This window comes from Delphinapterus leucas, chromosome 4 (assembly GCF_059928025.1).
Source record: "Delphinapterus leucas isolate spDelLeu-1000000601 "Yukka" chromosome 4, BTC_Dleu_Yukka2, whole genome shotgun sequence".
In the NCBI taxonomy this organism is placed as follows: Eukaryota; Metazoa; Chordata; class Mammalia; order Artiodactyla; family Monodontidae; genus Delphinapterus; species Delphinapterus leucas.
In genome coordinates this window covers 31,441,952-31,586,130 of record NC_143132.1, presented here as the reverse complement: position 1 = coordinate 31,586,130, position 144,179 = coordinate 31,441,952, and the positions used below count along the sequence as shown (strand labels likewise).

At 37.3% G+C, this 144,179-nt stretch overlaps 1 long non-coding RNA gene across 1 annotated transcript; it reads right to left on the bottom strand.

The window, feature by feature from the left end:
* Nucleotides 1-71,933: 71,933 nt before the first annotated feature.
* LOC149749292 (uncharacterized) lies at nucleotides 71,934-133,019 on the bottom strand. Its single transcript, XR_016392972.1, has 4 exons — nucleotides 132,793-133,019; nucleotides 97,670-97,735; nucleotides 82,827-82,919; nucleotides 71,934-82,510 (listed from the first exon to the last, which is right to left on the bottom strand). It is a non-coding gene; the product is annotated as an uncharacterized LOC149749292 (long non-coding RNA).
* Between the last annotated feature and the right edge of the window lie 11,160 nt (nucleotides 133,020-144,179).

Sequence of the window (144,179 nt, the reverse complement as noted above, 5' to 3'; positions counted from 1 at the left end):
TTTTCTCTTTCTGACTTACTTCACTCTGTATGACAGACTCTAGGTCCATCCACCTCACTACAAATAACTCAATTTCATTTCTTTTTATGGCTGAGTAATATTCCATTGTATATATGTGCCACAACTTCTTTATCCATTCATCTGTCGACGGACACTTAGGTTGCTTCCATGTCCTGGCTGTTGAAAATAGAGCTGCAATGAACATTTTGGTACATGACTCTTTTTGAATTATGGTTTTCTCAGGGTATATGCCCAGTAGTGGGATTGCTGGGTCATATGGTAGTTCTAGTTTTACTTTTTTAAGGAACCTCCATACTCTTCTCCATAGTCGCTGTATCAATTTACATCCCCACCAACAGTGCAAGAGGGTTCCTTTTTCTCCACACCCTCTCCAGCATTTATTGTTTGGAGACTTTTTGATGATGGCCATTCTGACTGGTGTGAGATGATATCTCACTGTAGTTTTGATTTGCATTTCTCTAATGATTAATGATGTTGAGCATTCTTTCATGTGTTTGTTGGCAATCTGTATATCTTCTTTGGAGAACTGTCTATATAGGTCTTCTGCTCTTTTTTTTTTTTTTTTTTAATGTTGAGCCTTCTTGTAATTTATTTATATTTTTGGCTGTGTTGGGTCTTCATTTCTGTGCAAGGGCTTTCTCTAGTTGTGGCGAGCGGGAGCCACTCTTCATCGTGGTGTGTGGTCCTCTCACCATCGTGGCCTCTCTTACTGTGGAGCACAGGCTCCAGACGCGAAGGCTCAGTAGTTGTGGCCCATGGACCCATCCGCTCCGCTGCATGTGGGATCCTCCCAGACCAGGGCTTGAACCCGTGTCCCCTGCATTAGCAGGCAGATTCTCAACCACTGCGCCACCAGGGAAGCCCTCTTCTGCCCATTTTTGGATTGGGTTGTTTGTTCTTTTGATATTGAGCTGCATGAGCTGCTTGTAAATTTTGGAGATTAATCCTTTGTCAATTTCTTCATTTGCAAATATTTTCTCCCATTCTGAGGGTTGTCTTTTGGTCTTGTTTATGGTTTCCTTTGCTGTGCAAAAGGCTTTAAGTTTCATTAGGTCCCATTTGTTTATTTTTGTCTTTATTTCCATTTCTCTAGGAGGTGGGTCAAAAAGGATCTTGCTGTGATTTATGTCATAGAGTGTTCTGCGTACATCTTCCTCTAAGAGTTAGATAGTGTCTGGCCTTATATTTAGATCTTTAATCCATTCTGAGTTTATTTTTGTGTGTGGTGTTAGGGAGTGTTCGAATTTCATGCTTTTACATGTACCTGTCCAGTTTTCCTAGCACCACTTATCGAAGAGGCTGTCTTTTCTCCATTGTATATTCTTGCCTCCTTTATCAAAGATAAGGTGACCATATATGCATGGGTTTATCTCTTGGCTTTCTATCCTGTTCCATTGATCTATATTCCTGTTTTTGTGCCAGTACCATACTGTCTTGATTACTGTAGCTTTGTAGTATAGTCTGAAGTCAGGGAGCCTGATTCCTCCAGCTCCATTTTTCTTTCTCAACATTGCATTGGCTATTCGGGGTCTTTTGTGTTTCCATAAAAATTGTGAAATTTTGTGTTCTAGTTCTGTGAAAAATGCCATTGGTAGTTTGATAGGGATTGCACTGAATCTGTAGATTGCTTTGGGTAGTATAGTCATTTTCACAATGTTGATTCTTCCAATCCAAGAACATGGTATATCTCTGCATCTGTTTGTATCATCTTTAATTTCTTTCATCAGTGTCTTATAATTTTCTGCATACAGGTCTTTTGTCTCCTTAGGTAGGTTTATTCCTAGGTATTTTATTCTTTTTGTTGCAGTGGTAAATGGGAGTGTTTTCTTAATTTCACTTTCAGATTTTTCATCATTAGTGTATAGGAATGCCAGGGATTTCTGTGCATTAATTTTGTATCCTGCTACTTTACTAAATTCATTGATTAGCTCTAGTAGTTTTCTGGTAGCATCTTTAGGATTCTCTATGTATAGTATCATGTCATCTGCAAACAGTGACAGCTTTACTTCTTCTTTTCCAATTTGGATTCACTTTATTTCTTTTTCTTCTCTGATTGTTGTGGCTAAAACTTCCAAAACTATGTTGAATAATAGTGGTGAGAGTGGGCAACATTGTCTTGTTCCTGATCTTAGTGGAAATAGTTTCAGTTTTTCACCATTGAGGGCAATGTTGCTGTGGGTTTGTCATATATGGCCTTTATTATGTTGAGGAAAGTTCCCTCTATGCCTACTCTCTGCAGGGTTTTTATCATAAATGGGTGTTGACTTTTGTCGAAAGCTTTCTCTGCATTGATTGAGATGATCATATGGTTTTTCTCCTTCAATTTGTTAATATGGTGTATCACATTGATTGATTTGCGTATACTGAAGAATCCTTGCATTCCTGGGATAATTCCCACTTGATCATGGTGTACGATCCTTTAAATGTGCTGCTGGATTCTGTTTGCTAGTATTTTGTTGAGGATTTTTGGATCTATGTTCATCAGTGATATTGGCCTGTAGTTTTCTTTCTTTGTGACATCTTTGTCTGGTTTTGGTATTACGGTGATGGTGGCCTCGTAGAATGAGTTTGGGAGTATTCCTCCCTCTGCTATATTTTGGAAGAGTTTGAGAAGGATAGGTGTTAGTTCTTCTCTAAATGTTTGATAGAATTCGCCTGTGAAGCCATCTGGTCCTCTGCTTTTGTTTATTGGACGATTTTTAATCACAGTCTCAATTTCAGTGCTTGTGATTGGTCTATTCATATTTTCTATTTCTTCCTGGTTCAGTCTCGGAAGGTTGTGCATTTCTAAGAATTTGTCCATTTCTTCCAGGTTGTCCATTTTATTGGCATAGAGTTGCTTGTAATAATCTCTCATGATCCTTTGTATTTCTGCAGTGTCAGTTACTACTTCTCCTTTTTCATTTCTAATTCTATTGATTTGAGTCTTCTCCCTTTTTTTCTTGATGAGTCTGGCTAATGGCTTATCAATTTGTTTATCTTCTCAAAGAACCAGCTTTTAGTTTTATTCATCTTTGCTATCATTTCCTCCATTTCTTTTTCATTTGTTTCTGATCTGATCTTTATGATTTCTGCTAACTCTGGGGGTTTTTTCTTCTTTCTCCAATTACTTTAGGTGTAAAGTTAGGTTGTTTATTTGCGATGTTTCTTCTTTCTTAATGTAGGATTGTATTGCTATAAACTTCCCTCTTAGAACTGCTTTAGCTGCATCCCATAGGTTTTGGGTTGTTGTGTTTTCATTGTCATTTGTTTCTAGGTATTTTTTAATTTCCTCTTTGATTTCTTCAGTGATATCTTGGTTATTAAGTAGTGTATTGTTTAGCCTCCATGTGTTTGTATATCTTACAGGTTTTTTCCTGTAATTGATATTTAGTCTCATAGCATTGTGGTCAGAAAAGATACTTGATACAATTTCAATTTTCTTAAATTTACCAAGGCTTGATTTGTGACCCAAGATATGATCTATCCTGGAGAATGTTCCATGAGCACTTGAGAAAAATGTGTATTCTGTTGTTTTTGGGTGGAGTGTCCTATAAATATCAATTAAGTCCATCTTGTTTAATGTATCATTTAAAGCTTGTGTTTCCTTATTTATTTTCATTTTGGATGATCTCTCCATGGGTGAAAGTGGGGTGTTAAAGTCCCCTACTATGAATGTGTTACTGTCGATTTCCCCTTTTATGGCTGTTAGTATTTGCCTTATATATTGAAGTGCTCCTATGATGGGTGCATAAATATTTACAATTGTTATATCTTCTTCTTGGATCAATCCCTTCATCATTATGTAGTGTCCTTCTTTGTCTCTCATAATAGTCTTTATTTTAAAGTCTATTTTGTCTGATATGAGAATTGCTACTCCAGCTTTCTTTTGATTTCCATTTGCATGGAATATATTTTTCATCCCCTCACTTTCAGTCTGTATGTGTCCCTAGGTCTGAAGTGGGTCTCTTGTTGACAGCATATATATATGGGTCTTGTTTTTGTATCCATTCAGCCAGTCTATGTCTTTTGGTTGGAGCATTTAATCGATTTACGTTTAAGGTAATTATCAATATATATTTTCCCATTCCAATTTTCTTAATTGTTTTGGTTTGTTATTTTAGGTCTTTTCCTTCTCTTGTATTTCCTGCCTAGAGAAGTTCCTTTAGCATTTGTTGTAAACCTGGTTTGGTGGTGCTGAATTCTCTTAGCTTTTGCTTGTCTGTAAAGGTTTTAATTTCTCCATCAAATCTGAATGAGATCCTTGCTGGGTAGAGTAATCTTGGTTGCAGATTTTTCTCCTTCATCACTTTAAATATGTCCTGCCACTCCCTTCTGGCTTTCAAAGTTTCTGCTGAAAGATCAGCTGTTAACCATATGGGGATTCCCTTGTGTGTTATTTGTTGTTTTTCCCTTGCTGCTTTTAATATGTTTTCTTTGTGTTTAATTTTTGATAGTTTGATTAATATGTGTCTTGGTGTGTTTCTCCTTGGATTTATCCTGTATGGGACTCTGTGTGCTTTCTGGACTTGATTAACTATTTCCTTTCCCATATTAGGGAAGTTTTCAACTATAATCTCTTTAAATATTTTCTCAGTCCCTTTCTTTTTCTCTTCTTCTTCTGGGACCCCTAGAATTCGAATGTTGGTGCATTTAATGTTGTCCCAGAGGTCTCTGAGACTGTCCTCAGTTCTTTTCATTCTTTTTTCTTTATTCTTCTCTGCAGTAGTTATTTCCATGATTTTATCTTCCAGGTCACTTATCCGTTCTTCTGCCTCAGTTATTCTCCTGTTGATCCCTTCTAGAGAATTTTAAGTTTCATTTATTGTGTTGTTCATCATTGTTTGTTTGCTGTTTAGTTCTTCTAAGTCCTTGTTAAACGTTTCTTTTATTTTCTCCATTATACTTCCAAGATTTTGGATCATCTTTACTATCATTATTCTGAATTTTTTTTCAGGTAGACTGCCTATTTACTCTTCATTTGTTAGGCCTGGTGGGTTTTTACCTTGCTCTTCATCTGCTGTGTGTTTTTCTGTCTTCTCATTTTGCTTAACTTACTGTGTTTGGGGTCTCCTTTTCGCAGGCTGCAGGTTCGTAGTTCCCATTGTTTTTGGTGTCTGTCCCAGTGGCTAAGGTTGGTTCAATGGGTTGTGTAGGCTTCCTGGTCGAGGGGACTAGTGCCTGTGTTCTGGTGGATGAGGCTGGATCTTGTCTTTCTGGTGAGCAGGTCCATGTCTGGTGGTGTGTTTTGGGGTGTCTGTGGCCTTATTATGATTTTAGGAAGCCTCCCTGCTAGTGGATGGTGTTCCTGTCTTACTAGTTGTTCATCATAGGTGCCCAGCAGTGTAGCTTGCTGGTCGTTGAGTGAAGCTGGGTCTTGGCGCTCAGATGGAGATCTCTGGGAGATTTTTGCCATTTGATATTATGTGGAGCTGGGAGGTCTCTTGTGCACCAGTGCCCTGAAGTTGGCTCTCCCACCTCAGAGGCACAGCACTGATGCCTGGCTGGAGCACCAAGAGCCTTTCATCCACATGGCTCAGAATAAAAGGGAGAGAAAAGAAAGAAAGAAAGAAAGAAAGAAAGAAAGAAAGAAAGAAAGAAAGAAAGAAAGAAAGAAAGAAAGAAAGAAAGAAAGAAAGGAAGGAAGGAAGGAAGGAAGGAAGGAAGGAAGGAAGGAAGGAAGGAAGGAAGGAAGGAAGAAGGTAAAATAAAATAAAGTTATTAAAATAAAAACTAATTATTAAGAAAAAATTTTAAAAAGTAAAAAAACAAACAAACCAAAAAACGGATGGACAGAACCCTAGGACAAATGGTAAAAGCAAAGCTATACAGACAAAATCACACGCAGAAGCATACACATACACTCTCACAAAAAGAGAAAAAGGGGGAAAAAAAATATATATCTTTCCTCCCAAAGTCCACCTCCTCAATTTCCGATGATTCGTTGTCTATTCAGGTATTCCACAGATGCAGGGTACATCAAGTTGATTGTGGAGCTTTAATCCGCTGCTTCTGAGGCTGCTGGAGAAAGTTCCCTTTCTCTTCTTTGTTGCACAGCTCCCGGGGTTCAGCTTTGGATTTGGACCCGCCTCTGCATGTAGGTCACCTGAGTGTGTCTGTTCCCGCTCAGACAGAACGGAGTTAAAGGAGCAGCTGATTCGGGGGCTCTGGCTCACTCAGGCCGGGGGGAGGGAGCGGTACGGAGTGCAGGGTGAGCCTGCGGCGGCAGAGGCCGGTGGGACGTTGCACCAGCCTGAGGCGCGCCTTATGTTCTCCCGGGGAAGTTGTCCCTGGATCACGGGACCCTGGCAGAGGCGGGCTGCACAGGCTCCCGGGAGGGGAGGTGTGGAGAGTGACCTGTACTTGCTCACAGACTTCTTGGTGGCGGCAGCAGCAGCCTTAGTGTCTCATGCCTGTCTCTGGGTTCTGCGCTGATAGCCGTGGCTCGTGCCCGTCTCTGGAGCTCGTTTAGGCGGTGCTCTTAATCCCCTCTCCTCGCACACCAGGAAACAAATAGGCAAGAAAAAGTCTCTTGCCTCTTCGGCAGCTCCAGACTTTTTCCCAGACTCCCTCCCGGCTAGCTGTAGCGCACTAACCCCTCCAGGCAGTGTTCATGCTGCCAACCCCAGTCCTCTCCCTGCGCTCCGACTGAAGCCCGAGCCTCAGCTCCCAGCCCCCGCCCGCCCCGTCGGGTGAATAGACAAGCCTTGTGGGCTGGTAAGTGCTGGTCGGCACCAACCCTCTGTGCGGGAATCTCTCTGCTTTGCCCTCCCCACCCCTGTGGCTGCGCTCTCCTCTGTGCCTCCGAAGCTTCCTCCCGCAGTCACCCGCAGTCTCCGCCTGCGAAGGGCCTTCCTAGTGTGTGGAAACCTTTCCTCCTTCACAGCTCCCTCCCACTGGTGCAGGTCCCGTCCTTGTTCTTTTGTCTCTGTTTTTTCTTTTGCCCTACCCAGGTACGTGGGGAGTTTCCTGCCTTTTGGGAGGTCTGAGGTCTTCTGCCAGCGTTCAGTAGGTGTTCTATAGGAGCAGTTCCACATGTAGATGTATTTCTGATGTATCTGTGGGGAGGAAGGTGATCTCCGCGTCTTACTCTTCCGCCACCTTGAAGCTCCTCCATGTTATCAGCTTTGAATGAAAGAGTTTAATAAGATTTCCTAATTTTTTGCTGATGGGTTATGAACAGTTGGTTAAGGTAAAGCTGGATTAGATTGGATTGGTTATAAATTGAGTGATACGCCCTAGTTGCCTTGGATAGTCTTGGCATACCTGTCATCCCAGCATAATTTTTAGTATTGCTTTCTTATATTTCCCCAAAGTGTTACACGTTTTGGAAAATAGATTTTATAATCACCTTAGTTTTAGAAAAGTTTGAAAATAAGTAAAGAGTGAATTAGAGTAGGTATTAATAGAAAGTTATTGCTTTTTCTTTCATACGTGTTAGAAAATTATACATGTGTGTTGAGTTAAATTCTGAAAAACTAATATCAGACTATCCTCTAGGGGCCTGACTGCTCATCAGCTCAAGTCCCCTCCCCATCAGTGACTTTCCATCATTACTTCCCCCACCACGGCCAAATACTTCCAACCTCTTGAAAAATACAAGCTGTACGGATCTCTGGTTTAAAGAATTACAGTAGAGCACAAAATACTGGATAATAAAACAAGAGTTCCTTAACTTTTCAGTGTATTAGGCACAGGGGTGGGAGGTGGCAAAAAGCTGAGCAGTCAATTAAAAAATTCAAGAAGATCCCATTCCACTCTTCCCCAAAGACATGTAAAATCAGAATTTACACATTAGGTGACAACTTACTGATTTAAATTTCAAATTGTGGATAGTTACAGGAATTCAAATTAAAGATGGTACATATAGGGGCTTCCCTGGTGGCACAGTGGTTGAGAATCTGCCTGCTAATGCAGGGGACACGGGTTTGAGCCCTGGTCTGGGAGGATCCCACATGCCACAGAGCAACTAGGCCCGTGAGCCACAACTACTGAGCCTGCGGGTCTGGAGCCTGTGCTCCTCAACAAGAGAGGCCGCGATAGTGAGAGGCCCGCTCACCGCGATGAAGAGTGGCCCCCGCTTGCCACAACTAGAGAAAGCCCTCGTACAGAACAAAGACCCAACACAGGAAAAATAAATACATAAATTAATAAACTCCTACCCCCAATATCTTCTAAAAAAAAAAAGATGGTACATATTTAAAATACTAAATTACCTCAATATTTTCTATACAAAATTTACCCAGTGTTTTACTATTTTATCTTTTGGGTACTTTCAATAATTATTCATAATTTTGTTTGTTGTATTTGAGTACTTTTGAAAAAAATGTTTTTATATACATCAAATAATCATTTTCCCTAGAATTGTAAAATTATGTAACACTTCATTCTATTTCTGCTTCTGTTTGTGAGGAAGTGGTAGTGTACTGAGGGAACAGCACAGTGTCTTATGTAAGAATGTGAACTCTGGAGCCAGAAGTTTCAACTTTTTGGCTTTGCTACTTCTTGCTTTATAACCTTGAGCAGATCATTAACCTCTGTGTATCTTGATTTTCTTACTTGTGAAATGGGAAAAATAGACCTGCCTCATAGGTTTTTTTTAATGAGCAGTCAGTCAGTTAATATTTATAAAGCGTTTAGAATAGTGCCTAGCACATAACTTGCACTAGACAATGTTTGTTGAAAAATAAATAAAATACCAAGAGGTTCACTTTATTTTATTTTTATTTGCGGTATGCGGGCCTCTCACTGCCGTGGCCTCTCCTGCCGCGGAGCACAGACTCTGGACGCGCAGGCCCAGAGGCCATGGCTCACGGGCCCAGCTGCTCCGCGGCATGTGGGATCCTCCCGGACCGAGGCACGAACCCGTGTCCCCTGCATCGGCAGGCGGACTCTCAACCACTGTGCCACCAGGGAAGCCCCAAGAGGTTCACTTTAGACTAGCAGTGTGAATCCTTCCAAATTGTTTTCCAATGCCAATTCATGTCTGAATTTTTTGTCCCATTTTTGATAAACTATTAGCCTTAGGACTAAATATCTAACATAATAGGGAAGAATAGACCAAAACTGAGAATTTTTTAAACAATTTTACTCTTCTCAACTTTCTTATTTTTTTCTAATATTTTTATCTCTGTTGACAGACAGTAAATATGTCAGGAGTTCTATCAAAGAAGATATATTAGGACTAATTATGATTTTATCAAGCACATACAAACTGAGGAAACCTGATGTTGCCCCATTAGAATTGCAAGTGCATTTTGAGATGCATAAGAGGACATAGATGGACCCCTGAAATCTCTTCTCCTAGTAATCATGACAGTAAAAGAGGTAGAACACTTGATTCTTACACCAGAGCTGGCTTCATAGGTGTAAAATCAACGTAGTTGCACAAGGCTCATTGCTTAGAAGAGCCCTGGGCTTGGTTAAATGCTCTGCTGTTGCCCTCTTGAAACCCTTAATATTTGAACCAGGGACCCCATATTTTCATTTTGCACTGGGCCCTGTAAATTATGTAGCTGGTCTTGCCTTGTGCCTCACAATGATTTGAAAATTCCCTTACAGAATTGTAAATGTACAGGCTGTGTAATTTTTTTCTATACTAGCAACAGGGAATATGTGTTTCAAAAAAAATAATAATCAGGTATAAATCCTTGACTTAACATACAAAAGACTTAGTCTGAAATGTTCAGTTTCCTACTATGAACATTACTTGAGTGGCATATCATAATATTCTTCAAATCCAATATGGCTGAAGCTGGACATACTGTGCTTCTTCTGCAGGATGTCTTAAGTATTAATTGTACTATCTTCTTCCTGGTCATTATGCTAAAATCCTCGGTCACCTTTGCTTCTCATAGCCAGTCACTTGTTGAAAACTATTGACTTTCCTTCATAATAACTCTCACTTTGATTCCTTCCTACTCATTCTCACAGCCACTACCATACTGGAAGATCTCATTACTTTTCTTCTAATTTACTGCAATACCTTCTTTATTGGTTTCCTGATCCAGTCTTGCACACTCCACCCAGTTAATTTTGCCTGTTGCTCTAAGCTTTCTTTTCTTAAACTATAGCACTGATCAAGTTTCTCCTTGGCTCAAAAACCTTGAAGCCTTTCTATTTCCTTTAGAATTAAATCCATGTTCCTTAGTATGTCATTTTTATCCCTGTATGAATTAATCACAATCTACCAGTCCAACTGTATCTCTCGAAACCTCTTCATATGAAAGAATGTGTCTTTTATTCTGAATATGTGAAGATCCATTAATGAATTTAAATAGAATAGTAAGATGATCAGGTTTTCTTTATTTAACCAGATCAGTGGTTACCTGGTAAAGAACAGATTGAGGAAGACTTGAAATAGTGGACGTTAGTTAGGAAAGTATATATGGGAATGGAGTTAAATTGTCAAATTCAAGAAATACGTAGAAGGTAGAATCAATCAATAACATATAAAGATTGATTGGATGTTGAATCAAGGATGACTCCATACTTCTTACCTTAATAACTCAGTGACCAATGAGTCTACCTTATTTACATAGGGAACACAGGAAGAGTAGCCGGTGGTGGCAGAGGTGAGAATTGGGGCTTGGGTGTGAACAAAGATTTACTGACCAGTTTGATGATGAATTGTTAAAAAAAACATTCAACTGAGTAAATTTTAAAGATCTTACTGGTTTTATTCCATGATTCATGAGCTGGGTAGCATCCCATCCAGCAGATAAAAAGCTCTGAGGATCTGTACAAAACTAAAGACTTTATAGGCAGAAGGGAGTGGGAACAAGGAAGTTTAACTAGCAAAAAGTGGATTGGGTATGGCAGGTCACTTTCCTTTAGGGGATGGCAGGATTCTATCAGGCCAGTGACCTCACTAGTGCCGACCAGATGATCCCTGACTGACTGGTTTAACATTCCATTTCTGGGAGAGACGGGAACTGTGTCTCAGTTTGGTGACATAGGGTTTCACATAAAAGACTCCGTTTTGGACCTGTTGTTTTGTTTTTAACAGAGTTGGTAAAAGACTATGTCATGGAAGCAGTGGGAAGGGACACTAAAAGAAGAGAACCCCAAGACACATGTCATTTGTTTAACAATTCTGCATGGGGTCAATCTTAATTAATTGGGTTTAGCAGATTTTGGTCATGTATAAGATTTCAAAAGTAAAGGAAGGGCTTCCCTGGTGGCACAGTGGTTGGGAGTCCGCCTGCCGATGCAGGGGACGCGGGTTCATGCCCCGTTCCAGGAGGATCCCACGTGCCGCGGAGTGGCTGGGCCCGTGAGCCGTGGTCGCTGAGCCTGTGAGTCCGGAGCCTGTGCTCCGCAGCGGGAGAGGCCACAACGGTGAGAGGCCCGCATACCGCAAAAAAAAAAAAAAAAAAAAAAGAAAAAGTAAAGGAAAAGTAGTATCTTTTAGCAGAATGAAGACTATACAGCCCAGAAACAAAACTGTTCAAAAAAGGATTTAACTTTGATTGTAGGTACTTGTATTTTTTATGTTCCAATTTGTCTTTCCTACCTTTTAGATTAATTTTTATCTCTTTAAGGGAAGTGCAAAAAGAAAATCTACTGATCAAGGTGTTTTATTATTTTGGAGGGTTTATTCAGTTTTTGGCGGAGAAGAAGCTTGTGTGAAGGATTCAAATCTAACAAACTTTACAATTTAGGGAAATGATGATACTGAGGGAAAGTGAGAGGTCTTCTCATATTAACAGAAAGATGTTAAAATTCTCTGAAGGCAATCTTCAGACTGAAATGATTGCCACATTTTTGTTGATCAAAGGTAATTCTGCCTTTAAGTTTCTGCCTGGTACTTAGCTCTTGGATAATGGTAAAAGACATTACACATCCTCCCACCCCACCGGTCTGCTTAGCAATAATGAAGACAGATTAGTGCTATTTACCTACTGACACTGACAAGAGTAGCTTGTCTTTGTTCCTCTATTTTATCATTAAAGTCTTGTTTTTCAGCAGTACATTGCCTGAAGATAGCATGCTGCAGTCTTGAATACCAAAGGAAAGGTGTTTAAATAGCATTAATGGCTTGGATCACCTCCTGACTAAAACCAAGGATATTCAAACTTAATGTTTTCCTCTGTCCTTAATTTATACTTTTATGGAAACATAATGAACTTGAAGAAAAATATCATTTTTTAATGATACAGGTAGTAATAGAAATGGGAAAGGGGTCAGATAATTCCCTGTATTATAAATAATATCTGATATTTTGGTTTATTAGATGATATTTGGTAAGAAACTTACCAAAATCCTTATGTTTACCCTAACATTATAGACTGTCACAGATGCCAGATAGGAAAGAGATAAAGTTGATTGACAAGTTGAAATTTTTGACAGACTACATTGAGAGGAATATTGGAAAGATCAGTTTGAATATCACTTAAAATTTTTCTTTTGGATTCTGCCAATTTTTATTGATTCATCTCTGGATCCTCTTGGCCACCAAGAAAACTGATAACCTTTCTTTTTGTTATTGTTTCCTCCCCACATGAGAGTACCTATTTATTTCAAACACAAGTCTTTGATGCAGAATATGAATATCTTTGATAAAGTTTAAGTGGATTATATCATCCTGCCCTATTCCTGTTGGCTGTCGCTGTCATTTCCTTAAAGCAGTTTATCAGATTTGTTCAGCTTCACCTCCACCTCCACCTCAGGTTGATAGCAGAAGCAATGTCAGGTAACTGTAATTTAGGTACAACTTAGTTGAAACTATTTTCAAGTATCATAGCCTGCGGTGGAGAATTGTGTTGACATTACTTAGGTTCTTTCTGACAGCCAAGTGCTTCACTTTGACACTAGTACCCAATCCATTTTCCCTCCCCACTAATGATCACAGAACCATCATTTACCCTTGATATCAGTTTAAAGTTGAATTTTTGTTAGTTGCATATTTTTAGCTTGCTTTTATTCTCCTCTTGAAAATCTTGAAGCAGACTGTATTTGTTTATGAACATAAATCTTAGCATTTTAGAATCAGAAACGACTTTTAACAAAGTTTCTGAGTGCAGGTCTATATCGCACCACAAGGATGAGTATGCTACATTCATACCAATTTATGAATTTATTCCCTTCTGAGGGGAATGAACAGATGGGAATGGGAATGGGAACAGTGTCAGAATGGCTTCTTAACTGGAGCTTGCACTAGAAGGATTGTTAGTTTATCCAGAGATCATGTCATTTCGTAAGCGAGTGATATGTGTTCCTTCCTCTACAGTGGCCATGGAAGATATAGCTGTGTTTAAAACTTCAGGCTCTATAGACAAACTCTTGCTTTTGAATCCAGTATTTTATTTCCTTGCTAATGATGAGCTAATTGCTAACTAATCCATGCCCCAGTTTTTTCATCTGCAAAGCTTGAGATAAAATATTATTCACTTGACAGAGTTACTTTGCAGATAAAATGAGCTGTACCTGTAGAGCACGTAGCACATTGCATAACACATAATTATTTATATTTGAGAAATTGTTAGCTGTTCAACAACTATTTGAGCATCACCAAAATTTTTCTATTTTAAACAGAAAACTATTGTAGAGATACTATAATCAAACACAGAAGGCCAGTTTATTCACAAAGCTACAAGCCACATAGACTTTTTGGACTTGCTATTGGAAAGAAAAATTACGTGTTTTAATCTGACAGGTTTCGATCACATGTGTAGGACAAAAAAACACTCTGAGTTATTCTCCTGCCTTCAGTATAACCTATAACCCAGCCCTGCATACCCACATTGTCCAATACACACATCTCACCTTCCAAAAAGTTATAAAAGTGGGGCTTCCCTGGTGGCGCAGTGGTTGAGAGTCCGCCTGCCAATGCAGGCAGGGATTTTCATCTATTTTCTTTTTCCCCAGTACCTAGAGCAGTGCCTGGCACACAATATATACCCAATAAATATTTGTTGCATGATTATAATTGCTATTATTATAACAATAACGCTATTAAATGGAGTTACTGATTTTATTTCCATGTGTTAATATGCTGACTGTAAAATATTAAAAGTTTGGGCTTCCCTGGTGGTGCAGTGGTTGGGAGTCCTCCTGCCGATGCAGGGGACACGGGTTTGTGCCCCGGTCTGGGAAGATACCACATGCCGTGGAGCGGTTGGGCCTGTGAGCCATGGCCGCTGTGCCTGCGCATCCCGAGCCTGTGCTCCGCAACGGGAGAGGCCACAAAAAAAGTTATAAAAGCTACTTTAATTTTTTTTTTTTTTTTTTTAAGAATGCCAGCAGGTAAACTGCATTTCTAGGAGGGGCACAGAAGTGAAGTTATGTGACTGGTCAGTTTCCCATTATTTAAAATGTCACAAGGTGCGGAAAAGACTATGACTTAGGGTTTAAGGTGGTAGGCATGAGATCTGTTGAAGTTGAAGATTTGCTTTTTTGTAACGTAGGTGATGAGAAGTTTCTGGAACTTGGGTGCTCTAGAATGGCTAAAGAAATACATAAATAAGAGTTGCCCAGGGCCATGTTAAACTCGGTCCTCCTTACAGTTTCAAAGAGATGTCTGTAAAGAATTTCTTTTTGAACAGAGTCACTTAAATATGAGATCCGTTTTACACTATACCATGTGGGACACATTTTTACATGAAATACACTATCTGTAACAATATTTGAGAGAAACATCTCTCACTGCAGAAACTTATGGGATAGGAATTTGTGTCTGCAGAGCTTCTCAGAAAGTCAAGCCAATAGTAAGAAAAGTAAAATCATATCTATAGAGAGGGGTCAGGAAATAATTCAAAGTATGAGAAAAGATCTTTCCATATGGGAAAATAATTTTGCAGTTCAGTATGATGATGTTAATAGCGTATTTATGAAATCCCTTTCTCATAGGTGTTCAGCTCGTCAGCTTGCTTTGAAAGTTACATGGAATTAATCACTGCTCCAGAGTAATGTATATTCCCTTTCCACGTTTTGAGAGTCTGCTATGGAGGAGGCAATGACTGGGTGGGCAACAGCTATACATGTATTTTTCATCTGTCCACTCATACCCTTTTTTTTCTGATCTTTCTGAGATATTTTTTAGTTTGTCAATGTCATACGATTTGTGAGAGATTGTTCTTTTGTTCAGTTGGTTTCTAGCTTACTGAATTTGGGAAAGATACCGTAGCCTTTAAATTATCAATAAAACTGCCGAATAGAAGTGAGTACTTTTGTAAATTGCTCTCTTCCATCATTCTTTAGGAAAATTTAAATCATAAAGAAATACTGATTATATTTCACAGCAGAATTGGTTGATTCAACCTCCTAATCCCTTCTTTGCATAAAACATACCTAATTTCTTTCAGAATCCTGAATATTACTAATAGAAGCAAATCAGTGAAGCAAATTAGTGAAACAGGCACATTTTGAAACAGTATATTCAGGAAGTTTTTTTGAAGACACCGAAGCAATATCTGTTCCTTTTCTAAACAGTTTCTTTAGTAAGACTATTTGCACGCAAACAGTCTTACTACAAGTAATGAGAAGCCGGATATAGGATCTTGCACCTCCAGATCAGCAGTTCAGATCTGGCCTGGATCAGTGATGACTGAAAATCGTTACCAGTGGATGGCTTCATAGTGTTCTCAATAAATGAGTCAATGGACTTGGTTGCACTCTGTTAGTAGACAATTGCTCAGGTGACAAATCATGTCACAACCCGGGTGACACACCCTTGATCACACTGGCACTAAATGACACTTTCGTTGGTTATTTCATTAAATTGGTTCAGTATTTACTGAAGTGAAAACCGTGGATCCCTGGCGCCTTCACAGATCATATCCGTTAATGTATAATCTGATTTTACTTAAAATAAACTATAAGTATTTTATATTTGAGTGAGCCTACTTAGAAGCATGACCTAAATTTTATGTTTCACATGGTATACTCAAGAAAGAGCTTGGAATATTTCAGACATACATTATTTTTAACACTGAGGTGTTTATTTTAACTTATAGATTTATTCCAATGCATGGCATCTGTCTATAAATTAGAAAACTGCTCTTTTGTTCATTGCCTTACTATAATACAACAAAAGAAATAAAATTATTTTAAAATCTTTTACTCATTTTTCCAATGATATTCCAAAGAAAACATTTATACCATTGTTGGGGAGGAAGAAATTTTTCTCTACCCTTCTAAGTTCTTCTGGCTGGTCTAGGAATTAAGTTGACATGACACAGATTAACAGGAGAAAATCACACAAAAGTTTAATAATGTGGAAGAGACCCAGGAAAACTGAGTAACTTGCCCAAATGGCTAAAACTCTCACCTCAGACAAAAGAGGATGTTGGCAGTGAGGGGTTGGGACTTCAAAGGGGAGGAAGGCAATTCACTTGGAGATGGAAAAGCAAATGTTTAGTAAGTGATTGTTTGCTGGACCATGCAGACAATGAGACACAGAGTAGATTTTTAATAGTCTTGGCTGGGTTCTTTCCAGTCTACACACCTAGTTCATACTATAGATATTTATGGTGATAGCATCCTTCCTGGAGCAGGTCCTCTATCTACATTCTTTTAGGCAGTTAGGGAGAAGGTCAGATGTTCTTCCTGAATCGTTTTTGTTTTCTTTTGTTTTTTTTTGTTTTTTTGCGGTATGCGGGCCTCTCACTGCTGTGGCCTCTCCCGCCGCGGAGCACAGGGTCCGGACGCGCAGGCCCAGCGGCCATGGCTCACGGGCCCAGACAGTCCGCGGCACGTGGGATCCTCCCAGACCGGGGCACGAACCCGCGTCCCCTGCATCGGCAGGTGGACTCCCAACCACTGCGCCACCAGGGAAGCCCCTTCCTGAAACTTTTAAAAATAATCAGCCTAAATTAACCCTCACAGCAAAGAGATACATTTTGTGGTGGCAAATTTTGCTTCCCTGGACCATTGAGAACTGTGCTGTGCTTTCATGTAGGGAAAATGAGTTTCGGTGAAAAACCTGGGAAAGAATGATTCCTGGAAGTGATGAAATTCAGGACACACTATCTCAAAACAGGATACTTGGCATGTTAAATATTTCAGGCTAAAGGAAATTGAGGAATGACAGATACAGGAAGGACTGTCTCACCTTCCCTAAAGAAGATCTTAAACCGTTATGTGAGAGGTGCCCTCCCTAGACCCAGAGGAAAGGAGCATCTTTATCTTGGAAGGCTAACAGACACGGAGAGGACTCTTAAGGGACAGGCCTTGCTAAGTGTCCCCCAGTTAATTACAGGTAGCTTATACTGTTTGTCCTGTCATTCCACAACTTTCCATTCCACAACTTTCCATTCCACATCAGACCTAGCATGAAAACATTCATTTTTACCCATTTGTTCAGGTCTTCATTTCCTTATGAAGGTTCCTGTGTCACATAAAACTTATATTAAATAAACTTGTATCCATCTGTCTTTTGTTACAGGGGTCCCAGTTAAGAACTTAGAGAAGAGTAGAGGAAAGAGATTTTTCCTCCCCTGCAGAAGGCATTAAAAATGGCACATTATTAAATGTGGGAAGGAAGGGCTGTGATAAATTGAGAGGGGCTGCCCCACTCTGCTGTCATTGTCCCAGCAAGAAGAGAGTTTGGGTTAAGACAGAGGAATCCAGAATGTATGTTCTGCTCTCCATAAAATACTTCCACAATGGTATTTCTCCAAAGGGGCCTCTAGAAATTTGTAGCCCTTCTTTATCACTTCACGAGCAATTCTCATGCCTTCTCTGCAGGCCTTTTCCACTTGTCCTTTGAGATAATGATAGTTTGCATGTATATCCTGTTTGATGGTGCATAGCGGGCTTTTATATGCATGATCGATTTAGTTTGAAGCCTCACAAAACTCAAGGACCTAGGGGCCTAAGTGATTTGCCCTAAATTATACAGCCAAAGGGGAACATATAATCCAGGTCTCATTTCTCCAATTGGTTTCCAAGTTGTGGCTGTCAAATCTGAAGGTTGAATGAGGAGAAGAGCTAAATCACTATTGCAGGGGTTATAAGACTCCAGATACATAGAAAGTAGATTCTGTTGACAGAGTATGCAATCTTTCCTTCCCACATGTGTACAGATTGTCAAAAGTGTACAGACGCTACTGTCTAATGGAATACAATTCTATTTCAAAATTGTGTTTATATAATAGTGTTCATTATGTAGTTCTTTATAAATGCATCTTAAATGTATAAATATGTGGGAACTCATTTTGTTCCTATTGCAAGAGTGTCCTCATGTATTAAATGGTTGGGCACACCAGCACTGTAACTTGGTGCCTCCCAGACGTATCTTCTACATTGCCTGAAATTTGCAATATCACAAAGACATTCTCAAACTAAGAGTATATCTCTGGAAACTGTGTTGCCATTGGATCTCCCTTCTCATCCCCCTCCTGAGTTTTGCACATCAGGTAGTAGGAAGGGGCAAGCACATCCTAAATATCTAAGAAAAATCTTCTGTGGCAGAGATAAGGGATGAGATATATTTTGGTTTCTGAAAGGAGTAGAATAATAGCACCTGAGGAGCAAGGACAAATGATAGAAACAGTCTCTACTGTTTTTTTGGACAGGCATTTGGATTCTTATCTATAGAAGAGTGGATTAATAGACTTTCTTCTACAAAGGCAAAGATCAAAAATGGCATTTTAAAAGATGTAGAATTAGAGCTGGGATGACGGTCAAATTAGAATGGTAAAACAATCATTAGGGGATTAGTTAGGGAATACTTCTTTCTTCAAAGATGTGAAAGTGGTGGTGTTACAAAGGCTAAAACATAAATCATATGTTCACAAGTACTTAACAACCATGTAAAAAATGAATCTGAACCAGGGTTATAGGTGGAAGGTGGATTTGCAAAATAACAACTTGTTTGATAAGAAGAAGAAAAAGATAGAATTATTGATATGCTTGTGTTGCAAAATGAGCTATTTGTATTCAGAGCACAGAACTGAAATGGATATGATTAAGGCTAAGATGTCTAGGAGTGAGGATTGGAAATTCAACCAGGAGAACACCAGGGGAATACAAAATATGGGTGTAGGGATAGAAATCTGTTATTGTAATATTCCATTAAGTAAGTAAATAACCATTAAATTTTGATGTGATGTATAGACTAGTTATCAGGAGATTTGAAAGCAGCAGTTAATAAAGAGACACGTTTAACTTTTTAAAATATGAAATCACTGTGAAAATTTTACATAAAAATGTGCCTATAACTTTAACTAGAAATGTTGGTGTTTTACAGGTGATGAATGGCAACCACAATGTTAAACTTAGCTCTAACATTTGTTACTTTGTCAGCTTTCACACTATTTACCCAAGAGGACAGCAGAGCTCCAGGGGTCAAAAGAGGATGACAGGAAGAAAAAAAATGACAAACACAGTTTGTGTGGCCCTAGGGGTTAGTCTGCACACAGGAACGGTAATGATTATTTACAACGTTGATCTGGATTTCTTAAAAAAATAAGCTTATGTTAGCAGAAACCCAGGTATAATAACAATGAGGGAAGTTTATCATTATCATTGCACAACCACAAAAAATGAATTCTGCTGGGTCTTCTAAACACTATAGGAGTAGGTATCATATACTTATTGAAACTGACAGCATAGTTTTACTATTCAGGTGGATTTTTTTCTATTTGTGGTAATAATTGGTGATATAAGAAAATTTGAACTTCTTCTGTAGACTGAATTGTGTCTCCCCAAATTCATATGTTGAAGTTGTAGCCAACAATGTGACTGTATTTAGAGATAAGACATTTAAAGAGATGGGATGGGGAGAGTGGGAGGGAGACGCAAGAGGGAGGGGATATGGGGATATATGTATACGTATAGCTGATTCACTTTGTGATACAGCAGAAACTAACACACCATTGTAAAGTAATTATATGCCAATAAAGATGTTAATAAAATAAAATAATTATTCACCCACATTAAAAAAAAAAGATGATTAGGGTTAAATGAGGTCATGAGGATGGGGCCCTAATTCATTACGACTGGTGTCCTTATAAAGGAGAGGAAGAGACACCAGGTACTTGCATGCACAGAGAAAATGCCACATGAGGACACAGTGAGAAAGCAGCCATCTGCAAGCCAAGGAGAGAGGCCTCAGGAGAAATCCAATTTGCCAAAACCTTGATCTTGGACTTGCAGCCTCACTATTCAATCTACAATATTTTGTTTTATACATATATATATATATATATATATATATATACACACGCACGCACACACACATATATACATGCATACATATTTGATTTAATTTGCCTTTATCTTCAGACAAATAAAGTATTTTACTGTGTATTATAGAGACTAATAAATATCACATTCCATTTATGTTGAAATGAGTATATAATATTTGGGAATAGACGAATATATCTAGTTTTATTAAATCTGTCTTTTATAATGTGCTAATAGTGGGATGTGTTTAGGTAACTGATGCGTTGTTCTAGTACTAGGTTATTCCAGCTTTTTTTTGGTTTTGTTTTTGTTTTTTTTTGCGGCACGCGGGCCTCTCACCGCTGCGGCCTCTCCCGCTGCGGAGCCCGGGCTCCGGACGCGCAGGCTCAGCGGCCACGGCTCACGGGCCCAGCCGCTCCGCGGCACGCGGGATCCTCCGGACCGGGGCACGAACCCGCGTCCCCTGCATCGGCAGGCGGACTCTCAAACACTGTGCCACCAGGGACGCCCTATTCCAGCTTTTGTAAATAAGTACATATTGTTTTCTTCATAGACCATTCTGAAGAAACTGATACAATACCAATACATAAATAAGTTGCTTTTGACTTCCACATATCTTTTTAGTGTTTCATTCAATAATCAGGTAGTTTTGAGCATTTGCTATCTGCTCTGAACTGAACTAGGTGGGGAAACATAGCAGGAAGGGAGACCTGGATCTGGAACTGATGGAACTCAGAGGGGGTTATGGAAAGCTGATATAACACAGAACAGATATATAAGAAATGAAATGATGGCAAGAATCTTGGCCTAAATGGAGGGTGGGAAGGGGAACCAGAAACCCTTCTACAGGGCTTCCCTGGTGGCGCGGTGGTTGAGAGTCCGCCTGCGGATGCAGGGGACGCGGGTTCTGTGCCCCGGTCCGGGAGGATCCCACATGCCGCGGAGCGGCTGGGCCCGTGAGCCATGGCCGCTGAGTCTGCGCGTCCGGAGCCTGTGCTCCGCAACGGGAGAGGCCGCAACAGTGAGAGGCCTGCGTACCGCAAAAAAAAAAAAACAAAAAAAAACCTCTTCTACAATTAAATTTGAAACATAAAAGTCATTATGCAGACAGATAGTGGCTTGGGATACAGGGTTTCCAGAAAGAGGTAATAGCATTTTCTAGGCTGTCAAGAGAAGGTCCCTGATGCCCTGGAGGAACTAACAGAAGGCCAGAGTGGCTGGAGTGGAGATGATAACAGGAGAGGGGCTGTGGTAAAGATGTGGACTTCATCTGATAGCAAAGGGAAGTCACTGAGCAGTGTTAAGCAAGGAATATACATGGTCAGATTTGCATTTGAAAACATCATTCTGCCTCTTTATACAGTGGGATTGGAAGGGAATTTGAGCAGATGTACGGAGACTAGTGTGGAGTCGTTAGAATGATTCACATGTGAAATATTGGATGTTTGAATTGGAGTGTTGGGATGAATTTGTTAAAAACTGAATAAACTCAGTACTTTTTACAGTGGAGATGACAGGACTTTGTGGGAAGAAAACACACATACAGGCAGCCAGGGAAATTCCTGAGAATGCAATTTTCAGTTAGAGAAAGTGGGTAAAGGAAATACATGGAGAAGTTGAAAAAATGTAATAATAGTTAACATTTATTGACCTCTTAGTATATTGGACATGGAACTAAGAATTTTATAATGTCATTTAATCATCCCAGCTGCCTACACAGTGGATGTTCGGTGGGGATTCTGAGAATATTTTTTTCTGGGGGTTCTGAGATCTCCTTTCATCAACAATTTTGTGAGATTTTCTCCCTTTGCCACTAGACTGTCCCGTGTGTTAGATGAATTCTCAGAAGCCTTAAGTTAAAAACAGGTTGTAAAACAATAGATGACTTTAGGCCACTATGTTTGGAATGTGAACATATGATTAGTTTTTTGAATATATAACTTAAAAGGATTGCCCATGGGTGCTCTCAAAAAGAGCTATGGCTTTTTCTCAGGGATGGCCCAGGTAATAGTGGATAAATGCAGGCCAGCCTATGTGGTTGCACTTGCTGAGACCTGTCTGTGGAATTCCTGACCACATCATTCAGGCTAGCTCTGCAGGGACCCACAGGCTGCCAGAGCAAGGGCACCAGGAGGTTTGTAGTCAGCTCGGAGAGATAAGTTGTTACTGTATTTTTCTTGGAGCTACAGATCCTACTGTTTTCTATGTACTGTGCCAAAGGATATTAAAATGTGGCACTAAGGAGATGATTGCATAAACCTCATAGAGATATTTTATATTGCAGAGTTGTTATGGAAGCACTCCCCTGCCCCCCTCAAAAAAAGAAAAAAAATGGCTTAATGTCTATCACTGGGGAGCAGGTTGAATAAATTTTTGATGTGTTGGTATAAATGACTATGTAGCAGCCATTAAAAATACAGAAGTGTATTAGTAGATTCATTGGAATGTCTGAAAGAAAGTGCACCAAAATATTCACAATAAGTATCTCTGGAGGGTAAGCTTTGGAGTGATTTTTACATTCTTTTGTTTTGTTTATTGTAGCAAGCAACAATCACAGAAATATACAATGTTCATTTTTATTGATGACTACTAGCATTATTTCAGTATATTTAATCATAACAAGTATATGACAGGTATGTTTCCAGGCTAATAAATCAAATACTTGCTTACGTTAAAAAATGAACTCAATTTAGACAGTATTCATTAGTCTATTTGTTCAGTTTTAGGTTCAAAGTTATTAGGTATCCAAAAGAAATAATCTCATTAGAATTTGCATTTTATCAAGACAGGAAACATTTCTGTTTTGTTCATATTGACCACTACTTTTTTGAAGAAGAGGAATGTAATCAGTGGATACATTTGGTGATTAAGACGTAGGTTTTATGAGCAAATATGTATATAAATACTAGGTCAGAAGTCAGTCACTTATCTTTGTGAGCCTTACTGTCTTAATCTACCCCCCTCCCCTCACAAAAGAAAAGGTGCTAATAGATTATCACAAAGGATTTGTTAGACTTAAATAAGATAATGTTTATAAAGTATTTAGCACAGTGTCTGTTACCTGCTAAGCATGGAGTAAATTATTATTTATATTTGATTCCCTAAAATTCATTGATAAGCTCTTAACTGCTATGCTTACCAAGGAAGTTGTGTGGTCATTCTAATTTTAGTGTTTATTTCTTTGGTATCTGATTAGCTTTATTACTATGAAATTCCTATACTTATTAAGTCCAAGAAACAGAATTCAAGTTGATCAGTAACATTTAGCTGAAACATAGAAGTGTTTTTTTTAGCATTGCATATCATCTGTTTTTAGTCCCACCCCTATAGTCAATTACTTTGTGATGTTGTTGCTCGGGGTTTTTACTAAAAAGGCTGTGGTTACAGGCATGTGAAACAGATCTTTAACTTTCAAACAGGAACCCATCCTCATGTATTAAAGATCTAAAAAACAAACTTGAAAAGTATCTGATTTTGGTCTATATCCTTTTAAAGAATTCTAAATGGGTGAATGGTACAGATGTGGGAGAACAAATTATAGAATGAGAGATTTGGCAAAGAGTAAATATAAAAATGCTTTAAAAATTATTATCATTATAAATTTATTCATATAAAATTGTTCTTGTCATGCACAGGTTCTTATTGACTAACCTAACAAATTTATGAGGAGGCACAAAAGTAAATGAAAGTTGGGAAAAAGTAATCTGAGTGTACATGTAATCATATAGTGAGACAGAAGAATATCACTCAAGCCAGGTGGCTGGGCATCAGGTTGTTGTCTGTTGTTAAATCATAGACATATAGAACGAAAAGTAGATACCTCATAAGTATAACGCCCCATGAGTTTTCACACATTGAATATACTCTTGTAAATCTGCTCCCAGAAGCTGCCCTTCAACCTACCTCCTACTACATTTGATGATTAAGGACACAGGTTTTATGAGCAAGTAGAGGTTTGAATACCAGGTCTGTCACTCTATCTTTGCAAGACTGATTCTCTTAATCTACATCCCACCCAACCGAAAATGAAAATAGATTTTAACTATTCTGCTGACTTCTAACAGCATAGATTTAGTTTCACCAGTTTCTTTTTATAAGTGGAATTATATGGTGTATACTTTTGTGTATCTTCTTTTCAACATGTTTGTAAGATGCACCTATATTTTGTGTACTGTGATGGTTATGATTGCTCAGTATTCCCTTGTATGGATATACCACAATATATTTGTTTATTGTGCTCTTGGGTAGTTTCCAGGTTTTGGTTACTACAAATAGTACTGCTATGAACATTTTAGAACGTGTCTTTTAGTGAACCCATGTGTGCATTTCTGATGGGTATATTCCTAGGAGTGGAATTACCCAGATGTAGGGTATGCACATCTTCACCTTTAGTAGATTTTGGTTTCCAAAATGGTTGGAGCAATTTATAGTCCCTCCTCCTCAATATCAGTGTAGGGGAGTCACTGTTGTTCCATGACCTTCCCAAGAGTTGGTTTTGTCTGACTTTTTCATTTTGGTTATTACCTTTTTATGTCGTTGTTGGCAATTTCATGATTTCTAATAGAATTGAATAGTTTTGTATATGTTTACGGGCCATTTGACCACCATATATTAATCATGAATTGTAATACCTTATAATGAATATAGAATAACAAATAACAGTGTCCCTTAAGTTGTGTAGACATTTTGTCTCTTTTTTGCTTTATCTTGCATCCCTTTAATATTTCTTTCATTCAATGTTCCTATTTTCAGAAGATACTATTTTCTACTCACAATTACTTCAATCACAAATCTTTGATTTTATTTATCTAACTAGTTTATATGGATTATCTTTTTGTAATTTAAACACATGTTGCTGTGAAATAAATTATAAACTACAAAAAGGTGAGGAAATAGAGGAGAAGAGAAATAGAAAGTGACAGTTCCATTTAAAATAGAATTTAAGATTTTTGTGAAGTATTTATTAAAGAACTACCCTGGGAAGAAATACCACAGGGGTAAATTGCCATTCTCATCACAACATATCAAAGGTACCTACTGTCAACATAATTTGTGTTTTAGGGTAATTTTGATCACCTGACTGAGGTATTGTTTGTCAGGTTTCTCCACAGTAGAATTACTCTTGCTTCCTTCCCTTTTTACACTGTACTCTTTAGAATTAAGTCACTACCTGCTGTTCACAATACAGGAAAGGGGTGTTATATTCCACCTTCCTGAGGGTGGAGTATCCACATAAATAATTGGGGTTTCTCCTGCAAGGGGGATTTGTCTACCCTTCCCCATTTATTTATGTATTTATTTATATCAATATGGAGATATGGATATTTTATGCCTTGGCTTATCATCTAATACTACTTGTATGTTGCTGAAATCATTTCAGCATTGGCCTTTGAGAGCTCTTTTAGTTGATTCCTCTTTCCTTTGACATACTACTCTCGGGCGTGGGCATGTGCACACACACAAAGACATATAAAAGATTCTTGGCCGTTCCTGGTGTCAGTTAGAAAAATTGCAGGCTTTGTGATGAAGCGGCTATTTGCCACAGGTGATAGCCTTTCAACTTTTTTCTGTGACTGTGTGTGTGTTTTGAGCACTTCCTTACTTTCTGGCGCTATAAAATGCTCCAGGCTCATCCTGTACATATTGGACCCTGTCCTAGAATCAGCCATTTCCTCTTTAATTGGAGAATGGTATTAGAAACAAAGATCTGGGTGTCAATCTATTTAAATGTAACATACTTTAAGAGACTACATAAAAATATTTGAGTTAAATTTGGAAAAGTTAGTGTAAGTATTCTTTAAAAAAAAAAAAAAGAAACTTGAGTGTGTTTTCCACCTAGACTAACATGCATTTCAGAATATTTTAGAATAAAATGGAGTAACACATAACAGCGTTTCCAAAGTTACTTGTTAGATTTATCAGAATTAATGATAAGGATTTAACTTGGGCTAGAAATTATTCCATTGATCTAACTGATAGACTTTCTAATTAAAAAGTAAATTAGGCTGGAAATAGCAAGCACTGCAAAGCACACGTATATTCTGCTTGATAACATTTTTGTCATCTTAATGGAACTGAAGAAATGAAATGATTATTATTTTTGCCTTAAGCATTAAATACTCATCTTTCAAACTCAAAGCTTTAGTGGCTTGAGAGAGATCTATGTTTATATACCACCAAAGGAATATATGGAGAGAAATTAACTAAAAATAATATCTTACTGAATAGATGCAGATTTAAAGCTTTATCTTCAGAGAAGATGGCTATAAGTTATAACTGCATTTTGCTGTTCATTATAAAAAGGCCCGTATTTATCTATGGTCTCTCAGATAAGAATATTAAAGTCCACTTAATGATAAATAAAAACTTTAATTTTTATCATAAAAATATTTTTAGGTTATTGGATGCTTAAATGTCAACTGAAGGTGATTCTGAGCCGAACAGTGGATTTTATTAGAGAAAAAGTACACTGTTATGTGGAGCTCACCTAGTAGAATATACTAAATAAAACATTGTATATCCTGAGTTCGATTTTAAAAGAAATATTAATGACAATGCATTTGAAATATTTTTAGAAACACCTCCTTTTCATGTTTAATTATTATTTATTCTATTTATTAGTAAGTTTTATATTCTATCCAAAAAGCATTGCTAGCGTTTACATCACTACTCTTTACACCACTTTCTCAATGCGCAGGAGTAATATCAACAGGCAGCAACCTTTTCTAGTACATGCGTCCCACCCCCATTTTATTGGGTTGGCCAAAAATTTCATTCGGGTTTTTCCGTAAGATGTTATGGAAAAACCCAAACGAAATTTTTGGCCAACCCAATAAGTGAGAGCGGTGTATACCTTGGCAAGAGGTGGCAGATCCATGTTTTTTGGAGTCTGAATTTATATAATTTGGGAGTCCCTCTTGAAAAAGAATAAAAAATTACTAATAAAAATGAAGTACAGGGCCTTGGAAGAAGCTCCAAAGTTTAAGCTTCACTGGCTTCATGGTAAATCTGCCTCTCTAGACAAGAGGACAAGGATTGTTCTGTTACCCGCCCTACCTATTTGACTGTCCATGGACTGTTCTTAAGGATGTAAATCTGAATCAGTTCATGTACTACACTTGAGATTATCATCCCCTCCCCTCTTTCTTTCTTCCCCTTCCTTGCCCTCCTTCCTTTCTTCCACAAATAATTATGTTTCAAACACTGTGACCAGCACTGCGAATCAATGGTTTACAAAACCAGACCCACTCCCTAAGGTTGGAGAGTTCACAGTTGAGTCTGTGAGCCTGTCTCCTCTGCTAGACATTGGAACTTCATAAAAGCTGGGTTATATCTCTATCCACTTTTACTCCCCACTTTGTCATAAGGCCTGGAACATATTACTGCTCTTTTTCTGACAGCTTTAGTGAGATATAATTGATATACAAAAAAACGCACATATTTAAAGTATACAATTTGAAGAGTTTGGACATATGCATATATGCATGAAACCATTGCTACAATCGAGTCATAAGCATATCTATCCCCTCCAAAAATTTCCTTATGCCTTTTGTGTGTGTGGGAGGGGTGGGGGGTAAAGACTTTTTTTAAAAAATTATTTTATTTATTTATTTTTGGCTGTGTTGGGTCTTCATTGCTTCACGTGGGCTTTCTTTAGCTGCAGCGAGCAGGGGCTACTCTTCGTTGCGGTGAGAGCGGGGGCTACTCTTCATTGCGGTGCACAGGCTTCTCACTGTGGTGGCTTCTCTTGTTGCAGAACACGGGCCTCAGTAGTTGCAGCACATGGGCTCAGTAGTTGTGGCGCGCGGGCTCTAGAGCGCAGGCTCAGTAGTTGTGACGCATGGGCTTAGTTGCTCCATGGCATGTGGGATCTTCCCGGACCAGGGATCGAACCCGTGTCCCCTGCATTGGCAGGCGGATTCTTAACCACTGTGCCACCAGGGAAGCCCCTAAAGACTCTTAAAATGAGATCCACCCTCTTAACAAAAATTTTGAGTGCGCGGCCCAGCATTGTTAAGCATAGGCACTATGTGGTACAGCAGGTCTCTAGAACTTACTCATCTTACACAGTGAGACTTATACCCACTGAAAACAAGTCCCCATTTCCTCCTCCCTCAGCCCCTGGCAACCAGCATTTTACTCTCTGCTTCTATGAGTTTGACTACTTTAGATACCTCATGTAAGTGGAGTTATATAGTACTTATCCTTCTGTGGTTGGCTTATTTCACTTAGTATTATATCTTCCGGGTTCATCTATGTTGTTGCATATTCACCAAGGCAGAATTTCCTTCTTGCTGTTCTTAATGCATATTGACTTCAACTCAACTCATCTCAAAAACTGAAATATTAATAATAAAAATAGATACCTTTGGGTGCTAGGTACTGTACAAGACGCTCTACGTAAATTATATCGTTTGATCATATTTTACCCCTTTGAGTTTATAGATGAGAATTCGATAAACTCTGCTTGGGAATGTTTAGGAACTTGCTCAAGGTCACAGACTAAAAGTGACAGAGTGTGGATTCATGCTTAGGCATCTCTGTGCTTGTAATTTAAAGGCTACTCTCCACCTCTTCTATCCATTATGATTTATATTAAAATCATTGATGCACCCCCAGCCCCCGCCCAGGAATGTGGGCTGTTTCCTGCCACCTGATACACATGTGGAAAAGGGAGAAGCAATAATTATAATGGATTTAGACTTTCATATACCCTTGTATATACTTCCACACCTAAAATTCCAAGTATCTGAGATATAATGAGAATTTGAGTGAGGAGATATTATTTTCAGAAGAATTCTTACAGATAGGGAACAAAATAAATGGCAGATTAGGAGACTGAAGTTGAGATTAAGGTATCCTGGTATTATTGCTTGAGCAAATCTGACATTGTTGTAAATGATTTGAATAGGGTAATTCTTGATTAATTTTCTAATAGACTCAACCTCTTCCATGAGAGTAGGGGTTTGGTATGTCCATTAACTAGTTTTTTTTTTTTTTTTAATTGATCAGTACAATGCTCAGCATGTGATAAGCATTTAATAAAAATTTGTCAAATGGATAAATAAATTAGGAAACATTGAAAGCAAACCATATTTAAAATACTATTGTGAGAATGGTTAATTTTCCTCTATATATCGTATACAGTATCTACACTTGTAAACAGCTGGAAGGACAACAAAGCTGGAAAAAAGAAATCATTTGAAGAGAGGTTAGCACATATGTGACTCCTTGATCTAGAATGATCTCAACTGAGAAAAGGAAAACAATTCTACAAAAAACAAAGCATATTGTTACAGTGAGCATGGCTTTAGCACATGTCTAGGTTAGAAAGTACAACATGTAGACACTCCTTGAAGCTCCCCTAGGAGAGGTTAAATCTAGAGCAAATGAAAGTAAGCAATAATTGGCACACTGGATATATCTATTGATCTCCAAATTCTGTCAATCACCCTTTTCAGGTCTCCTTCGCTTTATGCCTTATCTGTGTCAACCATTTCAGTGTATAGCAATCAGACTGATTATTCTCAAATCCCAAATCATACCCCTCTCCTCTTCGAAAAAAACCTTAACCTGACTTAACTATATGATCTCACACAAACTATGTAAAGTAGTTGTCCACTTTCCCAAGCAGTCTCTGTTCTGGTCACAAAAGCCTGCTTAGTGGTCCTGGGGCATGGCTGTTCCTGCCTAGGTACCTGAACTTGTTTTTGTTTTTGTTTTTTTCCCAACCTAGAATGCCTTCTTTCTCATTACTGCTATCATTTACCCCAAGTTCAACAAGCTTTGATTACAGTGTCCTAAATGTGGATGCTCTTTGAATGTTGTGTCATTTAATTATTACAATAAATCTAAAAGGTAGATAATATTTTAATTTTCTAAAAAAGAAAACAAAGTTGAGGCCAAGAAAGGTTAATCAATTTGCCTATAGATACACAAATAATAAGTGGCAGAATTGAGATTCAAACCAGGTCTGTCTGGATTGGAGTCTGAACTCTTGGTGCAGTAAGTGGTGGCTAACTCTTCACTCTTCTCGATGAATTTCCTATATAGTGGGAGAGGCAGGCATGTAAACACCTAATTTTAAACACAAGTTACAACTACATAAGTACCAAAGAATTGCAATGAATAGTCTGTTGACACATTAGGAAAAGAACAATTATTTCTGAATAGATGGAATAAAAGAAGAGAGGTTGTGATATTTGAGATGGGTCTGGAAGTATTTCAATAGAATGAGAGAAGTGGAGAATCTTTCCATGCTCAGGGACCGAGGTGATTAGACATAAGATGAGGAAGTTGTATGATGGGATATACAGAGTGATACAGGAAGAAATGAGGTTGGGATAGATGTTGAGGGTCAGGCTATAGAAATTCAAAGTCATGGCAGAGATTTGTTTAGGCAACAGAGCTGCTGAAGAAAATAGTAGTGTTTCTATACAGTAATAACGAGCTTCAGAAAGAGAAATTTCAAAAAAAGTTGCATTTGCAAATGTCTAATCACCTTGGTCCCTACGGATTTTGTATATTGATTTTGATTCCTGCAAGTGTACTGAATGTATTAGATCTAAATTTTTTGGTGGAGTCTTTAGGGTTTTCTACATGTAGTATCATGTCATATGCAAATAGGGACAGTTTTACTTCTTTCTTTTTGATTTTGACAACTTTTGTGTCTTTTACTTGCCTAATTGCCCTATCTAGGACTTCCAACACTATGTTAAATAAAAGTGGCAAGAGTGGGCATATTCTTGTTTTAATCCTAATCTCATAATCTGCTGAGTATGATGTTAGTTGTAGGCTTGTCATATAGGGACTTCGTTATGTTGAGATATGTTCCCTCTGCACCCTCTTCATTGGGAGTTTTTGTCATAAATGATTGAAGTTTGTCTATGCTTTTTCTGCATCTATTAAGATTATATGATTTTTATCTTTCATTTTGTTAACGTGGTGTATCACATTTATTTTACAGATGTTGAACTATCCTTGCGTCTCTGGAATAAACCCCACTTGATCATGGTATGTGATTGTTTTAATGTATTATTGAATTTGGTTTGCTAGTATTTTGTTCAGGATTTCTGCATCTATGTTCCTCAGGGATATTGGCCTGTAATTTTTTTCTTTTTCTTGTGGTGTCCGTGTCTGGTTTTGGTACAAGGGTAATGCTGACCTGGTAAGATCAGTTTGGAGGTGTTTCCTCCTCTTCTATTTTTTGGAGGAGTTTGAGAAGGAATGCTATGGATTCTTCTCTAAATGTTTAATAGAATTCGTCAGTGAAGTCATCTGGGTCTGTACTTTTATTTGTTGGGAGTTTTTAAAATTATTGATCAATTTCCTTAATAATTGGTCTCTTCGGATTTAAAAAATTTTTAATGACTAAATCTCGGTAGGCTGTATATTTCTAGGAATTTATCTATTCTAAGTTGTCCAATTGGTTGGTGTGTAATTGTCCATGGTAATCTCTTATGATCCTTTGTATTTCTGTGCTGTCAGTTGTAATGTCTCCTCTTTCACTTCTGATTTTATGAGTCCCCATTTTTCTTTATTGTAAGTCTAGCTAAAAGTGTCAAGTTTGTTAACCTTTTCAAAAAATCAGCTTAGTTTCATTGATCTTTTCTATTCCCTATTTAGTCTCACATTTATTTCTACTTTGATCTTTATTTCCTTTCTTCTACTAACTTTGGGCTTCTTTTTCTAGTTCCTTGAGGGGTAAGGTTAGATTGTTTGAGATTTTTACCATTTCTTGATGTAGGTATTTATCAGAACTTCCCTCTTAGAACTGCTTTTGCTGCATCCCATAAGTGTTGGTATGTTATATTTCCATTTTCACTGGTCTCAAGGTATTTTTTGATTTCTCTTTTGATTTCTTCTCTACCCATTGATTATTCAGTAGCACAGAGTTTAGTCTCCACATATTTGTGAATTTTTAAAAATTATTTTATTTTATTCATTTTTGTTTGTGTTGTGTCTTCGTTGCTGTGCATGGGCTTTCTCTAGTTGCAGAGAGCGGGGGCTACTCTTCATTGTGGTACACGGGCTTCTCATTGAGGTGGCTTCTCTTGTTGTGGAGCACGGGCTCTATGCATGCGGGCTTCAGTAGTTGTGGCTCGCAGGCTTAGTAGTTGTGGCGCATGGGCTTAGTGGCTCCGCGGCATGTGGGATCTTCCCGGACCAAGGCTCGAACCTGTGTCCCCTGCACTGGCAGGCAGATTCTTAACCACCGTACCACCAGGGAGGCCCTGTGAATTTTTTAGATTTCTTTTTGTAATTTATTTCTAGTTTTATACCACTGTATTTGGAAAAGATGCTTGATATGATTTCAATACTCTTAAATTTATTGACTTGTTCTATGGCCTAACATATGATCTATCCTGGAGAATGTTTCATGTGCACTTGAGAAAAATGTGTATTCTGTCACGTTGGGGTAAAAGTTAAGTACATTTCTTGATGTAAAGCCTTGATTTACTTAAAATTACTTTAAGGTGAAAAGTAACAAATACAGTTTACCTAGTAGGATGTTTGTTTGTTTTTTTGTATTTAAATGAGGAATATAAAATACCAGTCATAGTGATATTGTACCTACTGACTGAAAATAGATCTGAAACAGTGTGACAAACCTTTGAAGCTCTCTGAATGGAGGAAACAACAATGCCAGTGTCAGCAGGTTCTAGAATAACCTACCCTCTAGGCCAATTCAAAAGCAGATGCATTTTACAAATTTCAGTTATTGTATTGTTCAATTCTGATTGGTTCCTTTCTTCAGTCATCCCTTGGTATCCATGGGGGAATTGGTTCCAGGACCTACCATAGATACCAAAATCTGCAGATGTTCAAGTCTCATAGTCAGCCCTCAGTATCTGTGGTTCTGCATCTGCTGATTCAATCAACCACAGTCATGTAGTACAGTAGTGTCTATTGAAAAAAATCTGCTTATAAGTGAACCCACACAGTTTAAACCCATGTTGTTCAAGGATCAATGGTATTTTCTAGTTTTTTGTTCAAGTGTTCATCCATTTTTCTCCTAATATCAGTGAGTATCTTTATAATCTTTACCTTGAACTCTTTTTTTGGGTAGATTGCTTATCTCCATTTTGTTTAGTTCTTTTTCTGAATTTTTGTCTTGTTCCTTCTTTTGGAACATATTCCTTTGACTCCTTAATTTGCCTAATTCTCTGTTTTGCCTAATTTTCCTAATTTATTTCTATGTATTAGGTAGGTCTGTTACATCTCCTAATTTTGGAGAAGAGACTTTACGTAGGAAACATTCTATGGGGCCCAGCAGCATGTTCCCCTCTGAACACCAGAGCTAGATGCTCAGAAGGTGTCCCCTATGTGGTCTACACGGGCCCTTCTGTTGTTCTGGACCAACTACTGTAGGTGCGCTGGTAGCTGGGGCTGGCCCCCAGCCTGGCTCGCTGTGCAGCCCAGTGGCATGCACGCCTCCAGCTTAGTGGGGCCAGCTCCTGCCACTAATAGGCTAAAGGGAGGATTAAGAAGGACGATTTGGCAATCTGGATGACAGAGTAGTAAAAATCAACCAAGCTCAACAGAGAAAAGAAAAAATACATTTAAACTGAAGATAGTTCAACACACCTCTGGTAGAGGTCATCAATAAATAGGCTACTGTATACATAGGTGGTTATATATAAACCTCATGGTAACCACAATCTAAAAACCTATAATAGATACACAAAAAATAGAGAGAAATCCAAACATAACACTAAAGATAGTCACCAAATCACAAGGGAAGAGAGCAAGAGAAGAGTGGAGGAACAGAGAAGAGCTACAAAACTTCCAGAAAACAGTTAGCAAAATGGCAATAAGTACACATTCATAATTTCAAAAACTTGGAAGCAACCAAGATGTTTTTCAGTAGGTGAATGGATAAACTGTGCTTCTTCCAGACTGCGGAATATTATTTATCACTGAAAAGAAATTATTTATCAAGCCATGAAAAGACATTATAAAACCTTAAATGCATATTACTAAGGGAAAGAATCCAGTCTGAAATGGCTATGTACTATATGATTCCAACCATATAACACTCTGGCTAAGAAAAAAACCATAGAGACAGTAAAAAGATCAGTGGTTGCCATGGGCTGGTGGGGGAAGGGATGAGTGGGCAGAATAAAGATATTTTTAGGGCAGTGAAACTGCTCTGTGTGATACTATAATGGTAGATACATGTCATTATATATTTTTTGAAACCCCTAGAATATACAGCACCAAGAGTGAGTCTAATGTAAACTATGGACTTTGGGTGATAATGAATTGTCAATGTAGATTCATCAGTTGTGACAAATACACCTCCCTGGTGGGGGGATGTTAATGGGGGAAGCTATGAATATGTCGAGGCAGGGGGTATATGGGAAACCTCTATACCTTCTGCTCAATTTTACTGTGAACCTAAAATTACTCTTTAAAAATAAAGTATATTAAAACAAAATACAACAAAACAAAAAATCAGATGCATGTTGTTGGGACTTGCCTTGTATTTTTCTTTACCGGGGAACCATTTTTTAAAGTCTTTATTGAATTTGCTACAATATTGCTTTTGTTTTATGTTTTGGTTTATTGGCCCCAAGGCATGCGGGATCTTAGCTCCCCAACCAGGGATTGAACCCGCATCCCCTGCATTGGAAGGCAAAGTCCTAACCACTGGACAGCCAGAGAAGTCCTGGGACTTGTCTTTTATTTTTGATGTGAGGTTGGTAAACAGATGAGAGTATTCACCTCCAAGTTTTTATTTGCTTAGGTCTGTTAGCATTGCTTTAGCACTACCACATGGCAGGGAGGCAACCATATCTCTTCAGACCAAAATTTGCGAGGAAAATACCAGGCTCTCCATACACATAAAGCTTCTTTAGATATAAAGAGCAAGATGAACTTGAAGCCTTCACAGAATTTTTTGCAATGTAATTTTCCAGAAGAATAACTGGTGCTCCAACTGGGGAGATGTAGGAAGGTGACTTTTTTTCTTCCGCTCACTGCTCCGCATGCCATATGAGCTTTCAATAGCCACCTTCTTTCGGAAACATATATCTCCAAATAACGTGAGGGCTTCTGGGTTCCAGAGAATGAGGGCAGTAAAGATATTTTGCATGAGTTTCCAGGAATGTTCCTGTATTTCCTGAACCCAGGTATTTGCATTTAAGGTATAAAAGGCTTGATTTTATGGCCTCAGGCAAAAAGCTGGCTGAGCCATCGTGAGAAAAAAGCCTTCTGGAAGGGCATGCAGGAGGCGAGTGTAGTTTAGCAAGGATGGAAAAGTAGCAATTAAATGTGTAGTATTACCCTTCATGCCCTTGAGGGTTAGCGAATGTTCTCAGGACTCTTAGGGAGCAATTTTAATCAAAAGCATAATTACTCATATATCACTTTAGAGTTTACAAATATGGTCACATAAATTATCTCATTGTTATATTTGGTGTTTTAGAGATTTGCACGTTTTTCTTTCATGGTCTCACTTGATCTTTACATCAATGCCATGGAGCAGGAGGCCAGGGATCCTCTCCGTTTGACAAAGAAGGAAACTGAGGCGCAAGTATTAGTGACTTATGTAAGGTCGCTGTGTGTTGGCAATAAAAACAGAACAAGAAAAAATTCTAGACTTCTGGGCTTGTAATCATTTATATGGAAAGCAGTTTTTAAAAGAAGCAGAGAGGCGGTGGCTGACCTCAGATCTATGACCATATGAAAACTGCTCTGAAAAACATTTGCTCTGGCAGGCAAGCGTGAGCTGAGCTCCAGCAGGAAATGTAGGAGGAGAACAAACGGGCTCCTCTCTTTCCCTCTGTGTATGTGCTTCCTGTGCTCCCAAATGCCACCTGGAATGATTTTTGTTCATGAGGAAAATTCTGAAAAGATGTCTTAAGTACAAATTTTGTAGGACAAAACCCAAAAGCCTAAAGCAAAATTATTGTTGTACTATTCCAGTTGCTCAGATGAAATCAGTACATCTTGTAACTTTCAAGGGAGAGAGAGACATCCCCTTGGAAAAACGGAGGCTGCTTGGAAAAGTACAGGAAAAGCCAAAACGAAATGAACAGTAGCTATTATTGAATCCAGAAGTTATAACTTTGAGGAGGGCAGGACATGGAGAAGTAGAAAGTAGTTGGAAATTCCTATAGAAAATCAAATTACTGTTCCCTCAGCTGGCACTGTGTTTTCACCCTGGCTGTATTTTACCTCCCTTGAGGGCTTCAGTGACCTAATGCCCCATGACCTTTCAACCAACAAACAGTAGTGAAACAATATCTGTTTCTATTGAAAAGGAAGCAATAATCGCGAGGCTGCTGGGCTTAGGGTGTCCACCACCAGAAAGAAGTTCCGCTCCATTTCTGTGCGCATGAAGGGGGGTGAGGGAATGGGCCCTGGCATGTGTGACATGATTATCCCTCACTCCCGGGAGCGCTAGCCCCCTCGTCCAGTTTCTCCTACACTCTGAAAATGAGAACATCCATCCCAGTGAGAAATGGGACTATCAGAAGCCAAGTTTCAACTCTTCTTGCCCATACTTTAACAAGTTATTTCTTACTTCTCAGAGAAAATATCTGATTCTCTGGTGCCAACATTCTACAGCATTTCAGGAACATCCACCAACCAGGAAGGGCAGTAAGTCTCACAAGCAAACTGCTGCTACAAAAACCTTGACGTTTTTTCTCTAGGAGAGAGAGGGTGACATCTTCAGGCCTCCCCACAGGCAATAGATTAAAATAAGGCCGCTGGCGGAAAGAGTCAGAGGATATAGAACTTTCTGAATCAAATCTCTGCAGTTTGTAGCCATGCGCTCTAGAGACAAAGAACTTGACATGCCTTAGTGGTTCCTGAGGGCATAATAACCCAATACAAAAATGTTAGTGAATTTTTCCCTAAATCATCTGAAAACATAAATTATATGATCTAGCATTTTAAGGAGACAAAAATAAGCATAATGTAACTTATTTAAAAGTCGCCCAAGTTTTTAGCCAAGTCAATTCAGTCTGCACACATTTGTTATTGAAAACACCATAGATTAACTGAAACAAGGTGGAATTTTTCTCTTGCCTCCATATGTCCTTATTCTAGGGAGGGAGACAGCTGTCCATGAAGAAACTTAGTAGAAGACTGTAATATGTGCTATGATTTAAATAATCTTGTGACAGTATAGGAAAGAAGATGAATTCTGAATGGTGATATCTGTGGTTTGTAGGAAAGAGAGATTTAGTCTGAATGCTGAATCTATTAGATCATTTCAGATGAAAGAGGGAACTTGATCCAAGACTGATAGAACTGGAAGAATATACCAGGCAAACGTGAGAATTAGTAGATAGATAGCTGCACATGAGGGTGGACGTAGAGGGAGAAGGTTAAAATATAGGTTGTGGTCATATAATGGGGCACTTTATATGTAGGCTAAGTAATTGGTTATTTATTCCAAGCACTAAGAAGTCAATGTTTTACAGCCGGGGAATGGCAATAGCTCTAGCAGTCGTGTATAGTATTGATTGGAGAGGGAGACCAGTTAGGCGACCATTGTCGTATGTAGACAAGAAGTTAAGAGGGTCGGCACTAAGTTAGCAGTGAGAAAAGAAAGAAGGTCTATGCAAGAGACATTTTGGATATGATTCAGATTTTTATAAGTACTTGGAATCCCTCATAGACCACTCAAATACGTGTATTTAATTATAATACTTTTACAGTGATTTGATACACAAAACAAATTGTGTTAGGAATGAAACTTTATCCAAAGGAAGAGAAATGCTATAATAACTTACCATTAAAATAAAAAATTAAAAAAGAAAAAACGGCACCAAATTGTGTGTGGTTAGGAATAACAGGATGTGTGTAGAGTGGAAAAAATCTTGAATTAATTACACATTATGATGCTCTGGGCAAGTTTTTCATTCTCTTGAGTTTCAGCATTCACAAATTTAAGAGTATCAGGCAATGTAATTTCAAATGTTGTAATTCAATATATCCCTTGCATATATGAAATTATATTTTAATTAAGCAGAATATTCTAAATCAAAATATTTTCCTAAAAAGTACAGAATTTAAACATGTTCAGTAGGATAATTGCCCCTAATGATGACAGTTTGACAATACGTGCATCTAATATTTAAGTTGCCCCTCATGTCTATAACTCAAACACACAAGTTTACACACATTTCTAAGGGTACTATGAAACGGATCTAGGAGTTTTTATATTTCAACTTTTACTGCTCAATTTTACAGTTAGATATATTTTATGAAACGCATTGCCCTTTGGATCAATACTGTGTTTACAACATTAATCTAATAAATAATGAAAACAACCATTAAACTTGGCAACCATATTAAGCAATTTATAAATAACCATTTTAAAGCTGTAGCTGAGTAATTGATTATGACATAAACCACTTTTTGCCTTTAAAAATATCTGTCCCCTAAAAAAGACTGCGTTTCTCACAAAACATAAAATATGTGTGTCTGTCAAAATATTTATTACACAAGAAGTTTGCAGAAATTTTAGGATGTAACCGATTAGATCATCAGGGTATTATTGACTTTCTCTGATATATGACCTATTTGAGGCTAGTGTAGCATCAGGCCTTCTAGAAGAATCCAATTTAATAAAAATGAAACAAGTGAATAGAAAATTTGTGTATTTTTGGACATTTTCTGATTCTTACATCTAAAATAAATAATCACAAGAACTTAATCATGTAGAAGTAGTTCCGATTCATAAGAAAAGTCCCCGCATCAAATTTATTTCCTTATAAAATTACTATATTAAATCAAATATCACAGCCAAATTAAAAATGCAGCTAGCCATCCCATCAGGTAGAGTGAATTGTGAAAGAGAAAAATAAGTCAATATGTACACTTTTCTTAAATTTCTCACAAATTATGTTATTTTTCCCTACCCTTCTGGTTTCTTTAAGGATGCTGTTTATTACTACTCTGGTTTCAAAATTAAAAATAACCTATTCCATAAAATTGGTGTACACAGCCCTCCAAACAGTCCCCAGGATGGGAATAGACGCAGGTATTTTTATAGTATATACAATACTAAATACCTAGAAACATCGGAGTGACTGACCGATATTTCTTTTTTCATCCAAGTGCCTGGGATATAGTAATCCCAGTTTAAAATTGATTGCATTTAAAATTCATTAGTATCTGCCTTACTGATTGAGTACAATCATTCAGTTTCTAGAGACAAATGATGGTAGAAATATAATATGATTCCAGGTATTTAATTCTTCTCTCATACACTCTGACTCTGTGACTTTTCCCTCGTCGATTTGGTTCTTAGAGCCACCATTGCTGTAGGCTGGGGATGGAGTTGTCAGAATAGACAAGATAACCAAGGTGGCGAATTCTACCCTTTAAGCTCAAATGACCTGGGCCAGCAAGGACTAGCATATGTCCCTCCCTCCCCATGCGATATAAAATAGCTTCTGTTCGGGGAAGGGGAGAAGAAAAATATTCTATACAGAGTTAGAAGAAGACATCCTACCTCTCCTTCCCAACAGTCACCTTCACCCACAGATGAAGTCTGAGGGGAGGGATGAAATTACATAGTGTCTTCTTAAATTAGGGGATCAGAAACTTAAGAGAATCTGTGTCCCATTTCCTAGATGGAGACTAAGGACATGACAAGCTTCAGAGCAAAGTCCCACATTTCTCATGGTGTTTTAGCTACAGAATAGAAAGGCTGTTGCTATGGTCTGAATGTTTGGCTTCCCTCCAAGTGTACATATTAAAATCTAACCCTCAAGGTGTTGGTATTTAGGAGGTGGGGTCTTTGGGAGGTGATCAGGTCAGGCTCCCTCATTCCTTCCACCGTGTGAGGGCACAGTAAGTCAGCAGTCTGCAACTGGAAGAGGGCTCTCACCAGAACACGACCATGCAGTCACCCTGATCGTGGACTCCTAGCTGTGGAACTGTGAGAAATAAATTTCTGTTTAGAAGACATCCAGTTTATGGTATTTTATTATAGCAGCCTGAACAAACTAAGACAGCTGTTGTGGCATATCTAGGCACAGGAGGGCCAAAGACAATCCCTCTGAGTTTCCCGTTTTCCAGAATGACATGGGAAGGCACTCTGAGGTGTGACAGTCCCTACCAGAAACTGCTTCACTCTCAGCCAGTTGCCAGTAGGGATTGGAACATGACCAGATATTAAATGAGACAAGTTACAGCCAGAGCAAGGGCCAGTTTTAGACCCATTAAACAGAGCTGTTTCATGATTCAGAGATAGACAGCTCCCTCCTACTTATAGCTAAGTACTATGGGCATAAATCTTCTTACTTCCCTACTCAAAGCTTAACAACTTAACATCAACCCCAGGGTAAGTCTTGAGGAAGTTCATTTTACAGCCAAGATAACGTAGAGTTCTCTGAAATTTTCTGAATTTCCTAGTAATAGCTGGATAAAACATCAAACCCAATGGGGCCTAAGTTAGGTATTAAATTCCTTTTATACATTTGCATATCTGCTGTTCTTACCATGAATTTCACGTTTGCCGTACAAAAGTAGATGTTCAACGGTGAACATCCTCAATATCACATGATATTTTTATCTTTGCATCATTAGATGCTCAAATCCATCTGTGGCTGAAAAATCAAGTATTATTAGTTTTGAGTACAAAGGTCAGTTATTTTGTACAATATTTGTGAATTTGATTCATTGATAAACTGTGTGGATATTTGGTGAAGAACCTGTTCAAATCACAAGTCCAAGATTTATAGTTTTATGTAGGGGTTTGATCTAGAGCAAATTACCTACCTTCTCTGAACCTATGGAAAAAGGGAATATCAATATTCACCGTATATGATTGCTGTCAAGTTAAATAATATGTAGATACAAGTGCTTAATATCAGCTTTTTATTCCTCCTTAGAACCTGAACTTTAAGGCATCAAGTACCTAGTACAATGCTTTGCAAGTAGTTGGTATTTGACAAATATTGTTGAATAATTGGAGCAAGGCAACTCCTCCTAGTACAGTGTAGCTAGAGGTACTTTGTCCATCCAGTCTTCCCACTTCTTTCTCTTTACCTCCTTTGATAACGAACTCTTACCCTTTTGTTTCTCTGGTTATGTCATAGTAGACTTTCCCCCTCAAGACTTTGTTAAATATGCTGACCAATTGTTACCCCACCTAAGACTTCCTGAAACCAAGTTAAATTGTTAAGGTGGGGCATCAGTCCACCTAAGCCACGTTATGCAGTCCCCTTTGATAACTGCCTAATCTGCTCCTCTTCTACTTTCATATATTCTATTCCAGAAGAGTCCATTTATTGTGCATGTGGAAATAATAGAATGTGGTTCGAGGAAAGATACAATATCTTATGTCATATCAAGCATTTTAGATAAATGCCAAGATTTCTCCTCTCATCTAAAACTGACAAAAAGCCAAAAGTACACCATGTTGAACTTTGAATAACAAATATGATTACTTCATTGCTAATGAGGCTAATAAGTCTACTTACATAAATAATGTTCCAGAGATCTAGTTAGAAAGCAGTTATGACCTAATGAGGGTGTGGTGCTGTTTTATGTCTCTAAATCATTCCAAAGCTAAAGTTCTGTGCAAAACCAAAAGTAAGCCTCAACAAATAATTAACAAAAGCATTATTCATTGATCTATGACAACAAATACGATTGCTCATGCAATTGTACCGTAACCTCACAGCCTCATAGCATAATGCAGTGAGACCTCCTTGAATTATGAGCTAGGTCCTTGCAAGTTTCCTTCAGCCCTTTGTCCCTGTCAGGAGTTTCAACATGTAGTGTCTAACAACTTAATTAAGAATAGAGAGCAAATGCTTTTTCATACACACATTCTTTCTTTACGTGAGTTGAGAACAAGTCATAGCACTTCTCTGGAACACAAAGTACTTTTAAAAATAACCAGCTCCACGAGTACAGCTTCTGTTTTCTGAAAATAGATATATTTGTAAGGTGCATAGTTATAATGCAAATATGGACAGCAAAGACAAAATAGAAATTATAATAAACTTTATTATTTATAATGTCCAAGAAACTCTTGATTGTGTAACTTAAAATTTGCCTTTTCCTGGGATTCAAACAAACACAAATCTTTGGACAATCTATGAATATCATAGAGGTTTTGTTTTTAAATCCTTATTATACTTCAAATGTGAAAAATTCCTCTTCCCTTTGAGATCTTTTAAATATGTTTTTCTCTAATAAACCACAAGAACCCTTTGTTCATTTTCCTCCAGTCTTCAAAAAGTACCTCAGGAGAGTCTTTCAGAGGAAATTGGGTATACACTCATAAAAACAATTCTGTCGGAACACATATGTTTTTTAAAAAAATCATTCTCTGTGTAGGTCTGTCTGAAAGAACTTCCCATTTGGCATGTTTGAAGACTATTAGGGATGATTGCCTTAGCTATTTGCTATCTGTGGATTCGGACTTTAACCCATTTTGCAATCCAATCAAAATTGTATGTAGTGCTATGTGTGTATTGCTCGATGTTGGGGGAAGGGAGTGTGGCTTGAAAGGAGGGGTGCCCTAGTGAGTATGTGCTATGTCCTTTTTATGATTTAGTCTCATAGGAGTTCTATCTGAACAGATTAGGGAGCTAGCTGTCAGTTCTACCTTTCTTGGACAACCCTGCAAGCCCCTTACTTAGCTGCTCGGGGTACTGTCTTTCAAAGCTACACAGGGACCTCAGGAATATTCTGCTGTTGTTTTACCAGGAAAATTAAAGTCAGATGGGATGGTCCTAATTCAATGGCAGTTCTTAGGATAAAGTAGGCTCTAATAGCATCACTAATTTCGGATAGTAAGATCTCTGTGTTCTTTTCTGATGACAACTGATTAAAGTCAGGCTGAAGTTCCCCTTGCTGAGCACATCCATCTCCCACTATGGTGAGAAATTGCTTCCGTCCTGTACTCAGTATTTAAAGGACACACTAACTTTTGGGTCTACTGAGGATGTGAAATCCTGCTCACTACCCAGCCCCTTGAAAACCACAGAGCAGGCTTAACCTTTTATCCAGGATAAAAGGGTCTTTCAATAATTCAGTGATGATTTTCTTAGAATGATTTTCTTTTTAGAAGAGAAAATCAGACTGAAAAAGATGGAGGAATTATACTGGTGCAGGGAGAGGATGGCAAACAAAGTTTACAGACAGGTGAGGTTGCGTGTGTTGTTGTTCTAAACTTGGCAGAAAAGTCTGTGGCTGTAAGGGGAGCAACAGAACTCATCATGTCTGACACAGAGAGGAATGATTCTGTTTTTCTTTGAAATTTTGTGTGTGTGTATTGAATTTTGTGACCATGAAAAATTGAGTTCCCCTAATAATAGGAAAAGGTGACACATTTCAATCTGTTGAGATCATCAGTTACTCCAGGAAATATTTTGTGTTAGCAACCTTGTGCCCTACATGCCTACCATGATGCTTCATGAATAGTGGTGACTTAAATGTTTGTTAAACATGTAAACACAAAGAGCTACAAATGTCCAAGTTTTAGAGACTTTAAAGGGTAAATACTAATTTTAAAAATTATTATTTAATATTTACATTTTCTTGAATCCATGATGGTATTTGAGATACTGTATATGTTTTTCTTGTTGATGAGTCCCAAATTTAATCTCCTATGAACTAGAGTAAGTCCAGTTTCTGTAGGTGTTCCTTGTTGATACAGAAATATTTAACTATATATTTTTTTATTCCCGTGCGTTCAACTGTGGTGGAGAGTAATTCTGCTGACATTCAAGTATGGTGCTAGGAACAAATTTATGCTAGAAGCTAGAAGCCGAGCCTAGGAATACAACAGCATAGGGCCATTTCCTATCTTTAGTATGCATACATTTGGACACTTCACCAACCTCACTGGCCTTATCTCTTGCCCATATCCAAGCAGATTCCAGCTGGAGGACATTGCATTTGAATATGTTTAGAGTAGCTAAGGAAAATATTATCAAACCCTGGGGTTTGAATTCCTATGTCTCACTGATAGTGTCTAGTGTCTGTAATTTGGTTCTCCATGGAAACCATTTCTAGCTTCCAGGTACATTGGTTATTGGTTGAGAGCCTTGTTTCTCTACCATGGGACTTGAATATAAGCCAGAAGGCTGGAAGTCTTATCTTTCCAAATTCTCTTCTGTTTGAAATGTTTCATTTTTATAACAGTTATTTGCTGAACCATGAGATGTTACACACCAATGGGCACAGAAGCCAAGAGTGAGGACCAAACAGCTTGCTGTGAATGAAGATAAACTCACTAAAATAAAAATAGAACTGAAGAGAGTTTGGAAATTGTACATTAGAACAGATAGGTACCTCAGGGAATACTGGTATAATCTCTGCCCTCTCCCAAGTGTCCGACTAGAGGAGAACATGGAAGTTCTACTCAACACGTTCATTTGGCACTTCCAAGAGACCTTCGAAATCAGCATGGTTAATATGGCACATAGCACTTTTTTCCCCTAATTGTTTTTCTCTTCTTGCATTTCTCACTTCAATCAACGATGATATATTATCTATTACTATGTGATAACTGATCCCTGTAATCAGTGGCTGAAAGCAGCAATAAACATTTCTCTCACAGTTTTTGTGAGTCAGTGAGACAGGAGGGGGCAGGGCACAAACTTTAAAAGAGTGACATAGCCGTCGAGGACACAACATAAACTGGTAAGAACCAACTAGGTCCAAAATGGCAGACGAGTTGACTTCCACTAGACCTTGAGCCTCAGTACACACTCACTGAAATACAGCAGCAAGCTAAGTGACACACCCACAGGCGCCATGATAGTTCCGAGGCCGACCATAAAAGGCCAAAAAAGTAGGCGGTGGCCCAATTCCCGGAAATCCCCACCCCTTCTCCAAAATAGTGGAATAATCCTCATTAGCCTATGAAATTACCCACCTCTGTAAAAGCTGACAGCCCTGTGCCCTGGGGCCTCTCACCTTCTGAGATGCCTACACTGCCTGTGGAGTGTGTTTCTGGATTTTGGTTCAGGATCTCTTATGAGGTTGTAGTCAAGATGTTGGCTGGTCCTGCAGTCGCCTGAAGGCTTCAGTGGTTCCCAGGTGGCTCACTCACATTGCTGGCAAATTGGTGCTGGCTGTTTGCGGAAGGCCTCAGTTCCTCTTCCCGTGCAACTCTCCTAGGGCTGCTTGAGTACTAATGGTACGGTGGCTAGCTTCTTCTAGAGCAAAGATGGTCAGGAGGGAGTTACGTTCTCTATGACTCTGCCTGGGAAGCCATATATCATCACTTCTGCCACATTGTATTGGTTAGAAAGGAGTCCCCAGGTCTGGTTCAATGGAAGGGTAATTAGGTTTCACCTTTTGAAGGGAGGAGTGACAAAAATTAGCAGACGTATTTGAAAATGAAGAGGGAGAAGTTTCAGCAAATCTTGCTAATTATACTTACTAAAGAGCTTCTATAGAGCCCCTCCTATTCATCCCTTTTCTTTGTACTACTTCAGGTCCTCAAAATATCTCCCTTCTTAACTGGTCTTTCATTTGCTATCTTGCATTTCTTAAATATCTCCACAATGTAGCCGGAGCGATCTTGCTAAAATCTGACCATATCACTCTGCTCCTCTAAACTCACAATCTGTTCTCCACGACAGAAAGAATAAAACACAAGCACCTTAACCTAACACAAACAATTCTTCATGTTTCCGGCTTAAGATTCCAGACTCAAACCTATTTTTCTCTGCTTTTAATATTATATTTTATTATATTGAATTCTTTAAATTCCTTGAATATACAGTGGTATTTCAGATATTATCATCCTCTCTATATGAGAGGTCAGAAAACTTTTTCTGGGAAGTCCCAGATGGTACATGCCTTTGGCTTTGCGGGGCATACCATATGTCCAGTCAACTAAATTCTGCTGTGACAATGTGGCATGAATATGTTCAAATAAAACTGTATTTACAAAAATAGGTAGTGGGCCAGATGTAGCTCCTGTGCCAGAGTTTGCTGACCCTGTACTATACTACTGTCCTCTTGAATAACATGCCCAAGTTTCTTTGCCCAGATAACATTTATGATTGACGCTTTCAGAGTCCTTTTAGGTATCGTCTCCTCTATGAATTCTTTCAAGTGCTTCTAGTTTGGAATAAGAGCCTTAGTTCTGTGATCCCGTGGCAGCCTAAATAGTGTTATGGCTTTGTCACATAAATCTGAAATTGCCAACTTCCTGAAAACCTTCTTCATTAAACTGGCAGGTCTTTTTCATTTTTGAAATCCCCTTGCCAAACAGAGTTCCTGGCTAGTGTGTTGAACTGAATTGAACCAGTTAAGGACTAATGCACAGAAGACTCTTAGAAAAATGTAATATAGAATGGGATTTTATGATAGAATAACTCTTCTCTTTTTATTTTTATCTGATATGCTCTGCTGTTTTTATTTTTTGTCAAATATGGGCTGTTCATATTCCATTTTGTTTTATATACACAAAAGCAATGGGGTCTGACGACAGATCCAGACTTGAATGTATGAAATATTTCTTACCTGTGATTTTCTGTTATAAAGGAACATCCCTCCAGGGAACATGATCCATATCAATAAGCCTTAACACTGTCTGCTCATATGAATTACACGTAGAATTGGTATATGTGTACATAAATGCATACTCCCAAATGGAGACTCTCATTCAAGAGGCTGCAATGGTGCAAAGGGTCCTGTGATTCCAGAGGAACCACAGGTGATTGTGTCCCAGAGTCAGAGTTGAGAATCAGTGAACTATGGTTCATATCTAGCAGTATAAATCTGTTATGCTAAAACTTAAAATCATATTTCAGATATGCTGAGGAAATGAAAAAAACTATGCATAGGAGGAATTAGAGTACCCAGAAGTGACTTTTGGGTACAAGATGCAAAATGATTGTATGGCTTTAAGCAACTTGCTTGAATGAACTCACTCAGGATTGTCTCCTCTTTAAAATGAGGCGATTGGATGATATAACTCTCCATACCTTGAATGAATTAGTTCTTAACTGGTGTACTTTTACAGGTACGTTGCTAAGTTTTTATCAATACATACGTTCCAGTTACCTAGTGTTGCATAACTAACCACCCCAAAATTTAGTGGCTTAAAACAATGAACACATGTACCATGCTCAGTAATGTGCACTTTGGGCAGGACTCAGTGGGGACAGCTTTGCTCTGCTCCACCATGTATCAGCTGGAAGATAGCCCAAAGACTGGACTCGGTAATCATCAGGAGGCTCTCCCACTTACTGCTCTAATAGCACATGTTCACAGTTAGCTGGAACAACTCAAGCACCTGAGGTTGTGGCCAGATACTTATTTGTGGTCTTTCCATGTGGCCGCTTGACTTCCTCACAGCATGGCTGCTGAGCTCCAAGGTAAAGCATTCCAACAGAGGAGGCATCTGGTGGAAACTCTTTTGCCATAACTCTTGGATCTAGTGTCAGAAGACATGCAGCATTATTTCCATTGTATTCTATTCATCAAAAGTCAGATTTTTCCGGTTTCAAGGGGAGGGAAAATAGGCTTTACCTCTTGATAAAGGAATGGCCAGTTTCTGGATGAGAACACAGGACAAGAAATACTCTTGCAGCCATTTGTAAATACAATCTACTGTAGTATAAAGTCATTTTTACTACAGTTGAATATAACATTACAATAAAACTTGAGAGAGAGAGTATGGAGAGCTTAGTGGGTCTTAACAAAGCAGTTAGGACACAATCTGCTTATATTCAGAAATAAAAAGCAGAGTGTAACTCTAGTAACTCACGAAGAAGAAAAGAATCTTATGTTCAATATAATAGGTAAGAATGCTGCCCTTTGACTATTTAAAGGAACATGGCCAGAGCAGTAAGAGTTGTAATCCAAGAGTGACATCAGTGACATATTGCAGAGGACAGTGTAAGAGAGATTTCTTGGCAGAGACTCCTGTCCTCCGGCCCCAATATCCATTTTCCCTTTCTTCTATTAGAGCATCTCAGATTTTTAGCAGCACACATGACTGAATGGGCTAAAGACTCTATGTACAAGCCCCCCCTTGTAGCTAGGTGTGGCCATATGATGATGCGCTGGCTAAAGTGTCCTGTGCAACATCTGGGAAGGGTTTTTCAAGGAAGAGGAACACGCCCCTCTTGTGCCCTCGACATTTTTCTGATGACTGGAATGTTACAGCTGCCTCCTGAACAGTCATGTTGAAACATGAAGCAAAACACTGTGGGTGGATCACTGATGATTGTCAAGTCACTGTCCCAGCAATGGACTGTGCCCTCTCCCCCAGACTTTGTTTATGTGAGGAAAATATAGGATTGTGTCTTAGTAAGTCACTGTTATTTCAGATTTGGTCATATTCGTTTGAACCTAATCTTGTATGTACTGATGACTGCATTTTAATTATTGCCAGTTTTTTGGTATTGTCTTCCATGCCATCAGCATTGCTGGTATTAAGTCCCTCAGAGGCTTAAAATCTATGCTATACAATCACTGCTTCTCCTACTATTGCATGTGAGGTCTTTGATCTACACACACTTCAAAACTGAATAGCCTTTGTAGTTTTCAGTTAGATTGTTCAAGCTGTTCACATACAATTTCAGTCTTCTCGTAGGTAAAGCAGAAAGAGTCTACTTCAGAATATTTAGAGGAGAATCACATGAGAGAATGTGAAAAAACACTTTGCACAATTGCCCCGAAATAAGAAATAACTGTTATTGTGTGTGTGTGTGTGTGTGTGTGTGTATGAGATAGTGGAGGTTGTGGTGATTCATAGCTATTATTCTGTAAGAATTTGTTCTGAATTGATCACATGGATGTTGTAAACACTGGAGAGCCATATGGTTTCATAAAAGGAGAAGTGATGACGGTGGTCATGAATGTTTGTTCTCTTTGTCGCCTTCACTTCCTGCCTTTCTGCAGGTGAGATGCTCTGGCTATGGGAACAGGTGCCTATGTCAGGGTGGCTCATGCCATGGCTCAGAGGACCCTATGCTCATGGCCACAGTGATTATTCCAGAAATAGGCACATGCCCATGTACCAGGTGGTCTAATCAAAACACTGACCAGGGATTTGGGGTGGGAGGAAGCGTGGAGAAAATCATGGTAATGATGTGCAAATCATCAGCCTCCCAGAGCCACTATCTACCCCATCAGTAGCAAGAAAGACCACAACCACATGTGGAGAAAATCAAAGGTGTGAGAACGTGAGAGAGACACTCTTGATATTTATCAAATCCATAGTTCCAGATAGTTTTTATGCTAGCCTCACTCCTGATTTTCCCAATTACACGAGCCAAAAACATTTTCCTATTTTGCTCAAACTGCTTGCATTGAATATTTGACTGTTGAAGAAATTAGTCCTGGCTATATCAATGAGGAATTAAATTAGATGAACAGATCTATTGGCAAATGTTGGGTGAACCTCATATTTGAAGAGCAAAATGAGTTGGAGATACTGTGATTATATCATGTGTGCATGTGTATGAGAATGTGTGTGTGTGTGTGTGTGTGTGTGTGTGTGAGGGTCTATCATACAAACAGTATAAACACAGGTAATAAAAACAATGTTCTCTTTCCCAGTTTTAATTTTCAGATTTTACCATATTTTCTAATATTCATTTATTCACCTATGTGAACCCTCAACATGAAAGCCACGCATTTTAACTCCAATCAATCAATTTATCCAAAAGCCTGATGTGCGTTATAAATAGCAGTCTGCAAGGCTATTAAGGACTAGTTAGGTACCATGCGGATTTGAGAAGGTGCACGTCGTATTTTCCTGCAAGCCTCATGTAACAAAGCATGTGGCTTAGCTTTGAAGATCAAAGTCAGTCTTATCTTTTGATTTTAATACTTTATTTTCTCCATAAAGCATAATTTTAAAAATTAAGAAACTATTTTAGTTTTGAAACCTTAAAATACTTTCAAAATTGTTTCATATAAATCAAAGTCAGCCTTTTTGCTCACTGAATTGGATATTAATGAAGGAGGGCAGACATAGCTTTTGCCAAAACAGTCTGTTTTAGATAAGAAGAGAGCAAATATTAACTTCAAAGACTTTTGTATAAGGATTGCATGAATGAAATCCAAGTGTCAGAATATTTGTCGTATTATTTTAACGTAGCTGACTGTTTTGTGAAGGGGAAAGAGTTTTGCATGCATATGGTATTGCTCTTTCAGAGACCTTCATATGCATGTGTGTGTCTGTATATACATGTGTGTATATATGCATCTGTATATAAAATTATAAAATATCTGCTTATTTTTTAAATACACTTAATTATAGTTCTATAAAACAAGTGAAAGTATTTCTATTATTCCTAAAGTAGATAAATCATCACTTTAATATAAACCTGGATGGACCACTGATATATGATACTTCTAAAGTATTCAGTCTAGTCTAGACAGTTAACCTATCTGGCAACAATGTAGTCAGATTAGCAGTATAAAATCTAAAATCTCCATTAAGGTTGTTATCAGGTAAACATTCAGATTATGATCAGGTGACCATTTTTCCTAGCTGTCCACAGTGAGACTCTCAGCTCTGAAATCTCATGATTCTCTGTCATTCATTTTTTCCTTCTTCTCTTTCTCATCGTTTCTCATTCTCTCCTCCCCTCTCCATTTCCTATCTCACTCTCTTAAGTCCTGTACATTTTCCTTGCCTTGCTCACCACTTTTTCCCTTTTCTGTAGAGACCGAAGGCACTAACTTCTATGCAACTGAGTGAGCTCTGGACACCTTGCATGATAGCTATGGCTGATTATAGTGCAGAACTTTCTGCATGAAAGCTTTTCTGCTTTTTCCAGAGTTGGTTTCCCATTTCCCTTCTCTCCACATCCTCATTCCCTGGGACTTCATTTTCAGCTCTGTTCCGCAACAGACGCTCATTTCCACTCCCTGGGGAGATCAAGAGCTTGGAGCAGAAATAATAGCTCCTCACAAAAACACAAGATAAACTGTAATAAAGTATAGGAGGCTATTTAGCAAAAAACTTAATTGTTTCTGTGCCTTAATTGCTATGTGAAAAGCAAATGGTTTCTGTCTTGATTAAGGTTATAAATGTGTGGAAGTGTATATAAGCCAGGGTTTCTGACTTGAAATGCAAAACACGTGTCATTGCAACACGTGTGTGATATAAATATTAGTACCGAAAAGTACATTCTAGGAAGCCCTTAATTGTTATTCCCTCACCGTGACCATTAAGATTTTAATTTTTAGTAAGAGATGTGGATAAGCAGGTGGAATTTCAATGTAGCAGATTTAAAAGGGAATCCAATTGCTATGCTAAATTCAAACATAATTAAAATGGAAACATGTCACTATGCAGTACAAAGCCAAACAGCGCCTCATAGTTAAAAGAAATATGCGTTTGGCATGTACTGTGTTTATGAGCATTCCAAGCTTCTGGAAGCTATGAAAATAGAGCACTTTGAGGTTCCATAAGATCTGAAGTCTCTGCTTCAAGAAAATTGAAAACGGTAGTATTGATTTAGAAAGTTGATGTATTTTCTGCTATCTCTTTTTTAGTAAAGAAAATATAAACGTTGTGAGTACTTAGATACTCAAAAATTGGTATAAGTATTCTGAGGAGATACTTCTCAGAACATAGAGTTTGTGAGAGACAATGAAATTCTCATTTCAAATGGCAAATCTGAGTGATTTTGGAGTCTCTCAAAGTTTCAGAGGGAGTCAGGGATAAAATTAGCAAGAAAAGTCTAAGTTTGACATATGGAATTTGGGTGAAATAGGTAGAAGGTGAAGAGATGAATACAGAAGTAAACCCAGAATGAAGTAAACCCAGAAGCAAAATATGAAGATGAACCTCCAAGCAATTTGAGTTAAAAGCATAAACTAGGTAATACTGCGCATTGTTTTTATATGATCATTAGTCCCCTGAAATATTCTTCACAAAATTATTATAGGGTCAGATATATTGGAAAACATTGTAGTTTTGTCTGCTCTTTGAAGATTCACAGCGTGAAAAGGCATTATTGTAGATTTGGAGAATTTCAGGAAAGTTTAACTCAGTGTTCCTAGTGATCTTTCAGTGTTATAGAGAAGTCCATTCAAATTCATTTAAACAAAAAAGAATCATTTGGAAGAAGAGTACCAGCATTGTAATATAAGGATAGGAAGTCACTAAGGCCTCACAGAGATTCACATGTGGGTATTTTAGAATCCTACTTCCAACTTTTAGGAGTGGCAATCTGACAGGCCCAGCTTGGAAAGGTAGCCATTTCTTTTTCAGTCAGCTACAGCTGCTGAATTCACACTTACCTGATGCTATATCTTCATAATCAATCGTATCAGGGTGATTCCATCATATTTTTATTACATTTCTACTACTATATATCTTTAATATCTCTCCACTTAAAAAAATCTTTATTCTATATCACCTCTGATTACTGCTGCATTTTTTTATTGCATCTTTCACAGTAAAACTCCTGAAGTGAGTTTTTTACCCTTATTGCCCTACTTTATAACGAATAAATTTATTTTTCACATCCTTCAAATCTGGCTCCCCTCCCTAAAACTGCACCGATGCATCTAGGTCAGCAGTGATCTTCATGTCTTGTTTCATCATAAGCAGTCTCTCAGCAGTGTTTAATACAACTGATCATTCCCTCCTGGAAAAAAAAACAAAAACATAAACAAAAAACCCTCCTGTTATTTGCTTTTATGCCATCATGGTGTCCTCTTTCTGCCTGCCACACTTCATGCCTACCTCTTCTTCAATGGCTCTTTATTTCATGTCTCATCTTTAGATGCTGAAGGGCCAGCGTCACTATTCTTTAAACTCTTCCTCTGTGTCCTCATTCATCCCCATTACTTTAAATCTATTTGTTGATGACTCTCAAGCCTCTCTGTCACTTTTACCTCTCCTTAGAGCTACAGATATCATGTTACTTGACATCTCCAATAAATATGTCTTTGGCATTTCATATTTAGAATGTTCAAAATGGAGCTCTTCGTTTTACTGCCTTATCCCTATGTCAGCACTTGGTAGTAGCATCCACACAGTAGCTTAAGCCAAACACCAAGGAGTTGTCCTGGGTTTTCCATCTCCCACACACAGAGTTCATTAACATCTGTTTCAAAGGAGGTATCAAAACTATCCATTTCTCTCTACCTCCACACAGGAGAATGCATGATTAGCTTAAGATCTGACCCTCTCTAGCCTGAGAGTAATCACTCTGCTTTTCTCTTTCAGTTTTATTTGAATCGTATAAAAGAGCATTTGGTCTCTTTGTTGCTCTGACTTATTCAAGTCTACAGATAGTAGCCAACACATTGAGATACTGTTATATTTAGCAACCAAATCCTGCAGCATACGGTCTGTTAGTCTATTAGACTATCGATGATAGGTTAACTACTCTTTTGGGGGTTTTGCCAGTTTATATAAACTACCGGCCTTCCCATTCCGAGGAAAGTGTTTCTTTCCAGGGTCCCAACAAGTAACTTAGATGGAAATGTATTCAGATTGCATCAATACTCCCCCCAGCTGTCTCTGAACTGAGTCTGTCCTTTCCATTTCTCACCTAATACTCCACCTTCTCTTGAAGTTCTGTTCCTCCTTCTCTGATCTGTGCATATTCTTTCTACTACTCTTTACTCTTTTTTTTTTTTTTTTTCTTTTTGTGGTACGCGGGCCTCTCACTGCTGTGGCCTCTCCCGTGGTGGAACACAGGCACCGGATGCGCAGGCTCAGCGGCCATGGCTCACGGGCCCAGCCGCTCCGCGGCATGTGGGATCTTCCCGGACTGGGGCATGAACCCGTGTCCCCTGCATCGGCAGGCGGACTCTCAACCACTGCACCACCAGGGAAGCCCCTCCTCTTTACTCTTAAGGAAACTTCTGATCTTTAATTTTGCTTCCTTTTGCTTACATATAAATATTTCTATAGTGTAAAGTATAAGCTCCAGAGCCAATACATTTCTACTCAGCGGTCTTGAGCATAGAGACAGATGCTTTAAAATTAGTATTTGCAGCTTTAAGAGTATAAGGACAACTCTTAACAGTCCAATAAGAAAGTTATCTCAGTTTAAAGCCGTCAGTGCTTAGGTAAGAGCTCTTTGCACGTGCCCATGGACTTGAGAACCTGTACAATGCTCCGCTCCCAAATACAGCAGGTGGAGGGAGGGCAGAAGAGAAAGGGAAGCGTGACTGAACTAGCAGCCTCTGTGAGTTGGGGAGTCTGTTGAACAAAGGCGGCATGTGAGTCCCAACCGTATGGCAATTTTAAGCCCTCAAATTCTCTGTGGCCTTTTACAAGAAGGTTTTTTTTTAATAAGCAGAGTAGAATTAAGTGGACATATAAGATGGTATCCAGGGCTTCCCTGGTGGCGCAGTGGTTGAGAGTCTGCCTGCCGATGCAGGGGACACGGGTTCGTGCCCCGGTCCGGGAGGATCCTGCATGCTGCGGAGCGGCTGGGCCCGTGAGCCATGGCCGCTGAGCCTGCGCGTCGGAGCCTGTGCTCCGCAACGGGAGAGGCCACAACAGTGAGAGGCCCGCGTACCAAGAGAAAAAAAACAAAAAAGATGGTATCCAGAGAAACAAATTATTGAAAAAAAAATATTGGAGTATAGTTGATTTACAATGTTCTGTTAGTTTTAGGTATACAGCACAGTGAATCAGTTATACATATACATATATCCACTCTTTTTTAGATTCTTTTCCCATCTAGGTCATTACAGAGTATTGAGTAGAGTTCCCTGTGCTATAAGGTTCTTATTAGTTATCTATTTTATATATAGTAGTGTATATATGTCAATCCCAATCTCCCAATTTATCCCTTCTTCCTTTCCCCCCTGGTAACCATAAAATTGTTGAGAAACAAATGACTTTTAAAAATCATCCAAATTTACCAAATAAAAACTGTGGCTTAGAAATTGTATTTATTTTTGAGAACAATCATTGAAAACACAACTCTAGCAAGACAGGGGAAACGTTTCCTGTCTGTTGAGACCATAGGTCATGTGGCTGAACTCTATGGAGCTAAAAGGGATCATGAGCTCAGTGGAAATGTAGAGCTTACACTTCATTGCTTCAAAAAACCTGTAAAACCGCAAGAGAAAATACTTGAGCCCAGAATAGGTAGTGACACTTTTCAACTAAAACCTTGAGATGTCTTGATTCTTATGAACTTGTAAGACCAATAATCATGGATCAAAATACTGAAGAACTTTAGAGAAAGGATAGGATCTGTGTTCTTCAAAAGGGTTTTCCACCAAACCTGTAGGATGATCTTAATAGTATTTATCACTAATTTCAGAAACAAGGGCTGTTACATAACTCCAATTGACTAATGAAGTGTCAATATGATTTTACATCAGTTCTTTTAGATAGATTTTTACCCATCAATCAAATTGGTCTTGAGACTGCTCCTGAAAAATATTATATGTACCCAGAAATACAGTAGTATTCCTTATCCATGGTTTTGCTTTCTGTGGGTTCCGTTACCAATGGTCAACCACAGTCCAAAATATTAAACAAAAATTTCCAGAAATAAACAATTCATGAGTTTTAAATTTGAGCTCTTCTGAGGAGCATGATGAAATCTCTCACTGTCCTGTTCTGTTCCACCCCATCCATCAACATGGATCCTCAACCATCAACTTGGTCTGCTGCTGATATCTAACCATCAACATTGCCCTGGCTTGATGATCCAGGATAACCCAAGGAGATGATCCTCCTTCTAATGTAGTCATCAGTAGGTCAATAGTAGCTTAATGTTAGGTCACAATGCCTACATCATTCACCTCATTTCATCTCATCCCATACGTATTTTACCATCTCACATCATCACAAGAAGAAGGGTGAGTACACTACAAAAAGATACTTTGAGAGAGAGAGAGAGAGAGGAGCTACATCCACATAACTTTTATTATAGTGTATTGTTTTAATTGTTCTACTTCATTATTAGTTACTGTTTTTAATCTCTTACTGTGTCTAATTTATAAATTAAACTTTATTACAGGTATGTATGTATAGGAAAAAATATAATATGTATAGGGCTCCTTATGGTTTTAGGCATCTACCTTGCGACCTGGAACGTATCTTCTGTGGGTAAGGGGGGACTAACATAATCACATTTTTGCCTGGCCTGACATATAACAAAGTCTTCAAAACAATTACAGTTGCATATTGAATTTATTTTTAGGTGGCCTCTTAGAATATTTGCTAAGTCCTCAATGGAATGAACATCACATTTATTTTCTAAAGAAGCAAGAAGGGGAAATGATATAAACTTAGATTTTAGATTTGTATCTTTACTTAAGAAAACTGTTTCAAACCTCCATCCTTATGCAACTGAAGCCAATATAAAAAAATTCATGGGGAATAGAACTGAGACTTATGGTTGCAAAAGTTTTTTGAATGCCATATAAGTACATATAGAGTAAAATGGATAAATGAGGCAGCTGTACATACTATTTTTAAAATATAAAGAAATCATTTGCTTCAAGTGTTGAGATTTTTTTTTCAATGAAAATTGTTCAAAATATTTCCAGGGCTCTCTATTTCTATTTCTATGACTAAACTGAAACAATTACAGAGCTGCAGAAAATTTTCTGGTGGGAATTAGGCTATTGTGTGGGGTTGAGGGAGGGCAGTTCCTTAACCTGGGATTAAGTGATTCCACTTTTCATTTCACCTTCATTTCTACACAGGTTTGATCAACACTTGATCTTACCTTACTGGTCCTCAAGAAATATGGGTATCTCATTTGGGGTTTTAAAAACCTTTTAAGAAATATATCTTTATTTTCACATTTGTTCAAAAGTAGGGAGAACCACATAACACCTTTACCCTTTGGGGCAAACGCTAGAGCTCTAAGACAAGTCAGCTTTATTCACCTATCTCTGTGCATTCATCTATTGCTTGCATGGTAAGTATAAGGAAATTTTACCTCAGATAATTTGTAATCCCTGAGAAAAGGAAGCAGAGAGCACCAGGATGACCTTAGTTAAAACAGGTCATGCTTGGATACTCTAATATTTTGTGGGAATAACCTTGTGGACATGTAGCCTATAAGATGAATGGTAAGATGCACCAATCCATAAAGCTATGCATTATTAAAAAATGAGATCTTGTTTTAAACTCAAACTTTATCATCCATTATCATCAGAAGGGATTTTGGTATAATAAAAGTGCAACTGCTGTAAAAAATACAGTGATTTTTTTTTTTTAAAGTTTACTAAGTACTTTGACATTGTAGAGCTATAAGAAATGTAATTGTGCTTTTAAAAATTAGCTATTCAGACATGGAGAAGTTCCGAGTCCTATTCCTGACTATATTTTTACAAAATTATGGTGTTGGGTGAAGGTCAAACATTTTTGGTGTGGCTAAGCCTTTTCCATTCGTGATGGAAAATTGGCATCAAAGTGCATTCCCAGTGAGACAAGTGCACAGTACAGGACTGTTTTTTTTGATGTGATTTTCTTTTACCTCACAAGCCTGGCTATAAGAAGATTCATGAGCTATTAAGAATAACAATAGTGAGTAGAATCCCTGATCATAAGGAAACGGATCGCTTGTTGCCAAATCATGGGTCGCTATTAAGGAATACTTATTGAACTCAGTTTTCTTAGGGTTTTCTGCCTGCAAAAAGACTTTCTGTGCCATAACTTTTAAGGGGAGGAAAGTTTACAGTTTTATTTCCAAAAGTAGTTATACTCCGTGAAATCTTATTCATGGTCCAGATCCTGTAAATATTATGCTAGTCTCTTAATTTTATCAAAACCCTGTTCTCTGCCTAATAATTTTTAGTCATTGTGGTGTTTACACCTTCACATACTTGTAGACAATCAATATCCTGCACCTTGTTTGGTACTTAGCTCTGCTTTGCCTATTAATTACTTTTGATCTTTCCTTATAAATTAATTAGTCTTAATTTTATTTCAATGGGAAAGGTGTTTGAATATGAACTACTGCTTTGAGAACTTAAGGAAACTAAATGTTATTCAAATGTGAACCCAGGGAAATAAGTTAAAGTTTGCAGAGAGAGGTCATTCAGTTGACTTCAGAGATGGTTAAGGAATAAGTAATAGATATATTCCTTGCTCATTTTTGGTTTCATCAACCAATATTTATGGGTTTCATGACATGCTACCCCAAAATATGGTACCTTGCTATATTGAATTTTTTTTTTTTTTTGCGGTACGCAGGCCTCTCACTGTTGTGGCCTCTCCCGTTGCGGGGCACAGGCTCCGGACGCGCAGGCTCAGCGGCATGGCTCACGGGCCCAGCTGCTCTGCGGCATGTGGGATCTTCCCGGACCGGGGCACGAACCTGTGTCCCCTGCATCGGCAGGCAGACTCTCAACCACTGCGCCACCAGGGAAGCCCTGAAAATTTTAAGTTGAAGGAGCTTGAGAAAACAGCAGGAGCAGAAGGCCACTCTGCTTGCCTTCTCGCCCTCCTCACGTTGTCTTTCTCCCCTCAAAGAGGCCATAAAACCTTCTTGTGAGAGAGGTGCCCTCCCTATACCCAGTGGAAAGGAGCAGTCTTATCTCTGAAGACCAAGGGGTGCCAAAAAGAATCCTAACAAGCAGGGCTTGTTAAATTTTCTCTAGTGTATTACAATTACCTCATACTTCTTAACTTATCACATTCCTCCACCACTATTCACTCTTTATCAATTCTGGCATAAACTTACATAGATTTGTTTCTTTGGGTCTTCATTTCCTTACGAAGTCTCATGTGTCACATAAAACTTACATTAAATAAATGTGTATGCTTTTCTCCTGTTAGTCTGTCTTTGTCAGTTTACTTTTCAGACCCAGCCAGAAACCCTAATAGGGTCAAGGAAAACTTTTTCCTCCCCTACAATATATTCATTTCGCAGACAGATTTGAGGGTGGAGAAAACCTAGCATTGGACAATTGACTTAGGTGGCTTCTGGTCAATTCAATTCAGTCATTTTCTTATGTTGTAATTTGTTTTGTCTTCTCTTGGAATCGAGAGAAAAATTCTTATCCAAAGAATTGGATCCATTCAGACAGTGTATTTAGTCAGCCCAAGAGGAGAGAATTTAGGCAAATAGCTTTTCATGGCATTCCTCAAATCCCACAACATGTGCGTCTTGTGCCTAAATTATTGCTATTCCTTCATTGTATAGTTTAAAATTGCCATTTCTGCTATATTTGCAAGCCTGTTCTGGAGTTCCACAGTTTGCAGGTAGAAAAGGAGGAAAGAAGACAGCAAGAAAAGGGAATCCTTTGGATCATCATGAAAATCTGTAGGCCCATCCATCTTTGGAAGCCTGCAAATTGGATGTACTTAACTGTTACACCACTGATCTAGCCTTGTCCCAACTGCTTGGGGAAGTTTCAGGAAATTTTTGCAGTTCGTTTTCCAAATGGTATCTTTTTAGCCAAATTTTACTATTCTTTACTCATAAAGATTTAATCTAGCAATGGTTGACCTGAGTAAAACATTCTATATTCTTTCATTCTGTCCTAAGAAATCTAATGCCATAAAAGCTCTGTGTATCTCATTGCCTTTCCCAGGCTGTAGAACTAAAGCTAGTAGTAAGAAAGCTTCCTTGTTATCTCTAAGGAAAATTCTTCAATATCTTCCCATTATGCTCAGAAAAAAAAAATCAAAACTCATTTTCATCACCTACAAAGCTTTACGTGGTCTAACCCTTACCTACTTCTCAGTTGAATGAATGAAAGGAAACAAACACAAGGTCTTTTGACTGTGAATTCTGTGTACTTAAAGATCTTCTTTTCAATCTGGTATTTGACTATATGGAGTCAAATAAGCATAGCCACATAGCCCAGAATTTACTGAGGAAAGGAAAAGGGAATTGGTTTTTATCAAGCATCTACCGTTCTTAATAAATACCAGGCACCCTTGTGTATACATCAACCCTGTGAGGGTAGGCATTATCATTCTTATTTTTCAGTTGGGCCGACTGGGAGTCAGAGTAATTAAGCGATTTTTCAAATCTGATAAGTAGAAGAGCATGCATTCAAACATTATGCATTCAAACATTATGTAAGACTGAAGAGCCAAAGCCCATGATACTGAAGTGCATCAACCTAGAGGTACAGTCAACATTTATTAAAAGTGTTCATGCATCCATTTTTTTTCTTTCAACAAATATTTATTGAGTGTCAATTGTCTGCTAGGTATTCTGCAAGATGCTAGAGGTAGAATAGGTAAGCAAAAACCAGAAATAGTCTTTGTTTGGGAGCTTATGGTAGTTGGGTGTCAGACTTTCAGCAAATAATGATACTGACTATATGTAATATGTAATTACTGAATATAAAAAGTACTTTAAAGGAATGGAATACAATTGTATAAAAGTGTATTTAAAAAGGAACTGAGATTAAGGGGTCAAGGAGGGCTTTCCCGAGGTAGTGATAATTGATATCTGAAGGATGAGGAAGAGTTACATAGATAAAAAACAAGAAATCAATGTAGGGGGGTATTTTTCAGGAAGAAAGAACCACATTTGCAAGAGTCCTTCGATATATTTGGGGATAAAAAACACCAGTGGATATAGAAGTCATAGAGTAAGGGGAAGAATGTTAGAAGACACAGAGGTAGGGCAAGTAAACCTGGAGCTGAACTTGCAGGCCCTTGTAGGCCATGCAAAAATTTAGGCATTTCCATATAAGGGGGATCAGATAGTCCACAATGAAACATTATGGAACAATATGATGGAGACATTAATGAAACAGCTGACTAGACCAAGCTGAAGGCAGGTGTGTCTTCAGTGGACCTAGTATTTACTACTGAGGCATTGGTACAATGTCACTGAACATACAGTGAGGGGAATGATAAGCACTTCCTCATTCATTCTTTTTTTGATAAATTACATGTAAAAGTGAATCACTCATTGATCCTCTTTTAAGAAACTTATGATTTACTGAGGAAAATAATTCTTAACGTCAGTATCTCTTGTCTAAGTCACAAAGTTGTACATGGCATAGGTGGAGATAGGCTAGAGTTGCTAAATCTTAAGGAAGCTCAGTGGTGGTGATGGTTGGAGGGGCACTTGGAGGATAGGAAAGGTCCCTGGAGGAAGTGCTAGTTGAGTTAGGTCTTAATGGATGGGTAGTGCTAGGACATTCAGAGGTGACAGAGAATGGCTTTTTTTTTTTTTTAAATAGGTCTTTATTGGAGTATAATTGCTTCACAATGCTGTGTTAGTTTCTGCTGTACACCAAAGTGAATCAGCCATATGTATACATATGTCCCCATATCCCCTCCCTCTTGAGCCTCCCTCCCATCGTCCCTATCCCACCCCTTTAGGTCATCGCAAAGCACCAAGTTGATCTCCCCGTGCTATGCGGCTGTTTCACACTAGTTATTTTACATTCGGCTGTGTATATATGTCCATGCCACTCTCACTTCGCCCCAGCTTCACCCTCCCACCCCGTGCCCTCAGTCCATTCTCTATATCTACAGGTTTATTCCTGGCCTGCAAGCAGGTTCATCAGTACCAATTTTTTTTAGTCTGGCATATAGAGGGTGTGATGTGACAGGAAGGCTATTAAAGAGGAACATTATACAGTTGACCCTTGGACAGCACAGGCATCAATCTGCCTATAATTTATGGAGGGCTCCCTGTATCTGTGGTTTCTCTGCATCCACAAATTCAACCAAGCACAGACCGTGTAGTACTGTAGTATTTACCGTTGAAAAACATCCAGGTATAAGTGGACTTGCACAGTTCAAACCTGCGTTACTCAAGGGTCAGCTGTACATATGTAAAGATAAACTCTTGCCAGAGTAGGGAGTTCCTTGAAAAGTGTCAGTAAATAGGGATTACTCCCAAAAGATAGGGATCATCACCAGGGGAAGACATAGAAAAACATATATTGGGTTGGCCAAAAAAAACTCGTTCGGATTTCTCCATAACATCTTATGGAAAAACCCAAACGAACTTTTTGGCCAACCCAGTATATGCGGTAAGGTTGCAGAAAAGAGTATGCTCCTGGAAGAACACACCTGAATCAAGTTGAATGAGATTCCCACCTGGAATTAGGAGGCAGTTTTGCTACAGCCAAAAAGAAGCTTACTCTTTCAATTGCGGTTGTTTTCATCCTCTTGTCCAACTGTTGGGGCAGGGGAGTGCCTCACTACCTCTCTTGGTTTGGCTTTGGACAGCCTGAGAAGTAAAGAGTGCAGACAGGCAGGGGCAGAGTCGTCATGTCTTACAGTTGTCTTCTATTAATGCACCTACCACCCTATTAAGTTAATTCACCTTGGGAGGAACTACATGAGATTTCCTAACATGATCCGTTAGGGTGACTGCCACAGAGACTTATAGGAAAAGAGGATTCTAGAATCAGAATGCTTTTTTCCTGTGTTCCATGTACTCACCACCACCTCCAGATTTCATCCCCTGCTTTACTGATAGATTTGCTGCCTATGGTTTTCGCAAACTTCTTTTTATTTTTACAGCAGTGTTCTTGTAATAAAAGTTGAGCGTTTTGATTTGCTGATCACATTCCTCCTTGTGACAATGGCTAGTATTTGATTGTCTCCGTTATACCGGTTTCCCTGTGAAGGCACTGAAAGATGCAGATGAATGTCACAAGGGATGTTCTTTTTTTTCCTTTCAGAGTTTTTCAGTTTGGAGCAATGAAGCTTCATTCTTCAAGTGATATCTTCAGATATTCTGTTTCTTTGTTTTTTTTCTTTTGTTTCTTGCTTTATTTCTGTACTATCTCATATTTTTAGCCTTTAATTTTCTCAACAGTTTTTGAAATGTTTATGATGTCTAGAACCCGTTTCTTAATATACTTGCTTCATAGACATTTAAAAAGTGTTGCAATACTATCAGCAAAAACGTGGAAAAAACTTCTAAGCAGCAGTTACCAATTTGTGCTAAATAGTCCTTCAGCATTTTATTTTACAAGCTACCCACTCTCACCTTTTTTTCCCCAGTCCGCTGTAGCTTTTCTATGATACAACTTTTTGCTGATTTCTAGCGCACTAAAGATTCCGGGAGAATAAAATACATTTCCACATAAAGCAAGGGTCTTGCTCTCTCGGGAAATGAGACCCAGTAAGAATGAGATGGATCCCTTTTGTTTGATGTCTGTTGCTCCTCTGGGATCACTTACTGGTTCCATCTGTAGTTACTTCTTTTTGCTAAATGCCTGAGTATTGAATCAGAAACAGCCTGCTTTTGATACAACTGGAAAATGTGAATGCTTGTGCTTAACTTTTAGTTTTTTTTTCTTATAGCCTCACATTAGGCTTCATTCATCCATTCATTTAACATTTCAGGAACACCCAAGGGGCATTGGGGGTGTTGGCATAACTTTATATTCTGGAAGAAATGAAGAGATGGGGGTCCTGTCAAACACAAAGGAGACAAAGCCCTATATTCGTTGTTTGGGGAGGGTATATTCTTTTTGGTATCATGGATAAGAAAGACCATTGAAGGGTAAGCTCCGTTTCACTTCAAAGGGTGTTTTGTGTATATATGAGACTCCCTGAGGGGCCAAAGAGAAATAAGGTTTAGATTCTAGTGAGAGTGGGTGAAGCTGAATGTAACAGAGAAAAAAAGTCTGATGTTAGAAATATCCCAACAGGAATAAACAAACAGCATCAGCTGTGTCTCATTATCCAGTCTGTGAAGACTGTAGAGGGCAGGATGGGGAAGAAAAGGGTGGATCCAGAAGTGAAATAAACACTGATTAATATTTGGAATGCACAAGGGATTCACAATCTAAACAGAAACAAAAGCATGATCTCTCTGCTGTTGGTTTTGGGACCAGACAGAAAGTGGAGAATTAGCTGTAAACTCCCACTGCTTTGGTGACTCTCGGAATGTAAACAAGACCATTCCAAAAGCAGCAATAAAACTCTTATAGACATGGACATATATACACTACCAAATGTAAAATAGATAAGCAGTCACATAGCACAGGGAGGTCAGCTTGGTGCTTTGTGACCACCTGGAGGGGTGGGATAGGGAGGGCGAGAGGGAGATGCAAGAGGGAGGAGATATGGGGATATATGTATATGTATAGCTGATTCACTTTGTTATAAAGCAGAAACTAACACAGCATTGTAAAGCAATTATACTCCAATAAAGATGTTAAAAAAAACAAAACTCTTATAGGCCAACAAAGTATCACATAGCAAATTATTTTCTTATTGCTTTATGAAACCGCTTACAACTGTACCCAGTTATTACAAAGAGGCATTGCAGTTGTTAAAAAAATAAATACTCCAATTTTAGAAATCTATCATGGTAGAGCTTTATTTTATAAAAATAAAATCCTATTGTAATAAAAAAGCATAAATGGAAATACACTAGAATTATAAATTATGTAAGTTTCCTAGGAGGTAAACATTACTTTATGCTTGTCCTTGAGAATTTAAAATGAGTGCTCAGGTATCTAAGCAAGTATGAAGATGTGTGAGAAGGAGTTTTAATTTCCTTCCCTAGCCCATTTTCAACACTTTTCTAAATTGTACTTGGGTACGTTAGCTTTAATGGGATTCCGTATGTAGTCTGTCATTTTAATGTGAAAACCTCATTTACTTTCATATCCAAAAAAGACATATTCTGTGCTTGTAGCCTGAGTTCTAAAGAACAGCTAAAAGATTTCTGTAGCGTTATATTAATTCCTTATATTTCGCAGAGGATTGGATTTCTATTTTATTGTAGCAATGCCAATATATGTAAGTAAAGGCTGTTAGATTTGGGGTATTTTGAAGAAAAGTAAATTAGGAACTGATGCAGAAGCAAAGTAAGCAGAGAACATTACTAACATGTAAAAAGAGAAGAAGAGAACAGAGAGATGGCAGCAAACCCAATAAATAAACACATAATTTTGGGAAGCCTCAATGCTACCACAACTACTGAAATTGAACTGTATACAATTTTACCTCCACAAACCACAGAAGTTATCATGAATGTATTTTAAACCATCCACGTTTGGGAGACAGTCAGCTACATGCAGACAGAGTATATTTTGATATATATATTTGATATTTTGAAGTCTCTACCCTATAGTTTATAAATCGGTTCATTTCAAGGAAGTAAAACAATACTGCAAGTACCGTAACGTCTCAAAATGTAGCAAGCACAGGTTGATAAAAATCACAACTAACTTTTTAAAACACTTCTATGTTAATATTAAGCATTTTCAAATATAGGAATATTTTGCCCAAAGCATACATTACATTCTAGAAAATATAAATCCTAGTTAAATCTGATGCATGCTAGTTTCCTGTAATGAATCACCGCAAACTTAGTGGTGTTTATTTTCTCACAATTCTGGAGGCCAGAGTATTACTGGACTGAATCCAAGGTGTTGGAAGAGTGTGCCCCCTCTGGAGGCTCTAGGAAAGAATCCATTCCTTACCTCTTTTAGCTTCTGCTGGCTGCTGGCATTCCTTGGCTTATAGCCGCGACACTAATCTTCAAAGCCAGAATCTTCAGATCTCTCTCTGCTCTATCTTCACATAGTCTCCTGTTCCGTGAGAGTCAAATTTCCTTTGCCTCCTTATTGTAAAGATAAATATAATGGCATTTAGGGTCCAGCCAAGTAATCCAGGATAATCTTCCCAACTCAAAGTCTTTAACTTAATCACATCCGCAAACACATCTTTTCCCCCATGTAGTTCCAGGTGTTCGAACATGGATACCTTTTAGGGAGCTACTTTTTAGCCTACCACAGACCTCAACAGGAGAGAGCTGATATTAACTGGAAAAGATTTGTGTAATAGTATTTACTTGACAACTACTATGTGTTAGCACTATGGTAGACAGAAGCGATGTGGCTGCAAACAAGACTGTAAATTGTCCCTGTCCTCACAGAGCTGACCGCCCTAGAGAAGCTGATGGCTTCCACTTCTCCACCAAGTAGGTGGAGGGAACATCTTTACAGCCTGGGGGTGGTTAGTAAGAAGTTTGAAAGATATAGAGAAGGTTGGAAATGGCTGTTGTGGGAGAGTAAAAGAGAAAAAAATTGGGACAAGTAGGATTTCTGGGACCATTAGAGGGTCCAGATATAGTTACCATTAGTGTTCATCATGTATTTCCAGCTCTTCACCCTCTGGACCCATGGATGACATTCATCTGCTGTCTCCATTTCCAGCTGATGAATTAACAGAAGAGTCAAGTGTTACTGCTGGAAGGAAGGTTTAATTGCCAATGGAAAATCCTCCAGAAACCTTTTCTTCTGTCACAGCAATAAACTAATATCCCAAGGAGTGGATACTTTGTCCTGCTGGGTCTCATGTTTGACATGGAGGAGAATCCCCAGCCCATCACCGATGAATGTGCGGTGTGAAAAAGTAGTATACCTTTGCCTTAAGCTATTGAAATTTTTGAGGTTATTTATTATTTCAGCCTAACATAGCCTATCCTATCTGCTGTACCAGATAGAGTTAGAAACCAGGACATTTGTCAGCTGAGTCGTTTGGTTTTCTTTGTTCGTTTGCAGGAGGAGACACAGCTCCTGATGGCTAAGTTTATTCAGGGTTGGTACATGCTAGGGGAGGATTGAGAAGGACAGAAAACAAAGTATAATTAGTTACAAAACTTTTAGCTCTAGAATTTTATTGTTTTTGAATCTCACTTTAATTAATAACAATAATAATAACATCACCTAATGTGGTGTAATATTTGAGAATTTAAAACTTTGAAGAAAACATATTATCTCCTTTGATCCTCATACTAACTCTTTGGATTAGACGCTACTTTTTTTCCCCCTTTTATGAGATGATGAAACTGTGGTATGGTGATAGCAAGTCAGTTTTCGAAAGTTTAGTTATTTAGTTAGCAGTATTTGTAAGCACCTACTCAGTTACTGTTTTAGGTTCTAGGGATGGTATCCTGGTGCTGAGAAGAGTTAATAGTGAATGAGTCATCCCTAGTACAGATCTTGTGGTGTATATGGCAAAATTGGGACAAAGGCTTTCTGTCTTCTAGAGAAAACATAGTTCTTTTGATTTCAGATTCCATTTTTAATCCTTATGCCATGTGTCCTCTTAAATACTATAAACCCCGATTCAGCTAGCAGGAAGAGACGATGTGTCCGTGAGCATGGAGTTTGAAAGAATTAGTTCCATTCTTGGCCCATCACTCTCTTCCTACTCTCAAGATTTTAGAGCGCTTTCTGGAGTGAACTCGATAGTCCTGTTAGAGTTATGCGTGCTGTGTAGAGTTGGTATGAAACAATAACAGAAAAGCAATTTTTTTCTTGTCAATATAAAGATGAAAATAACAAGCCTGCAGGGAGGTTGAACTGCAAGTATAAGAGCTAGACAAACCTATGCTTCCAGCTTTGTGCTGAACTCTAATACCTAAAGCTTCTTGCAAGTCACTAAATTTACTGATGGTAGAAATAAATAGCTTTTACATCAAGTTATTAAGTTAATCAAGGCTAAGCACTGTGTAAGTGCCTAGGTTGCTGAATTTCTATAGCTTTTCTCCTATGGGTATTTCTTTTGTTATTTCATATAGAAACCAAATATGATTTTGTTATTAGAATTATAAAAATACAGTTCCTAGATTATGTTTAAATTGCTGACACGTTTCATTAGGAAGAGAGAATGACACTTTCCCTGCAATCCGTACAAACTAATAGCGTCACCATTGTCTGGAGGTGGCTTGATGAATTGCTAGTGCAAGTATCAGAAACTTTATAGTTGGATATAGAAATTGTAATGAAGCTTGAGATCTAAATTTGGAAGTTGTGGACATTTCGATGTTAATAATGATCGTAATGATTGTTGAGATCTTCTAGAGAAAGTGTGATGCTTAAAAAGAGATGAGAACCTAGAATCCATCTCTGAAAAGCTCAAACATTTAAGAGGTAGTAGAAGAGGAGATTTAGAAAGCTATTGTGAAATAAAATGTGTCTTTTATGGAAGACAAGAAAATTTAAACATAAAACATTTCTCTTTGGCCTCATCTCTCCCCTCTACCGTGCATTGTGTATCTGCACTATGCATTGACCAAACCTCTCCATTGGCAAAAATACCTGCTCAACCATAAAGAGCAACATACTCCTAGCACTAACAAGAAACCTCCTTTAAAGATAACATTCCTTCTTAATCTTGTAAGGGGCCGTGATGACCCATTACCCACTACTTGCTTTGTATGCTTAGACTTGGACTGTGTAAGCTGTCTATAATATAGCATTTAATGTACAGCCCTTTGTCTCAAAAACTCATATAACTGTGCTTTGACCTCTAAGTAGCAGGTCAGTTCTTGGAGCTTTCTGAGAGTCTGTTCCCAGGTTATAATCCTCAATTTGGCTTGAATAAAATTTTCCATTTCTTAGATCAACTGATTCATTTTATCGTCAACAGTTTTTAGAAGAATCTGTTTCAGAAAGCAGGAGAAAAATACTGTTTCTGAAGATGATAAAATTTGAGATCAGATTTTTATTATGTCCCCACGCTGTGTCAGAAAAAAATACATAGGTCCAAGAAATGTATACCTACACAGTTGCCTCGAAAGTCTTCTCTTAAAAGAAAGCAACGTCCCCTTTTTGGTGGGGTGGGTAGGACATAGAAGAGGAAGAACTTGAATACAGTAATATGAGCTAGCCATGTTGCCTTGGTTTTCTGGGAAGCCAATGGTGCCATGTCCAACAGATTAGCACATGTTGTAAACCTCATGTCTATGTAATTGAACTAAAGAAAATTATGATGAGATATTTGTAAGTATCATAACCCATGGTATTCTCTCCTTGTCTTTCTACATTAATGACCATCTCTACTTATACTGAAACCGAGAAGGGCCCCGTGGGCCTCCTGGGCATGGAAGCCCTTTCGTCCCCTGTTTCTTGTAGGCAAGACTCCAGCCTTCATGACCCTCCCTGAGTTCCAAAAGGCAGATTCAAACAGTTGCTAATCAAGGGAAGAGCAGCTAAGAAACCACCTGAGGCCAGATTAAAGGGACTGGAGAAGCTCACCAAGATTAGGAGATGAGATTAAGGGAGTGCAGGCCCTGCACATATCCTAATCTTGTCAGCAGCCCTACCCTTGAACTATTGCTATAAAACTCCTCATCAAATCCTCCCAGGTTGGGACACATAGTTAGTTTTTGGGGCATGAGCCTTTGCCTGGCAAAGCAATAAAGCTATTCTTTTCTACTTCATCCAAAACTCTGTCTCTGAGGTTTGATTCAGCACCAGTGCAGAGAGGCTGAGCTTTCAGCATCAATACCATTATCTGGAATATATACTTTTTGTTGCAAAAAGTCTTCCATAGAAGGAGAAAATGTTAAAATCCATCAACTCTGTGGTGTGTTGTTTCCTCATTGTTGTTGCTTTTAGAGTGGAGGGGAAGAAAAGTACTCAATAATTTTCCCTCTACTCTTCTGAAGTCTTAGCTGAGACCCCTGTAATGAAAGACAGATTAGCAAGAGAAAAACAGAAGTTTATTAAAATATACACCTCATGTATACATGGGAAGTACCCAGGGAAAAATTAATAACTCCTTGAGGTGGCCTAAGTCACCAGCTTAAATTCCATCTTCAGCTAAAGACTAAGGAAAGAAGGGCGTGTGTGTGTGGGAGGTGGGGAGCAAGGAGGCCAGCTACAGGAGGTTACCAGGAAAAGCAAAGGTAAGGCTTGTTATGCAGGTTTAAATGGATGCCTTCTCCATTGAAACTCTGTAAGAGTTTCTTGTGATTTAAGAGTTGTCCTTCTCTATCCATAGGAGGAGATTTCTCCTTTACAAATGGAGATTTCCTTTAAAAATGTAAATTTCTCAGGCTTCCCTGGTGGCGCAGTGGTTGAGAGTCCGCCTGCCGATGCAGGGGACACGGGCTCGTGCCCCGGTCCGGGAAGATCCCACATGCCGCGGAGTGGCTGGGCCCGTGAGCCATGGCCGATGAGCCTGTGCGTCCGGAGCCTGTGCTCCGCAAAGGGAGAGGCCACAACAGTGAGAGGCCCGCATACCACCAAAAAACAAACAAACAAACAAGCAAAAATGTAAATTTCTCTTTCAAAGGGTAACTTCTACTCTGTTTTCAGAGCTTCTCCTGTGTCTGCTGTTTTTCAAAATAATCCTTAGGGCAAAAAAGGCATATTTTACGGTAGCATATTCAGCTACCCTTCAAGAGTCTACCATTTATCACATCAAAGAATTTCATTTTCTGACACAAAGCACGGAAAGATTGTTTATCATTGCTTATAATAAGATGTATGTTGTATAAAAAGCAAATGTTGAAGTGTGCCTAAATATTTGTCTATCATTTTAAATTCAAAAAGAGATGAAATACATAAAGGTTAGTGAAAGTATACTGCTAATATTTTAGAATTTCAACATCTGTTCATGTTCTGTTTTGTATCTATTTTTACCTGGTCTTTGGAAAGAGATGATATGTATTTCTACTGTGTAATTATTTAGAGAACACTTCAACAAATGTGGGAATTAGCCAAGCCCATATACCTACTTCTTTACTTTATTATTCCTTGCATATTTCAGTACTTATCTCTAGAAAAGTATAGAGCAGGAAAAAGAAGAAGATTACTGTCAATGCTACCCCTCCCCCACTTTTAAAAACATCTGAATAAGGAGATAATATCTGAAGCAAAACTTTGGTTTGCAAAACAAATCCATGGTTTTAATTATCTCGATTTGGGGTTTTCCATGTCTTATTCAATAACTTCATGATCACCCCAACTTGCCCCCCATACTAATACCTTTGTCCTGCCTTTATCCTATTATAAAATTTTCAGCCTCTTTATGTGCTAGATGAAACCAGACTGCTTCACACCTTTTCTCACTAAATACTTTTAACATCTCTGTAATATAGGAGGGAGATATTTTACCAGTATTTGTTAATCTATTTCTGTATCCCCCTGCATTTTGCTCTATCCTTACCCCTGTTCAAGCAAATGATTTACTGTGAGCTCCTTGCCTCAGAGGAGGAATTTGGAAGGATTAAATATAGAAAGCTTTATTTTTTCTTCTCATTCTAATAGTTCAGCCTCAGAATGTTCCTGAACATAGAGAGGGTGCATTGTGAAAATAAGGATCATTTTCACTCTTGGCCCACCACTCTCTCCTTACCATCAAGCTGAGCAAAGATGAGGATCTGTGCCCCATTGTCTGGCACTAGCCCAAGAGTGGCAGCAAAACCCAAGAAGAATAGATCTATACCGGAATTTCTCTATCCGGGTGCTATGGAGATTTTGGAATGGGTGGGAAGCTGTCTTGTGCAGTGTGGGTTGTTCAGCAGCCATCCTCACCTCTTTTTGATAGATGCCATTATTACCCCCCTGCCCAGTTGTGACAACCAAAAATGAGTCCAGAGTTGCCAAATGTCACTGGAGGGGAGTGGAGGAGCTGAAGTAGCCTCAGTTGAGAACCACATATGACCACTTAGGACCAGGCGGATTGGACAGTCCCAATACAAGCTTCCTATTCTCATGGCTGCTGGAACAGTGAGCCTGATTCAGTGTCTCTCAAGAATTCTTGAAGGCTATATAACTTCCCAGGCGGGCAAGCTTCTAACGTGGGTCAGCTCTGAATATGTGTTCAAGATACGCCTGTTATTTATCCTGCCCAGAAAGTCTTTTGCTTTCTCCTAAGACTGATCCGCAATGCCTTTCAAAGCATTTTTTCTCTAATCACTGAAGTTGGATTACACAGGAATGTGCACTTTTTTTTTCTTAAGAGAATTGATATGCATTGCCATATCTCACTCCAGAAACACATACAATTTTACCTAAGAGTTTTTGAAAATATTGACTGGGTATTCGTTGCCCAATCCATTATTCTACTTGGTTTAGATTAAATTTAAGCAATTCCTACTGCCAAAACATATTTGAGATTGTTAATAATAAAAACCACTATGGAACATAGTTGCATAAACATAAAGATCAAAACAGATAAGAATTTGTAGAAAGGAAATGGGAAATACTGCCAGAAGCTATAATTGAACATTGCCTACCTGAGTTTCCTGGCAGGTAGGGAAAAATAAAAGAAAAATAAGGCATTAAGAAATCGTTTTCTCATAATCAGATGAGAACTTTTTTTTTTTTTTTTTGATGATTCCTGAAGGCAAATGGGAAAAAAAAATAGATTTTGGCCTATAAGACTTTTGGAATCTTTACAATCCTATTGTCTATTCAGAAATAACAAGTTTACCCAATAGTGCCATCTCTACCACTATCTAAAAAAAGCTCGGAAGCAGCTGCTCTAAATCATTTATTGACATTATGTATAGAGTCTTTTAGTTTGACGAAAAATGGGTTTTAAGAACACTAATATTTATTTTGTTCTATTTATAATTATACTTTATGGGGTTTGTGAGTAGGAAACATGTTCATGGTAAAAACGTTCAAGTCATACTTATGTAAAAAGTTCAAAATAAGTCAACTTCCCCTTCCCGAACTACTTCCTAGGTTCCCCAGAGGCAGTCACTGTTATCAGCCACTGGTGTCTTTGTCCAGAAATATTTTATGCATAAACAAACATATACACACAAAAAAACTCTTTACACACATGGTATTGCACTGTGTATAAAATTCTAACCAATGAAAATGAAAGAACTGTAGGGTTTTTTACATAAAAATTAATTTTCATTAATAAGCCAGATTTTAACTCTGACTCACATTTGACCATTTAGCCCATGCTCCTGGGACACATTAATCTTGGATGTACAATTAGGGACACATTCAGATTCATGTACTACCTTATTCTGTGGAGTTTTGCTTCAGTCTAAACTTCAGTGCTTTTAGTTCCCTTTACATCTCTTCCACGTATCTTTTGGAGTCCATATGTGATGTCTCAACCTGTGTTCACATACAAGTCTTCTCAGCTTCCCTTGTCAACTTAAAGTCTGCAGACTTAAGTGAACTCTCAGAGAAGCTGAGTGAGGCATTTGGATATTTCATGTGTTGCTCCCAATTAGGTCACTCCATTTCCCCACTCCAGCAAGTTGGTAATAAGGAACTTGGTTGCTGCTAAACACAGCTCTTGGGCATTACTGCCCTTCCGGAGCAAAGCTAATTCTCTGAAACTTTCAACACAGTCAAACTATGTGCAGTGTTTCCCACAGAACCGAAGAGGCACTGATTCTCCATTTGGTTTCTCATGGGCTCTCTTTGATAACCACCCAGCCTCCCTTTAGATTTAGTCAACCACTAAGCACTAATCACAGCGCTTGGGGTTCCTTTAGAAGAGACCTACATATGTAGAGCATCACTGTTAGGCATCACCTATGTGTTTGATTCTCTTTCCCCTTAGGAGGAGGGCTGTGGAGGAAGGATGTAGGAGAGGGGTATATAGACCCCCCCCTACAAACAAGCTCTATATGCAAGCAAGCTCTGCCTCATCAGGCCACTAGACATATCTAGGCTTCTTTGACACTTGAAATAAATACAATTTATGTTAAAAACTAAATTTCTTAATTTGTAAGTTTCATATACAAATGCCCTTCTTCCATAACCTATGTCTCAGCCTTTTTCCTTTCCCTCTTGTGTTTCCTAACCTGGTACTATTTGAAAAAAGGGAAGAAAAGAGCAGTCCGCAGTAGCTTTGGCCACTCCTCCCCACTTCACTTCCTACCTTTGGTTAAATCTTGTGTAGTCGCTAGATGTTTCTTCTCACGCCATTTCGACCACTTAGCCTAACTCTGACATTTTTTTGGGCAATAGCTAGACATATTTTATTGCTACTGTTGTACACGCAGCCCCAGGATGTCTTGGCTTTCATGGTAATCTAACATGGCATTACCCAAAGTGATTTATCTGTGCAGCAGTTTCGAAATCGTAACATTTTGGTGGAATGCTGGCTGAGATTGTGAGCTATGATGATCGCATCTAGCAATACTACACTTAGCATACCAACTTGCATTTTAAATAAGGTTTCTGTTAAGTGACAAGAAAATATTTTGGTGTTATGAGTCTAATTCTTGTTTCTTTTGAGTGCATTGAGCAGTTTTTCTTCTTTCTAGACTTACGCCTTCCAAGTTTAGCTATAAGTTTGATAGCCCCAGTAGTGGAGAATCCTTCGTACAACAAAGAGGTGATGTTTTAGCTTTGTTTTACGGCTGACTTTTGTGAGTTACAGAAAAACAATACTATCCATAACTGATATACCATATCAAAAACCAATCCTATCAAACAAGCACACGGAACTTTACTGTAGACCTGGATAACTCATGACCTCACATAGAGATGATGGAAAGCCCAGCCCTTCTGTCTAGAGAGAACATGAGAAAAGGAATGGAAGGGAGCGGTCACATGTGTCCTCATCCCCCTTTTCTGAACTATAAGTGGTAGGGGGAGAAACCAAGTTAGCTTGATTGATGAGAAAACCTAATAAAAAGGGAGAACTTTTGCCTTGCAGACTTTTGAAGACTCTTGGAAGAAACTATATTGCAGAAAGCCTACCTCCTTCCATTTCCAACCCCAGCTTGGGGAAGCTGCTTGACAGTAAAACATGAATTATCCCTGGTTAGGAAGAGAGAGTAAAAGGAAGTCTGTCTAATTTCCTTATCTCCCCTCTGGAGTTGGAGGTACTTAGAAATTCCCACCTGCCCTTCAGTAGGATATGCTTCCTTCAGGCTATGCATGGGCAGAGGGGTTGGCTGGGTTGCCATGCATGGTTGAAATGATTTTGGCCAAGGGTAGCAAAGCAAGGTACTCAACTGGGAATTTAAAGAGGCTAAGCCTATCATTGCCAAAATGGGGCTGAGTTAGCAGGATGACTCCAGGGGATGTGAGAGAGAACAGATTAAACAGGCCCAGGACACAAGTACAAATGGACATCCACACACCATGTTCATATTTAAGAGTTATAAATAACGCTAACAAATTATTAGATGAGATGTGTTCTATTGCTCCACCTTCACCACAACCAAGAAGGTCACATTTAGATTTATAGTTGCAGGGCTCCTTGGAGATCCATATCAGATCATAGCAATATAGGAGAAGGCAATCCCAGCTAGCCTCTCCTCTCACTCTCTTCTGCACACCACCCTGGCTCCTTCACAGTCTACAAGGAGCCCCTTTCAATGCTTGAGGACACCCCATCCCACATATCCAAATAGCATTCAGTCCTCCCAGCCACCCCCCCTTGGCCACCTTTTGACCTAGAGATGTTGTGTTAGTTTTTTATGCAGCACAAACTTGGCTCAAAACAGCTACATTTATCATCTCATAGTTTCTTTGGGTTAGTAGTCAAGCCACAGTTTAGCTGGATCCTCTGAGGAGGGTCTTACAATGAGGGTGTCAGTCTAGCACCATTCTCATTTGGAGACTCGAGTGAGGAAGGATCTGCTTCTATGTTCCCTCAGCATATTTGAGAAGTTCATTTCCTTAAGGGTGTAGAATTCATGGTTTGCTTCGTCAAAGGTGACAGGACAGTAAGACTCTACCATGAGTCGCCTAGCAAAACCAAGTCTTACATAACATAGTCTTGGGGCCCATATACTATTGCTCTTTCCATGTAACATAATGTAGTCACATAGGAGTGACATCCCATTACCTTTGCCATCTTCTATTGTTTAGAAACACTCATAGGTTCTGCTTACACTCAAGGGTGAGAATTGGGGATTACAGAAAGCAATAACATCAGAAGGAATTGATCGTGGGGACCACTTTAAAGTCTGTCTGCAGTGGTATGGACTGTCCTCAGAAGGTGGACCAGGAGAGGAGGGTTGGGCCTGCTGGGAAATGGGTTCAGAGCCCATTTGGGCAAGCAATACTGGGATCCTCTGTACTTGGCCTATGTTTTAGAAGATGGCACCTGTGCTCCAGGCTGTCATGCTCCCAGGGGAGAGATGCAGTCAGAATAAGGCCAGAGTGGAATGCTTTAAGGTGTAGGACCCAAGACAGAGAGCTTTCTCTCCTGAGGTCTATTCTTTCTGAGTCTAATATTAGTATTGGCCATAACTTTGACCAAATTACACTTGGGCCATGTGTGCTATCACTGCCCTAGAGTGAGATATAACCAGGAGGACAAGGACCACCATCACTGAAGAGAACAACTAAGACTCAGAGAGCAGCAGAGGGATTCTCAAGCGAATGCAAGGCCCTTTGTACCACCTCCTTGAAGGTAAAATGCAAGCTCTTTCATATAGCAAGATGGCATCTTGAGAAGGACATGATGGGAGGAAGCAGCAAAGTGGAAGAGTCAGTATTTACCTGAAAGGGACTATTTAAAACTAAAAAGTATCTGCATTTACCAGAAGAGACAGTGACAAGATGAATTGGTAAGTTAAAGTTTCTCCCTCACCCCATAGCTTGGTAAACACACAAGGAAAATCACATCAGCTATGGAAAATTGAAAACATTTTATTTACCTTTTTGATATAGTATGAATAAATACTTCAATCTCACTATATCAGCCTTTGACTCAGAGCTTACAACTTGCCATGTGGTTGGTAATTTCATCCTTAGCCATTCTTGAATATTTCCCAGGACATGGGCTATGCCAGAGTTCTTAGGCAAGGCCAAGCCTTATGCAAGGCAAGACCAAGACATTTGAAATCTCCCTGCTGCTACTGGGTATTTGAATACACTTTTATTTGGCTCACTTTTCTCAGTTCTTCTATGTCCAAGCCTGTGTTTTCAGATATGTCCATTATAATTCTTGCTGTTCATAAGATGATTATTTCCGTGTTTGTTTTCTTTCTCTTTTCTGTTTCCTTGGGTTTTTTTCAGCTTTTTAATCTCCTTTTGTCTTATTATTTTTAATTTATTTTTTTCTCTTTGATACTTTGTCTTAGGCCAAGTTTTCAAAGATATCTTTGATAGTATTTATATGGAATGTTTTAAATTTTTTCTCACTAGTTCTTATTCTAATAGCTACTCTTCATTTGCTCTTCATTTGTTGTGTTACTTTGTTCCTTTTCTGTTATGATATCTTTATCTAGTTTGTGTACAAAGTTCTTTTGATCTTAATTCCTTTTTAATGGGGCCTATTCTGTCAGTATTAGCAATTTGCTGAAAAAAAATAAGATGGGAAAGAAATATTTCTCAGAAGACTTTCTTACACCATCTACTCTGAGCACATGTATACACCATCATCCACTCAGTGCTCGGAGCATTTGGGGCAAAAAGGAAAAATGCTTGGACCAGAGTGAGTCATTCTCTCATAGCTTTTGTTTTTGATGATCTTGTATTTTTGCAAATCTCTTCAGTTGATAATGAGCAGCTGTTGTGATTGTTTCCTTCACTCCCTCCCACTTATAGCCTTGTTCTTGAGGATGTCAGTTCCTTGTTTAGCCTCACTCTCTGACTCTCTGCAGCGTTGGAATGAGGCTCACATATTTTCCCATAACTCATTCAGTTCCTTAAACTTATTTCAAATAAGCATCAACCATCAATTGTGTAGGTCACAGGCATTTCAGATCTGTGCTGTCTGGTTATTAACATACATAGATGAAATTGCAGACATAGATACAGACATAGATATAGAGGGAGATCTAGTCTAGGCATCCTGCCACGAATTGGTTGTGATGTCAATATTCTTGGCAGCTTATTTATAGAATAGGGTTTGAAGCTGAGTTGGCTTTTCGTGTTTTCATTGAAGACAGAAAATTTTTATTTGAGTTTCATGCATTTTGTAGTTTTTATAGATTTCAGAGAAGAGTCAGATGGAAATGCCTTTACTCTGGGAGCTCCAACAAAGTCTTGCACATATATTAAAAAAAAAAAAACAAGAACAACTAAATTTTTGAAAAAAATTCTTACCTAAAATGTCTTTTTTATTTTTATGGCCATCTTACTGACATCATAAAGGCTAGTATTGTTTAGAAAATATTAAGAAGATTCAGTGGGCAGTCTGGAAGGCCCTGGTTTGCACAGACTGTCTGCAGTGAATGATGGGTTTAATATTTCCGATGAGCCCGCAGTGCCAGAAACTGGCTGACCCTTGAATCATTCGTATTGTAGTCATTTTTACTTAGCTCCTATTCTTAAGCACATTCTGTTCTTGACCACGTATACCTATTCTTGGTGATCCGAAAAGCAAAGTACGAGGATCTCAGAGGTCTCTCCTCTCTATTCACTCAAGAAAAATCATGTTTTGAATATGCTTACCTGGTCTTCTATCTCCAGTGAAAGGATGATAACATGCAGAGAAAATGTCTCTCTAGGCTGTATGACAATAGTTAACCCAGGGCTAAGGGTTTAGTGAGCTCCTTGAGAAAACTGCAAATATTTCTATTTCAAATAATTTCTTTTGAGATTGAACTTAAAGACACAAATACAAGGAATACAAAGTGCTATTTTAATTCAACTTATTTGGACCACTTACTGTTAACTCTTCATTTGTAGGGGACATTAACTTACATTCCTTGATGTTGGTATCAGTAGTTTTATTAGAATAAGTTAAATTTCTATGATGTGCTTTAATAACATATTAGCAGAAGATAAATTTTACAATGATCTTTCTATTACCAACTCTACTGCAGACTGATAATAATAATCTCTCTTTCCTCAAAGTTCAGGAGAGGGCAAATATTCACATATCCATTCCTACTCCATTGTAGTGTGATGCAAGATATAAGATAGCACTAATACTTCCATGCTTTTAAATTAAGATTTGGGTTTAAATCTCATTTTTTAAGTTATTTTACATGATCGTGAAAAAAATAAAACCATATGTTCTGTAGTTTATGACCCCCATTTTAGAGATAAGGAAATTAAAGTTCAGAAGTATCAGGTAACTTCCATAAGATCACATTGGTAACAAGTGGCAGTAGCAGGTTTCTAAATAATCACCACAGTTTGTAGTGTAAAGAAGGCTTCTAAATTTTGAGCTGGAAGGGCCTATGTGGGAGAATGAAGTCGTATTGAGCAAATGTCTTGTGAAAGACTTTCAAAAACAGACATGAGAAGTAGCTAGTAAGTTATCCCATTTTTCACTGTTAATAAATGCTAACTAGTTATGTTGAGAATAACATTCTATTTTAAACTTACACAAGAACTTACCATTTGAGGGAATTGTATGTAAAGCAAGAATATTTCACTGAATTGTAGAAATCAAATCCTTAGGAGAAATCCATCTTTATAATCCTGCCATTGGGTATAACTAGGCATGGGCCAGGCTTTTCATAGGATATGTTATGAATATGTTTACTCAGTACTTATATTAAATTTCTCTTACGAAATATTCTCTGGCTAACCTTAAAATATAATACTGAAAAGTATTTTACCTGCCATACAGAAAGTTACAGCCTCTTAGAATGATGCTCTTTTTGTTCAACAGAATTTAAGCATATGACCAGTTAAATTTTAGCCACTGATGGCTAGAAATGGGGGTGAGGATGGGGAGGGAGATAAAAGGTATATTAAACAAAAAACTTCTTCCCATCCCTCAGATTCTTGAGGGATATAACATACTTCTGACTTTAATGAGTCTTGTGATCATGAAACATATTAACAGTGCAGAATCATGATGAATTCACACTTGCTGCCATAATTTTATTACAGAACTACAGCTATTATGTAAAATTGAAAGTTGTAGCTGACATTTCAGCTGTTGAGTATGGTCTCATTCTGGCTGAATCATTGTCTCAACTTGAGGAACTTGGATTTATTATTCTCAAAAGCCTACTTTTGCTGCTGCAACATTTACAGTTGACCATTATTTCCCGAAAATGGCATAAAGAAACAGGACATTAAAGTAATAGGTGACCTACTTAAAAGTGTTTATTCAGTGTTGTTTTGACAGTTCTCCTAAATATGAACTAAAAGAGCTGTGTATTAGTCATCTCTCACTGGATAACAGCAGCTTAACACAATACACATACATTATCTCACAATACCTCACAGATTCCTGGGTCAGGAATCCAGGTGCGTTTTAGCTGGGTCCTCTTGTTCCGGAGATATCACAGGATGTAGTCCTCTCAAGGCTCTTCTGTAAAGGCTCTTAGTTGATGGTCATTGGAAAATTCAGTCTTTCATGGAGCTGTTGGGCTAAGGCCTCAGTTCCTCATAAGCTGTTGGCTAGAGGCCCACCTCAGTTCTTGTCATGTCAGCTTTCCCATAGAGCCTCCTACACTATACCAGCAAGTTAGCAAGAAGGCAAGAAGAAGTACCATGAAGAGCGAATGCCAGCAAGATGGAAGTCACAGCCTTTTGTAACCTAATCACAGAAGTATCATCCCATTAATTTTGCCACATTCCATTTCTTTCTTTCTTTTTTTTCTTTTTTTTTTTTGCTGTACGCGGGCCTCTCACTGTTGTGGCCTCTCCCGTTGCGGAGCACAGGTCCCGGACGCGCAGGCTCAGCGGCCATGGCTCACGGGCCCAGCCGCTCCGCGGCACGTGGGGTCTTCCCGGACCGGGGCACGAACCCGTGTCCCCTGCATCGGCAGGCGGACTCTCAACCACTGCGCCACCAGGGAAGCCCCACATTCCATTTCTTACAAGCAAGTCGCTAGGTTCAGCTTACACTCCAGGTGAGGGAATGACACAAGAGTGTGTGTACCACCAAGCAGATGAGGGTCACTGGGAGCCATTTGAGAAGATTGCAATATGTTTATAACTTCCATGAAAACAGAACTTGATTTCATTTTTTGCATTTTTCCTCTTCTTTCTTAATTTCAGACTGTAACTAAAGCTTATAATGTCAGTCACCACCAACAAAAAGCAATTAGTAAATGTTTCTTTTATTTGATCAAATAGGCACAAACATGTTACTGCACTGAAAACAAGAGGAAAAGAAAAAAAGGTAGGGGTTGTTTTTCAGCCTTGTGATTCCCATAGAAGGACAAAACTCTGAAATTTTATTTCTAAGAGACATGTATGCAATTTTATAAGCATTACAGGTTTTTTTCCTCTCTTTAATGTTACCTGAGATTTGGGGGTTGATTTAGTTTCCCCATCACATAAGTATAGCACCAGGGCAATATTTAGCATACTATAAATAATGCATAGGATAAAACTAGAGACTGTTTGCTCTTAGCTTGATCAAAGATGGTTTCACTGATATTATGAAAAATACAGCTGAATTCCCGACTCTGCAATTTTCTTTGGAGCTCTTACTAGTTTATATATTGATTTCTTTGGATTTAACCTGGGGATAAGATTAAGGGAGTAAAGACCCACTTGGATTTTATTCTCTGTCACTAAAGCTTTCCAGTGTAATTTGTATTAATACGTGTTCTACCTTCCAAATATTTTCAGAATTTTGACAATTCCTCACCAGCTCTATTACTACTACCTTGTTTTAAGACACCACTACTGCTCATATAGACTTTTGCAATCTCATTCTTCTTGCTGATTCCACTCTCATGCCATCCCCCTACAATCTAAACTCAAAGAGCAGCCAGGGTGATCCTCTTAAAATGTAAGTCAAATTATATCACTTCTCTTTCAAAACCCTTCAGTGCCTTCTCACCTCACTCAAAGTGTAAGCCAAAGTCTTTCAAAAGCCTACAAAGCCTTATGATTGTGGCTACCATCCTGTCTCTGACAGATCCTTATTATTTTGCCTCTTGATCGTCATGTTCAATAGACAATCCCTTTCTTGCAGTTCCCTGGACACCCCAGTAATGTTCCAGTCGTTGCACTGGCTGCTCATTCTGCTTGGAATGCTCTCCTTCCAGGTATTTGCTTAGCATGTTCCATCATCTTTTTCAAATGGTACCCAAATATTTGTTTTTACTCTGTTGTATGACCCTGTTTAAAAAACTGAATATCCTGTCTACCTGGCTTTCTTGATCCACATTCCCTGATTTCTTTTTTTTCCCCCTCTAACTTTCAACATCAGTTAACTATTTAATTTTTCTGTTTCTCTTTTCTGAGGAGTTCCTATTTGTTCTGTTTGCCTAGAGACTAAGCACATTCTATGGTAGGTGATCAAGAAATTGTTTTTGAATAAAAATTCCCATTTCTTTTCTCTCAGTAAAATAATTGGGCTCATGTCTACTTTGTCCTACCTCTCATTCAAATAGAAATTTTGCATTCCTTTATTTACTTACAACAATATTGTCATGCCAGTTTTACTTTCTTGGTATTAAGGGTACAGAAAGACCTAAGTTCGTATATGGGCTCCATTATCTAAATGCTGTGTGAATTATGTAATCTGCCCTCTCTGGGCTAACTTATATTCAACACATAGAAATAACAAACTCTGTGACTAAATTTATTTTATTTTATTTTTAGTAACTGTACTGCTGGGTCATAAAAACTGTTTATTGTGAGGGTCAGTATTCAGTTTTTATCAGCTCATCAGTCACTAGCCCATAGTTAATTAAATTGCAGTGCCTCACACTATATTTACCTGTTTTCTACTATATGCAGAAGAACACACATTTTTTTTAGTCTAAAGACTGGGAAAGATTTTCTTCCTCTTTTCATTTATTTCCTTCTTTTCTCGGATTTGCCATCAGTAGGTGAAGAATAGGGCCTCTCACAGGTTATTTTTAAAGGCTTCTCAGCTGCACCACAACTTGATTTAGTTTTCTCACTCAGGTTCACACTATTTCTTGATCAGGTGCTTTGGTGGGGTTCTCTGGGAAAGAGTAGGTCAAACCTAACAAGGGGAAATGAGATATAATAAAAATGGATGTAACATTCTAGTTTGGGTACAGAACCTTACTTAGATTCTATAAGATGTAAGTTATGTAATCTGACTTTAGTGATTTTAATTAGCAAGAAATTACAACGTGATATGACTTCCCCAAAAAAGGTAATTCTAAGCTTAAGTTACACTAATTACAGAACAATATACGGAATGCAAGAAATGATGGTACTATTATGTTTTATTCTACATATAACAGTATAATTTCTTGGTTTTGTATGTCAGGAAGGCTGACAGCCTGGAGCAAATTAAGAAGACAAGGTTTTACCACTGGGAGGGCTGCTTGATCATCTTGTGTAAGAGGTGAGGAAGTGTTTGGAGCCGGCAGAGGAAAGTACAGGAACTGTCATCAAGCGGTGTCCTAGGGAAGAGAATTCAGAAGTTCTGTGTTACTCAGAAGTTACAAAGAACAGTGAAAGAAAGTAACAGATTCAGTTCTGATAAAAAGATAGACCTTTTAACAATTAGAGCCTTTGGGAAACGAAATGGTGTTTCTTAGGAAATGAGTTCTATATAACAGGACATATTGGAGCCGAACTCCAGAAGTTCAAGCACTAAATGGAGCCTGAGGTTGCTGATCTCTAGCTCCTTTCCAATCCTGAACTTCCATGTTTCTTAAAGAGAAGGATAAAAGAAACTCAATGGCTGAAGAACCAGAGTTGTTTTTAATAGAAAGATGGTAGTATTTATTTAATATGATAAAGACACCCCTGAAATTTACATTCCTCTTAGTATCATGGGAGAGGCAATGTCAAAAAGCAAATAGAACTTAAAAACTTGATGAAAACGCACAGTGAAATATGTAGGCACCGGTGCTAGTTTGAATTTAGGGGAAGGCAAAAAATAAATCAAGCAGTTAATGAAGTCAGGACTCAAATCTCCAAATAATAAGCTCAAAGCTGAAAGAAGCCCTGACTTTTGTAATATTGCATAAGTACATGAGAGAAGCTGTTGTTCACTGTGACCCTCATACAATCTGGAGAAAGGGAAGGCAAGAACAGCCTGTATCCTGGTATGAAATAACACTCAGTATGTTGTGCTGTCTAGAAAGGCAGAACTGAAGGAGGTAGGGTATTAAAGGAAAAGGCCATTAGACTCATATGAGAAAAGTTCCAGCTGTGTATCTGCTAAGATGGTATCAATGGGCTGACTGTGAAATCAAGCAGGATTTAAAATGGTGATATTTTAGGAGCGCATATTCATTCACCTTGAAAGTTTTAATGAGAAAGGCAAGAGCAACTAAATAGTCTCTCGAGATGACCAGGTATTTCTGCAGACATTTTTTTTCAAGTCACCAGTATGTGCCCAGGTCTTTGACTTGTAAGGACATGTTGTCACGGAGCCATCTGACATCCTTTCTCACTAGTTTTATTTACTTGATAGATAAATGAAGAAAGAAGAAAGAGATATGAACAAAATTGCTGTTTCTTCTAAAGTATTTAGTAATTGATTCTTGCTTTTTCCTTTTGGATTATAGCTCAGTAGGGACAGCAAAGAAATTTATTCCATGAGAAAAGCCAGAGATCTTTTTAGTATCTGTTAAAGAAATTACATTATTGGGGAGACTTAAAAACAGGGGCACTGGGGCTTCCCTGGTGGCGCAGTGGTTGAGAGTCCGCCTGCCGATGCAGGGGACGCGGGTTCGTGCCCCGGTCCGGGAAGATCCCACATGCCGCGGAGCGGCTGGGCCCGTGAGCCATGGCCGCTGAGCCTGCGGGTCCGGAGGCTGTGCTCCGCAACGGGAGAGGCCACAACAGTGAGAGGCCCGCGTACCGCAAAAACAAAAAAAAACAAAAAAAAAAAAACCAGAGGCACTTATAATTGAGGTAAGTGAAATTGATTATCAGAAGAAAGTGTGGGGCCCTAAGTGAAATCTATCCTGGGCAAATCCCCCTCATCTCTGTTACACTGTCCTCCACCATTTTATGTTTTACTATGAGACGACCAGCAAAATTAGTGATAGTTTGTTTTCCCTTAATTATAAAAATATCTTCGTTCATCTTTTCCTAGTTCACATGTAGGATTTATATTATTTTGATAACTAAATCATGTATTAATGCTAGCCTATGTGAAAGCAGGAATGAATGAAAGTGATATCCTTGTTCTCAAGATACAGGGAGCACCAAATCCACCTAAGATTTCTCTATATGAGAGAAGTTGTCTAAAGCCCACAATAAAGTAAAATCAGATGCAATCCCAGGGGGACAGCCTTCCAGAATCAGGACTAAAAGTGTATTTGCAAACTTGATTCTCTTTGAATCTTTCCTGAAAATGCTTTTACCAGTTGCTATTCAATATTAAGTGTTGAGTTAATGAGATAAGAAAATGGGAAAATATTGCTATGGCAAAAGGTATTTTTTAACATATTTATATATGCACTGGATGTGAGATATCACATTGTATTTGTACAGATAAAAGATGAGAGTCTGAGCTTCAACAATGGCGGTAAAGAAAGATTATGAGAAAATTAGGTAATTGGAATAATTTTTTTAATGCTGACTTTCAGAATTACTCTTATTATCTCCTTTATTCAAGTAGAAGTTCTAGGATATAAGGCTATGGAATTGGAGCTAATATTCTGCAATCAGAATGAAAATATTTATACTGTTTTTTAAAGCTCTTTAACCATAGAACTCAATGCCCTTTTTAATAAGTTGTGATTAATCTTTCTTTCTAACCCAGTATTCACTAAATTAAAAGAAATTGCTGAAGTATATTAACAACACTAGTTAATAGTTTTCATATGGGATTTAGAAAGAAGAAAAATTTGGTGAGTTAAGAAAGCAAAGAAGAATGTTAACGGTGAGCAAAGTTTAGGATATGTTCATATAATTGGATAGAATTATCACATTTATCTCTCTGGGTCTTGAACTGAAGAAAGAAACTCATTAAGAGAAGATTACAAACTTTGCTCCCCTTAAGTTTTGCTCAGGCCTTTCAATTATTTAAATGTGTTATTTACCTTTTTTCTCCTTTTGCATGAATAGCAACACTTTTATTTATTTTGATCATAACACACTCTAAGTGAAAAGAAAGCCCTTGATACAAATCCTTAATCATAAAACCATTAGTGGATCTTTTGTTATGGTGCTGTTTTATAACGATAAATTTCATATACTCTTCCTGTTTTTTTTTCACTTGCAGCCAATTTATTATCATATCATAAATCTGAACAGCCCCCCTCCTTAATCTCATTCAAATAGCAGTTTTAATCTCTTCTCCCTGGGTTTCTTATCACCAAGGAAACATAGTCAGTAGCAGAGATCATAGTGGAGCTGTCTTGGATTACTGAAATTTCATTACTTCCATAAAATTTGTCACAGCACATTTACAGATAGGTAATGAATTATCATTGAATACCTGTCAAAATAGATGATTTGGGCTCCTTTGAAGATTGGACTAGGTAACCTCATTATGCCTTCATACCCAACTTTTCTGAGATTCTGTGACAATGCAGACATGAAGCTTAGACTACGCTTCATTCCTAAGGAAGAACATAACAGGAACTAAAACAGAAGCAGCAGGGGCTTCCCTGGCGGCGCAGTGGTTGAGAGTCTGCCTGCCGATGCAGGGGGCGCGGGTTCGTGCCCCGGTCCGGGAGGATCCCACATGCCGCGGAGCGGCTGGGCCCGTGAGCCATGGCCGCTGAGCCTGCGCGTCCAGAGCCTGTGCTCCGCAGTGGGAGAGGCCACAACAGTGAGAGGCCCACGTACTGCAAAAAAAAAAAAAAAAAAAGCAGATAGACCACCCAGAAGCTAATTGAATTTCAACCAGGAGGAAACTGCAAGGATAACTGGATTTCGCAGAAATAGAGTGATTATCTCATCTAGTGGCTTTTCTTTTCCTAGATACTTAGTGAGGTTGATAAACAGGCAAAATTGTGAATTATAGAAAAGTACATGTTTCACACATTTTTTAAATGCTTTCAAGCAATATGTATTAAGAGCCTCTATCCTAGACATTGTGCTAAGTACTTGGGATCTTGGGGTGCTCAATCGAAATTCACTGCCCTCAAGAGTTCACAGTTTAATCAACTGCTTTATTTTAGTGCAGTATGTAAATGCTGAGAAATAGGCATTCAAAGGTGAAAAGGAACAGAAAAGAAACCTCGAATTAAAATACAGAGGTCCAGGGGACATTCTTAGAAGATGGGACATTTGAGTTGGCAACTGAAAGAAGAGTAGAACTTGAACAGGAAGATGGAGTCTCTACACCTAGGGGCAATAAGTGGGAAAGAATGAACATTTAGAATGTATTAAGTCTATTAGGAGCTGCAAGTAATGCAACTTGACTGGAGACAATGGTGGTTATGGAGTACTTGAGCAAAAGATAGATCCCTGAAAGTGAAGAACTTTAAAGGATAAGCCACAGCATTTGGACTTTATCCTAAAGACTGTTAGAAGCTCTAATAGTATTTTAAGGCTTAAAAATGATTAGTAATGTTTCCCTCAGTAAGGTCAGTGTCAGTCATGAGAGTAGAACTTAGAGGGAGTTACAGTTCTAATTCTATGTTGGAATCTGGAAAAAAAGATGCAAGACTAAACTATGGCAGCAGTAAGGGGAATGAAGGCTGGCCCTAGGGAAAATTGTGACAGAAACAAGGGATATTTAGGAAGCAGGATACATAGGGTTTGATAACTGGTTGGATATTTAGATGGGGGTTAACTCATAAAATATGAATAACAGCTTCATTTTCTGAAATAGAGAAAATATGAAAAGGAGCACTGATGATAAGTTTGTTTTTAGCCATGTTGTTTTTGTTTTGTCTATAGGACATTCCAGAAAAAAGAGCAAGGAGGGTTTCAGGAGATAGCAAAGCCTGGCACAGGGAGGAAAACATGTCTGAAGAGAGGTGAATTCTTGTTCTGGCAATCACACCCCTGAACCTTAGAAAAGTTACTGGCCCCTCTGAACCTCTGGTTTCTTTATCTGTAGAGAGAAATAGTGTCAGCCTCAGAGACATGCCTTATTCTAAGACATGCCTCTCTAGTGCAGTTTGCTTCTTCTTGGAGGACATTGACGGCATGCCAGACCATCCCAAGGTGTCGGATGGGGTCCAGGAGGAGCTGCCCACAATTCACAGTGTAGTTACATCTATTTAATGAACAATGTCCAATAGATAAACTAGACTTTTCAAAATTCCAGAACATAATGGATTTTTAAATACATTCTAGTTTGGCTCCCTTTCCTATAATAATTATTCCAGGATTTTCTTGGTAACTACCTAGGTGATCAGAAAACATCATCTACCTCAGAGCAATAAATCAAATAGCAATAAATAAGCATTTTAAATGGCAGTTTTTAAAAAGGTGCCACAGGGGAATTTCATTAGCTTTTGGGAGCTAAAGGTGACGGGAGCTCATTTTCCAGATTTACTAGATTTTAAAGTTTTAAAATGTCCCTCAAGCTATCCATCAGTAATTGACTTAATAAATATGTACTGACTCTCTTCTATGTGGCAGGCACTGCTTTTGGCAGCAGTTACTTGAAAGTACGCTTTGACAGTAGACAGGTAAATAAATAATAATTTCAAGTAGAAGTGAATATAAAGTTCAAAACAAAATAATTTTAGGTAGTGATAAGTGTGAAGCATATAAAACTGGGAAAAGGATAAATGTCATTCTTAAAAATGGTGGAAGATAATGGGTCTGCTTTGGTTATGGAGGTCCGGGATTATGTCTCTGACACAGGAGATGACAGTTAAATGGAGAATTAAATGATGAGAAGAAGTCTGACACAGACAACCAGGGGTCAAGTGTTCCGAGCAGAAGGGACAGCAAGTTCAAGGCAGGATCTGGTCTATTTATTTTGAATTAATAGAAAGAAGGCTCCTGTGTCCAGAGCTTTAGTAACCTGGGGGAAATCTGGTGGGAGACGAGATTGGGAAGGGAACTGGGACAAAATGTATGAGACCTTAGAGACCCTTTTAGAGAGTTGGGTTTTATGTTAAATAAAATGAAAAAAAAAAACCAAAACCTTAGAAAATTTAATTTAATAAAAGAGATGTTTTTCCTACTGGAAACTATCATTAACTCATCTTTTAGCATCATCAAAGAAAATCCATAAAGAATGTCATCTTTTTTATCTTAAAATATTTATTTTTCCCAGATTCAACTGTACGTTTGATTTTTTATAAAGAAACACGTTTTAAAAATAGTAGCAAAAGTCTCCTTTCCATCTTTCCTTATATCCTCTGAAGAAAAATATAATGCATTGTGATTTGTTCAAAGTGTTCAACTCTTAAAAGTAAATTACATTTCAAACATCTTTATTTAAGAGCTAAAAAGCTAAATAAAACCATATTTTACATTGAAGAAGAAAAAAACTACAAGGAATTTATTTAAATAAATCAGCACTATAAATCTAACCCACTTACAAGCTGCAAGAAACAGTTTAACTGCAAAGTAGCTGGTGAAAGTTTGTTAACTACAATTTCTTTGGGGGGGGGTAGGGAGAATGAATAATATTTTGATACAATTAATATTCATAAAACAAAAGATATTTAATAAAAGAAGGACTATCTTTCTGGTAGGGTTTCACCTGAATCTGTATAATGGGTACTAAAGTGTCAAAAGAGATTATTTTTAAAAATATTGACTGGAAATATCATGAAGAAAAAATAAAAATGTAAAATTATTTGTTATATTTTATAACATTTAATTATTAATGCAAATATGTGGAAATTATTACGTTGAATAAGAAACTATTCAAGTGTGCCTTTTTGGTTCGGGGCTTTTTTATTTTTACTCTGAGTTAGCTATTTAAAGGGATGATACTGCACCCATCACTTGACATTGGATGTTAGCAATATGACCTTAAAGTGGATCATTTAGTTTTCTAAGAGCATTTCTCAATCTCTTAAACAATTCTAAAGCATCCACAGCATTATCATTTTTCTCTGTCATTGATTTGCCCTGAACCTTCCCCTGAAACTTTAGACCTTTTTCTCCTGCCTACTTGACTTTTCCACTTAGATGACCAATAAGCATTTCAAACTGTAAATGTCCAAACCACAACTCCGTATTCCTAGTACCCTTCTCCCATCAAACTGCTTAATGCTGAGTCTTCGCCACTCAGAAAATATGACTATTGCCTATCCATGTGATCAGAGATTTACCAGGGATCCATCACCCTTCTCCCATTTTGTTTCATCCCTCTCATCTCCCACATTCACCCAGTGAATCCATCTACTTCTTTCCATATCTATATTAGCATCAGAGTATAAGCTATACTCATTTCTTGAATGGATTCCTACAAGCCACCTAATTGAATCCTTTTTTTTAAACTCACTATAAACCATTATTCATTTAGGAGCCAGAGCAATCTTTTTAATAGGAATATTGGAGCTTAAAAATGTGGATTCCTTTTTATTGCAATTACAATAATTCAAAAACTCTTTGTCCTGGACCACAGAGCCCTCCATCATCTGGTTCCTGTCTCAGTACCAAGGGTCAGTCACAGTGTTTTTCTCTGTTCCTCTAACACACAAAAATAGGTGTTGATGGTCTTTGCACTAACTAGTCTGCCTGGATTTCTCTCCACTTCATTTATTTATTTTTCTCCTTGATGTTCTCTTCCTCATCATGCATGATTCACTTTAAGTACCATCTCATCTTAGAGGGTTTTGCTGAACTCAGTACCCAGGCGTGTTATTATCACATCACCCTGTTTAATTTTCTGGATAGTACTTGCTATCCAGATCCCACGAGTGTCTCATATATTCTCATGGGAACAAGAGTTTTGTCTGTCCTATTACTGCTGTATATATTCAGTCTTAGATTAATGCCTGGCATATAGCAGAGACTCTGTGTGTGTGTGTGTGTGTGTGTGTGTGTGTGTGATTGAATAAATGAATGACGAATGGACATTTGGATCTGATTGTATCCAGTGACATTGAAATGCCAGCTTTAATTACCTCACTGTACTTCATTTTATGGTTAAATGATTTAAAATCATCCAGTATATGCCTCTGTTATCTAATTTTTAAAATTAATATGTTTTCAAAAACCTCTTATTCAGAGGAGATTGGAGATTGCTAGGTATTCCTTCACTGATTTCTGTTTGAAAAACACTGATCACGAAGAGACGTGCTGCAAGGCTCAGATGATATTTATATCAGTGTGTCTTTTCCCAAAAAGGGCCCATATGCACTGCCTGTGGGGCAGCTGCTTTTGCCCTCTGTTTCTGATCCTTAATTACTTGGCTTTTTTCTTCTGCATATGTTAAATTTTTCAGACCCTTTGGAACCCTCCTCTCTACTTACATGCCATCACTGAGCAATTTTTACTTTCGACTTTCCAACAGCTTGATACAAGTAAGCATCTATTAATACTGACCACCATCTGCTGCAAAGCTTTAAGTACAACTTAATGGCTAGAGTCCGGATTTTACTAAAGAAAAGGCAGCGAATAATATCAAAACACATGATAGGCATTCTCAAATATCTTGAAGTCTTTTTGATCTGTCCTCTTTCTTATTTGCATTTTCCTTTCCTGTTTAATGGTGTTCTTATTCAAGAGGAATAAGACATCCTGCTCTTAAAACCTCATCTGGGGCTTCCCTGGTGGCGCAGTGGTTGAGAGTCCACCTGCCGATGCAGGGGACGCGGGTTCGTGCCCCGGTTCGGGAAGATCTCACATGCTGCGGAGCGGCTGGGCCTGTAAGCCATGGCCGCTGAGCCTGCGCGTCCGGAGCCTGTGCTCCGTAACGGGAGAGGCCACAACAGTGAGAGGCCCGCGTACCGCAAAAAAAAACCAACCAAACAAACAAAAAAAACCCAAAAAGGAAACCTCATCTGGTTTCACATTGATTTTGATCAGTAATCTGACAACATTTAAGGTGGGAGACTTGAAAGTATATGAAGACTCTAACCCTCCAAGCTACCTGTAAATCGCAAAAATACCTTTACAAAACTCTCAAAACATTCAGAGAATTATCATTGCCTGTTGTAAAAGGAAAAAGACAAAACTGGAGTTTGCTTGATTGGGATATATATAATCTGAGGATCTGCAGGACATTAAATACTATTTGTAGCAGTTTATGCTCTTACCTACCTCTCTCTATAGCCATCGTTACAGCATTAGTGGTGTATATATTGAGTGGGAGGGAGAGACAGGAATACTACTCTTACCTTAATTTTATCTGCCCTATTTGTATGACTGAATTCTTTATTTTCCTCAGACTTGCACTGAGTTTTATTTTTAAAAGTTAGCATAGATGAACAACAATCTCTTGGATTAAAAAGCACAGTGAGTTAAAAAGGGAGTGGATGGAAGATCCGCGAAGTTATGAAACAGACAAGGGAATTATAAGTGTATACTGTTTTCAACCTAAACAAATTCATTTGTCAGCAGGTGAAGCTTGTTTTGAACGAAGAAGTTTATTTTCGCTGCATATATGCGAAGTGTGCATAATAAGTCATTTAAATCAAGGTTACACACTGTCTTTAGGCAATTATTCTCTTCTGTGTTTGTCAAATGTAAAAAACCAATTGTAAGCAGTTTTGAACTGTTGTTCTGTTGCAATTATGCACTCCTTTGACAAAGGATAATGCTTTATTTTGCAAAGAAAATGCTGCAGGGTTACTTTGTGGGATTTATAGTGTAATGGAGAGAAATAATTAACCAAACAGATACACAGGCAAGGGGTGGATGCTAGTGTGCAGTCTGAAATGAATCAGCTCTTCTAAAGATTGACACATGCACCTGAAGTTCTTCACAATCCCATTAGACCTGCTCGCAAACATCTAGGGCACAATATTTCACCCAAGATGAAAATTTAATTATGACCTCTCCCTACCCAATGAGACCAGCTCTGGAAACAGAGGCAGCTGGTGCTATATTTTTAAATGCCACTTAGAAGGTGATGTTAAATGTTTAATGTTTTTCTTGTGTTGCATAGCACATGCTTTTGCATTAGCCAAGAGGACAATGAAGAAGGCATGATCACAACAAGAATAACAACACGAGACATACGCTGTCTCTGTTTTGCCGAGCAGAATTGTTAGGATTCCAAGTTCTTCCCATAGATCCTCCCATTTCCTGGCAGGGAGTTGGGTTAGTGGTTGATTCTCCTTAGCAGCCTTGGTTGTTTGCTTCTGTAACCCTGTGGGATCAATTTCTTCTGCTACGTCACCACCAAGCTCTGCTGCTTTGCTGCCACGTCCCACTTTGTTGCCCCATCTTGGGATGTTTTGCTGTTACAGTGGTGTGACCCTTTCATAATTACTGGTAGTGATCTGCCTACCTTTGTCACTGACTGTGTTTCTCTCACTAAAACAAAAGAGAGGTTTATTTCCACCTGTGATAGAATAATGCTTGGGCTCCCTATAATGGAAATAGAAGTTCTTGATTTTTTAAATAATATTTCAGATGTTACAGCATTTATATTTATCAATTTTTTTTCAGTTTCTCATACCTCTTGTTTTTGAGAACGCTGTGTCCAGTTGCCTCAGACGTGGATAGAAAGATAAAATAAGTTTCAACCTAAAATTATTCTTCTTATTCAAAAATCAACTCATGCCCACTGAGTCTTTTCTGCTCCAGTGAATTCAGTTTTCATCTGGGACGATAAAGGAGCTTCTACCCTCTCCTTCATGATAGTCTAAACCTGGTGTCCTGAGATCTGAGAACCATGTCTAAATCTCTTTCCTAGTTTCCCTCCAAACCTCCCTCCACCCCCAACTTCTTTGCAAATATAACCCTTGCCTCCACTCTGCTCCTGCAGTTACCACAGGGTATATGCAGATTCTCTTCCCTCCCTGCTCTCCAGTTCTACACCTGTAGTAAAGATATTTGCATTCTGATCTAGATACTATATAAATTACTTTTTAAATTATAAAAAATATTCACAGTGTCAATACATTTTTAAATTTTAAAATTGTTAGGAAATTTTAATCTTCAAAAATATAGTCAAAATTAGTATTCAAACTGAACAAAATCCATAGTCTATTCTTTGTGTTTTCATTTCTTCAGCATGTTATAATAAGGAGAATTGGGAAAAGCTTTGTGAACATTAACTCATTTTAACAAGATATGAAGAATCTGTAAAATTCAAAAGACCGGTATCTTTTCTGAGCATGTAGAACAGGCTGAGCAAGAATAGAATGTGGAAATTTGCCAGAGCATCTGAAATATTTGTATGACTTCTGTGTCAGAGGACACGCAGTAGCAGTACAGTGCAGGGACTGAAATTATGGATTTGGAGTTGGACATTTCTGAGATCCACTCTTGGCTTTCCTACTTGTTAGCTGTGTGACATTAATCAAGTTACTTAACATCTCTGAATTGGACTTTTGTCACAAGTGGACTGGGACTAGTGATAGAACTGCTTTATGGTCAGTGGGATATAACTAGGTAAGTAGATTAGTAAAAAGTTAGATAGATGAGAGATATAAGATACATAGAAGGACAGTAAAAGGAGGTCTGGAGAGAGAAAACAGGGCCTTTAGATAGCTGCCTTAGGGATTTAGAACTTCATGCAGTAGGCATATACAATTCAACTTGGATTATATGAGCTAGTTAGTTCCATTTAAATTAATTAATTTCAGAAGAAATTATTTATTCGTTTATTGGGTTACCAACCAATTTGACAATAAACCTTCTGACATTAAAAATTAAAAGATGAATAATAATGCCTACAATTTATTTTCAGGACACTGACATTTTATTATAGTCTATGAAATACTAATACATACAAATAAAAGAAAGTATTAAAGATAGAGTAAATGAATGGAGATAGTTCTTGGTGAATCTAAATGTTCTTTAATATTGTATAAATAATATATTAATAATATAATGTATTAATATATATTATGATATTTTCCTTAAGTCTACAAAAATATTCTGTCTCAGTTGAGTTTACAAATATATGAGAGCTGTTATTTGCCCTTAACTCAGGCAGGCCACATTCCATTAATTTACAGTATTAATTTGTGTAAAGGCTCATTTTCCTAATTGACTATCTAGGGGCAAACATGAATAGAACTTTCTCAAATATTCAGAACTTATAGAAATTAATGATATTTTATTGACCCACCCAGTATTCCAGGAAAACAGTAACTTTTTTGCGAGAATGATTCAGGTGAATGCCTTAATTTGCGCCATAATTTTTTTTTTACAGTAGCTCCTTGATAGTCATCTATTTTAAATATAGCAGTGTTGCTCCATAAATTTTAATGTATGATACATCAGTAGGATTTAAGAGGGGCAGACAGGAAACATGTGTTCTAATAGGACAGATACTCAGTTGAATATATCTGGGTGCTTTAACCTGTGTTACGTACCTGCTCAATAAAATATATGCACATGATTGCATTTTTGAAGGTGTATTACAAATAAAAACACCATGAAATTGAAAATCAATTCATAGAATTGTTGGAAACATTCAAACGTGTTATTTTAGAACAATTACTTTTTTCCTGTGTGTGTTTTCTCAACTATAAAGCTAACTTTTAAAAGACACACCAAGATGACTTGGGTGTCCTTTTTGTACGTTGTATTTCAGGAAGTACACAGAACAGAAAATAACCACACAGTGCTTATACAAATTTCACCTTATTATTTTTCGCAACTCATTTCAAAGCAAATTAACTTTGATAATAATAATATAGTTCCTTGACAATTTATACAATGCATTTTATTATTTTTATAATTAATGTGAATTCTAAATGAATAATCAAATTCTAACAAAAAGAATACATATGGCTCATCCTTCTGTCTTCCAGTTTATTTTCTCCGTAACACTTTGCACAGCATCTTTTGGTTCATCGATCCCCTATTTTCCTCTCCTTTCAGCTCACTTCTGTCATATCCGTGGAAATAGCTATTCTCCTTTGAGTGGCTATCTTGTCATAATTTATAAATATTTCAGGCATGTACTTAAAGAATGTTCATGAATTCTTGGGCTGAGTTTTCTAGATATGTCTCAACTCAAGCCTTGTGTAGGTTCATATATCTCTGTGTACATTTATTTTTACACTGTATATTTATGAGATATATGTATATTATATATAAACATGGTATATGTATTTATACTATATATAAACACCCATATAGGTTGAGACAATAATGTTAGGTAAATACACATTCAGAAGTATAAAATTGTCTTAGTGGATTGATACCTAAATTAATTGGAAATTATGCTTTATTATTAATGATGCATTTTGCCCCAAAGTATTTTGTCTGATATTAATATTTTATATTAATACCATCCTTACTTGATTAATGATTACTTACTATATTTGTACAAAATTTTTACTTTCAATTTTTTTCTCTCTTATTATAATGCTTAGGTGTAAATCTATATGTAGATGTATCAACAGGTATGTACAAATAACCTATACCCAAATTTTGGTTATATCTATTTGTAGAAACTCTATGTTTTAATGGGTATATCTAAGTTTTTTACATTAATTGTGATACTGATATTTTTGACATTATACTTATATTTTAAAAATCTACTGTGCTTTTCCTTTAATATCTTTTTTCTGATTTTTTTACCTTCTAGTATATTGATAGGGTTTTTAAATTCTTTTTACTTTTCTATTATCTTAGACTATATATTCATTATACTTCTGTTATTCCTGTTTACTTTAAATTTATAGCTTGCCTAATTTATTTTATCAATTGTTGCCAGAATTTATTATCTCAAATTTTCTTACCTCTACGCTTTTATTATTATTTTCTATTCTACATTTTAAAATCCCCCCAAACTACTATTACCTTTATTATTTACAGTTATTATTGTTATTTATAATTGATGTCTTCTAAAAACATAACAACACAGTAATTTCCTTGCATGCTATTGCTTTTTCCAACAACTTTTCAACTCTGGGTTGTTTCCTTCTTTCTTATTAGCCTATCTTAGTATTATAGACGTTCTTTTGGCAAGGGTTAAGGATGATAAATTTTAAAAATCTGTCTGAATATGACTCTTAAACAATAGTTTGGGTGTATTATTCATGGATGACATTTATTTTCTCTCAACTTGATAAGATATTATTCTATTGTTTTCTGATGTCAGTCTTGCTAACGTGAAGTCTTCTGTACATTGAATAGTTATTCCTTTGTCTGCAATTTGTCTTTTCTGTTTTTCTTGCTGCTTTCAATATTTCCTCTTTGTCTTTTAGCTTCTTCAGTTTCATCATAATTTACTATGGTGGTGAGTCTTAGTGTGCTTTCTCTACCTGAAGAGCAATGGCTTTCTTCAATTGCGAAAAATGCTCAACCTTTATCACTTCAAATTTTGCCTTTTCTCTCTTTCTCTAATTTCTTATTCCAAAATACCTGTAGATTTATTTTTGAGACCTCTTGTTGTGGTCTCAATATCTTTTACTTGTTCTCCTTTGTTTTTTGTTTCTTTACCTCTATAATGCTAACATTATATTGGAGGATAAAAATCTGGGGAAGGAGGAGTGAAGAAAAGATTAAAGTGAGCCAAGAAAGGAATGGGAGCAAATGCTAGATAAGGCATTACTGAGCTGTCCACAGCGTTGCAAACAAAACAGAGCTGGTGCTTAGTCACACATAATCTCTCTAGAAAGCCTTTATGGAGCAATGCATTTAGAAGAGGACACTGGTGAAATGATTAAGAGAGAACAGTTTACTTGATGTCTTCTTCCTGTCTCCTCTCTCTAACTGATCAAAAGTCTTCTCCCAGGGGAAGATGTTCCTTGCAAATAGGTAGAGTTTCCACAGGTCCGTTCAGACCATGTGCTGCTGCGATAGGCTTTCCTTTTTCATTGGTGTTGTGTGCATGTCATCTTTGGTCTATGTGGTATGCATGACATCTTTAGCAGGTGGCAGGGATTTTTGACTATGACAGTGTAAGTCATCATTAGGGTTACTCATCCAGGAACTGAGGCAATCAACTGAGTCCTGAGTAGCAGAGAGGCCAAACTGAATGTGGGATATACATAAACTAAATCGGTAATAAGTGTGTGTTTATTTCATAAGCGTCCCATGTGTCCTAGATTCTGCAAATGTCCCCAAAGGAGGTTTTTGTATGGATTTCTGCGGTGGCCTGAGAGGTTCTAAACTAGTTTTTGTGTTAATTTCTTGGCTTGGGATTACAGCACCATGATAAAAATGAAAATTCAGTTTCAATACTTACGCTTAGAAGGAGTTAGGTGTTTTGTTTTTATTTTCCATAGGTGACTTTTTTCCCCCTACTTAGGCCCTAGGAAGAAATAAAAGTTTTTCCATTAACTTTTCAGTCTTTTTCTGGTTCTCTTTTCAGTATTGGAGCAACTTTTTTGCAATTTTAGTCTTTATGTACAAAAATAATTTTTGGCTATGATTGTCTTCTGATGGCATCCACTTATGGGTGTGAAAGACTAAACTTGAGTAAAAAAAATCACAGTAGCTACAACAGTGTGAGTTTCTGCTTATTGCTCCGGCTTTAAGGTTTTCTTCTTTAGCGTTGATACCTAAGGATTTACCTTTCCTTCTTTTGAGGTTGTTTATGAAATTAAACATTTTTTGATGTGTTTATCCACCATTCTGGTGTGTTTGTAAAAAAAAAAAAAGGGGGGGTTCCTATCAGTTCAGTCCGTTATTTTTCTATATGTATTTCCATATATTTCTGCTACATTTTGAAGTGCCAATCATTACTCATAATGCCATGTGGTAAAAAGAAGGAAAGACAAATGATATGAGACTGTTTAAGGGAGAGGAACTAATCCAGTGGGTAAGAATGGCTGTAGGAAAGTTAATGTGGTTGGTGTATTGAGGGCAGATTATAAATGATAATGCTAGAGCTAGATGTGGTCCAGCAGACAGAAGGGCATGTTAAGAATTGTGTTTACCCCAAGAGTAATGGGATGGCAGTAAATAAAGGAGTAAAGCAATCTTTACATTTTTAACTGTAACTCTGACTTCAGTGTTAATGAAGTGGTGGCCAGAGTAGATGAATGTGGGAAACCACTTAGAAGACCATTAAATGGCTGATAACTGATCAAACAGGGAATAATCCACTGAAAGAAGAAAGTACAATAATTATTTCCTATTGCTGGCCACATTCACAGCCAGTTGTAGCAACTATAATAGTGACTGAGCACCCACTGCCCTCCACATTACTACAATGACTACATTCTCTACATTACTACTGCACTTACTGTATTACTACTGCCTGACTCCAACCTTGTCTGCCTGAAGATGATCTACCATGCTGCAGCCAGAGCAATTGCTCTAAAATGCGAAATGGACCATAGCACTCCCTGACTGTAAACTTTTCCATGGCTTCCCACTGATCTCAAAAGTCCAAACTCTTGAGGTGCGCAAGGTGTACAAAAGGGCTGTACAAACCCATTGCAGCTGACCTTTATTTTCCTTTTCAGATTAAATTCTTTTTTATTTATTTATTTATATTTATTTAAAAAAAATTTTTGGCCGTACCACGTGTCATGCGTGATCTTAGCTCCCCAACCTGGGATCGAATCCACACCCCCTACAGTGGAAGCTGGGAGTGTTAACCACCGGACTGCCAGGCAAGTCTCTCTTCAGATTAAATTCTATCCACTCATATCAAACTCTGAGATCCAGCCAGAGTGAAGGATTTCAGTCCCGCAAACAAGCCACATGCTCTTTTACCTCTCGAACTTTAGACATGACCTTTATTTTGCCTCCGAATACCTCTGATGACATTCCCTTTTGTCTGCTCTAACCCCCATCACACGTGAAAACATATTTCACCTGGCAGAGGGTCGTTAACTTTCAGATCGCAGGTTTTACATCACTCGTCAACTCTTCTAGAAAGAGACTAGGTCTGAGGTTGGTGGCCTCAGGTCATTTCAGTTATCATCATTTGATTCTTATTGCTTCCTTACTCTTGGAAACTGCCACTAGATTCTCTCTGAGGAGCAATATTATCAATACTTTCTTGTTCTCAGCTGTATTCCCAGAACCAAGCATGGTACCTGAAGTGCCTGAAAAATACTTGTTGAGCTAATGAGGAAATGAATGACTGAATGTTTGACTAAATGAACAGATTTAGGTATTTTATGGTATCTACCCCACAACAGTATTCTCTTAAAACTTTGTCAATTAGGAACTATATAATCACAACAAATGATTTATTCACAGTTTCTCAGAGAAGCCCTCATAATTGGTGGCTGAAATATATGTGGGTTCTCACCTGATTTATTTTTTTTCCCTGATGGAACTATGGAAAGGAAGAAGAGGTATTTTTAACCATAGGTCAACATGTAATCTCCAAAAGTATTAAAAAAATGAGAGCGAGAGATTCTCTAGACCCAGGTTTACGTTCCTGTTATTTAGTTTCATGTCTTGAGATAAATATATTTGAGGTTTCTGCCTTATACAACTTTGGTTCTGGATCAGGTTTTAGGAGACTGTTGGTTCTACCTGGGATATACTCATCTTCACTTGGGACCTTTGGGTGAAGTTAGGGATTATTCAGTCTGAGCATTTGATCCTACTTGCTGCCTACATCAACATTCTTTTCAGCATCTTCTTTCCTAAATCTTGTGACATGATTCAGCTATGATAGATTCTGTTGGTACTTGATATTGCCATTGTTCTCCAGTGATTTTAGAAACCCCTGATGCCCTTTGGAATATCTGAAAACAAATATAATAGCTTGTCAAGGGAATCTGACCAGACCCTGAGGTCAGATTGAGATATAATTAGGAAAAAATAAATAGATTAGCCCTAATTATCTGAATAGTTCAATGTCCCCTGCCTATTATTCATATCTCCTTGTCTCTGTTTATTTTAGCTTTAGTCTTATGTTTATTCTGTTAACATATTACATCTTTAAAACCTGCAGATTTTATAACTCTTTGCTTTATAGCTTTGCCTCCTTAAAAAAAGTCTCATTTCTTATCTCCATATGATAAAATGTCTTTCTTTACTCATTTGTTTCTATAAAATTTTGTGGTAAAGATGAAAAAATGATTTCTTACTTTTATTTATGTCTCCATAATACAATTTATTTTGAAATTCTTAGTAATAAAGTATGGTCCAAAAGTGTTTAGTGAACAAAGATATTTGAAGGTTTCACAGTAATAGAAAACAGAGGGAGCATTTAAATAATATGAGTAAACTTTCTCATGAAGTATGACATCATTCTGAATTAATTTCTTGATTTATTTTGATTTATACAAATTGTCCAAATATGAAGTGCTTGTAGAGTTCAAGACAGATGTGAATAAATTCTAAATAATTCTTTATGTAAAGCTGCACCTTCAAAGAGAGCACTTATTATTCACTAATGTGGATGGATTTTGATATAACTTCCAATAAACTTAATCACTCAAAAGGAAAATCTATAATTTTCTTCCATATGAAAAAAGTTACTACCAACATTGTAATGTCAGTGGAAGCACTGTATCAATATAAGGACATATCTGACACAGAGTAGGTGCTCTAAATATAGTACCTAGTTTTAATGCTTCATAATCTTTTACAATAACAATTCATTGTAAAATTGTTTTGTGATTATATTAAGCCCTTTTGTCAATTTGTTGAATCTGTATCTTTTTATTTCAGAAAATAAAGATACTTATTACTTTTTTTTTTTTTTTTTGCGGTATGCGAGCCCCTCCCTGTTGTGGCCCCTCCCGTTGCGGAGCACAGGGCCCAGACACGCAGGCCCAGCGGCCATGGCTCACGGGCCCAGCCGCTCCGCGGCACGTGGGATCCCCCCGGACTGGGGCACGAACCCGTGTCCCCTGCATCGGCAGGCGGACTCCCAACCACTGCGCCACCAGGGAAGCCCACTTATGAGTATTTTAAATGAAAATAGAAGTTGCATCTACTAGAGAAAATCTAAATCTGTTTAAGAAAAAAAAAAAGAGGCTCCTTTATCCTCGTGCTACTCGTGATTATTACTTTTAACATGGTGACATATTTCTCTTCTATTACTTTTGATGTTTAACACAATTAATATTTACTTTTTCCAGGGCTTCCCTGGTGGCGCAGTGGTTGGGAGTCCGCCTGCCGATTCAGGGGACGCGGGCTCGTGCCCGGTCTGGGAGGATCCCACATGCCGCGGAGCGGCTGGGCCCGTGAGCCATGGCCGCTGGGCCTGCGCGTCTGGAGCCTGTGCTCCGTGGCGGGAGAGGCCACAGCGGTGAGAGGCCCGCGTACCGTAACAAAAAAAAAAAAAAAAAATTACTTTTTTCAAGAAAACCCCAACTGTTTTTGCATCTTTTAGTAGATGAACTTTAGAATTAAGAGTTTCAGTTTCCGACAAGGATTTTAATTGGGAAGACATTTAATTTAAAAGTTAATTTTGGGAAAAGTGATATCCTCACACTGTTGATCCTTCCCTTTCCAGGATATATCTTTTCAGTTTTTTTCAATCCTTTTTTTTTTTTTTTTTTTTTTTTTTTGCGGTACGCGGGCCTCTCACTGTTGTGGCCTCTCCCGTTGCAGAGCACAGGCTCCGGACGCACAGGCCCAGCGGCCATGGCTCACGGGCCCAGCCGCTCCGCGGCATGTGGGATCTTCCCGGACTGGGGCACGAACCCGTGTCCCCCTGCATCGGCAGGCGGACTCTCAACCACTGCGCCACCAGGGAAGCCCTAGGTACCATTTTTAAGAGCCAAATTCTATTCTAGTTCATAAATGAACTAGAATTTATTGAATCATTAGCTTTGTATTATCGATGAAAAAATTAATCAGTTGATCCAAGAAAGAAATGGAAAATTTTATTTGAGACAAGTTGAAGGTTATAACCCGAGAACAGACTGTCAGATAGCTCTGAGAACTTTTCCACCCATTAGAGGTCAAAGCACAGATATAAGTTTTTGAGACAGAGGGCTGTACATTAAATGATATATTATTGATTGTTTACACAATCCAGATCTATACATACAAAGCAAGTAGTGGGTAATGGGCCATCATGGCTCTTACAAGATTAAGAAGAATGGTTATTTCCCAAGGAGTTATCGTGACGCTAGGAGAATGTTGCTCTTTATGGTTGAGCAGGTATTTCTGTTGAAGGGGAGGTTTGGTGGATCCATAGTACAGATACACAATGCACAGTAGAGGGAGGAGAGGAGGCCAAAAGGAAGACAAAATTTTTATGTTTAAATTTTCCTCAACTTGCCTTAGAATATAAATTTTTTTTGTTGTTTTTTGGGTTTTTTTATTATTTATTTAAAAAATTTTTTTTAACATCTTCATTGGAGTATAATTGCTTTGTAAAGCATTGTAATGGTGTGTTAGTTTCTGCTTTGTAACAAAGTGTATTAGTTATACATATACATATGTTCCCATATCTCTTCCCTCTTGCATCTCCCTCCCACCCTCCCTATCCCACCCCTCTAGGTGGTCACAAAGCAGCGAGCTGGTCTCCCTGTGCTATGCGGCTGCTTCCCACTAGCTATCTATTTTATGTTTGATAGTGTATATATACTCTCTCACTTTGTCACAGCTTACCCTTCCCCCTCCCCGTATCCTCAAGTCCATTCTCTAGTAGGTCAGTGTCTTTATTCCCGTCTTGCCCCTAGGTTCTTCATGACCATTTTTTTTTTTTTTTACTTAGATTCCATATATATGTGTTAGCATACGGTATTTGTTTTTCTCTTTCTGACTTAACTTCACTCTGTATGACAGACTCTAGGTCCATCCACCTCACTACAAATAACCCAATTTCATTTCTTTTTATGGCTGAGTAATATAAATTTTTATTTCATCAGTATTATGTATTTAGATTGTTCAAATAATTTATACTTATGAATGACACTGAGAAAAATGCAGACTGGCCTTCTCTGCAGTGTATATTTTTTTCTTTAAGTTTAACTCAGAGAAGTGGAAGTACGGAATCAAAAGATATGAGCAAATTAAAGGTCTAGCCTAGAAACAGTCATCCTCTCATCAGTGGCTGTGTATGAGAATACCTGTCTTGCTGCTTGCTCTCACATCACCATCGCCAGCATTGTGTTATTGAAAAGGAAAAGCACAACGAAATCTGCAGTTATAAGAATATGTATATCTGGATGCTAATTAGATAATTTCCACTCATATGACATCATGTCCATTCTGCATAATTTTATCCCATAGTACTTATAGTGTTTCAGAAAATTCATCTGTTTTCATTGTTTCAGGATAAAAGTTTTAGTGATCTGAGACGATTGAACTAATTTTTTGGTGATTCACATTCTTGCAATTCAATCCCCCTTAAATTCTTTCATTATAAGGACAAAAAATATTTAATGTAAAAGAATGGGTAGCCCTTCCCACCTCTTAGACAATGAATAGGAATTTCATGTGTAAAGGCCCATATAGGAAGAAATGGAGTAAAAGTGCCATAGGCTAGAGGAAGGAGCAGAATGCACAGTTAGTTTGATGACAGAGACAAAGAGTGGAAAAGTACATAAAGTCTGAGGATGGCAGAGAAAAACAAGGGGGAAGCTAAGAGGTATTTCTAGGGATTATGATTCCTTCTCGGTATTTGACAAGTAAAGGATTTGATGCATGTTGAAATTATTTTTGATTGCATGGATTATGTTTTATGGTCCACAGCACCTCTATGAGACTGAACCACACCATTTTTTAAGCTTCTCACACACATTTTGATCGTGCCCAGCATGGCCATTATTAAATCCAAGATAACAAGTCCATTTTTTGCCAGCATTTTAATATTTACTCTTCACTCCTCAATTGTTCCTCTTTTCTTATCTACAGTAGGGATGCTTCCTTCAAATTCCCCATCAGGCAGGACAATGAAACATCTGTGGAGCACCAACCACGTGTAAGCTCTCGTGCTGGTGTTGCAACGGGAGACTATGAGGAATGTACTTAAGAGCCCTCAGTGGAGACAGACCCACGGTTGTAGAAAGCATGGCTATTTGCCCAGCTTGAATCTATTCCCCACTTTCTCGTTCATAACCAAACCTTGATTTGTTCAGATGTTGATGACAAACTACTCATCCCATTGCATTTTTGGAGAAACTGGATCCATCCTCAGTTCAAATGCTGTTTCATGATCTTTAAAAAAAAAAATCGACACATACGGGCCATTCTCCTGGTTATTGAAATCCTAGCTGTTCACACTTAGGGAAAGGACCACACTTCCCGAGTGAAGGAGAGGCTCCCTTCCATTAGATGTTAGTAATATTTTCATGTGCTGCTGAGAGCCTTTCTATGATCCCAAGGGAAACGTCTTAAGATGAAGCAAACAATATGCAGTCAAATGCTCTTGCCCTGAGCTATATCCCTGGAAGCCAAAAATGTGAACAGCAGAGCAAAGGGATGGAGAGAACTGAGTTCCTGATGATATCATTAAGCTACTGAATCAACAATCCATGGCATCTACCTTCCTCTTGACTTTCTGTTATGGGAGCTAATAACTTTGAAAACATTTTTAGTTGGACTTTCTGTTAGTTACAGTTGAAAGCATCCCAACTGATATAACAGTTAATAATTAAATAAGAAAGTTTTGATAATTATTACAGTATTTTCACCTGGAAGCCTTTATTTACTGCTATTTCAATATGTACTTTCTGGTGTGCATAATTTTTAGTGCACAGGGTAATATTAGTTTTCTTCCCAGACATGCTTGCATTTGTATTAGTAACAGATACTTTTTTGCAAAACTACCAACATCTTCCGCTCCTCTCCTTTTCCTCTACTTAAATGTTATGGTTTGAAAGTAAAATAAAACCTAAATGTTAATGTGAACAGATTTGAAAGACTGTGCTCTCTTCTATCTTAATGAAATTTGACTATAATATAGACTTTTGATAAATTGAAACTCTCTGATATTGTACAATGTATTAATGAATTTTTTAATAGTCAATTAATTTGTTGGAAAATTAACTTGGTGGAAAAATTTATTTTAATGTATGTGCAACTGCTTTGAATTTATAAAATCTAAGGGTTTGAGAGAACACGTTTGAATTTTTAATTACTGTTAATAGCATGAGAATCAGTGATTTTAAAATTATCAGGCTTCTCAATATCCCCTGTTGTTAATTTTTACTATAAAATATGAAAAAAAAGAGAACTCTGATAAGGTCAAATTGATTGTCACCAAAAAGGAAAGACTGAGTAAATGTTTCACATTTTGCAAAATAAAATTCAAAGTTACAAAATGCCTTGGCCTGAACATTTTATTTTGTAAAATGTAAAACATTCTTTGCTTGGTTGTTCCTTTTATGCAATAGATATATCATGTGGAGAGTCAAATAAAATCTTCAAATATGTAAAAACGAACATTAGAACACGTACTTTCCTTTTCATAACCTTGCGTTTCCACCCAGGAAATATTCAGCTTGATGCTCCTCCAGTAGAAATTTGCATTCAGGAATGAAGGCAAATGGGCCAGAGTTTAGGCAGGACTCTATGTCAGAGCAGTGACTGTATTTAGAGAGTAAGTACCTGGTAAGGTTATCTGATAATAAACTTGGATTTTAGGTGAGCAACCTCTAAATCTTATTCTTTGCTAGAACATGAAAAAGAAACACATGGTGAAGAGATTAGTTTCACACACTCAAAGGGCCATCTGGAAGGAAAACAGAAGATAATAATACGCGGATTCATGTGACAAACAAAAACTATATTTCTGGATTACAGTACAATGAGCAATCAAAGATGATTCTGAGGTATCTAGTCTGGGTGATGGGCTAAATCATCACAGCATAATCAGATGGAAGTAAATCAAAAAATAGTTTTTAAAAAGGAAGAAGGAGGATGTTATTTGTGGGGTTTTCAACATCCTCATGAAAACCATTACTTCATATATTTTGTACATTTGTGTGTGTGAGGGTGGGTTGCTCAGGTGGAAAATTTAGGGCCCCTGCCTTATCTCTCATGTTCACTACTGTATGCCCGGTGCCTAGAAAAGTGCATGGGACAGAGTAAATACTCCATATACTTGGATGTGTGAATAAATATAATATAAAAGTAGTATATGTGATGATGTCAAATCTTTTTCTGTTATAATACCTATTATGGATGACATTCACAAGGGCACTACCTTGCTGTGGATATATGCTTATATTGTCATTCAAAAAATATGTTCAGGAAAGTAAAACACTACAATAATGTGTGATCACAGGAATCATTAACAGCACAGTGTCTTGGCAAAGATAAGAGAGTCTTCCAATTATGTATAAATATCTAGTGCTCCTTGTAACCCTATTTTATTCAATAAAAAATGTATGTGATGTTTTATAAAAAGAACTTTAAATTCATTCGATTTTACTTAAAAATAATTTGCATCCTTGATTATTAGCAGACATGATTTTCTGCACACTTCACAATCTCAGAATGTTGCAGCTGAGCTATACATTTGCATAATATGTATAACAGTGCGGCTTAGCTTTCCTTTCTCAAATGTGAGCTCTAGACCCATGAATTGCATTTGAATTAGTGGGATTCATGATTTTATTTTAGTGCCTGACAATGACTTGGTTTAATAATCTTTACCTCAAGAGTTGATGGTTCTCAAATTATAATCCAAATGTTTTGACCTTACCATCACTGCAAATATGTATGAAATGTAAGGAGAATTTAGCCCTCAATTTTCTGATTCATTTACTCATCAAACTATCTTATTAAAGCCACTTCATATTCAGGAAACTTCTTAGCAAATTATTTCCAGCTTATTTCATAGTCCCAGGAAGTTGACACTTATTAACCCAAGCTAAATCCCCGTAGATTCTCCTCTGTGTATAATTCAGAGCTCACACAGATTTTACGTTGCTACAAGTAAAGGGGTGGTGGATCTTCAAATCCTCCCTGAAACATTTATTGTAAGCAACTCAAACCAAATTTCTACCAGCTATTCACTCCCAATCTCCCACCCCCTCCACACATTTAAAGGAATAATTTTCAATCTCTTGCTGTTTCTGGAACTGTGTTCCCTAATATTTATCTGAATTTTACCACTGTATATGGTTTCTTTAAAACCCAGTATACTCTGTTTTTTAATATTCTTTTGTTATTGGTGATGTTTCCTCTTTTCCTTACAAAACAGTATAGCTCTCCTCTTTTTATTTTTTCTTAAAAAGAGACTCTAGGCCTTGATTTGTCCAATATAGATAAAAAATCATAACAATTTCCATGAGATCCCCAAAAAAGGGCACCTATACACACAAAGGAATTTGATTCAACCAGTGCCAGGGGAAAATAACTAAAGCCCACTTGACAACATGTTCAATCCAGATTGACAATCATATGACCAAAATAAATGAAAGAAAATGAAAGACATATTCTGGGTCATTGGACTAAGGTGACCTGGAAGGAAGTGGAGGTATAAATTTGTGTACAAAGATGTGAAAGCATAATTTTATGAAGTGGAAATCTATAGGATTTTTATGTAAATTCTGTAGGAAATAGGAGAGGGATGAAATGAGACAACCACAGTCAACTCTCAATTTACTAAGGTATTATGAGGGGTGAGGTTGTGGTTTGCCTGAAATCAATTGTAAATAGACCAGCTAAGCTCTCGGCATATACTGGCTAACCAGTAATGTTATAAACTGCTAGCAATAAAAATGACAGAACATGCCTTCTTGAAATATTTTGGAGATATGGCAATTTTAGACAAAAACAAAAGAGTGAAATGTTGAATAAGAGAACTTCAGTTGTGTTTTGTAATAGTTAGAGTAATCTTGTTCTTAATCATATGCCAGAGAACACAGTCTGGTGTTTGGACTATGGGGTTGTCCATAAAGGCACAGAGTCTGAGATTCCTTTGCCAGTGGAAGTAGGATGATGGGTTCTTTTCCTCTCCATAGATCTACTCATTTTGGCTCTTGCCCTACTTTTATTGAGGTGTAATTACATATGATAAATGCACAGATCTTAAAAGGACAGTTTATACATTTTGACAAATGAATATTCCCATTTAATCTACACTCCCATCAAAATATAGAACATTTCTATCATTCTAGAATGTTCTCTCAAACTCACTTCCTATAAGTCCCCTACTCTGCTCCCCCATTCAAACTTAATTACTGTTCTTATTTCTATATCTATTGACTTACTTTGCCTTTTTCTGAACTTCATATAAATGGAAGTATACAGTATGTGCTTATGTTGTCTGTCTACTTTTGCTCAGCGTAATCTGATGAGGTTCATCCAGGTATACCAATTGTTCACTCTTTTTTTTTTTTGCTGAGTAGTAGTCTATTATATGACTATACCATAATAGTTTATCCATTCTCCTGCTAATGGGCATTGGATTATTTCCGGTTTGTTGTTACTACTGTGAACATCTACGTGCATGCCTTCTTTGAGAGCTCTTACCTTTTAAGATTTAAAAAAAAAAAAAAAAAAGTCCCCTTGCTAATAGGTTGAACAATGGCCACACAAAGATAGCAAGTACTAATCACTGGAACTTGCAAGTGTTACATTATTTGGAAAAAGGGTCTTTGCAAATGTAACTACATTAAAAATTTTGAGATGAGAAGATTCCCCTGTATTACCCCAGTGGGACCTAAATATATACCTTATAAGAGAAAAGCAAAGGGAATTTTAAGGGATACAGAGAAGAGGAGGTGGCAATATATGTCCATGGAGGCAGAGACTAGAGTGATGATGGCCACAGCCAAGGAACGCCTGGAACCACCAGCATCTGGGAGGTAAATAACAGATTCTCCCATAGAGCCCTGTGAGGGAGAGTAGCCCTGTTAGATTTAGGATTTCTAGCCTGCAGAACTGTGGAAGAATATATTTCTGTTATTTGAAGCCATCAAGTTTGTGGTAATTTGTTATAGCAGCCATGGGAAACTCATATACACTTCCTGGTCTTTCCAGCCTTGCTGGCTTTTGATTTGAAATTGGGGATATTGTTTGAGGAAAGAGCTATGCCTTTTCATACACATTCTCAACTTTAACTCTTGAATTTCATTCCTGGATAACGAAAATTAATTATACTGATACTAAATATACCTAGAAAACTTGAGTGACCACATGACTTGTTTTTATAAGGAGGAAAAAAGTCTTGTCATAGTGCAAATTTTTCTTAACTCTACAGGTAGAATTAGATCATCCCAAGATCTAGAGAGAAAATGCTGGGATAAAAACATTACTGCAACACACTGAGGTAAAAGAAAATTTTTGGTAGAGACTCTTGTTCTCAGTAACCTGATATCCATGTTCTTCTACAACACACACCATTTTACTTAAGCAACTATTACCTTCTGACTTCTCACCAAAATACTTCTATTAGGTTTATTGGGAGACTCTGCAGAATGGCCACAGGTCTTTCATTTTATCATTAAACTCAATTCAACAACCCATAATTAAGCACATAGCATCTAAGATACGTGCATCTGAGTAGTGAAAAAGGTTGGTGTACAGATCAGAGAGATCCAGTGCCTAATCTCAAGTCGTTACCACTCAATAGTAAATGGATTTGTTATATAAATGGTACAGCTAGAAATATATATATATATATATATCAGATAACATTTTTACAAATGAAGAAAATTCTTCATCAAACATTATTAACAGTAATAAAAATGCTTTTTTAAAAGCTGTGTATTTCTATGATTTAGATTCAGGGAAAAAATGCTGTATTCGTCTACTTGGGCTGCCACAGTAAAATGCCATAGAATGGAGGCTTAAAAGAACAAAATTTATTTTCTCAAAGTTCTAGAGACTGGAAGTTCATTGACATGCCAGCAGGGCTGGTATTTGATAAGTACTCTCTCCTTAGGTTGCAGATGGCCACCTTCTTGCTGTGTCCTCACATGGTAGAGAGAGAGGGAGAGAGCTCTTTTTCTCTCTCTTCTTATAAGGCCATGGTCCTGTTGGGTTAGGTCTCCACCCTATGACCTCATTTAACTTTAAATTACTTCCTAAAGACCCAATCTCCAGACAAAATCGCATTGGGGGTTAGGGTTTCAACATATGAATTTGGTAGTAGGGGGGCACAATTCAGTCCATAATACAAGCTACAATATTCTCTAACTTGAAAAACATATACATACACACACACACAAACAAACACTCATACTTCCCTCATGACTCCTAATGCTTACGTCTCTTCAGGACTAAGCTCCTTCAAGCTCTATTTGTCATCATGCAATGTCTTCATTTCCTCTCCTCCCATCAACAGGAGGAGGCTGAAATCAGGCTTCCTATCTCACTACTCCAGTGATACTTTTCGGCAAATGACATCACTGATCTACCTGCCAAATTCAATTGTCATTTTTAAAAAATCCTCTTTTTGTTGTTCTTCTACTACATTTGACACTGCTGCCTTTTTCAACTTGAAAATTTCTTCCTTTGGCTTCCATGAAATCATTGAGGTTAGAATAATTAAGTAGTCTATTATTTGTCCATAATATGAACTCAGAAAATGTTTGTATAAAAGAATTGGTAAATTATTTTCCTAATTGTATTAGTTTATAGCTTCTATACATAGTATGGCATGTTTCCAAGTATGAGCATATAATAAAATTCATGTACACATTAGTATATAGAAGAGATCATTTGATAATTTCAATTTACCTTGTTGTTTTTCTCCTAACTATACTTACAAAAATATTTTCTATAAGCCAATAGTACCCCAATTATATACAACACAATTATTTCCTATATCATCTCTTCAAGAATGAGATTTTAGAGACAATGTTTACTAAACTTATGTTATAAATTAATGATTTTTAACAAAATCACTTATTTTTTATGCGGGGTAAAAAGGTTGACAACACTTCACATTTAATCCCTTATTATTTGCAAAGTTATATTTCTGTTAAAATCATGAAGGTTTATTCCAGCTGAGGTTTCATGCTGCTTTGTTACTTTTTATTGTATTACATTAGTATGGCTTATTATTCATACTCTTTTGAATCCAACTATTTTCTAAGTGGTCTACGTATTTCAAATAGTATTACTTCAGTTTCTTTTGCATTCTATTTATATCCTCAATCTAAGATAACCTTTAAAATATTATAAATGTCTAAATCTCTGTAACCCAAAGATGAAAGGCATTTTTAAATCTTGATCTTCATACTTTCTTTTTCTATGATTCTATATTTTAATTAATTTTTTAAAAATCTTGAAAAAAAATTTAAATTGCAAAATACTATATTTTCAACTAAATAACTTTATGTTAAGAATTTTAATAAGTTTAAGATTATCTCCCCAAAGTTGTCTGGGTAAATTTCCAGAAGATATGGACTCCAGATATAGGATGAGGGTTTGAGAACCACTCCATTTCTGAAAAAAGTACATATAGTGCAGGTTACCCAAACCCCTAATGTTTCAGTTTCTCTGATGTAGTCTGGATAGAATGCTGGACAAACTTTGTTTAAAAATTGTGAAATATATATAAAAGAGATGAGTAAACATATACATGTATGTGTACAGTTTAACAATCAATAATTAAATAATCCTCAAATTCTTAGCCATCAAATTAAAAAAGAAAACATCACCAGTATATTAAACTGCCACTCTGTGTAATATGCTGTCCCTTTCCTATTTTCCAGACAAACGGTTATGCATAATTTGGGTTAATGATTCATTTGTTTTTTTCCAACATAATCCTGTTGGATTTTCTCCTAAAGAAAAAGAAAGATAAGAAATGGTAGTTCAACCCAAGACAGGGATGAAGGGAGTTCCCAGGAAATTAGAGAAAAGAAATATCAGTAAAACACTCATGCATCAAGGCAGAAAATCAACCAATTCAAATAGGAGTAGAAGGATGGAGGTTTTAAGAAATAATATCTCCAAGAAAAAAAACAATGGATCAATTCATGGGGGAACTGAAGGCGTTTAAACTTCTGACAAAGATTTAGAGAATGAATAAGAAGACTAAGTATGTGAAAATTAATGCAGTTATCAACTCCAACAAAGGAATTATAAAATAAATATACTATATAGATATCTGTAAATAACATTTACAAAGATGAAATAATACAAATCCCAATTATTATTCAGAAAAAATAATGATGCAATACATTTGGTAAGATGTGGGACCTGTGGGATTTTATGCGCTTATGTGTCTGCACATTTGTGTATGTGTGTTTGTGCATAAAATGTGGACCGTGAATGAGAGCTGAAACCTTGTCCACCCTATTAGTAAGTCAATAAATTGGAGGTTAAAAGAAGAAAAAGCACTAAAAATATTAGTTATCAATATCTAAATATTATAAAACACAGCTAAAGTTTGAAAATAACATTAAAAAACAAGAACACGTTCAATTATCAATATCTATAAAATATTGGTAGAACCAGCTAAAGTTTTAAAAATATTTTTCTCTCTAGAGGAATCATGAAGGATAACTATTTAACATTTAAAACTACATCTAAGGATTCCACAAAAATATATTTGCTAAAATGTTATCATAAAATAAATATATTTATATGCATATTCCAATGTTATTTTTGTTGAGATACTGATGAGTAAATGTAAACTGCTGGCTGTCATGAGTGGAAATGATTTGTTTCTCTAGACCAGTTTTTGTCCATCGACAGAATAATTAAAATAATTTGGGGCTTTAACTTTCTGATTTATTTTCTTTGAAATGAAATTCCCAGTAAAGACAGTTATTATACACTATCTATAGTCTTTACATCATTTTATGAAAAAATTTGTGTTAATGGTAATGTTACTGACACTACACTATAGAAATAGAAGTGTTTGCCGTAATATTTTCTATTCATTTTTTTCTTTAATAGCCCGTCCTTACCTTCCTACATTCGAAGAACCAAGTATTTGCTACCAGTTCTCCATAGGGTAGAAACAGAAGTAGAACCCCAATTCGAATTCTTTTTCATCCTAAATTATGACCTACTGCCTTCCTATACTACTCAGAGGTTCATAAAAAGGGATTAAAATTATAACATTTTTGATATAATAACTTTTGATGAAACTAATACTTATAGTTTCTTAAGAAAGTATTTTCTTCTAAGTTAATCACTTCTGGGCAACTGGCTATAGCATTTATATTTAGTCCCTTCGTACCCTCTAGAATTAGATTGGTTTACCCTTTAGAAAAAAATTGTATTTTACAGCAGTGATTCAAAATGATCCTTATTAAATTCTAAAATATTTCTGTTAGGTCAGTGTATCTGTAGTTATTAAAGTCATATTTTTTTATTGCCTCCACAGCACACCCAAGATGCAACCAAAGATATAAGTGGTTTTCCACTAAAATGCTGTTAATTATTTTCACAAATTTGATGACAAAATAATCCAAATGTAAACAGTAAATACAATTATCCTAACTTTTCTCCTTCTTATGGAATATTTAAAATCCTTACTTAATTAAAAAATATTTGAAGCCCCAAAATTTATTGTAATTTGGAGTTAGAAAATATCCCATTAACTAGATGAATAGGTCTGTTCTCACTATTGATCTCTTTTGCTTTGAATAAATAAAAAACAAAGGCATCTGCTTATATCCACCCAAAGCTTTGCGTGACTTCTAAGTACTGAATTATGTATTTCATATAAATGGATTTTTCTTTTATGGCTTATTTTTCCAACATAATTCCCATCTGAATTCAATTTTCATGTAAGTGAGGAAACAGCTATCCTAGCTTAAGGTAGACAGCTACATAGGATAAAAAGGAAAATTAATGCATATTACTAATACAGATGAACAAACATCTCATCTAAATTTGGATTAATATACCGGGAAATTGCTCACTCATGGAGTTTATGAATGTGGCAATCAAATGTGCTCAAAATGCACAATACTATAACAGAAAGTCTTGCAAAATAAAAGCATGTTCAAGTATAGTTTAAATAAATCCATCATTATACAATAGGTTAAACAAGGGCAGTATACAATTTTAGTAGGGCATTCTTATTTTCTGAGAACAGTATTATTAATAGAAATCAATTGTGCTTATTCTCTAAAATATCTTTTTTGTTCTACTGTAAAATAAAATGTTCTGGTGTAAATAAACTACAGGTTTATAAAGTATGGCATTTTAAAATATTCTTATATATTTCAAACTCAAAATGTCTTACCAATTGCAGAGTAAACAAGTGAATATAATTTATAAAAATGATTTTTATCTTTGATATAACTTATGTCCATGTGCTTTTCTCTTAGTTCCCAGGTACATCGTTTTCACATCTGATAGGACAATATTTATACTCACATATTTTAACATCACAATATTTACAATACAATTGAACTATAATAAAGTGTCAATTTCCTTGTAATATAGGTTGCTAGTACTGCTAAATCTATCACTAAATTTATTCCTTTTTCTTTATTCAAAATTTACGTAACTACCCCATTACATATAGGTTTAATCAATTTTTAAGATTATTGGCAAAATCAATATAACATTCCATTTTTTGGCCATATACAAATCCCCTTTATATCTTTATATATTTTTATTATATACTGTTAAATCTTTATTGTTATCTTTAAATATTAAAAAGAGGTAATAAACAAGTAAAAATAAATTATTTTCAATAAAATTTTACACGTTAAATATATTTCTAGTGCATCAGTCACAGAAATGATGCCTAGAGATGTGTATCTAGCATCACTGCTACTAAGTAAACTACAAAGTAAACTGCATAATCTCACTATATTGTGTGCATAAACGTTACAGGTAAGTGGATGCTTTGTTATTCAGAGAGAACATAAACTTCTTTAACCTTTATAACAGATGTTTAAGTATGGATTTCAGAAAGGCAATTTTGCTACATTAAGGAGACAATCTAATAAGCAAAATAATGCAGAATGTTTAAGAAATACTCTTCTTTTGAAAATGGAAAATCAGTTCTATAAAACTTGAAGGTTTATTTGATCTATGTCTCCTGTTTTTTATACGGAATGAGTTGTTCTGGTATAATGCTAAGAATGGTTTATGCTAACTTTATGAAGGTATCGTGGGAAAGTTAAACTGCAGTTCATGTATAAAATGTTCATTATGAAATGAAAAAAAATCCCTTCTTGTTATTTGTAAGTAAGTTTTTATATTTTTTAATCATTTTAAAGATAGCCTAAAGACTAACAATGTAAATAATACTAATAATTGACATTAATAGACATTATGTGTCAAGTATCAACAAGCACTTTGCATGAACTATTCAATTTAATTGATTATGGTTGTGTCTACCCAACAACGATAGCTAAAAATTCTAGTGCATAGAAAAGATGACTCACAAATTTTCAGATACTTGGAAAATTTATATGACTGTAATATATAGCCTATTTAATTGATTGTGCATGTACAGATGGTTAACTCTTTCTCCTTGGGGCTTCTAACATTTTTTAATAAAAACCAAAAAAATATTTAAGCACTCAGTCAATTGCAAAATCGTTGGGAAATGCTGTTTTGTTGTGACAGTAGAGTAAGTTCAAGCTACGATGCAACTCTCCTGCAATGATAGAAAAAAGTATAAAGAGTAAGAGCTAAAGTCAAACAGCTGTTATGAGTAATTTCATATATTCATGGTCCAGCTAGAGAACAGACAATTGGCATGAATACCTTTAAGATTAGAGAAAAATCCTATTTTTTATGACCATGGCATAAACTGAAAATATAAGATTCAGTCATGCTAGCTCAGTGCAGTTATCTTAGGTTTTTTTGTTTATGGTCTGTGGGTATTGGAGAAGGGGGTGAGGAATGAAGGCACGGGCAGCAGAGAAAGAAGATATAAGCACAGGAGTGCAGCTTTCAAATCCTCCTGATCGTGACACAGTAGTATGGATAAAAATAGATGTCTACTTTCATATGTAAATATTCATTAAGTTGAGATTAAAAAATAAATTGCAGGACCAATATTTAGTGAATGCTCAAAGAAGAAAAGCATCTGAGAGAGCCAGTATGTTGGGGAGGACTATAAAATCATTCTAAAACAGGGATCTGATCTTCACATTTCTAACCCAGGATTGAGAAATGTGTCATCACTTTCATCTATTGGACTGCAAGGTTTATGTAAATAAGCTTGGAAACAATAGCAACGAGACTGAATTGGAATGGACATTTGGATATAATAGGTCTCACAAAGTGTGTGGGTTGCTAGAATCCCTCCTCCCTCCTGGGAGGATCTTGGAGTGGCAACTTTCGGATGCTGACAGAATGAGATGAAAAATCACTTTGTGGACACTGTGTTTCCAACAAGCAGAATTGAGGTCCAACTTCTTGGAATCTTGCACTTTGAGATGATGTAGAAATCTTATCAGGCTGCATACCCCTAAGAAGGAGGAGCCTCTCTCACGATTGGAGGAGGTTTCTTTCTGAGACTAGGAAAAGACATCATTACCCCAGGAGAGAAATCATAAGTCATCCTGAACTTCTCTTACTGTCTTTGATGCTCTAGGCCAAATGAAAGGAAACAAGCCATCAGCTTTTAGAAAGAGTGGTATACAGGAAATAACTGTTTACTAGACCAGAGTGTATATTAAAAGTTCAAGTACTGGGGGAGACTTCTAAAGCTTGGTGCTTTATAAATTTGATTTAGCTGTTCTAATTTGTTTACTATCTCTTGTAACACTGCCCCATGAAAAGATATGATTCTCTAATGGTTTTGTAATGTATCATATGAGGCATGTAAAACCAAAGATTGTTACTCCTATTTGTTACTCTTAGATATGCCCTTAAGCAAGATTGGATTTTGACTTATAATTAGTTTTTCATATACTAATTAATAATGTACTTCTAAAACATGAAAAATAAATAACCAGCAGAGAGTGTTATGTGCTGATTTCAACTGTGAGCAAAAAGACTACACTAGCCTCCGAAACACTAGTAGTATGTTTTGCTTCCCTTTTAAATAAAAAATGTGAAAGTAGCTTGATTACCATCTCTGTAAATCTGAAATGTATATTTTCTGGCCATTTAAGTGAAAGTGGTTTTCTTTTTCTTCCATTACTGATGTTTATTTAGTCCTTCACATGATTCTTGCTGGTGCACGTTAGTTAGACAACTGCCTGGGTAGGTAGGTCCCTGTGGCATAATAACTGGATCTGAGGGTTCAGATGAAGTTTGTCCTCTCTCTGTTTTTGTCTCTGTCTTCTCTCTCTCTCTCTCAAAATATATTTTCCTTCTGTCATTTCCTTCTACTGTAGATAAAAATTCCATGCAAGAAGGTAAGTTGAAACTAGTTCCCACAACTTCTGTCCCTCATATGACCATGTCACCAACTCGAATAGAAAAGTCCCAGGGGAGACTGTGATTGGCGCACCTACATCTCATACCTTCCCCGTAAATCTGTGTAGCAGAAGATGGGTGAGATCTGATTAGTCAAGCTAGATCCTGAGTCCACACCTGTCATGGGATGGGATGCTGTATCTGACAGCACCACTACTCCCATCAGGACCAAAGCATTAAGGACGGGGTGGTCTTCAAAGGAAAGGATGCTAGACAAGCAATTTAAGTCCACCATGGTGTACACCAAGCCAGAATCATGAAATGCAGAGCAAGCCTACATACGTCAATATTAAAATAGTTGTTTACTTACCATATTAGTCAGGGTTCAGTCAGAAAATAACACCAGTTACTTTTGAACGTAGAGAATTAGTTAAACAGGTACTGGAAGATGTAAAAGGCAAAGGTAACACAGAGCTATTTCAGAGCTGGTAATTGCAAGAAGCAGCTAGAACCTCCATGTCTGGGGGACACCCCCCAAAAAGAGGGTGAAATTATTAGAACCTAGAAGGTTGGAGGGGTGTACCTGCAGTTCTGGGAGCCAGACCTCTGAGGAGAGAGTATTGGCCCACTAGAACTGGTGTCTGTGAGGGACCATGATGAGGTTCATTCCTGGATGTGAAAATGCAAACTGGAAACAGGTGCTAGATGCCACTCCGAGGGTGAAGAACATTTGCTGAAGGGACAATGAAAGGAAAAGAATGCAAAACAAGGAGGAGCAAGTCCTTTCTTCATCCTCCTTCTCCTCTCCTTCTAGTGGCCCCTGTTGGCAAAGCGTAACACGGTTCCTGCTGGCAAAGCAGAAATGTATTTCATAGAGTCCCAGCCTCAGCATGACAAAGAAGAGGCTAGAAGGGCAGATTTAAAGCTAAGGGACAACAGCTTAATAACTAGCATGTCAATGATGGCGGCATCAATTCTACATCAGCTGGAGAATATTTATGCACTAGCAATGGGGTTTTGTCTATCTACGGATACGCTAATAATTAGAAACATACACACCTAAGTGCAAGTTACTACCAGACATCTCCTGGGACTCAATCCAGTCTCACGACCCGCTGGGTACTTAAAACTTTGTAGTCTTACATCAAGTTCTTCTCTAGTTGGAGAGCTTTGGAATCGTAATCTACTTAGACCTTGGAGTGTGTTTATCACCCTTTCAGGGAAGGAGGTATCTGAAGCTTTTCTTTGGATTATGAATTCTGAACTGTCAGCTAAGAATATTGCTTGGATGCAGCCTATTTGAACGGAAACAATTTTTAGGTAGGTATTTTTTCCTTTAAATTTATTCTGAACTTAAAAAAAAAATGAAAACCAAAGTCTTTGAATTTTTTTAAAAAATCAGTTTTAATTCAGTTCTCTTTGTTTTCCTTCTTTTAAATTTTCTTATACTTCTACTCTCCTCATAGAACATCCCAAACATTGTTTTAGAAATACTAAAGCATTTAGTTGATTTTTTTAGTCAACCTTAAAATTCATGATAGATACAAGAAAAAATAGAAATTAGGATTTTATTATGATAAAGATGTCCTGAATTCCTTTAGGAGGACTGTAGCGATCTTGATAAGCCTGCATAAATGATTTGTTTTTGAAAATTCACTAAATAGCAGTGGAAAAGTTTAATGTGAAATCTCACCACAGCTAATTATATGTATTAGCTCTGTTGAGTAGTTTGCTAGCCCAGATAACCTTTAAACTTTGGCTGTAATGGTAATTTACTTAATGGAGGGTCTTAATAGATATATTGACACAAATGTACCTCCTTAGATTTACTGAGATTGGATTGGGAAGCTAGAAGACATGAGTGTGCTGTACACACATACTGACAGAAAACCATGTCATTTTAATGATTCATAATTTCTAATTAGCCATGATTATTCTGAGTGGTTGTGGATATACATTTTAATTGTATCACATACAGTAATTTCCAATTTCCGTGGAGACGCTGACGAAGTGAAAGTCGTACTGCAAAGTCATCATTTAAATATTTGAGAAATGGAAGGCTTTGAGAGGGATAAATATCCACAGCTTAATTGTAATTTCTATTGATCTCTGAAGTTAATTTTGTCCCTGTAATACAGATGGCTGTCTCCTTTCTCTTCCCTAGCTCAACGTCACGGTGGGGTTTTGGAATTGTGATGCTCTGTTCACAGTGGATGGAGAGAATCCTATACTTCCATCATGTATCCGGCTTTTCCAAAGACAAAAATGTAGTCAAAGTTGTAGAGGCAGGTCAGGCGGAGCAAGTGAACAAAATCTCGTTGTAGTTGGAGAGTTTAGTTTGAATTAGGACTGAGTGCTGCAGGCAGAAAGGCCTCACTGTGACACTCATATCTCACATGATTTTTAAATAGAATTATTTGGAGGGTACGTACTTAGTCAGATTTATCTTGTATTTACAGGCTTTAAAGTCCAAAGTGAAAGAAATGGTAGGTCTGCAAGCAAAAGACCTGTCTCTCAGTGGTTTCTGATGTGAGAAGAGGAAATAAAGCAAGTTAGCAGATGTGTATCTCCATGATGATTAAAACAACTTAAGGCTATTTGATGGCTTCTTCTAGATACAGGGATATTCTATGTATCTTCTAGGTCTTGGATTATATGGCACAGAAAAGCTGAAATAAGCATACCTAAGATAGCCTTCTTGGAAGTGGTGCTCACCTCTATTCATTTGGAGCCCAGAAACTGAACGCAATCATCAAGGAGTCTATCCCATTTCAACATCCATTTGTAATGACACACAGAGCATTTCTTAACTTGAGGTTTCATGAAGACAATGGGGAGGTTGGTTATGAACAAATATACCCACATTTAGATTGAGAAATGGGTGTAATTTATGGTAGAGTTAACCAAAACAAAAAATTCCTTGTCAAAACTATAAATGATATTCTGAGGATTTGATATAATCTTTCAACTTCTCCTCATCAATAAAATGGTGATAATACTTAGCAAGATATGACCAAGTGAATAAGCTCTGCCTCTGATTAATGAGATCTGGATTTCTTTTCTTATATTCTATTTGACTTAGTGTACCTTTCATGTTTGTCTTATGCAACAGCAACAGGCTTAATTACATAGTGCCCATATATGTATCCCAATTACTAATTGCAAAAAAAATGCTTGAAATTTATTTAAATTACTATAACATCACTAAGTAAAGTCGTTATAAATTTTGAAAAGTGCATAAATACATTTATATAGTTAACAAATGTATATTAATGCATAGATCCTCTATGTGCTATTATATTTACTTCAGATTACCAAAACATTCTTGTGCCTATTGCAATGAAAGGAAATATAAGTGAGAATGTACTTACTTAGCGCAGTGCTTGGCACATACTTATAATTCTATTTCTTATTATTACTAATAAATATATGTGTTCCCTAATAAATATTATAAATCGAATGAGGCATACATTACAATGATATATGTGATCCTTACCCCCTTGAAACTTATCGTTTAGCAGGAAAGTCAGCTAATTAAACAACAAAGCCAGTAAAGGTTAATAAATATTGTGATAGACCAAGTATAGGTTTTGTTGAAAATACATTTAACAGGAGCAAAATATCCAACCTAGTGGCTACTTTTCTTTTTGTACTAAAGCTCTGTATGCACATAATTTAAATTCCCTGTCTCTCTCTCTCTCTATATATATATATATTTAATTGAAGAAATGGTTTAATCTGAGCTCTCCGATTTCCAAATAGTTTCCAGTCTTTTCAGAGATTAAAGGGCCTTTCATTTTGCGTTAGAGTTGAAAACTGACATCCCATTGGGCAAGACTCTATGCTCTTTGACAACTATTTTTAAAACATAATTATACTCTCTAGGTAAGCAACTTACTCTCTAGGTAAGCTCTTTGACAACTATTTTTAAAACATAATTATACTCTCTAGGTAAGCAATTATACTCTCTAGGTAAGCAAAAAGCAATTTAATTGTTTTGCCATTTCACACCCAATGTTAAGTAATTTTCTCTTTATATATAGTATTCTATCACTTTATATAGATCACGAGGTAGACATATAGAGAAATATATAGAGAGAAATTATTTTAAAGTTAACTTTCCCAAGAAAGCACAAAAACAATTATATTGAGAGCAGGGTCACCAGTGATCAATAACCACTTTACAAAAAAAGTTAAGGTTATCAAAAAAGATTCTTCAAATTGCAGTCACAACTTAAAGGGTCATTACCCAATTCCTCTGAGTGATGACGTTTAACTGCAAGTTCATGGCTCTCCAAGGTTCCATTACTGGGCATGGTGAGAAGTAGGGGTAGTCTCTATAAATTTTGTGACAACTTTTGCTCTGTATATACATTATGCATCTTTTTGGAGAGAGGGTCTATACTTTTAATCTGTTTCTCAGATAGACCATAAAATGGCAAGAAACCCTATTCTCGAGTATCTGTCAACTTAGATCTATAGGAAGGGACCAAATGACAGAAGTAGCAGTCCATAGCCTCTTCCAGTTGGAACTAGATGACGACTGGTGAGCCTCTGTTCTAATTTTCTTTCAAAACCCCACAAGATTGATCATGAGTCATTTTTCAGTGTGCCACAAGCAGCCATAAAGTCCCTATGACAGTTTCCTTAAAGGTTAGCTTGTTGATTTGTGACTTGGAAATTCTTTTATTCCAGCATGTGATTTTCTCAAAGAGTTTGTGGGGAAAGATCACGACATGAAAGGAAGACATTTATGACATGATAAGCAGTGCGTGCTGTGGCTTTCACGCTGTGTAGAGGATGGATGAGGGTGGGCATTATGTTATACCTAGTAACCTGATATCCTGAGGACGCCTTGAGCTTTTAAGAAGGACACACAGTCCTAGTGGAGTGTCACCTTTATATATAGGCGGCAGAGCTGTGCCATTAACTTTGTGAGGTATTGAATAATCTCAATAGTTGTCAAAGCTCAGACTTGGAGCAGTTTTTCCTGGGTTCAAATCCTGGCCCTCTCACTTAGATGCTCTGTTACTCTGGGCAGCTTTCTTAATCCTGTCTGCCTCATTTGTAAAATAAGGATGGTAGTAATATTACCTACTTACTGCATGGGCTAGTTCTTAGAATTAAATGTTATTATTTGTTAAGTACGTAGAAGGATGTCTAAACACTGTTTAAAAAAATAAAATCAAGTTCTAAAAGTCCATGTTGATAGACAGGTAATATCTGAATTGCTGGGAGTTGGGAACTATACTCAATACTCTGTAATAACCTCTGAGGGAAAAGAATCTGAAAAAGAATAGATATATGTATGTATAACTGAATCACTTTGCTGTATACTTGAAACTAATAACACAATATTGTAAATGAACTATACTTCAATTTAAAAGAAAGAAATAAAAGCATTTCCCCACCTTAATAGAAACTATACAAAGCATTTTCTCTAATGATTGCATTAATGTTCTACTGTGGGAATATACTGAAATTAAAAAAAAATTACTGGGAGTCCTATTTTCTGTTGATTTGATTGTCTTGTACCACTGCCCTCCATTAAGTATTTTAATGGCTCTACTGCTTGCTGATTTGGTTTAGATGTGAGGAAAGAGGCCTCAGGTCTCACCTGTGTGGTCCCGGCCACTAGAGCAATTGACAAGAGCAAGACATGTTTGAGAGACATCACTCAAAAGTTTGTGCATTGGGAAATATTTTAGTTCAAGTTGTTGGGGTCTGGGATGTGTTTGCAGTAAGGAGTAGGAAAGTGCTAGAGAAAGAAAAGACACTAATGGTAGGAATATGGGCTTTGGGGAGCTTATCAATTTGCCTGAATTCTGATCCAGCTGAGAAAATCTTGGACATTTCGAACATGTATTGCCTTAAGATTATCTTGGGAGTGTGGGTGTACAAGAGGTGGTGATATAATCTGACTCCAATTCAAGAGACAGCCTTTAATATATTCTTTAAATTCAGAAGAAACACTTTCCTCCTAAACATCAAGATATACAAATAAACAGGGATACCATGTCTTATTCTTTCATCTTACACCTCTTGAGTTAAAATATACATATATCACTTCTAAATCTCTTAATCTAATTTGAGCCAAAAGACACCAGTTCATTTTTCAGCAAAACTGTCTAACTAATCTCTTTTTTTAAAAAAAATTAATTAATTAATTTCTTCATTTTTGGCTGCGTGGGTCTTCATTGCTGTGTGCGGGCTTTCTCTAGTTGCAGTGAGTGGAGGCTACTCTTCATTGTGGTACGTGGGCTGCTCATCGCGGTGCCTTCTCTTGTTGCAGAGCACAAGCTCTAGGCACGCGGACTTCAGTTGTTGCAGCATATGGGCTCAGTAGTTGTGGCTCACGGGCTTAGTTGCTCCATGGCATCTGGGATCTTCCCAGACTAGGGCTGGAACCCATGTCCCCTGCATTGGCAGGTGGATTTTAACCACTGCACCACCAGAGAAGCCCCTCTAATTAATCTCTTTGAATGACAGTTGTCAAAAGTTTTCCTGCATATTGTCATGCAGTTCTTGTCTCAATATTGAGCTGCTGCAACTATAATTCACAGTTGTAGTCACTCACCATCCTGGAGACTTCTAGTTGCTAAAGATTTTAAATTAAAATGTTCCCAGTGGATAGTAGAGTAATATCATGGATTCCATTGAAACTCATTCTCAATAAGGTCTATCACTGCAGTGAATTTTCTAGATAAATCAAGTCCCCAAATGCCACTATTGATGAAATTGATTCTGCGAAGACCGTCTGCATATGTAAAAGGTATACTCCTAATTTATTTTGTCTCCGTGTACATGGTAAGACAATGATATATGAAGTAGTGTTTCCCAAATTTGGCTCATCCTGAGAATTACATGGGGAGGTGATCTATGGTGGGCTCGAAATCTTTATTTTAAACAAAATGTCCCAAGTGATTTGAGAATCAGGGAAACATATCAATGTAAAGTAAGGTGCAAGGTGGTTCAGACTTACTAGGACATTTGGGAGAGAGTGGACAGTTTTTTAAGACTTAACAGAATTATTCTCTTCTGGGTTTTATAAGCATTGCTTTTTATTAATCAGAGAAATTAGTGGCAGGAAGCATGAATAAAAATAGAAGTCTAGAGAATGCAGGCTTTACAAACCACTTCTATTTAACAAAGCTGACACGTTTTTACATAATGAAAACAGAAACATAATTGCCAAAAAATTATAGCTTTAATTCAAATCTCAAAACAATAATCATGTAGATTTACTTAAAATCTCAGCATTTTAAGAGAATTGTGTGGGATTGATAACACAAGAGAGAAATTATGTATTTGTTCAAATAATGGAAACTCACAAGAAGCCTGGAGACTAATACAGTTTTAAATACTAGCTGGGATTTCTCCATGGTAGTCAAATAAAATCAGACACATCACTTTATTGGGGTTGGGAAAAAACATGGGATGGGGTAAAATTCTTTTTATTTAATTTAGAGGTAAGAAGGTAGATTATGAACATATAATTTAACCCCCAAATAGACCAGAGCTCTTTACTGATAAAAATCAGTGAATAAGAAGCTACCCATACATGAGCCCCAATGTCTACCCATACATCCCTCCAATGTACCCTCTGGTGTCTGTATATAATCCAGAGATCTGACTCTTCCAAAACTGGAATCTGAATTGACACCTGCCTTCCCAGATCACTGATCTGCACTTTTTTATAGTTTCGTCACTGAGATTTCTAAATTATTTCATCCTTCTAGGTCTCAAACTGTCCTTGGATAGTTTCCTAGGACCTCATTTCCCTAACTCCTTATCAACCATCAAAATGTCTTGTAAGCTGAAGGAGTTATGCATAGATGCCAAAGATGATCTTTATATAGATTATTTTTCCTGACTCTTAATAGTCTATTAACCAGTAATCCACAACTTTATCTCTCATTTCATGTCTGCTCCTACTTTTGCATACATCACCATCAATATCTCATGTAGCGTTAGCCACTTTGTCATGATCATAAACTCAAACTGCACTCGAAGCATAATAACAGAACTATTTTCTCCTCATTCCTGCTTTTTTGCCCCCAGCAGTTATGTTCCTGAAATGAAAGTCATTCTCATTAAGGAGAATTAGGGACAGACTTTAAGCTCTGGTCTTCATGTAGTTCCACAGGCTTTGGAGAGCACAGCTGGTCAGGGAGAAGGAGGTGGTTCCATTTGTGCGAATTGCTGTTCACTTTTATTATTTTGGCCAGATTTGTTTCAGATATGACTAGATCTTCTTTATTTCTTAGTCCAGAACATGGCTGACTAGGAGTCCATACCAGGAATACAAATATGGCAACTTTGTCATTTTCTCACTCACTTGTGTTTGCTCGCATATCACCTGACCTGGTTGCTCTGCAGGCAACTATTAAACACTTGTGTACTTTTACCACTGTTTGTGAATCCAACACTCAGGGCTGAAACTTTTAAGCACTCGCCTATTTCTAATACTCTTATGGATTCATGCCCTCATCACCTCTCTTTTACATACTTAGCAGCCTTGAAAATAAAGAATATGGTCATTTAAATACCAATAAGTCAAAATACACTAAAAGCAAATAAGAAAATGCAGAAGCCACTTCCAAACCTTCTTTCCTGTCAATACAGCATGCAAATCTGACTGACACACAAACCAGTAGTCTTTCCCCTACAACAAATTTCCTCTTGTCTGTGGGTTGAATTTAATTTTACTTCTCTTTTCTTTTTGTTTTAAAACTACCAGAAAACAAGTAACGAAAATCCAATTATGATTTAACTTACTGATATGAAATACTAGAAGAAAAAATAATGTCTTTATTATAGTTAATTTACTTAACTATAAATTATATAATTGATTAAATGAAGCGATTCCATTGTAGATCATTTTAAAATAAGCACTCTAGAAATTAGTAATAGAAATAACATTAAAATTCCTATGGAAATGAATCTACATATTCTACTTTGTTGGGTGACAGAAATTTTAAAAGATAAAATCTACAGGCTAATCTCTTTTAAAGTATGAGAGTCTTTAACAATCGCTAATATAATTTATTTATATTAGAATACTTTCTACTTTTTGACTGAAAACCTATATATATGCAGGTAACAGGAAGAAAAAGAACCACCATAAGACACGGGAAATACACCAAACACTTAATCAGACCTTTTCGGATACACCCAGAATTGACTGTATGTTTGTAGTGGTATAACAAAAAAATACTCTGAATATTGTCAAGAAGGAATAAATAGAAAATTATAACAATCAATAGGCTCTGATTATCCTTGAAAATATAGAATTTTCATACTTAATAAAACTCAGACGTCCAAGTCACCCTCCTGTGGTTCCATTAAAGTGTTTTTCAGATATCAATTTAACATTATAAAAATTCAGAATGAGACTGATTGTAACAATATTCAAATTCCCAGAAAAGATATAAAATTATATCTTTAATCACAATGAAATTTCTAAAACTAGTGATTCACTTTGAGAGTCTATATTCTTTCACAATACTATAACATATTTGGAGCAAATAAGTTCATCAGTTTCCATTTCTGTAATGTTCACCATCTAGTCCAGGAAGAGAGCCTTTGATTGGCCACTCATATGATTTTAGGTGGAAGTTTTTGTGTTAGAGGATTATCCAGATTAATCTTTTTCTTTCCATTCCTATTCTTCAGAACACTAAAGATGCTGCTTTAGCCTTTCCAGGCCATTACATATGGCTAAAGGGTTTATTCTCCTCCCTGGTCTCCTGTTCTTACCCCTATTTTAAGATCCAACCTACTCCCTATGGTTTCTCCTAGCCTCTTTTCATAGATTCTTATCATTGCCATATAACCAATTGTCCGTAATGAGATATTCTTTTATTTAGGGCAGCAGGAGTGTAAAGAGAGGGGAGTTAGAGAGAAAAAAGAACATCTATACTTGTCTGTACATGACTTTATTAACAAGCTGATTCCACATTTTGGATATTTTGTCAACAGACTATGATTCATAGCCTCAGCACTGTTTCAAAACATGTCTGATTTCCCAAGGAGCATATCCCTGCCAAATTAATTTACAAAAAACAAGTTCCAACGTACTTTCTTAATATAATCCTAATATAATCTCCGATTACAGCTTCATTTATTCAAAATCCATTGAGTACCTTTTCTAATGAATACAAACTGCCTTTGCACGCTTTAGCTAAGTGCCACAATTTTTTTAGGATTAAAACACATTAGGCAGGCTCTGTCAATCGATCTTCATTACATATCTGGAAAGACACACACAAACTTATACACCTGTACCACTAGCTTTTTTACTCTATGATTTTCCTGTGCACATGAGACTGAGTATTAAGAAGATGCGGTTTTAGTCAAGGTCCTGCCACTAATTGTATGACTGTGGACAAATCCGGGGCAGATTACTATGGAACTAATGAATGCTAGTTCATTAGTTCACACCCATCACTTGTATAGGCTTCTTTCATGCTACTGTAAGAGACCTTATAAATGTGTTCACATGATTGTATGCCTTTGTAAAAATTTGGAGCCGTAGATATTTTAATTACAAATGATTAAGATTACAGCTTCTTTCCACTCTAAATTTCCTTCTGTGAGAATTTCCCTCTTATTAGGTGGCGTTCTGGTCAACTTTGATGGTTTTTGGATCCAGCACGAGGAAGTTGAGTTGAGGGCAGATTGAATTTAGGTTATATGGGATATATTTATGTGATTTGCATTCATTTTGGTGAATAGTTAGGTAGATAGCCCAGTGTGGGATGAGTTTTGGAAATACCCTGCCTACCATGTGTTGACATATCCAAGATGATAGCACAGTGTGTCAGCCAGTTAACTAAATAACATTATTTTACTTTTCTGATTTTTCCAATATTTGCTGTATTTAAAATTTCCAATTTCTCATATTTTTCCTCATTCTTAATATGTATTTAATTTTGTATTCATAATTGTATATTCTTCTTATTAAAGAAATTTCCCCTGGTTTAAGCCTCAGATACCACAAGACCTTACTCTACCTTTGGACAAGTTAGTAATCTTTTGTAGGTCTCAAGTTTCCAAATTGTAAATAAACAGTTGGATGTTATGTCTGTCTAATAAATCTAAGAAATACCACGAGAGGGTGTAGAAAAATATTAAAAAATAATATTTCTTTGAAAAGTACGTCAACATCCTGAATTCTTACCAGAATGAAATTTTCACCCTTCTTCAACTATGCCATGTCCCTTCTCAATGTACTCATGTGGTGCCTTCACATAATATCTACTTATCTCTTTTCTTTGTGTGAGCGACTGCAACTTATCCTTCCAAGTGGAGCTCAAGGTAAATCCTTCTGCGTTAGTTTTCTACTCCTGTGTACAAATTACCACAAATCGCACATCTTCGCAGAACACACATTTATCATCTCGCAATTCCCACAGATAAGTCTTATCACAGCTCAGCTGGGTTCTATGCTCAACCTCACAAAGCTGCAATCAGATGCTGGCCGAGGCTGTGGTCTCACCAGAGGTTTGTCCATGAAACAATCTATCAATACCCCACACTCCTTCAGGCTTTGGCGTAAGTCATCTTCCCGATGTACTATGGAAGTCCCCGTTTCCTTTCTGCCTATCAGCTGGGGTTTGTTCTTAGCTCCTAGGTGCTGCCCACAGTTCCTTGCTACACTATATAGACCCTCTCTACACATGGCAGCTAGCTTCTTCAAAACTAGCAAGGGACTCTCTGGCCCTCCTTAAAAGTCTTCTACCTGATAAAATCAGGCCCACCCAGGATATTCTCCCTTTTGAATAATTCAAACCCTGCTGATTTGGGACTTTAAATATATCTGCAAAATGTCTTCCCCCCTGCATATGTTACGATATCTCTAAGCAGTGTTTATTTTTTTCTCCCCAAAGTAGTCACAGGATTTATTTACTTTCAGTAATGTTAATATTGTACTGTAACGTATCTGCTAGTACTTTTACATCTACCCCACACACTCCAGACCAAAAACTTCTGAGTATTGTATGTCCCATATGTTGCTATAATTTCAGGATCTAGCAGGTCCTGATATATGATAGGTATGCAACAGATGGTCGTTCAGTGAAGCACTCCTTGTTGAAAAATTTAATGTAGTCCACTAAAAAGTCAGCAACCGAAAACTTCAGTATTGCTGTAGGGGTGGATGTTTTTAAACTCAATCTTACTGCAAAATGGAAATTAAAGTTAGTACAATGCCGTTGTTTATCTAGTGAATGGAATAATGAAGGAGGAAGTTTTTAAAAAAAGGAAAAGGAAGACAATCATAACAGTCACCTTAGAAAATAAATTAGAAAAGGATCGGGTGATCATTAGGGTCATGTTTTCAGAGCCTCGTTTAGCATTTCATATCCTTTGTTGATGTACTCCCAAGTTTTGTTCCCTAATCTTCCTTATCTTTTCCATGCTTTATTTTTTTCTGTCTATGTCTATCTATCTAATTGCCCATCTTCATCAAGAAAAATGAACCTCATTAGTGAAAGTTATCTGCTTTAGAATTGCAGGTGACAAAACTTTTTCATAGATTATAGGCAAACCATGACACTAAATAATTACATCTCCATTCACTACCTTTATGAGTAGTTCAGAAATTAGACTGATACATCCAAAAAGGAGCAGAAGTAAGGTTTAGTCCAATAGCTTATATACTCTTGCCCTTAGTTAAAGTGTACTTGCTTCCTGGGATGGCAGCCATCCAGTTTTCTGCTCCCTCTACTCCTAATGATGCAGGAGCAGAGCTAGGGAATGATTGTGAGTTTTCTAGTCATTCAATTAGTAACTGCTTAGTGAATGACAATTATGTTCTAGATACTAAACTAAGCATTATTAATACATCAACAAACAAGACTGAAGAAGTTTTGACTATATGAAATTTATGTTCCAGAGGAGGGAAATAGCAAATATGTAACAGATAAATTGATAGATTGTGATGCAAGGAAGGAAATAAAACAGGGTAATTTTGATAAAGTATAATAACCTGTGTTACTTTATGTAGGATAATTAGGGAAGACCTCCTTGAGAAGATGATTTTGGTACCCAGTCTTGGGAAATGAGAATAATAAGGGGAGATATCTGAAAGAGGTATGCGTAAAGACCCAGAGTTGAAAAAGAATTTTAGGTGTTAAAAAAATCGAAAGGATGTTCATGTAAATACAGCACAGTAAAAGAGAAGAGAGTTTGTGATGAATGTGGGAGCTAGATCATGCAGACTTCAGGCTTAATTAAAGAATTTGGATTTTTAAGAGGAATGGCAAAAATCACTATGGACAAAGAAGCGATATCAATTGATTTATATTTTTAACCATTTTGCAAAAAATTCCTTATTGTAAGAAAAGAGTAAAAGCAGGGAGACAAAGTTAGAATGAAATAGTTCTGGACAGATATCATGGTGTCTTGGTATCTAGGGAGAAATGTGAAAATGGAAAGAATTATATATGAGATATGTATTTTGGAGGTAAAACTGATTAGATTTCCTCATTAATTGGTTATGCTTAGTGAGACTAAAAGAAAGGGAAGATTCATAGAGGGATCTGTAAGGTTCTAGGGTAAGCAGCTAAGTAGGTAGGGGTACCATTTACTAATAAAGTAGAAATAGGGGTCAGAGAAAGAGTATGGTATTAAAAGACTCCTTCTTGTAGATAGATTAATTTTGAGATTCCCACCAGACATCCAAACAAAGATGCCAAGTAGGCAGTGAATACATGAGTGTGGAAATCAGGGCAGATCCTGGGTTGGAGAGACACAGTGAGAAAGGCATCAGTGTGGAGATACTGTTGGCCAAACTTGGTTTCAGATTCCAACAAATACACTTACCAGTGATGTAACTTTAGACAAGTATCTTAATAATGTTCTCTATCTTCATTCCATCTTTTATAAAGTGGGAATAATAGTTGCTATTAATAATTAAATGTCTGGAAAACAGCATATAGCAAAATACATCCAGTAAACGGTGCCTTAATATGAATGATGGTATCTTGGGTTTAATGACTTCTTTAGAATTCTAAGAGGTATAAGTGGGAAGAGAGCATAACAAAATTAGCCATCTAAAGGAGAGGAAAGTGCCATATCCCAAAATGCAGAATTTTATAAATGGGAACTTTAAGAGTAAGTCATATGAATCAGCAACTGGTGTTGCTACCACTTCTGCCAGGAAAGACCTGTGTATGTTCATTTCAATGTGAATCAAACGCTAGTTTGATTTGGGGCCTTGTTTCCTAATTGAACTAGACTGAGCTTGAAAGGCAGTTCAGGAGAGTGTGTGGTTTGAACTTGTTTTTTTCACAGCAGTTTCATGTTCTAATAGCTTCCTGGAGCCAAAGTAAATACTGAGGAGGGAATTTCCAGTTTTCTACTTATTAACAGAGGCTGCCTGAGGTTAATGGCATCCCAGATGCGTCAGCCACTTCAAATCCTTTGTCAAAATTTAGGGACTTCCCTGGTGGTCCAGTGATAAAGAATCTGCCTTCCAATGTAGGCAGATGTGGGCTGGATCCCTGGTCGGGGAACTAAGATCTCACATGCCGCAGGTCAAACAAGCCCGCCCACCACAAGTATTGAGCTTGTGTGCCACAACTATTAAGCTCACGTATCTCAACGAGAGAGCCTGCGTGCTGAAAACTACAGAGCCCACGAGCTCTGAAGCCCGCGCACCACAGCTACAGAGCCCGCGTGCCCTGGAGCCCACGTGCCACAGCTAGAGAGAGAAAACCCGCACACCACAACTAGAGAGAAGCCCGCGGGCCACAACGAAGAGACCGCATGGTGCGCCACAGCGAAAGATCCCGCATGCCTCAATGAAGGTCTCATGTGCCGCAACTAAGGCCCGACACAGCCAAAAATATAAGTAAAATAAATACATTTAAAAAAAAAAAATTTTGCCAAAATTAAAAAAAAAGAGAGAGAGAGAGAGACAGAAGAAGCATAGAGGAAAGGTAAATTTTAAGAACAAGGGGTGTTCGGTAAGAATCTGGAGAAAAGATGGAGAAGGGAACTGAGCAATAGGACCAGTGTACATTAAACTACAAACAAGGTTTTTCTATTTTAGAAAGTTCGATTCTAATCAAGATTTAGCAACTCTTTTCCTTCTTTCTTCTTCCTCCTTTCTTAAAGTTTCTCCACATTTTCAAACCTCCCTTTAATAGAAACATAGATCTTTCTCAGTGTTCAATCTCATGTTTGGAAAAGTATAGAGAATAAAACCTGGAGACTTTATTTGTATAAGCTACATACCAGAGACCTCCTTTCTTTTCTCAGCTCTGCCGTCTTCTCTGTGGTTGTAGCAACATTTCTGAATGATTTCCTTATCTATAAAATGAGCAGGTGGGACTGGTATATAAGGAAGAATCCAGCTCTGGCATTTTGTGATTTGACTCATCTCTTGCGTTAGTAAAGCAGGAAACGCCTGGTCACAGCATATGCGTTCACAATCAATTGTTTGATCTGTCTTTTTTTTCAAAATGAGGTGAGAAGGGAAGGGTGAGGAAGGAAAAACAGACTTCACATGGTAGGGCATCTTAGTCTTTTCCCTGCAATGTCTTTTGTTTAGGCTGTGGGTGTATTCATGTGTGTGTGTGTGTGTGTGTGTGTGTGTGTGTGTGTGCATTTTCAATTTCATATTTTTTCTGGGAAATTTGAGTGATTTTATGGATGTGAATATTAAGGACAAAAAATTAAATAACAGGAAAAATCTGTTTTGATTTTTAAGGTGGTTATCTAATGGGGACGTGGAAGCAATCGTCAATCCATAACTCAAAGATATATAAAAAAAATCAGTAAAAATTTAAAGTTTCAAAAAGTAAATATTGTTGCCATAGTGATAGTGGAAATAAAATGTATCAATTTTTGTATAGTTTATTCTTAAGTATTTTTAGACAAGAACATACATGAAGGGTTTGTTAAAAATTCTGTAGGATTTGAATGAAGTATATGAAAATATGACTGACTATTACTCATTCAATAGTTCTTTGTTTCATTTTGTTTTCTTTTTTCTCTTTTCTTAAAAAATTATTGAAGAAGAGGGTAATTAATCCTAATTTGGAGCAGGGAGCATTTAAAGAAGAGGCATCCCTCTGTTGTCACCTAGTCATTTAATTCCTGACTGAGGGATTGGACAAGTCTATATACATCTGGAGGCAGGACGATGGCCCAGAAGGGATACAAGAAGGTTCTGGAGAAAAAAATTTTCTTACTTCTTTAGGGGGGACTGCAATTTCACATAAGCTTTCCAGTGGAAAGAGTGAGAGGTTTTGATGCTGGTAATTCTAAGATTTTGTTGAAATGGAAAAGCATTGATTGATTTTTACATTGATCTTCACCTCAGCAAAAATCAATGTTTGTTTACTATAATCTCTGTAAGCCGTATGCATCTCCAGCTAATAACGTAGTTTTTGATGCCAGTATTATTTTGAGTTCTGAATAGAATCGTTAACAAATTATCATTTAAGGTTACATGCATATTAGAATTAATGCAGCTAAGTTTTATTTCAAACACTTAGTACAATGTGGAATTATTACAAATTCAAGGAAATAATAAACTATTTTACAAGAAGCCCATAATTTTAATTCTGTCCTTTTGCCTTTCTTCCTTTCATTACTATTTCTCCCCTCTGTCTGAATATATTTCTAATGTGACATCAATTTCTGGATCTATAAAATAGAGGTCATGTTTTTCCTAAAAGAGAACTGTGAAACTTTGACTAACCACAAAAAATCACTTCTAGCCTTTTCAACACTACAATTTTTGTCAACTCTCTGATTTTAGCTTTCTTTCATATGATCAGGAAATTCAGGAAGATCACACATGCAAATGCAAGAGTACTACTTAGAAAATGACTCAGTATTATATAAAAGTAAAGTAATAGAGGCATGATCTTTACCAGTAGGTTCTCTAAAGATGTGGTTATGGATTTCTGGCAGTCCACCAGCCTAATATCCACGTTCCCCTCAGCTTCTGGCCTGGACATGTAACAAGAGGAAGAGGAGAAACAAGACCTCTGGGCACTTTTTTTTCTTTTTTTTTTAAATGTATGCTGCTTGTGTGTGTTGAAGCATTAGATGGCTAAGGGGCAGTGATAGGTATGAAATCCTTCCAAGGTGGGAATTTCCAGCCTAAGGTCAGGCTAAAACTCATCAAACACCATATGATGTTCACTTCTAGTGGGAAAGCTAAGTAGATGGGCCAATTCTGACATGAATCAAATCAGAGACAAGTTGACTTATTTGGAGGAGAAATAGCAGAAATCTAAGAAGGCAAAGAAGCTCAACAGTAAGCAAAGATGGGGTCCGAAAGTAGAAGTTATTGCCACATGATAGAGAACATGCGTGATGTATGGGAAGCTTTCACATCTGTCCCCAAGTATCATTTCTCTTAAAAATGAGGATAGCAATTCAGTATTCTTTATTGATTTAAAATTTCTAATAAACAGCTGCTAATAATTTGCTTTATCCTGAGCTATCATTCTTAGCATTTTTTCCTGTCATTGTAATTCTAAGCAGCCTCCATAAAAGGTGACAAAAAGGCACATGTTTCCTCAAACATAAGTTGATTTGTCCCTTTTTCAGCTCTACGTTTTTCTTTCTTTAATGAACTAACAGTACTTGATGGGTCCACTTTACCACACCTTGGTCGCCTATATCTATTTCCACAACATTCCACATTTTCCCTTTAATTCTCAAAATGTTGCCTCCCTTCAGTAGTCAAGTGGTACTTTATAGAATGGGTTTCAACTTCTCCACTGGGTTTTGAATTTCCCCAGTCTCTTTCAGAGACACTCTCTAGTCTTATCATGACTTCTATCATATGTAAGTTGCTTACGCCTTGTGTACACCCTCAAATGAAGCAACAAATTAATCATATTACTCCATTCGTGGAACCTATCATCAGTGGTCAGTATGGAATGCCCTTTTGCTTTATTTATTTAACTTACGACTTTCTTCACTCTTTTCCTACTGTCGGCCACCTTCCTCTCCCCCATGGTCAACTAAATTAAATGTGTCTGATATATATCCTCAAGTCTGTGTGTATCCTTGCATTGTTTTCTAGTGTAGGCATATATGTTTAATTTATGTAAATGTTATTGTGCCAAAAACCTTGTTATCTTATTTCTTTTTCCACTCAGAATCTAATTATCCGTCCACCTTTCTGTGCATATTCTAGCTCCTTGCTTCTAAGTGCTGCACAGTATTCCACACAAAACCTATAGAATATTTTACATCTCCCAAAATCCTCTTGAAATGGACACCTAAACTGACCATCTGCTGCCCCACGAAAGCATTGACTGTGTTTTGAAAGTCGTTGGCATTGTTCACAGGTATTCCTGGTTCTTGCAGTGTATGAATACATGGGAGGCATTTTGTATTGTCTGATCACTTTTATATATAATTCTGGCCAATGAGTGTGGACAGATGTGACATGTATCACTTCTGGCCTAGAACACTTCATTGCTGGCTTGAAATCTCCAGAGTTCATCTTTCCCTCTTCACGGTGGCTGACAGTGTTTGAGATGGGTGGCTACATCCTCAGTCTGAGCGAGTACACTGGGCATATTTAGCCTGCCAATCTTGTGATGGACCTGCAGCATGAACAAAAAAGAAACCTATGGTATTCCAAGTAAGGGGTTTGGGGTTTGGAGGTTACCACAGCATAATCTCATATCCCCTGACTGATATAATCATCATATAAGCCCCTTTCTAGACCTGTGTGAGAATATCTTGGGGCCATGTAACCAGAAATAGGAATATTGGGACATAGGGTATATGCACTTTAAATCTGAGTAAGTATTGCTGGAGTGCTCTTGAGTGAGATTAAGCTCATCTGCTTTCTCCACATCCCCACTAATAATTACCACCATTCAACTTTCTAGTTTCTGCCAATCAGATGGTTGTAAAGTGGTAAATTATTTGACTTTAATTTGCATTTCTCTGATTACAAATGAGCTTGAGGATCTCTTCATATACTTGATAGCTATTTGTGTTTATCTGTCTGTTTATCATCTGTTCATATCATTTTCCCATATTAGCTTCTACTCACAGAATATATGTTTAATATGTTATAGTATATTTACTCATACAATACAGATAGCTTATTTTAATATGTATTCTTTTTTCCTAAAAGGGGAAAGGTATATTTCCAGAAAATTTTCTTTGCAAGGTCACTAATAATTATTTTTTGTCAAATGTAAAGAACTTTTCTCATACACATTCATCCTTGATAGCACTGTAAAATCTGGGATTGCTGATCCCCCAGTGTTGCTTGGAATGTTTTCTCCCTTTGAGATCAATATTATTTATATATTCTATTCTCATTGTTACCTTTCTGTTCTTTTCATGACTCTGTTTAAAGGTTTGTGTTCAGCCTTTTGGTCCCTTCTCATTCCATTCCTTCCCCGCAAGAACTCATGGATCCAACTATTACCTATATACTCATAATAATGAAACAATCAAATCTTCCACCTTAAGTTTTGCATTTAAACCTACAACTCTGATTATATATACAACATCTCCACCTGATTGTCTTATCATGACCCCGAACTTAACCCGTTAAGATGGCAGTAAAAGTATCACCTGAAAAATATGCCACCTCACTTATAAGCTATTTATTTCAGTTGTAAATCATCACAGCTGTCAAGATGGAAACCTTGAAGTTACCTTTTTTTATAAATGTATTTATTTATTTTGGATTGCATTGGGTCTTCATTGCTGCGTGTGGCTTTCTCTAGTTGCGGTGAGCGGGGGCTACTCTACGTTGCAGTGCGCGGGCTCTTCGTTGTGGTGGCTTCTCTTGTTACAGAGCATGGGCTCTAGGCATGGGCTTCAGTAGCTGTGGCACACAAGCTCAGTAGTTGTGGCTTGTGGGCTCAGTAGTTGTGGCAGACGGGCTTAGTTGCTCTGCGGCATTTGGGATCTTCCCAGGCCAGGGCTTGAACCCGTGTCCCCTGCATTGGCAGGCAGATTCATAACCACTGCACCACCAGGGAAGTTTCTACCTTTGATATTTCATTCTCTTTTATCTGCTAGGCTGGGTGACTTATTTGGATTTTCTCCATTCCAAATGTGTTTTGGTTTTGCCCCCTCTTCTCTGCTATCCTGCTCCCTTATCCATTGACGCCTCCCTATCCAGAAGTTTACCACCTCAGACACAGGCCAGTAGAAAGCCCACTGACTAGTATCTGTGACCAGGCTCTTATATTGTATCAGGTAGATGCCATATTTTTTATTATACTGTTGTTGCTGTATATATTTCCAGACATGGTTTTACTTTTTTCTAATAGCACACATAATAAGCAGTGATAGTCTATGTTATTAGAATAAATAATATAGAATTATGTGGCATAAAAGATAACATTCTACCTTCACATTCACTTACCCAAATTAGTCTTCCTGTCTTTTTTTCCCAAAGGTAACCACTGTTAAGCATTTGGTATTTCCGAATACTTGCAAGGTTCTTTTATCCATTTGTATGCATGCACGGCTACATATAAATCATTCCCTTTTTTATTATTTATGTGAATGGGCTGATATATTTTTCTTTGCATATAAATGCTTTATATTCTATGTTGGCAGTTATGATTGAATCTAGGTTAGTTCCTGCCTAGTGTGGATGGGATGATGGGTGGAGGAGAGCGTGCCTGGTGGCAGGAGACCTGTAAGATGCTTTTACAGTAATCCACTTGAAAGGTGATAAAAGTTTGTTCTTGGCAAATGTAAACTGAAATAGAAGAACTGGACACATGTAAGGGTGATTTAGGAGAGAGAATCACCTGGACTTGACAATCACATGTTTTTAGGATGTGTAGTAGATGACGGAGATCACTTTCAGGTTTCTAGTGTGAGAGACCAGAGTGTAAGTGGCAGTAGTAACTGAAATACGGAACCCAGGAAGAAAAGGCAGCAGAAGGTAGGGATATTGATTTGGGGAATTTGAAAAACAGGCACTTCGATTTCTTTAGACTTTAACTTGTGAGGCATGGTAAGTTCAGAATTCAGGTTCTCCCTAAGATTCTGGGAATTTGATAGTGGGAGGAGAAGATTTGCACACAAGTTTGGCATACCTTTTTATTACTGGCAATTTATTTTTGAAGTTCTGGTATTCATTTTATTATGACAGTACTATAATGGTGTCCTATAATTTCATTGTTTATAGAAGCTCAGCTAGACTATAGCAGACAACTTTGTACTGAATGTATAGCTTTGGTGGCACAGTGGATTTGGAGTATGTTTTGTTTGTATACTGTTCTGAGATATTTTAGGGCCTTGTAGGTGAAAAATCTATGGGCCATACCAGTGATCCCAGGAGGAACCACAAAAGACCAGTGGCTTGTGTTCAAGGAAGGTGGAGCAAGACTGTCCATGTGCCGATGACTTCCCTGAAGAGGATCATCATAGCTCTGATTGACTTGTTGCTTAAGGCCAGAGAGTGAAGAATACAAAATGTTGGGGGTAGCTGGGATGGAATATGTATCTCCCAGTCCTTTAATTTCCATGATAAGAAAACACAAGTGGCTTTTCTCTATCTCTGTGATGACTCCTCCTCTGTCTCCTGTCCTGTCCTATGTCATATGGTAGAAGAAGCCTGCCCCCCCCCCATATAGGAGCCCAGAACGTCTTTTAACTTAATAGGTGAATCTCTCCAAAATGAGAATCACTATTAGGAAGTCCCCTAGCCCACTGATATAAAACTTGTTTTTTAAAAATGAGCTTTATTAGTTAGTACAGCTATATTTTTGTGTCATTTAATATACTCTTTCATTTTTTAACTTGCCTAGAACTTGAGGGAAAAAATTGGTCCTACTTATTGGTAAACACCACACAACTACTTACCTACTCAAGTCCACCATTGTAGCACGGGCACAGCCATAGACAATGCAATAAAATAATCGTGGCTGTGTTTCAAAAAAACCTTTATGAAAACTGAAATTTGAATTTCATATAATTTTTATATCACTAAATATTCTTTTTCTTTTTAAAAACTATTTAAAAATGTATAGAAATTTCTTACTTGAGAGGGCCAGTTTAGGCCCATAAACAGTAGTTTGAGGAACTCACTTATAATGTCAAATCTAATACTTTTGTTATTTTCTCTCAAAAAAATTTAAAGGCTTCATTTTGCCTATTTATTTAAGTCCTTATTTCTACTACTAGTTTCTTGGCCTTCCAAACCTATTCAACAACAAAAAAGCATATTTTCCCATTATAGCTCCTAGCACCTAGTAGCAGCATTTAGTAGTTACTCAATAAGTATTTGTTCCTAAAACAATCAATAATTAATTTAAAAAATAAACAATATGGACTCTCCACTCTAGAAAACTTGTTTCTTCAGTATGTTTCCTTACTTTTTATTCTCTTAATTTAAATATTACCTGTTCTAAAACTTCCTTATCAACAACTTTTATTCCATAAAATTCCTCCTTTATGATGAGAAATATATTTTGGAGGGATAAAAATTGAGAATGCTTGCTAGTTTCTATATGATACCATGGTTTCGATAGAGGAGAGAGAAGGAATAAATACAAAGTGAGTTCCAAAATCAGGAAATGTGGCATTGACATTAAGAATTTATTCCTTTTCAGGTCTTATCTTGTCCTGTTTTTTATCCAAGAAGATAGTGGCAAATGCACTGGTTTAGTGCTTTTCTGCAGACAGAGCAGAGAAAGCATGGGAGATATCATTTATCAGGACCATTGACTAAGCATATATTTCTACCACAGAAATTCAGTCCAATTTAGATTTGGGCCAGCCAGTTCAGCGGAGGCCAGGGGACAATATACTTAAAAAGAAAATAGAGTTCAGAAAGAAGACAGAAGGGAGGCATGTCTCTTTATTCACTCTTCCCAATAGCCTGTGGCAAACTAGTCCTTCTCTTAACTCTCTCTTTTGCCTGTGAAAGACAAAATACATTCTGTGTGGTAATGGTTTTCTGTAGTTTTTAAAAGGAAAGATGCATTGTAGTGAAAAAGGGAAATTTTAAAGGAATGCTTATTTTTCTCTGCATCCCTCTTGGGAAGCAGAGATATTTTTAATCTAGGAAGCTTGGTGATATTTTTAATACTCTAGATGAATCATGACTGCTGTCATACTTGTCATCTCAAAGATGAAAGTATTGTATTGAGGAGAAAATTACTTTGTGAAAATATTTTTGATGGTTTTCTTTTTTGCAAATTAAGAAATGTTCAGTTTTACATCTCTAGATAACTGTTGCCCAGCTATCCTCCAAAAATGTACCAGTGTACGTTTTCCATTAACTGTGTATCAAAATAACACATAACTTTCTTTAAACAGCATTTAAAAATCCACTTTCATTTTTGTTAATCTCAGCTTGCTCTCCCTCACTCCTCTACCTCAATTTCAAGATGAACTACTATGTTCAACATTATATCATTTCCATCACCATTTTTATTTCAGCTATAAGCTTGATGTTCCTTTTTTCAATTTTTTTGATGTTTAATAAATTGTTCTTTCTTAAATCTGGGAAAATTATAACTAATCCTTTGGAAAAAATATATGATATCTCATTTATACCTTCATTTCCTTATATCTACCTGGTATAATTAATTACCTGAAACATTTACTAATATATATATATATATATTTATAATCTATCTTTCTTACAAATATTGGCATAATTATTTTCAATAGACCAATAGTATCTTTAATATCACACCCTGATTTTATTTTATTCCTTATACTTACTTTTGGAATTAAATTCTTGGTGCCTTCCATGTTCAATGCTTTTCAGACAATATTGACTAGTTTTTTCAGTAACATTATCCAAATTACATTTGAAAAGTACTTTCTAAATAATTACCTTTAATATAGTAAGACTACTTTTCTAATATCTTAGGGAAAAAAAACTGAAGTAGGGAAAAGTTAAATGGAATTTCTTAGTAGTGGAATTCATCACATGTCCTATTCTCTCTATATAACAACTCCGTTTCATGTTCCTGGTGCATGGGATGCATGTTCTCTTGTCAACAACACCTATAAACACAGCTGTGTGCTGCTGCTCCGGGCCAAGATGTCCTTGATTTGGTCAAGGAACCAAAAGAGATGTGAAAAGGATAGATGCTCCATAAGGAAATAAGCTGGTGCCCATTTGTTGTCAAAAATAGAGCATTTAATGAAAATATTTTTTTCAAATAAGCAGTCCTGAGGCTAACTTAACAGTTGTACTGGAGTCTTTATATCGCTTACAAGGCTAGTACAGAAGCAGTTTCCTTCAGACATAAAAACAATGATACCAGTTTAATTCAAAACATGTATAACATGTATCCTAAAGGTACTTTTAGATGAAGATATATTTACAGTGGAACTACATCTAGTCCCACTATAGCACCTTGTTTACTGGGTGGATGGAAAACAAAAAATAAGACTAAAAAAATAAGATTAACCACACTATTACAAATATTTTCCTGATGTAAACACAGGCCTGGCTAAATATCTGTATGTTTGGAAATTAAAGGTATATGATGTTCATGCAGTTATCTTGTGGATGTAATTGTTTTTAAACAGTCATGTTTAAGAAATTTCTTCATATGCTTTTATGCTTATACATTTTCATATACTTATATATTTTAATCATGAAAACAGAATTAAAAATATATTTTTAAAATTATTGACTTCATGGAGATAAAAGAATAATAATCTAGAGTTCAGAAACATTGACAGAAAAGAACTATATGTAAAACACAATATATGATTTAAAACAAACTCATTTTAATAATTTTTTCAAATTTTTAAATTGTTTTTTCTGAACTTCTTTTTATTTTGTTTTTTCCTAAAGTCATTCCTTCCTTTTCCGTCTTGCTTTTCTCATTAACTGCATAAGTGAAAATAAAGGTAACACTTGAAAATGACTGGGAATCAGATCTTATTTTTCTCACAAGTTTGAAATGACGGAAACAATTCTTGTGATGGTTTTATATAGAGTGCAAAATTGAGCATATAAAGGATGAATGGTATATTTTTCAGGCACTGATGATTTTAATCCTATTGAAATTTCTAGTTTTGAATTTTAAAGTTAGATCAGTCAGCAAATCTGTTTTTTTTTTTTCCCCACTGATATTAAGTGTTTAGGTAGAGACATGGAGTAGACAGATTTTAATAGCCTAATCAAGATTGTACTTGATAGAAACATATGATAGAAGAAATAACCAAAGTAAACATTCTCACTCAGAAAGGGGAAGAAAGGCAGATGCACTGCAGACAGTGGCAGTAGCAATTTTGATGTCCTGAGGGGTTAGACATAGTGAGGGACCCCATGCTCTGGATGGAGAATGTCTTGAGTCGACCCCGAGTCCATCCTGGTCATGCTTGCTTTGTCCAGGGCCCAACACAGCACTTTGCTCTGCCTATGGGACACTGTCTTTTCCATTATCTTCCTTGCTCTAACTGAACTAGGCGACATTGAAGAATGTGTTCATCCTGGCCCTGAGCTCTTTCTCAGATTAGTTTCCAACTATTAGCTGGTAGTTGGATGGAGCTCCACAGGTCACTTTAACTTGTGAACAATCACAGTTTCTTTTTGTCCAGCTGCTGGTTCTCTTAGCAAGACAACTCTCTCAAAAACCTTCTAATGGTTTTACCTAGTAGATTCCAGTGACCTCCATGTGTCAAAATCCATGCTTACAGTCCTTTTAAGAACAGCATTCTTTTCTAGATATTATTCTTAATTGGTGATTTTTCTTTGCTTTCTTAATCCTATCCTTTCTCTCTAGACTTAGTAATGTGTACTTTGAGCCTAGTGTTTTTCAGAGGAAAAAAAGCAAATACTTTGTTAATGTTCGTAGGGCATTTTTTTCTTTTGTAATGGAAAGTATTTGCTCAAGATCACAGCCTGCGTTCTTTCTCTGGGATACCATAACCAAAACAGAAGATTTACCAGTATGTAAGTATATTGGCATTTTCCTTGATTTAATTCTGGTGCAAGGTGAATTTTAACAGTCTTCCGTTGGTCAATATTCTTCTCATTTTTGTTGGGGTGAGAAGTAATAGCCTCCTTCAACTCTGAAAGTCCTGATTTTATGTACTCTCCCAATTTCTTTAATTTCTTCTCAAGCTGATCAGATTTTTTCTGAGCCTCTCTTTCTTTGAACATATTGTGAAATGCAGGTATTCTGTTTTCAGACTTCTAGAACTACAAGCTCCTGAACTGCTTTCGTCCACTGGTCTTCTTTCTAAGTTACAAGAGAAGACAGCTTTACCAAATCTTTTATTTCAAAAGATTGAACTTCTGTTTTCCACCTTCCAAGGTATATATATATATATTTTTTTCTCACCAATTGACCATTATGACCAATGCCACATATTTTAGATTTTTGTTACATTAGCACTGCATCTCAAAGTACAAATTTCAGTAGTTTTTTTTTTTTTTATTTAATTTATTAATTAATTTATTTTTGGCTGTGTTGGATCTTTGTTTCAGTGCAAGGGCTTTCTCTAGTTGTGACGAGCGGGGGCCACTCTTCATCGCGGTGCGCGGGCCTCTCACTATCACGGCCTCTGTTGTTGCGGAGCACAGGCTCCAGACACGCAGGCTTAGTAGTTGTGGCTCACGGACCTAGTTGCTCCGCGGCATGTGGGATCTTCCCAGACCAGGGCTCGAACCCGTGTCCCCTGCCTTA